This window comes from Somniosus microcephalus, chromosome 8 (assembly GCF_052327205.1).
Source record: "Somniosus microcephalus isolate GS21.2 chromosome 8, FLI_Smic_1.0, whole genome shotgun sequence".
NCBI lineage: Eukaryota > Metazoa > Chordata > Chondrichthyes > Squaliformes > Somniosidae > Somniosus > Somniosus microcephalus.
Window position 1 is genome coordinate 110,902,872 of NC_140994.1, and position 144,179 is coordinate 111,047,050.

A 144,179-nucleotide genomic window follows, 5' to 3' on the forward strand; every position below is an offset into this window, starting at 1 on the left:
CACCCCATCACTAATTACAGGAACACCCCATCACTAATTACAATAACACCCAATCACTAATTACAGGAACACCCAGGCATTAATTACAGGAACACCAAGTCACTAATTAAAGGAACACCCCATCACTAATTACAGGATCACACAGTCACTAATTACAGGAACACCCCATCACTAATTACAGGATCACCCAGTCAATAATTAAAGGAAAACCCAGTCACTAATTACAGGAACTTCCAGTCACTAATTACAGGAAAACCCAGTCACTAATTACAGCAACACCCCGTCACTAATTACAGGAACACCCCGTCACTAATTACAGAAACACACAGTCAACAATTACAGGAAAGCACAGTATCTAATTACAGGAACACCACCTCACTAATTACAGGAACATCCAGTCACTAATTACAGGAACACCCCATCACTAATTACATGAACACCCAGTCACTAATTACAGGAACGCGCAGTCCCCAATTACAGGAACACCTACTCACTAATTACAGGAACACCCCGTCACTAATTACAGGAACACCCAGTCACTAATTACAGGAACACCCAGTCACTAATTACAGGAACGCGCAGTCACTAATTACAGGAATACCCCATCAATAATTAAAGGAACACCCACTCAATAATTGTAGGAACACCCAGTCCCTAATTACCTGAATTCCCAGTCATTAATTAAAGGAAAACCCAGTCATTAATTAGAAGAACACCCAGTCGCTAATTACAGGAACACCCCTTCACTAATTACAGGAACACCGCATCACTATTTAAAGATCACCCCATCACTAATTACAGGAGCACCCAGTCACTAATTACGGGAACACACAGTCACTAATTAAAGGAACAACCCATCACTAATTACAGGAACACCCAGTCACTAATTTCAGAAACACCCAGTCACTAATTATAGAAAAACCCAGTCACTAATTACAGGAAAAACCCATCACTAATTACAGGAGCACCCCGTCACTAATTACAGGAGCACCCAGTCACTAATTACAGGAACACCCAGTCACTAATTACAGGAACACATTGTCATTAATTACTGGAAGAACCAGTCACTAATTGCAGGAACACCCCCGTCACTAATTACAGGAACACCCAGGCACTAATTACAGGAACACCCAGTCACTAATTACAGGAACACACCGTCACTAATTACAGGAACACCCCCGTCACGAATTACAGGAACACCCAGGCACTAATTACAGGAATACCCAGTCACTAATTACAGGAACATCCAGTCACTAATTACAGGAACACCCACTCACTAATTACAGGAACACCACATCACTAATTACAGGAACACCCAGTCAGGGTTTACAGGAACACACGATCACTAATTACAGGAACACCTCATCACTAATTACAGGAACAACCGTCACTAATTACAGGCACAGCCCATCACGAATTACAGGAAAACCCAGTCACTAATTGCAGGAAAACCCAATCACTAATTACAGGAACAGCCAGTCAATAATTACAGGATCACACAGTCACTAATTACAGGAACAGCCAATCACCAATAACAGGAACACCCAGTCACTAATTACAGGAACACCAGGTCACTAATTACAGGAACACCCAGGCACTAATTACAGGAAAACCCAGTCACTAATTATCGAAACACCCAGTCACTAATTACAGCAATATCCAGTCACTAATTACAGGAACAACCTCTCACTAATTACAGGAACCCCCCGTCACTAATTACAGGAACACCCCATCACTTATTACAGGAACACCCAGTCACTAATTACAGGAACACCCCGTTATTAATTGCAGGAACACCCAGTCAGTAATTACAGGAACACCCAGTCACTAATTACAGGAACACCTCGTCACGAATTACAGGAACACCCCATCACTAATTACAGGAAGAACCAGTCACTAATTACAGGAACATCCCGTCACTAATTACAGGAACACCCTGTCTCTAATTACAGGAACACTCCATCACTAATTACAGGAACACACCATCACTAATTACAGGAACACCCACCCACTAATTACAGGAACACCCCATCATTAATTACAGGAACACCAGTCACTAATTACAGGAACACCCAATCACTAATTACAGGAACACCCAGTCACTAATTACAGGAACACCCCGTCACTAATTAAAGGAACACCCAGACACTAATTACAGGAACACCCAGTCATTAATTAGAGGAACACCCAGTAACTAATTACAGGAACACCAGTCACTAATTACAGGAACAAATCGTCACTAATTACAGGAGCACCTAGTCACTAATTAGAGGAAACCCCAGTCTCTAATTACAGGAACACCCAGTCACTAATTACAGGAACACCCCGGCACTAATTTAATGAACACCCAGTCACTAATTACAGGAACATCCCGTCACTAACTGAAGGAACAACCAGTCACTAATTACAGGAACACCCCGGCACTAACTTAATGAACGCCCAGTCATTAATTACAGGAACACCCCGTCAATAATTACAGGAACACCCAGTCACTAATTACAGGAATACCCCGTAACTAATTAAAGGAACAACCAATCACTAATTAAAGGAGCACCCCATCACTAATTACAGGAACACTCAGTCACTAATTAAAGGAACACCCTGTCACTAATTACAGGAACACCCCGTCAATTATAACAGGAACACCCCGTCAATAATTATAGGAACACCCAGTCACTAATTACAGGAATTCACTGTCACTAATTACAGGAACACCCAGGCACTAATTACAGCAACACCCCGTCAACATTTACAGGAACACCCAGTAACTAATTACAGGAAGATTCAGTCGCTAATTACAGGAAAACCCTGTCACTAATTACAGGAACACCCAGCCACTAATTACAGGAAGATTCAGTCACTAGTTACAGGAACCTCCAGTCACAAATTATAGGAACACCCAGTCATTAATTACAGTTATGCCCCGTCACTAATTAAAGGAAAACCCAGTCACTAATTACTGGAACACCCAGTCACTAATTACAGCAACACACAGTCACTAGTTACAGGAACACCTAGTCAATAATTACATGAACACCGCGTCACTAATTAAAGGAACATCCAGGCTATAACTACAGGAACATCCCATCACTAATTACAGGAACAGACCATCACAAATTAGAGAAACACCCCATCACTAATTACAGGAACACCCCATCACTAATTGCAGGAACACCTAGTCAATAATTACAGGAACACCCCGTCACTAATTACAGGAACAACCAGTCAATAATTACAGGAACACCCCGTCACTAATTACAGGAACACCCTGCCACTAATTACAGGAACACCCCGTCACTAATAACAGAAACACCAAGTCACTAATTACTGGAATACCCCATCACTAATTGCAGGAACACCCAGTCACTCATTAGAGGAACACCCAGTAACTAATTACAGGAACACCCCATCACTAATTACAGGAACACCAGGTCACTAATTACAGGAACACACCAGGTCACTAATTACAGGAACACACCATCACTAATTACAGGAACACCCACCCACTAATTACAGGAACACCCAATCACTAATTACAGGAACACCCAGTCACTAATTACAGGAACACCCCGTCACTAAATAAAGGAGCACCCAGACACTAATTACAGGAACACCCCATCACTAATTACAGGAACACCCAGTCACTAATTACAGGAACACCCCGTCACTAATTAAAGGAACACCCAGACACTAATTACAGGAACACCCCATCACTAATAACATCAACACACCGTCAATAATTATAGGAACATCCAGTCGCTAATTACAGGAATTCTCAGTCATTAATTACAGGAAAACCCAGTCACTAATTACAGGAACATCCCATCACTAATTACAGGAACACCCAGTCACTAATTACAGGAACACACCATCACTAATTACAGGAACACCCACCCACTAATTAAAGGAACACCCAATCAATAATTACAGGAACACCCAGTCACTAATTACAGGAAAACCCCGTCACTAATTAAAGGAACACCCAATCACTAATTACAGGAACACCCCGTCATTAATTACAGGAAAACCCACTCAGTACTTACAGGAACACCCCGTCACTAATTACATGAAAACACTGTCGTTAATTACTGGAAGAACCAGTCACTAATTACAGGAAAACCCCATCACTAATTAGAGGAACACCCAGTCACTAATTACAGGAACAGCCCATCACTAATTACAGGAACACCCCATCACTAATTACAGGAACACCCAATCACAAATAACAGGAACACCCAGGCATTAATTACAGGAACACCAAGTCACTAATTACAGGAACACCCAGTCACTAATTACAGGAACACCGCGTCACTAATTAAAGGAACACCCCATCACTAATTACAGGAACACCCAATCACAAATAACAGGAACACCCAGGCATTAATTACAGGAACACCAAGTCACTAATTACAGGATCACACAGTCACTAATTACAGGAACACCCCATCACTAATTACAGGATCACCCAGTCAATAATTAAAGGAAAACCCAGTCACTAATTACAGGAACTTCTAGTCACTAATTACAGGAAAACCTAGTCACTAATTACAGCAACACCCCGTCACTAATTACAGGAACACCCCGTCACTAATTACAGAAACACACAGTCAACAATTACAGGAAAGCACAGTATCTAATTACAGGAACACCCCCTCACTAATTACAGGAACATCCAGTCACTAATTACAGGAACACAACATCACTAATTGCAGGAAAACCTCGCCGCTAATTACAGGAACAGCCAGTCACTAATTACAGGAACACCCCATCACTAATTACAGGAACACCCTGTCAATAATTACATGAACACCCAGTCACTAATTACAGGAACGCGCAGTCACCAATTACAGGAACACCTACTCACTAATTACAGGAACACCCCGTCACTAATTACAGGAACACCCAGTCACTAATTACAGGAACACCCAGTCACTAATTACAGGAACGCGCAGTCACTAATTACAGGAATTCCCCATCACTAATTACAGGAACACCCTGTCAATAATTAGAAAAACACCCAGTCACTAATTACAGGAACACCCCTTCACTAATTACAGGAACACCGCATCACTATTTAAAGATCACCCCATCACTAATTACAGGAGCACCCAGTCACTAATTACGGGAACACACAGTCACTAATTAAAGGAACAACCCATCACTAATTACAGGAACACCCAGTCACTAATTTCAGAAACACCCAGTCACTAATTATAGAAAAACCCAGTCACTAATTACAGGAAAAACCCATCACTAATTACAGGAGCACCCCGTCACTAATTACAGGAGCACCCAGTCACTAATTACAGGAACACCCAGTCACTAATTACAGGAACACCCCGTCATTAATTGCAGGAAAACCCAGTCAGTAATTACAGGAACACATTGTCATTAATTACTGGAAGAACCAGTCACTAATTGCAGGAACACCCCCGTCACTAATTACAGGAACACCCAGTCACTAATTACAGGAATACCCAGTCACTAATTACAGGAACATCCAGTCACTAATTACAGGAACACCCAGTCACTAATTACAGAACATCCCATCGCTAATTACAGGAACACCCCATCACTAATTACAGGTATAACCCATCACTAATTAAAGGAACACCTAGTCACTAATTACAGGAACACCCAATCACTAATTACAGGAACACCCAATCACAAATAACAGGAACACCCAGGCACTAATTACAGGAGCACCAAGTCACTAATTACAGGAACAGCCAGTCACTAATTTCAGGAACAACGCATCACTAATTAAAGGAACACTCCATCACTAATTACAGGATCACACAGTCATTAATTACAGGAACACCCCATCACTAATTACAGGATCACCCAGTCAATAATTAAAGGAAAACCCAGTCACTAATTACAGGAACATCCAGTCACTAATTACAGGAACACCCCGTCACTAATTACAGAAACACACAGTGAACAATAACAGGAAAGCACAGTAACAAATTACAGGAACACCCCATCACTAATTACAGGAACAGCCAGTCATTAATTACAGGAACACCGAATCACTAATTATAGGAACATCCAGTCACTAATTACAGGAACACAACATCACTAATTGCAGGAAAACCTCGCTACTAATTACAGGAACACCCAGTCACTAATTACAGGAACACCCCATCACTAATTATAAGAACACCCCATCACTAATTACATGAACACCCAGTCACTAATTACAGGGACACCCCATCACTAATTACAAGAAGACCCAGTCATTAATTACAGGAACACCCAGTCACTAATTACAAGAACACCCCATCACTAATTACATGAACACCCAGTCACTAATTACAAGAACACCCCATCACTAATTACATGAACACCCAGTCATTAATTACAGGAACACCCAGTCACTAATTACAGGAACAATCCATCGCTAATTACAGGAACACCCTGTCACTAATTACAGGAGAACCCAGTCACTAATTATAGGAACACCCAGTCAGTAATTACAGGAACGCGCAGTCACTTATTACAGGAACACCCCGTCACTAATTAAAGGAACACTCAGTCAATAATTGTAGGAACACCCAGTCCCTAATTACAGGAATTTCCAGTCCGTAATTACAGGAAAACCCAGTCCTTAATTACAAGAACACACAGTCGCTAATTAAAGGAACACCCCTTCACTAATTACAGGAACACCACATCACTATTTAAACATCACCCCATCACTAATTACAGGAACACCCAGTCACTAATTACAGGAACACACAGTCACTAATGACAGAAACACCCATTCACTAATTACAGGAAAAACCCATCACTAATTACAGGAACACCCAGTCACTAATTACAGGAACACACAGTCACTAATTAAAGGAACAACTCATCACTAATTACAGCAACACCCAGTCACTAATGACAGAAACACCCATTCACTAATTACAGGAAAACCCCATCACTAATTACAGGAGCACCCCGTCACTAATTACAGGAGCACCCAGTCACTAATTACAGGAACATCCCGTCACAAATAACAAGAACCCACCGTCATTAATTACAGGAACACACAGTCACTAATTACAGGAACACCCAGCCACTAATTACAGGAACAACCCATCACTAATTACAGGAACACCCCGTCACTAATTTCAGGAACAACCAGTCACTAATTACAGGAACACCCCGTCATTAATTGCAGGAAAACCCAGTCAGTAATTACAGGAACACATTGTCATTAATTACTGGAAGAACCAGTCACTAATTGCAGGAAAACCCCCATCACTAATTACAGGAACACCCTGGCACTAATTACAGGAACACCCAGTCACTAATTACAGGAATACCCAGTCACTAATTACAGGAACATCCAGTCACTAATTACAGGAACACCCAGTCACTAATTATAGAAACACCACATCACTAATTACAGGAACACCCAGTCAGGGTTTACAGGAACACACGATCACTAATTACAGGAACACCTCATCACTAATTACAGGAACAATCCATCACTAATTACAGGCACAGCCCATCACTAATTACAGGAAAACCCAGTCACTAATTGCAGGAAAACCCAATCACTAATTACAGGAACAGCCAATCACCAATAACAGGAACACCCAGTCACTAATTACAGGAACACCCCATCACTAATTACAGGAACACCCAGTCACTAAGTCCAGGAATACCCACTCACTATTTACAGGAACACCGCATCACTAATTACAGGAACACCAGGTCACTAATTACAGGAACACCCAGGCACTAATTACAGGAAAACCCAGTCACTAGTTATCGAAACACCCAGTCACTAATTACAGCAATATCCAGTCACTAATTACAGGAACACCCTCTCACTAATTACAGGAACCCCCCGTCACTAATTACAGGAACACCCCATCACTAATTACAGGAACACCCAGTCAGTAATTACAGGAACACTCCATCACTAATTACAGGAACACACCATCACTAATTACAGGAACACCCACCCACTAATTACAGGAACACCCCATCATTAATTACAGGAACACCAGTCACTAATTACAGGAACACCCAATCACTAATTACAGGAACACCCAGTCACTAATTACAGGAACACCCAGTCATTAATTAGAGGAACACCTCGTCACTAATTACAGGAACATCCCATCACTAACTGCAGGAACACCCAGTCACTAATTACAGGAACACCCCGGCACTAACTTAATGAACGCCCAGTCATTAATTACAGGAACACCCCGTCAATAATTACAGGAACACCCAGTCACTAATTACAGGAATACCCCATAACTAATTAAAGGAACAACCAATCACTAATTAAAGGAGCACCCCATCACTAATTACAGGAACACTCAGTCACTAATTAAAGGAACACCCTGTCACTAATTACAGGAACACCCCGTCAATTATAACAGGAACACCCCGTCAATAATTATAGGAACACCCAGTCACTAATTACAGGAATTCACTGTCACTAATTACAGGAACACCCAGGCACTAATTACAGCAACACCCCATCAACATTTACAGGAACACCCAGTAACTAATTACAGGAAGATTCAGTCACTAATTACATGAAAACCCTGTCACTAATTACAGGAACACCCAGCCACTAATTACAGGAACACACAGTCACACATTACAGGAACCCCCAGTCACAAATTACAGGAACACCCAGTCATTAATTACAGTTATGCCCCGTCACTAATTAAAGGAAAACCCAGTCACTAATTACTGGAACACCCAGTCACTAATTACAGCAACACACAGTCACTAGTTACAGGAACACCTAGTCAATAATTACATGAACACCGCGTCACTAATTAAAGGAACATCCAGGCTATAACTACAGGAACGTCCCATCACTAATTACAGGAACAGACCATCACAAATTAGAGAAACACCCCATCACTAATTACAGGAACACCCCATCACTAATTGCAGGAACACCTAGTCAATAATTACAGGAACACCCCGTCACTAATTACAGGAACAACCAGTCAATAATTACAGGAACATCCCGTCACTAATTACAGGAACACCCTGCCACTAATTACAGGAACACCCCGTCACTAATAACAGAAACACCAAGTCACTAATTACTGGAATACCCCATCACTAATTGCAGAAACACCCAGTCACTAATTAGAGGAACACCCAGTAACTAATTACAGGAACACCCCATCACTAATTACAGGAACACCAGGGGCTAGATTTTCAGTTGCTTGCGCCAGCAGTTAGCGCCTTAAGAGAAGTGATTTCCGGGCGCTATGCGTGTAGCGCCCGGGCGCAGCGCAGTTTGCGCCCCGCCCCAAATTAAGTTGCCCGTTAGCGCCGGCGCAAAGTTTAGCGCCCGCCCGGATGCGCGTGCAGAAAATGACGTCACATCCTCGTGCAACGCCCTTTGGCCGCCCCGATTGCAAACTTCAGTCGGACCGCCCCATTGTGCGGCGGGCGGCCGGAGCGTTTGGAAAAAGGAACGCAACACAACCAGCGCGGGCCCCGGGGGGCGCTAATTAAAGGGAACGTCCTCTCCAGTATAAAGGCCATCCATTATTTCAGAAAACAGTCTTGTGCAACGCATTTCTGGAGACACAACAAGGAGGATAGCTAACTGGTTTCAAGCAGCAAGAGCCAGGTATTTTTGGACTCAGGCAACAGCGCTGCAAGTGGCCATTTGGAAATTAGAGTGTTTGCCAGGATTTGATGGGGGTTGCATGGGGTGCCAACGCGGAGCTGCAGCTCCATGTCCGTAGGGCTCGCAGACGTATTGTGAGAGGGGCAGCCCTGGCTAGAGGCAGAGGGGGCTACAGGCGTCGGCCACGTAGGCCTTACCCAGTCAGGCTATACCGCCAGCAGCGCTCCTACCTAAACATGAGTGCCGCGCGATGTGTTAAAAGGCTCCGATTCCGGAAGGGGGTGATTGCAGAGATCTGCCACCTGCTTCGCCGAGATCTGCGGCCAAAGCTCAGGTGCAGGACGTCTCTGTCGGTGGAAGTGAAGGTGACAGTGGCATTGAACTTCTATGCCACCGGCTCCTTCCAATACGCTGCTGGGGACATAGCAAACATCTCCCAGTACGGCGCGCATCGCTGCATCCGCCAGGTGACCGAAGCACTGTTCAGAAGGAGAAGCCAATTCATCTCCTTCCCCATGGCCCTGGAGAGCCAGCATCAGCGCGCATTGGGATTTTCCAGACTCGGGGAATTCCCCTTGGTGCAGGGCGCCATTGACTGTACGCATGTGGCTTTGCGGGCCCCTCTGGAGCATGGCGAGCAGTATCGCAACAGGAAGGGCTACCATTCTCTGAATGTGCAGCTGGTCTGTGACCACAAGCAGCGCATCATGGCAGTCAATGCCAGCTTCCCAGGCAGCAGCCACGATGCCTTTATCCTGCGGCAGAGTACTGTGCATGACATGTTCCAGGCACAGCCTCCCCCAAGAGGATGGCTACTCGGGGACAAAGGCTATCCTTTGTGCACCTGGCTCATGACCCCGCTCCGCGCGCCCAGGACCGCTGCTGAAGAGGCCTACAACGAGAGCCATCAAACCACCCGCAACATCATCGAGCTAACTATTGGGGTCCTCAAGCAGCGGTTCCGCTGCCTTGATCGCTCCGGAGGAGCTCTCCAGTATTCGCCGGACCGGGTCTCCCAATTTGTGGTGGTTTGCTGCATGCTACACAACCTGGCTATCCGCAGGACTCAGGCACTGCCACCTGACGTTGGACCAGCACCTCAGGAGGAGGAGCAGGAGGAGCATGAGGAGGAGGAGGAGGAGGAGGAGGAGGAGCAGGAGTACGTTCCCAGGAGGGAGCGACCAGGGCCAAGGGCCGCACGACGCCACCTTATTACACGGTACTTCTAAGCCCCCTGTCAGGGAATGGCCAGGGGCCATGAGGGAAGATGAATGCAGCCGCTCCGCAAGCCCTCAGCCGGCGAAGCCAACAAACACTAAGAAGAACAACCATGGAGACTGCATGAATAAAGATAATTTTTTATTAAACAAAAATGAAAAGCCCTTCCCACATGAATCCCCAAAAACAATAAACGGGCCCCACAAAAAGCCCAACAAACGACTCACTCCCACAAACTGGGGAGGAGCCACTCCACCTTTATTGAAACCGGGCCTCAACGTCGGCCTAACGCAAAAAAAAAGCCCTCCAAAAGCACAACCATGGGCAAAATAAAGATGGCCACCGCCATATTAAAGGAAAGCTGGCCACACCCTCTACTGAGTGGCCCGCGAGGGCGAGACCTTGGCCAGCATTTTGCCTCCCCTGCCCTGCCTGCTGCTCCTTCGCAAGCTCTGCCCAGTGGCTGCTGCGAGGCTGGGGGAAGGCGCCTGAGGCTCAGATGCCCTTCCGCCAGATGCCGCTGGGGGGCGGCCTACACGGCGTTTGGGCCTCGAGGGGCCGTCTCCTGAGTGGCGCGCCTGAGCCTGGCCACCATCAGCTGCAGCCGCTTGCCCTTGACGCCCCAGAGGGGGAATGGCGGCGACGGATGGTGCAATGTGGGCCAGCTGGCGTCTGGGATGCGCTGGCTGGTGCTGTGGCGCGGTGGCACTCGGCCGGGCCCGCACTGCAGGATCCGCAGCAATCAGCCGACGGCCGGCTTGCTGGGATGGTCCAGCGCGGCGCCTGCCCTGGCGATGCCTGCCTGAGACAGCGCGTGTGGCAGCAGTGAGTGGCCCTGTGGTCCTGGTGTGCGCGCGCATCACATCCGCCAGGGTCTTGACGGCATCAGTTAGCATGCGGCCAGTCGCGGCAGTTGCTGCCCCGAACTCGCGCACACTGGTCGCCAGCGACTCGATGGCCTCAGGCATGCGCCCCACCACGCTCATGAGCTCCGTGTGGCGCCGGTCCGAGTCGTCGGCCATCTGATCGAGCTTCCGCACCTCCTCCGAAGTGAAGGTGTCCGGACTGGAGTCGCGACTCTCCCGCTGGGGAGGAGGGGGCCGAACTAGGGGACCCTTGCCGCGTTGGTGACGGCGAGTGTGCCGAGCAGCAGCACTCCCCTCTGATCCTTCCCCCCTTTGGGGGGAAGGCCGCGGGCCACGCGCACGGCTGCTGGGTGGCTGGACGCCACTGGTCCCAGAAGCTGCATTGCCCTGCGACAGTTCCTCCAGGCACTCGTCCAGTGAGGAGGTGTCGAGCATTTCCTCCTCTCCTGCGGGACGTGACTGTTCCCCCGAAGGTCCGGCTTGCTCCTCCTCCTCCTCCTGGTTGGAGGTGCTGTCACTGGCAGCCTCAGGGTCCTGGTCGTCACCAGCTGAAAGCAGGAATGCACAAGAGTAGCTTCAGAGTGAGGAGACGGCGTCAGCGAGGGAGTTAGGACTGGTGGGATTCAGCGCATTGGTGGGACAGTGGCAAAGGAGGTAGCTCGGATGGGCCAGTGCGACGCGAGAGGGCCAAAAGGCGAGGTCCTTACCATTGCCGGGCAGTGGAGGGTCGGATACACCGCACGCTGTGGGGACAATCACACGTGCTCCCATGAGCACACACACGCGCTCCTCCAGCCGAGTGAGCTTCTGCAGCTTGGCGCGGCCACCCCTGGCACGGGCCTGGCGATTAAACGCTACTTTAGCCTGCAAGAGAAAGGACGGGCTGTAAGTGCGCAGTGAAGCCCTGATGTAGTGTGCACTGCCTCCCATGGTGGAATAGCTTGGACAGAGTGAAGCCCTGATGTAGTGAGCACTGCCTCCCATGGTGGAATAGCTTGGACAGAGTGAAGCCCTGATGTAGTGTGCACTGCCTCCCATGGTGGAATAGCTTGGACAGAGTGAAGCCCTGATGTAGTGTGCACTGCCTCCCATGGTGGAATAGCTTGGACAGAGTGAAGCCCTGATGTAGTGTGCACTGCCTCCCATGGTGGAATAGCTTGGACAGAGTGAAGCCCTGATGTAGTGTGCACTGCCTCCCATGGTGGAATAGCTTGGACAGAGTGAAGCCCTGATGTAGTGTGCACTGCCTCCCATGGTGGAATAGCTTGGCCAAAGTGTAGAGTGCCGAATGGCCATTTGATGCTCATGACTGTCCCAATGCTGCTGGCTGAGGGCTGGCCAAAAGGACTTTCAGGTCCCTTTGCCCATCATGTCAGGTGTACATGCAAGAATGAGGAGGAGACTGGAAAGGCTACTCACCCTCACAATCCTGGTCAGATCGTTGTACTTCTTACGGCATTGTGTGTGGGTCCTGGGGGCCTCGCCGGTGAATGTCACCCTCTGGGCGATCTGCTTCCAGGCTTTGGTGTAGTCGTGGTGGGTTGGATTCCTCCCACTGTCTGGAAACAAGATCTTGCGCCTCACCTCCAGAGCTGTGAGCATGATGTCCAGATCACCCTCTGAGAAGCGCAGGGCACGCTGACGGGCCTTCTCTGGCGTTGCCATGACTCCCTGGGGCTGAGCAGTAGTGTTGAGGCCTCTTTGCAAGGCTGCAGTGTGCAGGGCGTGGCAGCAGACTAATTCGTCCCTTCCCCCTTTAAGAGCTGGTCGGCACCACGGGGTCTGCTGTCAGTGCAAAAATGACCGCACCCGTGCTGCGCCCCGCCTGGGCGCTATCCCTCTGGACCGCCGGCTTAGCGCCTAAAGAGAGTAGTGGAACGCCTCTTTTAGCGCTCCACCAACCTCTTAGGGCGAAGCCACTGAATTCCCGGCAACGGGGCGCTACTTTGGGGCGGGCGCTAACTTCGGGCGGGCGCTAAAGCTAGCGCCCCAAAACTGCCTAAACTGAAAATCTAGCCCCCTGTCACTAATTACAGGAACACACCATCACTAATTACAGGAACACACCATCACTAATTACAGGAACACCCACCCACTAATTACAGGAACACCCAATCACTAATTACAGGAACACCCAGTCACTAATTACAGGAACACCCCGTCACTAATTAAAGGAGCACCCAGACACTAATTACAGGAACACCCCATCACTAATAACATCAACAAACCGTCAATAATTATAGGAACATCCAGTCCCTAATTACAGGAATTCTCAGTCATTAATTACAAGAAAACCAAGTCACTAATTACAGGAACATCCCATCACTAATTACAGGAACACCCAGTCACTAATTACAGGAACACACCATCACTAATTACAGGAACACACCATCACTAATTACAGGAACACCCACCCACTAATTACAGGAACACCCAATCAATAATTACAGGAACACCCAGTCACTAATTACAGGAAAACCCCGTCACTAATTAAAGGAACACCCAATCACTATTTACAGGAACACCCCGTCATTAATTACAGGAAAACCCACTCAGTACTTACAGGAACACCCCGTCACTAATTACATGAAAACACTGTCGTTAATTACTGGAAGAACCAGTCACTAATTACAGGAAAACCCCATCACTAATTAGCGGTACACCCAGTCACTAATTACAGGAACAGCCCATCACTAATTACAGGAACACCCCATCACTAATTACAGGAACACCCAGGCATTAATTACAGGAACACCAAGTCACTAATTACAGGAACACCCAGTCACTAATTACAGGAACACCGCGTCACTAATTAAAGGAACACCCCATCACTAATTACAGGATCACACAGTCACTAATTACAGGAACACCCCATCACTAATTACAGGATCACCCAGTCAATAATTAAAGGAAAACCCAGTCACTAATTACAGGAACTTCCAGTCACTAATTACAGGAAAACCCAGTCACTAATTACAGCAACACCCCGTCACTAATTACAGGAACACCCCGTCACTAATTACAGAAACACACAGTCAACAGTTACAGGAAAGCACAGTATCTAATTACAGGAACACCCCCTCACTAATTACAGGAACATCCAGTCACTAATTACAGGAACACAACATCACTAATTGCAGGAAAACCTCGCCGCTAATTACAGGAACAGCCAGTCACTAATTACAGGAACACCCCATCACTAATTACAGGAACACCCTGTCACTAATTACAGGAACACCCAGTCACTAATTACAGGAACGCGCAGTCACTAATTACAGGAATTCCCCATCAATAATTAAAGGAACACCCAGTCAATAATTGTAGGAACACCCAGTCCCTAATTACCTGAATTCCCAGTCATTAATTACAGGAAAACCCAGTCATTAATTAGAAGAACACCCAGTCACTAATTACAGGAACACCCCTTCACTAATTACAGGAACACCGCATCACTATTTAAAGATCACCCCATCACTAATTACAGGAGCACCCAGTCACTAATTACGGGAACACACAGTCACTAATTAAAGGAACAACCCATCACTAATTACAGGAACACCCAGTCACTAATTTCAGAAATACCCAGTCACTAATTATAGAAAAACCCAGTCACTAATTACAGGAAAAACCCATCACTAATTACAGGAGCACCCCGTCACTAATTACAGGAGCACCAAGTCACTAATTACAGGAACACCCAGTCACTAATTACAGGAACACACAGTCACTAATTACAGGAACACCCAGCCACTAATTACAGGAACAACCCATCACTAATTACAGGAACACCCCATCATTAATTACAGGAACACCCAGTCACTAATTACAGGAACACCCCGTCATTAATTGCAGGAAAACCTAGTCAGTAATTACAGGAACACATTGTCATTAATTACTGGAAGAACCAGTCACTAATTGCAGGAACACCCCCGTCACTAATTACAGGAACACCCAGTCACTAATTACAGGAACACCCAGTCACTAATTACAGGAACACCCAGTCATTAATTACAGGAACACCCTGTCATTAATTGCAGGAAAACCCAGTCAGTAATTACAGGAACACATTGTCATTAATTACTGGAAGAACCAGTCACTAATTGCAGGAACACCCCCGTCACTAATTACAGGAACACCCAGTCACTAATTACAGGAATACCCAGTCACTAATTGCAGGAACACCCAGTCACTAATTACAGGAACACCCAGTCACTAATTACAGGAATACCCAGTCACTAATTACAGGAACATCCAGTCACTAATTACAGGAACACCCAGTCACTTATTACAAGAACACCCCATCACTAATTACAGGTATAACCCATCACTAATTAAAGGAACACCCAATCACTAATTACAGGAACACCCAATCACAAATAACAGGAACACCCAGGCACTAATTACAGGAGCACAAAGTCACTAATTACAGGAACAGCCAGTCACTAATTTCAGGAACAACGCATCACTAATTAAAGGAACACCCCATCACTAATTACAGGAGCACACAGTCACTAATTACAGGAGCACCCCATCACTAATTACAGGATCACCCAGTCAATAAATAAAGGAAAACCCAGTCACTAATTACAGGAACATCCAGTCACTAATTACAGGAACACCCCGTCACTAATTACAGAAACACACAGTGAACAATTACAGGAAAGCACAGTAACAAATTACAGGAACACCCCGTCACTAATTACAGGAACAGCCAGTCATTAATTACAGGAACACCCAATCACTAATTATAGGAACATCCAGTCACTAATTACAGGAACACAACATCACTAATTGCAGGAAAACCTCGCCACTAATTACAGGAACACCCAGTCACTAATTACAGGAACACCCCATCACTAATTACAAGAACACCCCATCACTAATTACATGAACACCCAGTCATTAATTACAGGAACACCCAGTCACTAATTACAGGAACAATCCATCGCTAATTACAGGAACACCCTGTCACTAATTACAGGAGAACCCAGTCACTAATTATAGGAACACCCAGTCACTAATTACAGGAACGCGCAGTCACTTATTACAGGAACACCCCGTCACTAATTACAGGAACACCCCATCACTAATTACAAGAACACCCCATCACTAATTACATGAACACCCAGTCATTAATTACAGGAACACCCAGTCACTAATTACAGGAACAATCCATCGCTAATTACAGGAACACCCTGTCACTAATTACAGGAGAACCCAGTCACTAATTATAGGAACACCCAGTCACTAATTACAGGAACGCGCAGTCACTTATTACAGGAACACCCCGTCACTAATTAAAGGAACACTCAGTCAATAATTGTAGGAACACCCAGTCCCTAATTACAGGAATTTCCAGTCCTTAATTACAGGAAAACCCAGTCCTTAATTACAAGAACACCCAGTCGCTAATTAAAGGAACACCCCCTCACTAATTACAGGAACACCACATCACTATTTAAACATCACCCCATCACTAATTACAGGAACACCCCCTCACTAATTACAGGAACATCCAGTCACTAATTACAGGAACACAACATCACTAATTGCAGGAAAACCTCGCCGCTAATTACAGGAACAGCCAGTCACTAATTACAGGAACACCCCATCACTAATTACAGGAACACCCTGTCACTAATTACAGGAACACCCAGTCACTAATTACAGGAACGCGCAGTCACTAATTACAGGAATTCCCCATCAATAATTAAAGGAACACCCAGTCAATAATTGTAGGAACACCCAGTCCCTAATTACCTGAATTCCCAGTCATTAATTACAGGAAAACCCAGTCATTAATTAGAAGAACACCCAGTCACTAATTACAGGAACACCCCTTCACTAATTACAGGAACACCGCATCACTATTTAAAGATCACCCCATCACTAATTACAGGAGCACCCAGTCACTAATTACGGGAACACACAGTCACTAATTAAAGGAACAACCCATCACTAATTACAGGAACACCCAGTCACTAATTTCAGAAATACCCAGTCACTAATTATAGAAAAACCCAGTCACTAATTACAGGAAAAACCCATCACTAATTACAGGAGCACCCCGTCACTAATTACAGGAGCACCAAGTCACTAATTACAGGAACACCCAGTCACTAATTACAGGAACACACAGTCACTAATTACAGGAACACCCAGCCACTAATTACAGGAACAACCCATCACTAATTACAGGAACACCCCATCATTAATTACAGGAACACCCAGTCACTAATTACAGGAACACCCCGTCATTAATTGCAGGAAAACCTAGTCAGTAATTACAGGAACACATTGTCATTAATTACTGGAAGAACCAGTCACTAATTGCAGGAACACCCCCGTCACTAATTACAGGAACACCCAGTCACTAATTACAGGAACACCCAGTCACTAATTACAGGAACACCCAGTCATTAATTACAGGAACACCCTGTCATTAATTGCAGGAAAACCCAGTCAGTAATTACAGGAACACATTGTCATTAATTACTGGAAGAACCAGTCACTAATTGCAGGAACACCCCCGTCACTAATTACAGGAACACCCAGTCACTAATTACAGGAATACCCAGTCACTAATTGCAGGAACACCCAGTCACTAATTACAGGAACACCCAGTCACTAATTACAGGAATACCCAGTCACTAATTACAGGAACATCCAGTCACTAATTACAGGAACACCCAGTCACTTATTACAAGAACACCCCATCACTAATTACAGGTATAACCCATCACTAATTAAAGGAACACCCAATCACTAATTACAGGAACACCCAATCACAAATAACAGGAACACCCAGGCACTAATTACAGGAGCACAAAGTCACTAATTACAGGAACAGCCAGTCACTAATTTCAGGAACAACGCATCACTAATTAAAGGAACACCCCATCACTAATTACAGGAGCACACAGTCACTAATTACAGGAGCACCCCATCACTAATTACAGGATCACCCAGTCAATAAATAAAGGAAAACCCAGTCACTAATTACAGGAACATCCAGTCACTAATTACAGGAACACCCCGTCACTAATTACAGAAACACACAGTGAACAATTACAGGAAAGCACAGTAACAAATTACAGGAACACCCCGTCACTAATTACAGGAACAGCCAGTCATTAATTACAGGAACACCCAATCACTAATTATAGGAACATCCAGTCACTAATTACAGGAACACAACATCACTAATTGCAGGAAAACCTCGCCACTAATTACAGGAACACCCAGTCACTAATTACAGGAACACCCCATCACTAATTACAAGAACACCCCATCACTAATTACATGAACACCCAGTCATTAATTACAGGAACACCCAGTCACTAATTACAGGAACAATCCATCGCTAATTACAGGAACACCCTGTCACTAATTACAGGAGAACCCAGTCACTAATTATAGGAACACCCAGTCACTAATTACAGGAACGCGCAGTCACTTATTACAGGAACACCCCGTCACTAATTACAGGAACACCCCATCACTAATTACAAGAACACCCCATCACTAATTACATGAACACCCAGTCATTAATTACAGGAACACCCAGTCACTAATTACAGGAACAATCCATCGCTAATTACAGGAACACCCTGTCACTAATTACAGGAGAACCCAGTCACTAATTATAGGAACACCCAGTCACTAATTACAGGAACGCGCAGTCACTTATTACAGGAACACCCCGTCACTAATTAAAGGAACACTCAGTCAATAATTGTAGGAACACCCAGTCCCTAATTACAGGAATTTCCAGTCCTTAATTACAGGAAAACCCAGTCCTTAATTACAAGAACACCCAGTCGCTAATTAAAGGAACACCCCCTCACTAATTACAGGAACACCACATCACTATTTAAACATCACCCCATCACTAATTACAGGAACACCCAGTCACTAATTACAGGAACACACAGTCACTAATTAAAGGAACTACCCATCACTAATTACAGGAACACCCAGTCACTAATGACAGAAACACCCATTCACTAATTACAGGAAAAACCCATCACTAATTACAGGAGCACCCCGTCATTAATTACAGGAGCACCCAGTCACTAATTACAGGAACATCCCGTCACAAATAACAAGAACCCACCGTCACTAATTACAGGAACACACAGTCACTAATTACAGGAACACCCAGCCACTAATTACAGGAACAATCCATCATTAATTACAGGAACACCCAGTCACTAATTACAGGAACACCCCGTCATTAATTGCAGGAAAACCCAGTCAGTAATTATAGGAACACACTGTCATTAATTACTGGAAGAACCAGTCACTAATTGCAGGAACACCCCTGTCACTAATTACAGGAACACCCTGGCACTAATTACAGGAACACCCAGTCACTAATTACAGGAATACCCAGTCACTAATTACAGGAACATCCAGTCACTAATTACAGGAACACCCACTCACTAATTATAGGAACACCACATCACTAATTACAGGAACACCCAGTCAGGGTTTACAGGAACACACGATCACTAATTACAGGAACACCTCATCACTAATTACAGGAACAATCCGTCACTAATTACAGGCACAGCCCGTCACTAATTACTGGAAAACCCAGTCACTAATTGCAGGAAAACCCAATCACTAATTACAGGAACAGCCAGTCAATAAATACAGGATCACACAGTCACTAATTACAGGAACAGCCAATCACCAATAACAGGAACACCCAGTCACTAATTACAGGAACACAACATCACTAATTACAGGAACACCCAGTCACTAATTACAGGAACACCCCATCACTAATTACAGGATCACCCAGTCACTAAATCCAGGAATACCCACTCACTATTTACAGGAACACCGCATCACTAATTACAGGAACACCAGGTCACTAATTACAGGAACACCCAGGCACTAATTAAAGGAACTACCCATCACTAATTACAGGAGCACCCCGTCATTAATTACAGGAAATCCCAGTCACTAATTATCGAAACACCCAGTCACTAATTACAGCAATATCCAGTCACTAATTACAGGAACACCCTCTCACTAATTACAGGAACACCCCATCACTAATTACAGGAACACCCCGTTATTAATTGCAGGAACACCCAGTCAGTAATTACAGGAACACCCAGTCTCTAATTACAGGAACACCTCGTCACTAATTACAGGAACACCCCATCACTAATTACAGGAAGAACCAGTCACTAATTACAGGAACATCCCGTCACTAATTACAGGAACACCCAGTCTCTAATTACAGGAACACTCCATCACTAATTACAGGAACACACCATCACTAATTACAGGAACACCCACCCACTAATTACAGGAACACCCCATCATTAATTACAGGAACACCAGTCACTAATTACAGGAACACCCAATCACTAATTACAGGAACACCCAGTCACTAATTACAGGAACACCCCGTCACTAATTAAAGGAACACCCAGGCACTAATTACAGGAACACCCAGTCATTAATTAGAGGAACACCCAGTAACTAATTACAGGAACACCAGTCACTAATTACAGGAACATCCCGTCACTAACTGCAGGAACACCCAGTCACTAATTACAGGAACACCCCGGCACTAACTTAATGAACGCCCAGTCATTAATTACAGGAACACCCAGTCACTAATTACAGGAATACCCCATAACTAATTAAAGGAACAACCAATCACTAATTAAAGGAGCACCCCATCACTAATTACAGGAACACTCAGTCACTAATTAAAGGAACACCCTGTCACTAATTACAGGAACACCCCGTCAATTATAACAGGAACACCCCGTCAATAATTATAGGAACACCCAGTGACTAATTACAGGAATTCACTGTCACTAATTACAGGAACACCCAGGCACTAATTACAGCAACACACCGTCAACATTTACAGGAACACCCAGTAACTAATTACAGGAAGATTCAGTCACTAATTACAGGAAAACCCTGTCACTAATTACAGGACCCAGCCACTAATTACAGGAACACCCAGTCACTAGTTACAGGAACACCCAGTCATTAATTACAGGTATGCCCCATCACTAATTAAAGGAAAACCCAGTCACTAATTACTGGAACACCCAGTCACTAATTACAGCAACACACAGTCACTAGTTACAGTAACACCTAGTCAATAATTACATGAACACCGCGTCACTAATTAAAGGAACATCCAGGCTATAACTACAGGAACATCCCATCATTAATTACAGGAACAGAGCATCACAAATTAGAGAAACACCCCATCACTAATTACAGGAACACCCCATCACTAATTGCAGGAACACCTAGTCAATAATTACAGGAACACCCCGTCACTAATTACAGGAACAACCAGTCAATAATTACAGGAAAACCCCGTCACTAATTACAGGAACATCCCGTCACTAATTACAGGAACACCCTGCCACTAATTACAGGAACACCCCGTCACTAATAACAGAAACACCAAGTCACTAATTACTGGAATACCCCATCACTAATTGCAGGAACACCCAGTCACTAATTAGAGGAACACCCAGTAACTAATTACAGGAACACCCCATCACTAATTACAGGAACACCAGGTCACTAATTACAGGAACACACCATCACTAATTACAGGAACACACCATCACTAATTACAGGAACACCCACCCAGTAATTACAGGAACACCCAATCACTAATTACAGGAACACCCAGTCACTAATTACAGGAACACCCCGTCACTAATTAAAGGAGCACCCAGACACTAATTACAGGAACACCCCATCACTAATAACATCAACACACCGTCAATAATTATAGGAACATCCAGTCCCTAATTACAGGAATTCTCAGTCATTAATTACAGGAAAACCCTGTCACTAATTACAGGAACATCCCATCACTAATTACAGGAACACCCAGTCACTAATTACAGGAACACACCATCACTAATTACAGGAACACACTATCACTAATTACAGGAACACACCATCACTAATTACAGGAACACCCACCCACTAATTACAGGAACACCCAATCACTAATTACAGGAACACCCAGTCACTAATTACAGGAAAACCCCGTCACTAATTAAAGGAACACCCAATCACTAATTACAGGAACACCCCGTCATTAATTACAGGAAAACCCACTCAGTACTTACAGGAACACCCCGTCACTAATTACATGAAAACACTGTCGTTAATTACTGGAAGAACCAGTCACTAATTACAGGAAATCCCCATCACTAATTTGCGGAACACCCAGTCACTAATTACAGGAACACCCAGGCATTAATTACAGGAACACCAAGTCACTAATTACAGGAACACCCAGTCACTAATTACAGGAACACCGCGTCACTAATTACAGGAACACCCCATCACTAATTACAGGATCACCCAGTCAATAATTAAAGGAAAACCCAGTCACTAATTACAGGAACTTCCAGTCACTAATTACAGGAAAACCCAGTCACTAATTACAGCAACACCCCATCACTAATTACAGGAACACCCCGTCACTAATTACAGAAACACACAGTCAACAGTTACAGGAAAGCACAGTATCTAATTAGAGGAACACCCCCTCACTAATTACAGGAACATCCAGTCACTAATTACAGGAACACCCTGTCACTAATTACAGGAACACCCAGTCACTAATTACAGGAACGCGCAGTCACTAATTACAGGAATTCCCCATCAATAATTAAAGGAACACCCAGTCAATAATTGTAGGAACACCCAGTCCCTAATTACCTGAATTCCCAGTCATTAATTACAGGAAAACCCAGTCATTAATTAAAAGAACACCCAGTCACTAATTACAGGATCACCCCTTCACTAATTACAGGAACACCGCATCACTATTTAACGATCACCCCATCACTAATTACAGGAGCACCCAGTCACTAATTACGGGAACACTCAGTCACTAATTAAAGGAACAACCCATCACTAATTACAGGAACACCCAGTCACTAATTTCAGAAACACCCAGTCACTAATTATAGAAAAACCCAGTCACTAATTACAGGAAAAACCCATCACTAATTACAGGAGCACCCCGTCACTAATTACAGGAGCACCCAGTCACTAATTACAGGAACACCCAGGCACTAATTACAGGAACACCCAGTCACTAATTAGAGGAACACACAGTCACTAATTACAGGAACACCCAGCCACTAATTACAGGAACAACCCATCACTAATTACAGGAACACCCCGTCATTAATTACAGGAACACCCAGTCACTAATTACAGGAACACCCCGTCATTAATTGCAGGAAAACCCAGTCAGTAATTACAGGAACACATTGTCATTAATTACTGGAAGAACCAGTCACTAATTGCAGGAACACCCCCGTCACTAATTACAGGAACACCCAGTCACTAATTACAGGAATACCCAGTCACTAATTACAGGAACATCCAGTCACTAATTACAGGAACACCCAGTCACTAATTACAAGAACACCCCATCACAAATGACAAGAAAACTCTGTCACTAATTACAGGAACACCCAGTCACTAATTACAGAACATCCCATCGCTAATTACAGGAACACCCCATCACTAATTACAGGTATAACCCATCACTAATTAAAGGAACACCTAGTCACTAATTACAGAACATCCCATCGCTAATTACAGGAACACCCCATCACTAATTACAGGATCACCCAGTCAATAATTAAAGGAAAACCCAGTCACTAATTACAGGAACTTCCAGTCACTAATTACAGGAAAACCCAGCCACTAATTACAGCAACACCCCATCACTAATTACAGGAACACCCCGTCACTAATTACAGAAACACACAGTCAACAGTTACAGGAAAGCACAGTATCTAATTAGAGGAACACCCCCTCACTAATTACAGGAACATCCAGTCACTAATTACAGGAACACCCTGTCACTAATTACAGGAACACCCAGTCACTAATTACAGGAACGCGCAGTCACTAATTACAGGAATTCCCCATCAATAATTAAAGGAACACCCAGTCAATAATTGTAGGAACACCCAGTCCCTAATTACCTGAATTCCCAGTCATTAATTACAGGAAAACCCAGTCATTAATTAAAAGAACACCCAGTCACTAATTACAGGATCACCCCTTCACTAATTACAGGAACACCGCATCACTATTTAACGATCACCCCATCACTAATTACAGGAGCACCCAGTCACTAATTACGGGAACACTCAGTCACTAATTAAAGGAACAACCCATCACTAATTACAGGAACACCCAGTCACTAATTTCAGAAACACCCAGTCACTAATTATAGAAAAACCCAGTCACTAATTACAGGAAAAACCCATCACTAATTACAGGAGCACCCCGTCACTAATTACAGGAGCACCCAGTCACTAATTACAGGAACACCCAGGCACTAATTACAGGAACACCCAGTCACTAATTAGAGGAACACACAGTCACTAATTACAGGAACACCCAGCCACTAATTACAGGAACAACCCATCACTAATTACAGGAACACCCCGTCATTAATTACAGGAACACCCAGTCACTAATTACAGGAACACCCCGTCATTAATTGCAGGAAAACCCAGTCAGTAATTACAGGAACACATTGTCATTAATTACTGGAAGAACCAGTCACTAATTGCAGGAACACCCCCGTCACTAATTACAGGAACACCCAGTCACTAATTACAGGAATACCCAGTCACTAATTACAGGAACATCCAGTCACTAATTACAGGAACACCCAGTCACTAATTACAAGAACACCCCATCACAAATGACAAGAAAACTCTGTCACTAATTACAGGAACACCCAGTCACTAATTACAGAACATCCCATCGCTAATTACAGGAACACCCCATCACTAATTACAGGTATAACCCATCACTAATTAAAGGAACACCTAGTCACTAATTACAGGAACACCCAATCACTAATTACAGGAACACCCAATCACAAATAACAGGAACAGCCAGTCACTAATTTCAGGAACAACGCATCACTAATTACAGGAACATCCCGTCACAAATAACAAGAACCCACCGTCACTAATTACAGGAGCACCCCATCACTAATTACAGGATCACCCAGTCAATAATTAAAGGAAAACCCAGTCACTAATTACAGGAACATCCAGTCACTAATTACAGGAACACCCCGTCACTAATTACAGAAACACACAGTGAACAATTACAGGAAAGCACAGTAACAAATTACAGGAACACCCCGTCACTAATTACAGGAACAGCCAGTCATTAATTACAGGAACACCCAATCACTAATTATAGGAACATCCAGTCACTAATTACAGGAACACAACATCACTAATTGCAGGAAAACCTCGCTACTAATTACAGGAACACCCAGTCCCTAATTACAGGAATTTCCAGTCCTTAATTACAGGAAAACCCAGTCCTTAATTACAAGAACACCCAGTCGCTAATTAAAGGAACACCCCTTCACTAATTACAGGAACACCACATCATTATTTAAACATCACCCCATCACTAATTACAGGAACACCCAGTCACTAATTACAGGAACACACAGTCACTAATTAAAGGAACTACCCATCACTAATTACAGGAGCACCCCGTCATTAATTACAGGAGCACCCAGTCACTAATTACAGGAACATCCCGTCACAAATAACAAGAACCCACCGTCACTAATTACAGGAACACACAGTCACTAATTACAGGAACACCCAGCCACTAATTACAGGAACAACCCATCACTAATTACAGGAACACCCAGTCACTAATTACAGGAACACCCCATCATTAATTGCAGGAAAACCCAGTCAGTAATTATAGGAACACACTGTCATTAATTACTGGAAGAACCAGTCACTAATTGCAGGAACACCCCCATCACTAATTACAGGAACACCCAGTCACTAATTACAGGAATTCCCAGTCACTAATTGCAGGAACATCCAGTCACTAATTACAGGAACACCACATCACTAATTACAGGAACACCCAGTCAGGGTTTACAGGAACACACGATCACTAATTACAGGAACACCTCATCACTAATTACAGGAACAATCCGTCACTAATTACAGGCACAGCCCATCACTAATTACAGGAAAACCCAGTCACTAATTGCAGGAAAACCCAATCACTAATTACAGGAACAGCCAGTCAATAAATACAGGATCGCACAGTCACTAATTACAGGAACAGCCAATCACCAATAACAGGAACACCCAGTCACTAATTACAGGAACACCCCATCACTAATTACAGGAACACCCAGTCACTAAGTCCAGGAATACCCACTCACTATTTACAGGAACACCGCATCACTAATTACAGGAACACCAGGTCACTAATTACAGGAACACCCAGGCACTAATTACAGGAAAACCCAGTCACTAATTATCGAAACACCCAGTCACTAATTACAGCAATATCCAGTCACTAATTACAGGAACACCCTCTCACTAATTACAGGAACCCCCCGTCACTAATTACAGGAACACCCCATCACTTATTACAGGAACACCCAGTCACTAATTACAGGAACACCCCGTTATTAATTGCAGGAACACCCAGTCAGTAATTACAGGAACACCCAGTCACTAATTACAGGAAGAACCAGTCACTAATTACAGGTACATCCCGTCACTAATTACAGGAACACCCAGTCTCTAATTACAGGAACACTCCCTCACTAATTACAGGAACACCCACCCACTAATTACAGGAACACCCCATCATTAATTACAGGAACACCAGTCACTAATTACAGGAACACCCAATCACTAATTACAGGAACACCCAGTCACTAATTACAGGAACACACCGTCACTAATTAAAGGAACACCCAGACACTAATTACAGGAACACCCAGTCATTAATTAGAGGAACACCCAGTAACTAATTACAGGAACACCAGTCACTAATTACAGGAACAACCCGTCACTAATTACAGGAGCACCTAGTCACTAATTAGAGGAAACCCCAGTCTCTAATTACAGGAACACCCAGTCACTAATTACAGGAACACCCCGGCACTAACTTAATGAACGCCCAGTCATTAATTATAGGAACACCCCGTAACTAATTAAAGGAACAACCAATCACTAATTAAAGGAGCACCCCATCACTAATTACAAAAACACCCTGTCACTAATTACAGGAACACCCCGTGAATAATAACAGGAACACCCCGTCAATAATTATAGGAACACCCAGTCACTAATTACAGGAATTCACTGTCACTAATTACAGGAACACCCAGGCACTAATTACAGCAACACCCCATCAACATTTACAGGAACACCCAGTAACTAATTACAGGAAGATTCAGTCACTAATTACAGGAACACCCAGCCACTAATTACAGGAACCCCCAGTCACTAGTTACAGGTATGCCCCATCACTAATTAAAGGAACAGCCAGTCACTAATTAGAGCAACACACAGTCACTAGTTACAGGAACACCTAGTCAATAATTACATGAACACCGCGTCACTAATTAAAGGAACAGCCAGGCTATAACTACAGGAACATCCCATCACTAATTACAGGAACAGACCATCACAAATTAGAGAAACACCCCATCACTAATTACAGGATCACCCCGTCACTAATTGCAGGAACACCTGGTCAATAATTACAGGAACACCCCATCACTAATTACAGGAACAACCAGTCAATAATTACAGGAAAACCCCGTCACTAATTACAGGAACATCCTGTCACTAATTACAGGAACACCCCGTCACTAATAACAGAAACACCAAGTCACTAATTACTGGAATACCCCATCACTAATTGCAGGAACACCCAGTCACTAATTAGAGGAACACCCAGTAACTAATTACAGGAACACCCCATAACTAATTACAGGAACACCAGGTCACTAATTACAGGAACACACCATCACAAATTACAGGAACACACCATCACTAATTACAGGAACACCCACCCACTAATTGCAGGAACACCCAATCACTAATTACAGGAACACCCCGTCACTAATAACATCAACACACTGTCAATAATTATAGGAACACCCAGTCCCTAATTACAGGAATTCTCAGTCCCTAATTACAGGAAAACCCAGTCACTAATTACAGGAACACCCCATCACTAATTACAGGAACATCCCATCACTAATTACAGGAACACACCATCACTAATTACAGGAACACCCAATCACTAATTACAGGAACACCCAGTCACTAATTATAGGAAAACCCCGTTACTAATTAAAGGAACACCCAGACACTAATTACAGGAACACCCCATCACTAATAACATCAACACACCGTCAATAATTATAGGAACACCCAGTCCCTAATTACAGGAATTCTCAGTCATTAATTACAGGAAAACCCAGTCACTAATTACAGGAACATCCCATCACTAATTACAGGAACATCCCATCACTAATTACAGGAACACACCATCACTAATTACAGGAACACCCACCCACTAATTACAGGAACACCCAATCACTAATTACAGGAACACCCAGTCACTAATTATAGGAAAACCCCGTTACTAATTAAAGGAACACCCAGACACTAATTACAGGAACACCCCATCACTAATAACATCAACACACCGTCAATAATTATAGGAACACCCAGTCCCTAATTACAGGAATTATCAGTCATTAATTACAGGAAAACCCAGTCACTAATTACAGGAACACTCAGTCGCTAATTACAGGAATACCTCTTCACTAATTACAGGAACACCGCATCACTATTTACAGATCACCCCATCACTAATTACAGGAACACCCAGTCACTAATTACAGGAACAAACAGTCACTAGTTAAAGGAACAACCCGTCACTAATTACAGGAACACCCCTTCACTAATTATAGGAACACCGCATCACTAATGAAAGGAAAACCCCATCACTAATTTCAGGATCACCCAGTCACTAAATACAGGAACACATTGGGCTAAAAATTCAGTTCGGGGCGCCCAGCATGCCAGGGCGCCGGAATTACCGCTGCGCGCGGAGCCACTTGCGCCAGCGGGATATTCAGTTTCAGCGCCCCAAGTGGAAGCCGGCCGCTAAACAATGGTTTCGGCGCCCCGCTTGGGGCGCTGAAACTGAATATCGGCGTGCAAAGTGCCGCAGCGCCACTCGCTGCGGCACGGCAGCCTGCGGTACTGCAGGCCTTCCTCCCACTCTTAAGGGGGAGGTGCCTGCAACAGCGTGATCCCCGCTCGCGAGTGCCGGCAAATGAGCCCAGCACCAAGGAGAAGTGCCGGGCTCTCGGGAAACAGCTGGCAATGCCGCGGGGGGGGCTGTAGGAGGCCGGGGACAGAGGTGCCGGCAGGCGTCCGCCGAAAAAGCGGCCGGCCGCACCTCCACCTTAACTCGCCCCACTACCGCCACAGGTAGGCCCCTGTGTACCGGTCGCTGTTTGCGGCCGGCGCGGAGGAGGCGGCAGTGACCAAGTATGGCCAGCGGGGCGATAGCGGGGCGCTGCGCACACCGAAGACATCATCGGTGGCGGCGCAGCGCTACAGGCTAACGCCGCCATTAGCGCCCCGCTTAATTTCACGGTAGGTGTGGCCAGTGGCGTAAAAGCCCTCTTTGGGCGCAAACTGGTGGCGCAGGCCATTGAATTACTAGGCCATAGTCACTAATTAAAGGAACACCCCGTCACTAATTACAGGAAGAACCAGTCACTAATTACAGGAACACCCAGTCACCAATTACAGGAACACCCAGTCACTAATTACAGGAACACCACATCACTAATTACAGGAACCCCCAGTCACTAATTACAAGAACACCCAGCCACTAATTACAGGAACAGCTACTCACTAATTACAGGACCATCACGTCACTAATTACAGGAACACCCCGTCACTAATTACAGGAACGCCCCATCAATAATTACTGGAAAACCCCGTCACTAATTACAGGAACATCCCATCACTAATTACAGGAACACCCTGACACTAATTACAGGAACACCCTGTCACTAATAACAGATACACCAAGTCACTAATTACTGGAATACCCCATCACTAATTGCAGGAACACCCAGTCACTAATTAGAGGAACACCCAGTAACTAATTACAGGGAAACCCAGTCACTAATTACAGGAACATCCAGTCACTAATTACAGGGTCACCCAATCTCTAATTACAGTAACACCCAGTCACTAATTACAGTTATACCCCATCACTAATTAAAGGAACACCCAGTCACTAATTACAGTATCACCCAGTCACTAATTTCAGGAACAACGCATCACTAATTAAAGGAACACCCCATCACTAATTACAGGAACATCCAGTCACTAATTACAGGAAAACCCAGTCACTAATTACAGCAACACCCCGTCACTAATTACAGGAACACCCCGTCACTAATTACAGAAACACACAGTGAACAATTACAGGAAAGCACAGTAACTAATTACAGGAACACCCCGTCACTAATAACAGGAACACCCACTCACTATTTACAGGAACACCCCGTCACTAATTACAGGAACACCCAGTCACTAATTACAGGAACACCCAGTCACTAAGTCCAGGAATACCCACTCACTATTTACAGGAACACCGCATCACTAATTACAGGAACACCAGGTCACTAATTACAGGAACACCCAGGCACTAATTACAGGAAACCCCAGTCACTAATTATAGAAACACTCAGTCACTAATTGCAGCAATATCCAGTCACTAATTACAGGAACACCCTCTCACTAATTACAGGAAACCCCCGTCACTAATTACAGGAACACCCCATCACTAATTACAGGAACACCCAGTCAGTAATTACAGGAACACCCTCTCACTAATTACAGGAACACCCCATCACTAATTACAGGAACACCCCATCACTAATTACAGGAACACCCAGTCACTAATTACAGGAACACACCGTCACTAATTACAGGAACACCCAGTCACTAATTGCAGGAACACTCCATCACTAATTACAGGAACACACCATCACTAATTACAGGAACACCCACCCACTAATTACAGGAACACCCCATCACTAATTACAGGAACACCCAGTCACTAATTGCAGGAACACACCATCACTAATTACAGGAACACACCATCACTAATTACAGGAACACCCACCCACTAATTACAGGAACACCCCATCATTAATTACAGGAACACCAGTCACTAATTACAGGAACACCCAATCACTAATTAAATGAACACCCAATCACGAATTACAGGAACACCCCGTCACTAATTAAAGGAACACCCAGACACTAATTACAGGAACACGCAGTCACTAATTAGAGGAACACCCAGTAACTAATTACAGGAACACCCAGTCACTAATTACAGGAACAACCCATCACTAATTACAGGAGCACCAAGTCACTAATTAGAGGAAACCCCAGTCTCTAATTACAGGAACACACAGTCACTAATTACAGGAACAGCCAGGCACTAATTACAGGAACATTCCGTCACTAATTACAGGAACACACCGTCACAAATTACAGGAACGCCCCATCACTAATTACAGGAACACCCCTTCACTAATTACAGGAAAACCCAGTCAATAATTACAGGAACACCCAGTCACTAATTACAGGAACACCCAGTCACTAATTACTGGAACACCCAGTCACTAATTACAGGAACACGCAGTCACTAATTACAGGAACACCCAAGCACTAATTACAGGAACACCCAATCACTCATAACAGGAACACTCAGTCACTAATAACAGGAACACTCCGTCACTAATTACAGGAACACCCCGTCACTAATTACAGGAACACCCAGTCACTAATTACAGGAACAACCCGTCACTAATTACAGGAGCACCAAGTCACTAATTAAAGGAACACCCCGTCACTAATTACAGGAACTCCCAGTCACTAATTACAGGAACACCCCATCACTAATTACAGGAGCACCAAGTCACTAATTACAGGAACACCCCGTCACTAATTGCAGGAACACCCAGTCACTAACTAGAGGAAAACCCAGTCACTAATTGCAGGAACACCCAGTCACTACTTACAGGAACACCCCGGCACTTATTTAGTGAACGCCCAGTCATTAATTACAGGAACACCCCATCAATAATGACAGGAACACCCAGTCACTAATTACAGGAACACCCCGTAACTAATTAAAGGAACAACCAATCACTAATTACAGGAACACCCCGTCACTAATAACAGGAACACCCACTCACTATTTACAGGAACACCCCGTCACTAATTACAGGAACACCCAGTCACTAATTACAGGAACACCCAGTCACTAATTACAGGAACACCCCATCACTAATTACAGGAACACCCAGTCACTAAGTCCAGGAATACCCACTCACTATTTACAGGAACACCGCATCACTAATTACAGGAACACCAGGTCACTAATTACAGGAACACCCAGGCACTAATTACAGGAAACCCCAGTCACTAATTATAGAAACACTCAGTCACTAATTGCAGCAATATCCAGTCACTAATTACAGGAACACCCTCTCACTAATTACAGGAAACCCCCGTCACTAATTACAGGAACACCCCATCACTAATTACAGGAACACCCAGTCAGTAATTACAGGAACACCCTCTCACTAATTACAGGAACACCCCATCACTAATTACAGGAACACCCCATCACTAATTACAGGAACACCCAGTCACTAATTACAGGAACACACCGTCACTAATTACAGGAACACCCAGTCACTAATTGCAGGAACACTCCATCACTAATTACAGGAACACACCATCACTAATTACAGGAACACCCACCCACTAATTACAGGAACACCCCATCACTAATTACAGGAACACCCAGTCACTAATTGCAGGAACACACCATCACTAATTACAGGAACACACCATCACTAATTACAGGAACACCCACCCACTAATTACAGGAACACCCCATCATTAATTACAGGAACACCAGTCACTAATTACAGGAACACCCAATCACTAATTAAATGAACACCCAATCACGAATTACAGGAACACCCCGTCACTAATTAAAGGAACACCCAGACACTAATTACAGGAACACGCAGTCACTAATTAGAGGAACACCCAGTAACTAATTACAGGAACACCCAGTCACTAATTACAGGAACAACCCATCACTAATTACAGGAGCACCAAGTCACTAATTAGAGGAAACCCCAGTCTCTAATTACAGGAACACACAGTCACTAATTACAGGAACAGCCAGGCACTAATTACAGGAACATTCCGTCACTAATTACAGGAACACACCGTCACAAATTACAGGAACGCCCCATCACTAATTACAGGAACACCCCTTCACTAATTACAGGAAAACCCAGTCAATAATTACAGGAACACCCAGTCACTAATTACAGGAACACCCAGTCACTAATTACTGGAACACCCAGTCACTAATTACAGGAACACGCAGTCACTAATTACAGGAACACCCAAGCACTAATTACAGGAACACCCAATCACTCATAACAGGAACACTCAGTCACTAATAACAGGAACACTCCGTCACTAATTACAGGAACACCCCGTCACTAATTACAGGAACACCCAGTCACTAATTACAGGAACAACCCGTCACTAATTACAGGAGCACCAAGTCACTAATTAAAGGAACACCCCGTCACTAATTACAGGAACTCCCAGTCACTAATTACAGGAACACCCCATCACTAATTACAGGAGCACCAAGTCACTAATTACAGGAACACCCCGTCACTAATTGCAGGAACACCCAGTCACTAACTAGAGGAAAACCCAGTCACTAATTGCAGGAACACCCAGTCACTACTTACAGGAACACCCCGGCACTTATTTAGTGAACGCCCAGTCATTAATTACAGGAACACCCCATCAATAATGACAGGAACACCCAGTCACTAATTACAGGAACACCCCGTAACTAATTAAAGGAACAACCAATCACTAATTAAAGGAGCACCCCATCACTAATTACAGGAACACCCAGGCCTAGAAATTCAGTTGGTTGCGCTAGCTGCTAGCGCCTTCGGAGGAGTAGATGTCGGGCGCTAGGCGGGTAGCGCCGGGGCGCAGCGAGAACTGCGCCTCGCCCCAACTTCACTAGAGATTTAGTGGCGGCGCAAAGTCTTTGCGCGCGCTCAGCTGCGCGCGCAGATCATGACGTCATTTCCTCGTGCAACGCCCTTTGTGCGCCCCCAACCGGAACTTCAGTGGCAATGCCCCATTGTGCGCCTGGCGCCCCTAGCGACTGTTAATTGGAATGGTGCTCAGCCGATGCGGGGCGCGGGGGGCGCAAATTAAAGGGCACTCCTCCTGCAATATAAAAGGTTCCATTTCGCAGCACTCCCTCTTGCGAAACGGATCTTTGGAGAGAGACCAAGGTGGATAGCTTTCTGCTTTGGCCCAACACTCGGACAGGTACTTCTGGCTTCAGGCCACAGATTTCCACAAGTCTTTGCCTTCATTGACATCTCATTGTTTGCCAGCATATTCTGGGGGCTGCAATGGGTGTCAACGCAGGCTTTCTCAATCGAGGGTGAGAGTTCAGGAGATGACACAGTGATACGGGGGTGAGAGTTCAGGAGACGACACAGTGATACGGGGGTGAGAGTTCAGGAGACACAGCTATACGGGGGTGTGAGTTCAGGAGATACAGCGATATGGGGGTGAGAGTTCAGGAGACACAGTGATACGAGGATGGGAGTTCAGGAGACACAGTGATACAGGGGTGAGAGTTCAGGAGACACAGCGATACGATCGTGGGAATTCAGGAGGCACAGCGATACGGGGGTGAGAGTTCAGGAGACAAAGCGATACGGGGTGAGAGTTCAGGAGACACAGCAATACAGGGGTGAGATTTCAGGAGATGACACAATGATACGGGGGTGAGAGTTCAGGAGACACAGCGATACGGGGGTGAGAGTTCAGGAGATGACACAGTGATACGGGGGTGAGAGTTCAGGAGACACAGCAATACGGGGGTGAGAGTTCAGGAGACAAAGCGATACGAGCGTGAGAGTTCAGGAGACACAGCGATATCGGGGTGAGAGTTCAGGAGACACAGTGGTACATGGGTGGGAGTTCTGGAGATAACAGCGATACGGGGGTGAGAGTTCAGGAGACACAACGATACGGGGGTGAGAGTTCAGGAGACTCAGCGATACGGGGTTGAGAGTTCAGGAGAAACAGTGATACAAGGGTGAGAGTGCAGGAGATGACACAGTGATACGGGGTGAGAGTTCAGGAGACACAGCGATACGTGGGTGTGAGTTCAGGAGACACAGCGATACGGGGGTGCGAGTTCAGGAGACAAAGCGATACAAGGGTGAGAGTTCAGGAGACGCATCGATATGTGGGTGAGAGTTCAGGAGACACAGTGGTACATGGGTGGGAGTTCAGGAGATAACAGCGATGCGGGTGTGAGATTTCAGGAGACACAGCGATACGGGGGTGAGAGTTCAGGATATGACACAGCAATACGGGGGTGAGAGTTCAAGAGACACAGCGATACGAGGGTGAGAGTTCAGGAGACACAGTGGTACGGGGGTGAGAGTTCAGCAGATGACACAGCAAAACGGGGGTGAGAGTTCAGCAGATGACACAGCGATACGGGGGTGAGAGTTCAGGATATGACACAGCGATACGGGGGTGAGAGTTCAGGAGACACAGCGAAACGAGGGTGAGAGTTCAGGAGATGCCACAGTGATACGGGGGGTGAGAGATCAGGAAATGCATCGATATGGGTGTGAGAGTCCAGGAGACATAGCGATACGGGGGTGAGATTTCAGGAGACACAGCGATATGGGGGTGAGAGTTCAGGAGATGACACAGCGATAGGGGGTTGAGAGTTCAGGAGACACAGCGACACAGGGGTGAGAGTTCAGGAGATGACACAGCGATGCGAGGGTGACAGTTCAGGAGATGACACAGTGATACGAGGGTGAGAGTTCTGGAGAAACAGCGATACGGGGGTGAGAGTTCAGGAGACACGGCGATACGGGGGTGAGAGTTCAGGACACAGTGAGACGGGGGTGAAAGTTCAGGAGATGACACAGCAATACGGGGGCGAGAGTTGAGGAGATGACTCAGCGACACGGGGGCAAGATCTCAGGAGACACAGTGATACGGTGGTGAGAGTTCAGGAGACACAGCGATACGGGGGTGAGAGTTCAGGAGACACAGTGATACGGTGGTGAGAGTTCAGGAGACACAGCGATACGGGGGTGAGAGTTCAGGAGACACAGTGATACGGGGGTGAGAGTTCAGGAGACGCAGTGATACGGGGGTGAGATTTCAGGAGACACAGCGATATGGGGGTAAGAGTTCAGGAGACACAGTGATGTTGTGGTGAGAGTTCAGGACACACAGCGTTACGGGGTGAGAGTTCAGGAGACACAGTGATACGGGGGTGAGAGTTCAGGAGACACAGTGATACGGTGGTGAGAGTTCAGGAGATACAGTGATATTGGGGTGAGAGCTCAGGAGAAACAGCGATACGAGAGTGGGAGTTCAGGAGACACAGCGATACTGGGGTGAGATTTCAGGAGACACAGCGATATGGGGGTGAGAGTTCAGGTGACACAGCGATACGGGGGTGAGAGTTCAAGAGATGACACAGTGATACGGGGGTGAGAGTTCAAGAGATGACACAGTGATACGGGTGTGAGAGTTCAGGAGGTGATACAGCGATACGGGGGTGACAGTTCAGGAGACACAGCGATACAGGAGTGAGAGTTCAGGAGATGACACAGTGAAACGGGAGTGAGAGTTCAGGAGACACAGCGATACGGGGGTGAGAGTTCTGGAGACTCAGCAATACGGGGGTGAGTGTTCAGGAGACACAGCGATACGGGGGTGAGAGTTCAGGAGATGACACAGCGATACGAGGGTGAGAGATCAAGGGATGACACAGTGATACGGGGGTGAGAGTTCAGGAGACACAGTGATACGGGTGTGAGAGTTCAGGAGACACAGTGATACGGTGGTGAGAGTTCAGGAGATACAGTGATATTGGGGTGAGAGCTCAGGAGACACAGCGATACGAGCGTGGGAATTCAGGAGACACAGCGATACGGGGGTGAGAGTTCAGGAGACACAGCGATACGGGGGTGAGAGTTCAAGAGATGACACAGCGATACGGGGGTGAGAATTCAAGAGATGACACAGTGATACGGGGGTGAGAGTTCAAGAGATGACACAGTGATACGGGTGTGAGAGTTCAGGAGATGATACAGCAATACGGGGGTGAGTGTTCAGGAGATAACACAGTGATACGAGGGTGAGAGTTCAGGAGACACAGCGACACGAGGGTGAGAGTTCGGGAGACACAGCGATACGGGGCGAGAGTTCAGGAGACACTGTGATACGGGGTTGAGAGGTCAGGACATGACACAGTGATACGTGGGTGAGAGTTCAGGAGACACAGCGATATGGGGGTGAGAGTTCAGGTGACACAGTGATGTTGTGATGAGAGTTCAGGAGACACAGTGATATGGGGTGAGAGTTCAGGAGACACAGTGATACGGGGTGAGAGTTCAGGAGACACAGTGATACGGTGGTGAGAGTTCAGGAGATACAGTGATATTGTGGTGAGAGCTCAGGAGACACAGCGATATGAGGGTGAGAGTTCAGGAGACACAGCGACACGAGGGTGAGAGTTCGGGAGACACAGCGATACGGGGGTGAGAGTTCAGGTGACACTGTGATACGGGGTTGAGAGGTCAGGACATGACACATTGATACGGGGGTGAGAGTTCAGGAGACACAGCGATACGGGGGTGAGAGTTCAGGAGACACAGTGATACGGTGGTGAGATTTCAGGAGACACAGCGATATGGGGGTGAGAGTTCAGGAGACACAGTGATGTTGTGGTGAGAGTTCAGGACACACAGCGTTACGGGGTGAGAGTTCAGGAGACAGAGTGATACGGGGGTGAGAGTTCAGGAGACACAGTGATACGGTGGTGAGAGTTCAGGAGATACAGTGATATTGGGGTGAGAGCTCAGGAGAAACAGCGATACGAGAGTGGGAGTTCAGGAGACACAGCGATACTGGGGTGAGATTTCAGGAGACACAGCGATACGGGGGTGAGAGTTTAGGTGACACAGCGATACGGGGGTGACAGTTCAAGAGATGACACAGTGATACGGGGGTGAGAGTTCAAGAGATGACACAGTGATACGGGTGTGAGAGTTCAGGAGATGATACAGCAATACGGGGGTGAGTGTTCAGGAGATAACACAGTGATACGAGGGTGAGAGTTCAGGAGACACAGCGACACGAGGGTGAGAGTTCGGGAGACACAGCGATACGGGGCGAGAGTTCAGGAGACACTGTGATACGGGGTTGAGAGGTCAGGACATGACACAGTGATACGTGGGTGAGAGTTCAGGAGACACAGCGATATGGGGGTGAGAGTTCAGGTGACACAGTGATGTTGTGATGAGAGTTCAGGAGACACAGTGATATGGGGTGAGAGTTCAGGAGACACAGTGATACGGGGGTGAGAGTTCAGGAGACACAGTGATACGGTGGTGAGAGTTCAGGAGATACAGTGATATTGTGGTGAGAGCTCAGGAGACACAGCGATATGAGGGTGAGAGTTCAGGAGACACAGCGACACGAGGGTGAGAGTTCGGGAGACACAGCGATACAGGGGTGAGAGTTCAGGTGACACTGTGATACGGGGTTGAGAGGTCAGGACATGACACATTGATACGGGGGTGAGAGTTCAGGAGACACAGCGATACGGGGGTGAGAGTTCAGGAGACACAGTGATACGGTGGTGAGAGTTCAGGAGACACAGCGATACGGGGGTGAGAGTTCAGGAGACACAGTGATACGGGGGTGAGAGTTCAGGAGACGCAGTGATACGGGGGTGAGATTTCAGGAGACACAGCGATATGGGGGTGAGAGTTCAGGAGACACAGTGATGTTGTGGTGAGAGTTCAGGACACACAGCGTTACGGGGTGAGAGTTCAGGAGACAGAGTGATACGGGGGTGAGAGTTCAGGAGACACAGTGATACGGTGGTGAGAGTTCAGGAGATACAGTGATATTGGGGTGAGAGCTCAGGAGAAACAGCGATACGAGAGTGGGAGTTCAGGAGACACAGCGATACTGGGGTGAGATTTCAGGAGACACAGCGATACGGGGGTGAGAGTTTAGGTGACACAGCGATACGGGGGTGAGAGTTCAAGAGATGACACAGTGATACGGGGGTGAGAGTTCAAGAGATGACACAGTGATACGGGGGTGAGAGTTCAAGAGATGACACAGTGATACGGGTGTGAGAGTTCAGGAGGTGATACAGCGATACGGGGGTGACAGTTCAGGAGACACAGCGATACAGGAGTGAGAGTTCAGGAGATGACACAGTGAAACGGGAGTGAGAGTTCAGGAGACACAGCGATACGGGGGTGAGAGTTCTGGAGACTCAGCAATACGGGGGTGAGTGTTCAGGAGACACAGCGATACGGGGTGAGATTTCAGGAGATGACACAGCGATACGAGGGTGAGAGATGAAGGGATGACACAGTGATACGGGGGTGAGAGTTCAGGAGACACAGTGATACGGGTGTGAGAGTTCAGGAGACACAGTGATACGGTGGTGAGAGTTCAGGAGATACAGTGATATTGGGGTGAGAGCTCAGGAGACACAGCGATACGAGCGTGGGAATTCAGGAGACACAGCGATACGGGGGTGAGAGTTCAGGAGACACAGCGATACGGGGGTGAGAGTTCAAGAGATGACAGTGATACGGGGGTGAGAGTTCAAGAGATGACACAGTGATACGGGGGTGAGAGTTCAAGAGATGACACAGTGATACGGGTGTGAGAGTTCAGGAGATGATACAGCAATACGGGGGTGAGTGTTCAGGAGATGACACAGTGATACGAGGGTGAGAGTTCAGGAGACACAGCGACACGAGGGTGAGAGTTCGGGAGACACAGCGATACGGGGGCGAGAGTTCAGGAGACACTGTGATACGGGGTTGAGAGGTCAGGACATGACACAGTGATACGTGGGTGAGAGTACAGGAGACACAGCGATATGGGGGTGAGAGTTCAGGTGACACAGTGATGTTGTGATGAGAGTTCAGGAGACACAGTGATACGGGGTGAGAGTTCAGGAGACACAGTGATACGGGGGTGAGAGTTCAGGAGACACAGTGATACGGTGGTGAGAGTTCAGGAGATACAGTGATATTGTGGTGAGAGCTCAGGAGACACAGCGATATGAGGGTGAGAGTTCAGGAGACACAGCGACACGAGGGTGAGAGTTCGGGAGACACAGCGATACGGGGGTGAGAGTTCAGGTGACACTGTGATACGGGGTTGAGAGGTCAGGACATGACACATTGATACGGGGGTGAGAGTTCAGGAGACACAGCGATACAGGGGTGTGAGTTCAGGAGATGACACAGCGATACGAGAGTGAGATATCAGGAGACACAGTGATACGGGAGTGAGAGTTCAGGAGACACAGCGATACGGGGGTGAGAGTTCAGGAGATGACACAGCGATACGAGGGTGAGATTTCAGGAGACGACACAATGATACGGGGGTGAGAGTTCAGGAGACACAGCGATACGGGAGTGAGAGTTCCGGAGATGACACAGCGATACGGGGTGAGAGTTCAGGAGACACAGCGATACGGGGGTGAGATTTCAGGAGACACAGCGATACAGGGGTGAGAGTTCAGGAGATGACACAGTGAAACGGGGTGAGAGTTCAGGAGACACAGCGATACGGGGGTGAGAGTTCTAGAGACTCAGCGATACGGGGGTGAGAGTTCAGGAGACACAGTGATATGGGGGTGAGAATTCAGGAGACACAGCGATACGGGGGTGAGAGTTCTGGAGACTCAGCGATACGGGGGTGAGAGTTCTAGAGACTCAGCGATACGGGGGTTAGATTTCAGGAGACACAGTGATACGGGGGTGAGAATTCAGGAGACACAGCGATACGGGGGGTGAGAGTTCAGGAGATGACACAGCGATACAAGGGTGAGAGTTCAGGAGATGACACAGTGATACGGGAGTGAGAGTTCAGGAGTCACAGCGATACGGGAGTGAGAGTTCCGGAGATGACACAGTGATACGGGGTGAGAGTTCAGGAGACACAGCGATACGGTGGTGAGATTTCAGGAGCACGGTGGCAATGTGGTTAGCACTGTTGCCTCACAGCGCCAGGGACCCGGGTTCGAATCCGGCCTCGGGCGACTGTCTGTGTGGAGTTTGCACATTCTCCCCGTGTTTGCGTGGGTTTACTCCGGGTGCTCCGGTATCCTCCCACAGTCCAAAGATGTGCGGGTTAGGTTGATTGGCTATGATAAATTGACACTTAGTCTTAGGGGGATTAAATACGTGGGGTTACGGGGATAGGGTGGGATATGTGTTGGTGTAGGGGTTACGGGGATCGGGTGGGATATGTGTCGGTGCAGGCTCGATGGGCCGAAATGGCCTCTTTCTGCACTGTGTGGTTTCTGTGATTTCTGTGATTTCTGTGAGACACAGCGACACAGGGGTGAGAGTTTAAGAGATGACACAGTGATATGGGGGTGAGAGTTCAGGAGATACAGCGATACGGGGGCGAGAGTTCAGCAGACTCAGCGACACAGTGATACCGGGGTGAGAGTTCAGGAGACACAGCGATACGAGTGTGAGACTTCAGGAGATGACACAGCGATACGAGGGTGAGAGATCAAGGGATGATACAGTGATACGGGGGTGAGCGTTCAGGAGACACAGTGATACGGGTGTGAGAGTTCAGGAGACACAGTGATACGGTGGTGAGAGTTCAGGAGATACAGTGATATTGGGGTGAGAGCTCAGGAGACACAGCGATACGAGCATGGGAGTTCAGGAGACACAGCGATACTGGGGTGAGATTTCAGGAGACACAGCGATACGGGGGTGAGAGTTCAGGAGACACAGCGATACGGGTTGAGAGTTCAAGAGATGACACAGTGATACGGGGGTGAGAGTTCAAGAGATGACACAGTGATACGGGGGTGAGAGTTCAAGAGATGACACAGTGATACGGGTGTGAGAGTTCAGGAGATGATACAGCGATACGGGGGTGAGTGCTCAGGAGATGAAACAGTGATACGAGGGTGAGAGTTCAGGAGACACAGCGACACGAGGGTGAGAGTTCGGGAGACACAGCGATACGGGGGTGTGAGTTCAGGAGATGACACAGCGATACGAGGGTGAGATATCAGGAGACACAGTGATACGGGGGTGAGAGTTCAGGAGATGACACAGCGATACGAGGGTGAGAGTTCAGGAGATGACACAATGATACGGGGGTGAGAGTTCAGGAGACACAGCGATACGGGAGTGAGAGTTCCGGAGATGACACAGCGATACGGGTGTGAGAGTTCAGGAGACACAGCGATACAGGGGTGAGAGTTCAGGAGAAACGGTGATACGGGGGTTAGATTTCAGGAGACACAGCGATACGGGGGTGAGAATTCAGGAGACACAGCGATACGGTGGTGAGAGTTCGGGAGATGACACAGCGATACGAGGATGAGAGTTCAGGAGATGACACAGTGATACGGGGGTGAGAGTTCAGGAGGCACAGCGATACGGGAGCGAGAGTTCCGGAGATGACACAGCGATACGGGGTGAGAGTTCAGGAGACACAGCGATACGGGGGTGAGATTTCAGGAGACACAGCGACACAGGGGTGAGAGTTCAGGAGATGACACAGTGATATGGGGGTGAGAGTTCAGGAGACACAGCGATACGGGGGTGAGAGTTCAGCAGACTCAGCGATACTGGGGTGAGATTTCAGGAGACACAGTGATACCGGGGTGAGAGTTCAGGAGACACAGCGATACGAGTGTGAGACTTCAGGAGATGACACAGTGATACGGGGTGAGAGTTCAGGAGACACAGCGATACGGGGATGTGAGTTCAGGAGAATCAGCGATACGGGGATGAGAGTTCAGAAGATGACACAGTGATACGGCGGTGAGAGTTCAGGAGACACAGCGATATGGGGGTGTGAGTTCAGGAGACACAGCGATACATGCGTGAGTGTTCAGGAGACACAGCGATACAGGCGTGAGAGTTCAGGAGACACAGTGATACGGGGTTGAGAGGTCAGGAGATGATACAGCGATACGGGGGTGAGTGTTCAGGAGACACAGCGACACGAGAGTGAGAGTTCGGGAGACACAGCAATACCGGGGTGAGAGTTCAGGAGACACTGTGATACGGGGTTGAGAGGTCAGGAGATGACACAGTGATACGGGGGTGTGAGTTCAGGAGATGACACAGCGATACGAGGGTGAGATATCAGGAGACACAGTGATACGGGGGTGAGAGTTCAGGAGACACAGCGATACGGGGGTGAGAGTTCAGGAGATTACACAGCGATACGGGGTGAGAGTTCAGGAGACACAGCGATACGGGGGTGAGAATGCAGGAGACACAGCGATACAGGGGTGAGAGTTCAGGAGATGACACAGTGAAATGGGGGTGAGAGTTCAGGAGACACAGCGATACGGGGGTGAGAGTTCTGGAGACTCAGCGATACGGGGGTGAGAGATCAGGAGACACAGTGATACGGGGGTTAGATTGCAGGATACACAGCGATACGGGGGTGAGAATTCAGGAGACACAGCGATACGGGGGTGAGAGTTCAGGAGATGACACAGCGATACGAGGGTGAGAGTTCAGGAGATGATTTGAGAAGGGGATTTGAGAAAGAACTTTTTCACCCAGAGGGTGGTTGGAGTCTGGAACTCACTGCCTGAAAGGGTTGTGGAGGCAGAAACCCTCACAACATTTAAGAAGCATTTGGATGTGCACTTGAAATGCCATAGCATACAAGGCTACGGGCCAAATGCTGGAATATGGGATTAGATTAGACGGGGCTTGATGGCCGGCGCGGACACGATGGGCCGAAGGGCCTCTATCTGTGCTGTATTACTCTATGACTCTATGACTCTATGACTCTATGACACAGTGATACGGGGGTGAGAGTTCAGGAGACACAGTGATATGGGGTTGAGAGGTCAGGACATGACACAGTGATACGGGGGTGAGAGTTCAGGAGACACAGCGATACGGGGGTGAGAATTCAGGAGACACAGCGATATGGGGGTGAGAGTTCAGGAGATGATACAGCGATACAAGTGTGAGAGTTCAGGAGATGACACAGTGATATGGGAGTGAGAGTTCAGGAGTCACAGCGATACGGGAGTGAGAGTTCCGGAGATGACACAGCGATACGGGGTGAGAGTTCAGGAGACACAGCGATACGGTGGTGAGATTTCAGGAGACAGAGCGACACAGGGGTGAGAGTTCAGGAGATGACACAGTGATACGGGGGTGAGAGTTCAGGAGACACAGCGATACGGGGGTGAGAGTTCAGCAGACTCAGCGATACTGGCGTGAGATTTCAGGAGACACAGTGATACGAGGGTGAGACTTCAGGAGATGACACAGTGATACGGGGTGAGAGTTCAGGAGACACAGCGATACGGGGATGTGAGTTCAGGAGAATCAGCGATACGCGGGTGAGAGTTCAGGAGATGACACAGTGATACGGGGGTGAGAGTTCAGGAGACACAGCGATATGGGGGTGCGAGTTCAGGAGACACAGCGATACGGGGGTGAGATATCAAAAGATGACACAGCGATACGGGGATGAGAGATCCGTAGTTGAAAAAGCGATACGGGGGTGAGAGTTCAGGAGACACAGCGATACGGGGGTGAGAGTTCAGGAGACACAGTGATACAGGAGTGAGAGTTCAGGAGACACAGTGATACGGTGTTGAGAGTTCAGGAGATCCAGTGATATTGGGGTGAGAGTTCAGGAGACACAGCGATACGAGCGTGGGAGTTCAGGAGACACAGCGACACTGGGGTGAGATTTCAGGAGACACAGCGATACGGGGGTGAGAGTTCAGGAGACACAGCGATACGGGGGTGAGAGTTCAAGAGATGACACAGTGATTCGGGGGTGAGAGTTCAAGAGATGACACAGTGATACGGGTGTGAGAGTTCAGGAGATGATACAGCGATACGGGGGTGAGTGTTCAGGAGACACAGCGACACGAGAGTGAGAGTTCGGGAGACACAGCAATACGGGGGTGAGAGTTCAGGAGACACTGTGATACGGTGTTGAGAGGTCAGGAGATGACACAGTGATACGAGGGTGAGATATCAGGAGTCACAGTGATACGGGGGTGAGAGTTCAGGAGACACAGCGATACGGGGGTGAGAGTTCAGGAGATTACACAGCGATACGGGGTTGAGAATTCAGGAGACACAGCGATACGGGGGTGAGAGTTCAGGAGATGACACAGCGATGCGAGGGTGAGAGTTCAGGAGATGATTTGAGAAGGGGATTTGAGAAAGAACTTTTTCACCCAGAGGGTGGTTGGAGTCTGGAACTCACTGCCTGAAAGGGTTGTGGAGGCAGAAACCCTCACAACATTTAAGAAGCATTTGGATGTGCACTTGAAATGCCATAGCATACAAGGCTACGGGCCAAATGCTGGAATATGGGATTAGATTAGACAGGGCTTGATGGCCGGCGCGGACACGATGGGCCGAAGGGCCTCTATCCGTGCTGTATTACTCTATGACTCTATGACTCTATGACACAGCGATACGGGGGTGAGAGTTCAGGAGACACAGTGATACGGGGTTGAGAGGTCAGGACATGACACAGTGATACGGGGGTGAGAGTTCAGGAGACACAGCGATACGGGGGTGTGAGTTCAGGAGATGACACAGCGATACGAGGGTGAGATATTAGGAGACACAGTAATACGGGTGTGAGAGTTCAGGAGACACAGCGATACGGGGTGAGAGTTCAGGAGATGACACAGCGATACGAGGGTGAGAGTTCAGGAGATGACACAATGATACGGGGGTGAGAGTTCAGGAGACACAGCGATATGGGGGTGTGAGTTCAGGAGACACAGCGATACGGGGGTGAGAGTTTAGGAGACACAATGATACGGGAGTGAGAGTTCAGCAGATGACACAGTGATACGGGGGTGAGAGTTCAGGAGACACAGCGATATGGGCGTGTGAGTTCAGGAGACACAGCGATACAGGCGTGAGAGTTCAGGAGACACAGCGATACAGGGGTGAGAGTTCAGGAGATGACACAGCGATACGAGGGTGAGATATCAGGAGATGACACTGTGATGAAATATTCCATTCATCACTGCCTGTGACTGTGGTTGGTTTCAGGTTTCAGTTCCCTTACCTCAGTTCCGACTCCTCATCATTGTATTGTATATTGTAATGTGTTGTGTGTAGGGCTCCGCCCATACCTGGCCCCTACGTAAGCAAGCTCAGTCTGGCCTCATATCCAGTACTGCAGACCTCCAGATGGAAGATACCCCTCTCCACTGCGTGTTACCTTTTAAGTTAATAAAAGCCTTGTTTTGTTTCGCTAACATCGAGTCTCGGAATTATTGAGGCACATCAATTTTATTAGCTTATTTTTCAACACAATGGATCAACTCCTAAAACCCGAACGTTTGGATTTGGACCAGCATGCTTCGGACGCATCGGCACGCTTCGGACACTGGTTTATGTGTATGGAATTCTTCCTGGACAATTCCGCAGCCGTCAAAGACGCTACGGACGCTGCGAGTATGAAACTCGGAATTCTGCGGAATTGGGTAAGCCACCGGGTTTACCCCCTCATCCAAGATGCCGACACGTACCTGGCCGCCTGCAACATCTTAAAGGCGCATTACCAGCAGCCTACGAATGAGGTGTATGCTAGGCATCTGCTCGCTACTCGCGCACAGCGACCCGGGGAATCGGTGGAGGAGTTCCTAGGCACCCTGAAAATGCTTGGCAAAGACTGCAAGTGCCAAGATGTAAAAGCCGCAGTGTACACTGACGAGCTTGTTCGCGATGCCTTTATCACAGGCCTCAGCTCCACTTACATCCGGCAGAGACTGCTGGAAAAAACGGGATTGGACCTGAAACAGACTGCGGACACCGTGCGGTCCCTGGATGTGGCCCAGAGAAACTCGGATGCCTACTCTTCAGCCCGCGCCATCCACGCCGCCACGTGTGCACCAAGGGTGCCGCCATCTTGGAAGGCATCTTCCCCGCCTGGCAGCCCGACACCGTCGGGGCCCCGCTCTCCCCCCAGAAGCCCTCCGACAGCCGCGACGCTTCGGGGACCCAACTGCTACTTCTGCAGGCAACCAAAGCACACCAGAAACCTGTGCCCGGCGAAAGGCACCACCTGCTTTAAGTGCGGTAAGAAGGGGCACTTCGGGAAGGTGTGCAGAGGGAACCGCGCCAGAAAACCCGCCACCGCCGCGTGTGCGCCGTGGGAGCGGCCATCTTGGACGCCATCTTGCCTGACCTCGTGGGGTCCGCCATCTCATGAGCAGACAGCGTGGACGCCATCTTGTCTCGATCAAGGCCCTACAGTGGCATCGGTCACAGTGGACCAGACCAGGCCGCACCCGCTATCCAAATCAATGGTGGACATCGAGGTAAACGGGTGCCGGGTTAAATGTTTAATTGACAGTGGAAGCACGGAGAGTTTTACCCACCCTGAACTGGCACAACAACTCTCCCTAAAGGTGGTCCCTACTCAGGGTACCATCTCTATGGCTGATAAAATCCAGACATCGACCATTCTGGGTTACTGCACGGTACAATTGTCCGTTAACGGAACTGTATACGATAATTTTAAAGTATTAATCATGAAGAATCTATGTGCGAGCGTGATCTTGGGCCTGGATTTCCAGTGCAACCACCAAAGCATCACGCTCAAGTACGGTGGGTCCCAGCCGCCCCTCACAGTGTGCGGTCTGGCTACCCTGAAGGTAAAGCCGCCTTCGCTATTCGCGAACCTTACCCCTAACTGCCGGCCAATAGCGACCAAAAGCAGGAGGTACAGCTGGGAGGACAGGCGGTTTATCGCGACCGGGGTAGACAGGCTCCTGAAAGAGCGCATTATTGAACGCAGCAACAGCCCGTGGCATGCCCAAGTGGTAGTAGTAAGGGGTAGCGAGAGGAAACGGATGGTGATCAACGATAGCCAAACGATCAACAGGTAGACCCAACTAGACGCCTACCCGCTACCCCGCATATCAGAAATGGTGAACCAAATCGCCCAATACCGGGTGTTCTCCACCATCGACCTCAAGTCAGCGTACCACCAGCTCCCTATCAGACCAGAGGACCGCCCGTACACCACCTTCGAGGCGAACGGACGCCTCTACCAATTCCTCAGAGTCCCCTTTGGGGTGACGAATGGGGTCTCGGTCTTCCAGAGGGAGATGGACCGCATGGTCGATGACCACCACTTGCAGGCAACCTTCCCCTACCTCGACAACGTCACCATCTGCGGTCACAACCAGCAGGATCACGACTCGAACCTCGAGAGGTTCCTGAAAACCGCACAAAAACTCAACCTCACCTACAATGAGGACAAGTGCGTTTTCAACACCACGCGTCTCTGCATACTAGGCAGCGTGGTGGAGAATGGGGAAATCGGACCAGACCCCGACCGATTGCGCCCCCTACGGTAGCTGCCCCTGCCCAACACTCCCAAAGCCCTGAAAAGATGCCTGGGGTTATTTTCTTATTATTCCCAATGGGTCCCCAACTACTCCGACAAAGCCCGCCCCCTCTTGAAAGCATCCCCTTTTCCGCTCTCTGCTGAGGCCCACGCCGCCTTCAAAAGCATTAAGCAGGATATTGAGCGGGCCACGCTACAGGCAGTGGACGAGAACACTCCCTTTCAAGTGGAAAGTGATGCGTCTGACTTTGCCTTGGCGGCCACCCTCAACCAGGCGGGGCGGCCCGTAACTTTCTTCTCGAGGACCCTCCAAGGGCCCGAGATCAGACACTCCTCCGTAGAAAAGGAGGCCCAAGCCATCGTGGAGGCAGTGCGCCACTGGCGCCACTACCTAGCCAGCAAACGCTTCAACCTACTTACCGACCAGCGGTCGGTAGCGTTTATGTTCAATAATAAACAGAGGGGGAAGATTAAAAATGATAAGATTCTTAGGTGGCGGATCGAGCTCTCCACCTTCGAGTATGATGTTGAGATACCGCGGCAAACGTGGGAGTCGAGACCAGAACTATTGAAAACTCAACTGCTTTATTCCAACCACATGACAAACAGGAACTAGAAAAGCCCGCGCATCCACTTAAATACTTCCCAGACAGGAAGTGCTCCCGGCAGCCTGTCCCTGCGGGATACAAGTTGCTGGAGGAAAGGGCCCCCGGCTGGGGGCTTCTGCTTAGACTGTCTGTGCCGCCGTGAGCGGATTATGTCCAGTGGTGGCGTGTCGCCACAGAGCTCCCCCCAGAATCCGCTTAGGAGGAGTGGACGAGTCGTGACGGTGGTCTAATGGTTCTGCCGCAGCGGCTCTGAGTGGTCGCCGGTCTGATTGGTTGAGTCGGGCGGTTCTCCGCCGGCTGTGCTGGCTTGCCGGGGGGACGGCCTCTAGTTGGAGGCTGGGCCACGGGGACCTGTTCCCCTGGTTCTGTGTGTGCTGGTTTGAGCCAGTCGATGGAGACTGTCTCGACCCTGTCACCGAGTCGCAGCTTGAAGACCTTGTCCCCGGTTTGTAGTACCTCGTACGGACCGTCGTACGGGGGTCGCAGGGGCCCGTGGTGCGCGTCGTGTCGCACAAAGACGAAGCGCGCCTGCTGTAAATTTGGCGGGACGTGAGGTGCGAGTTCGCCATGTCGGTTGACCGGAAGTGGGGCGAACTGCTGAGCGGAAGAGAAAGAGTCGAGCCGCTGCTGTTCGGCCGACCAAGGCTTGGTAGGCTCCGGAAGGAATTCTCCTGGGACGCGCAGTGGTTGTCCGTCGACTAACTCCGCTGCCGAGGACTGGAGGTCTTCCTTGAAGTGCGTAGGCCGAGTAGCACCCACGGTAGGCGGTCAGTCCAGGTACTGTCCTGCAGGCCGGCGCGGAGTGAGGCCTTGAGTGACCTGTGGAAGCGTTCACAAAGTCCGTTGGCCTGCGGGTGGTACGCCGTGGTGCGGTGGAGCGTCACCCCGAGGTTGCGTGCTGTGGCTGTCCAGAGTTCGGAGGTGAACTGGGCGCTTCTGTCGGAGGTTATGTCGGCCGGTACACCGAACCTCGCAACCCAGGTGTTAACGAACGCCCTGGCGATGTCGGCTGTGGTGGTGGAGGTCAGCGGCACTGCCTCAGGCCAGCGTGTGTAGCGGTCGACCATCGTGAGGAGATAAGTTTGGCCTTGCGATGGCGGCAGGGGACCGACGATGTCGACGTGTACGTGGTCGAAGCGGCGGCTGGGTACCTCGAAGTCTCCCAGGGGTGCTTTGGTGTGCAGCTGTACCTTAGCCCGTTGGCAGGCGAGGCAGGAGGTGGCCCAAGTCCGAACATCTCTGCTGAGGCCGCGCCAGACGAAGCGCTTGGAGAGGAGTTTGACGGATGCGCGGGAACCCGGGTGAGAGAGCCCGTGGAGCGCGTCGAAGACGCGGCGGCGCCAGGTCTCAGGGACGACCGGCCTGGGTTGTCCGAGTGAGACATCGCACGTGACTGCCGTGGCTTCGGGCCCGTGCGCGACCTTGGCTAGGCATAGCCCTGGCAGGCTGGTAGCCGCCGAGAGGAGGTCTGGGTCCGTGAGCTGGGCCGCTGCTAGTTGTGCGTAGTCGACCGCGAGGTGATTCGCACAGACGGCGGGACGGGAAAGGCAGTCGGCGACCACGTTGTCTCTACCGGAGACGTGCTGAATGCCCATAGTAAACTCGGAGACGGCCGCGAGCTGGCGTTGCTGCCGAGCGGACCAGGGTTCGGTGTGCTTGGCCATCGCGCATGTGAGTGGCTTGTGGTCCACATACGCGGTGAAGGGGCGGCCTTCCAGGAGGAACCTGAAATGGCGGACCGACAGGTGGCGTGCGAGAAGCTCGCGGTCGAAAGTGGAGTATTTGGCCTCCGGGGGGCGCAGTTGGCGGCTGTAGAAGGCAAGTGGCTGCCACGCGCCATTGACCCACTGCTCGAACACGGCCCCGACCGCGTGGTCGGAGGCGTCGGTGGTGAGCGCGACCCGGGCATCGGCCCTCGGGTGCGCGAGCAGAGTGGCGTCGGCGAGCACGTTTTTGGTGGCGTCGAAGGCGGCTGCCATGTCAATGGTCCAGGCTACGTCCATCTTGCCGGATTTTCCTCGGAGGGAGTCGTATAGGGGCTTCATGAGGGCTGCGGCTCTGGGGATGAACCTGTTGTAGAAGTTCACCATCCCGAGGATCTCCTGGAGGCCCTTGATGGTTGTGGGGCGGAGGAATTGCTGGACGGCCTGCACCTTGTTGGGCAGGGGGACGGCCCCAGCAGGGGTGATGTGGTGACCGAGAAAATCGATCTCGGTTAGGCCGAATTGGCACTTCGCCGGGCTGAGGATGAACCCGCGTTGGGCTAGGCGCCCGAACAGAATGCGAAGGTGTTCAAGGTGTTCCTGTTTGGAGGAGCTGGCCACGAGAATGTCATCTAGATAGACGAATAGGAAGTTCAGGTCCCGGAGGACTGAGTCCATAAGGCGCTGGAAAGCCTGTGCTGCATTCTTGAGGCCGAAGGGCATTCTCAGGAACTCGAACAGGCCGAATGGGGTGATGACGGCCGTTTTGGGGATGTCCGCGGGGTGTACGGGGACTTGGTGGTAACCGCGCACCAGGTCGACTTTGGAAAAGACGGTTCGTCCGGCCAGTCGGGCCGAGAAGTCCTGGATGTGTGGCACCGGGTATCGATCGGGGGTGGTGGCGTCGTTGAGGCGGCGGTAGTCCCCGCAAGGGCGCCAGCCTCCGCCGGGCTTGGGGGCGATGTGGAGGGGCGAGGCCCAAGGGCTGCTGGAGCGGCAGATGATGCCGAGTTGTTCCATGTTGGTGAACTCGGCCCGCGCGATTTCCAGCTTGGCCGGGTTGAGTCTGCGGGCGTGGGCAGAAACTGGAGGGCCGGTGGTGGGGATATAGTGTTCCACACCGTGCTTGGCGGCTTTGGCCAAAAAGGTCGGGTTAGTGAGGGCGGGAAACTCAGCTAGGAGTGCCGAATAGTCGTCCGTGGCTCTGGCGAGGCAGTAGGTCGGCAGGCCGGCTGACCGGGCCGGGGTAAAGGCGCCGGGGATGGGGGCCATAGTGTTGATGTCGACGAGGCGGTGCCTCGGCATGTCGACAAGGAGGCCGTGGGCGCGTAGGAAGTCGGCGCCGATGAGTGGGCAGAGGACCTTGGCTGTGAGGAACTCCCAGCGGTAGCGGCGGCCCGCGAGGTCGAGCGTGACTATGCGGGTGCCATATGTGCGGATTTCAGAGCCGTTGGCTGCAGCCAGTGTGATACCCCGTGTGCCGCGTTGGATCTCGAGGGCGGAGACGGGGGTGATGCTGTGCTGGGCCCCTGTGTCGCACAGAAATCGGCGGTTGGTTCTGTCGTCAGTGACGTACAGTAGGGGCTCCTTCTGCCCCGCGGCCATCGCGGGGGCCGGTGCGGGGGGGGGTTTGAAGGAACACGGTGGCGTGCAGCGTTGAGCCCCAGCGCCAAAACGGGTGTGGTAGTAGCAGTGACCCGGAGTGGTAGGGCGGTCGGGCCTAGCGGCCCGGGAAGACCGCGTGGTCGTTGCCGTGAGGTCGGGCGCGACGTCGCGAGCAGCCTGTGCAGAGAGCAGCCGGTCGGCCTTTTCGGCTATATCATTCAGGTCCGTGGAGTCAGACTCCACAATGAGCGGGCGGATGCTGGCGGGGAGCTGCCGAATGAAAAGCGTGCGAAAAAGGGCGCCGGGATTTTTGTCGTCTGAGAGGGACAGCATGTGGGAAAGCAGGTCTGATGATGAAGCGTCACCAAGGCCGGGGAGGTCCAGGAGTTGGCAGTGGCGCTGGTAAGAGGACGTTTGAAATGTTTTAAGTAGCGCAGCCTTCAGATGTTCCTACTTGCCCTCCGTTGGTGGATTCTGCAGCGCTGCCCAAACCTTGGGGACTGTAGCGTAGGTGAGCGAGGCGACGAGGTAGTCGTACTTCGTGGCGTCGACTGTAATGCCTTTCAGCCGGAATCTGGACTCAGCTTGAACGAACCAGGCTTCGGTGAGGTTCTCCCAAAAGTCTGGTAATTTAACCGTGACTGCGTTTGTATCCGCCATGCTAGCTTAGGATTCGTCCTGAGCGTCGGGGTCACCAGTGTTGAGATACCGCGGCAAACGTGTGAGTCGAGACCAGAACTATTGAAAACTCAACTGCTTTATTCCAACCACATGACAAACAGGAACTAGAAAAGCCCGCGCATCCACTTAAATACTTACCAGACAGGAAGTGCTCCCGGCAGCCTGTCCCTGCGGGAAACAAGTTGCTGGAGGAAAGGGCCCCCGGCTGGGGGCTTCTGCTTAGACTGTCTGTGCCGCCGTGAGCGGATTATGTCCAGTGGTGGCGTGTCGCCACAATGACATCATTTACTGGCCAGGGGCCCTTAACGAATCCCCTGATGCCCTCTCACGAGGGATGTGTGCCAGCGCCACCAGGGATCGGCTACAGACCCTCCACAATGACCTCTGCCACCCAGGGGTCACGCGGCTGTTCCACTTCATAAAGTCCCGTAACTTACCCTACTCGATTGAGGAAGTTCGGTCTCTGACCAGGAACTGCCGCACTGGCGCTGAGTGCAAGCCTCGGTTCTACCGCCCAGATAGAGCCCACTTAATCAAAGCTACACGGCCCTTTGAGCGGCTCAGCTTAGATTTCAAGGGCCCCCTCCCGTCAGTCGACCGCAATGTTTACTTCCTGAACATTGTGGACGAATACTCCCGTTTCCCATTCGCCTTCCCCTGCCCAGACATGACCAGCGCCACGGTCATTAAATGCCTCAACAGCCTGTTCTGCCTGTTCGGTATGCCGAGCTACATCCATACGGATAGGGGGGCGTCCTTCATGAGTGAAGAGCTACGCCAGTACATGCTGTCCAGGGGGATCACCACGAGCCGTACCACCAGCTACAACCCCCGGGGTAACGGTCAAGTGGAGCGAGAGAACGGGACAGTATGGAAAGCAGTCACTCTAGCTCTAAGGACCAAGGGCCTCCCTATCTCCCGCTGGCAGGAAGTCCTCTCAGATGTGCTCCATTCGATACGGTCGCGATTGTGTACTGCCACTAATGCCACGTCTCATGAATGAATGTTTGTCTTTCCCCGGAAATCCACCTCAGGCGTATCCATGCCATCATGGCTCTCCACCCCAGGTCTGGTACTCGTGCGAAGGCATGTGAGGGGCCACAAGACGGACCCTCTCGTGGAGCCAGTGCACCTACTCCATGCCAACCCCCAATACGCGTATGTCCGGCACACCGACGGAAGGGAGGACACCGTGTCCATAAAAGACATCGCCCCAGCCGGTAACGACAACAACCACGGCAATAGCAACAACAACGATCACAGCAAATCTTACCCACCCACTACTCTTTCATCACCCCCGGCAGAACATTGACCAACGGCACCCCCACCAACTACCCCTTCAACAACCCTGGCGGCACCCCCGGCAGAGTCCCAGGAGGCCACCGGGGACACCCAGCCAACACCCGCGACACCACAACAGCCACGTCGGTCGCAGAGGACTATCAAACCCCCGAGCAGACTAAATCTATAGAAGGGGTGAATGTGATGAAATATTCCATTCATCACTGCCTGTGACTGTGGTTGGTTACAGGTTTCAGTTCCCTTACCTCAGTTCCGTCTAACACCATTGTATTGTATATTGTAATGTATTGTGTGTAAGGCTCCGCCCATACCTGGCCCCTATGTAAGCAAGCTCAGTCTGGCCTCATATCCAGTACTGCAGACCTCCAGATGGAAGATACCTCTCTCCACTGCGTGTTACCTTCTAAGTTAACAAAAGCCTTGTTTTGTTTCGCTAACATCAAGTCTCGGAATTATTGAGGCACATCAGAGACAGCGATACGGGGATGAGAGTTCTGGAGAAGACAAAGCGATACGGGGGTGAGAGTTCAGGAGACACAGCGATACGGGGGTGTGAGTTCAGGAGATGACACAGCGATACGAGGGTGAGATATCAGGAGACACAGTGATACGGGGGTGAGAGTTCAGGAGACACAGCGATACGGGGGTGAGAGTTCAGGAGATGACACAGCAATAAGAGGGTGAGAGTTCAGGAGATGACACAATGATACAGGGGTGAGAGTTCAGGAGACACAGCGATACGGGAGTGAGAGTTCCGGAGATGACACAGCGATACGGGGTGAGAGTTCAGGAGACACAGTGATACGGGGGTGAGATTTCAGGAGACACAGCGATACAGGGGTGAGAGTTCAGGAGATGACACAGTGAAACGGGGGTGAGAGTTCAGGAGACACAGCGATACGGGGGTGAGAGTTCTAGAGACTCAGCGATACGTGGGTGAGAGTTCAGGAGACACAGTGATACGGGGGTTAGATTTCAGGAGACACAGCGATACGGGAGTGAGAATTCAGGAGACACAGCGATACGGGGGTGAGAGTTCAGGAGATGACACAGCGATAGGAGGGTGAGAGTTCAGGAGATGACACAGTGATACGGGGGTGAGAGTTCAGGAGTCACAGCGATACGGGGGTGAGAGTTCAGGAGAAACAGCGACACGGTGGTGAGATTTCAGGAGACACAGTGACACAGGGGTGAGAGTTCAGGAGATGACACAGTGATACGGGGGTGAGAGTTCAGGAGACACAGCGATAAGGGGGTGAGAGATCAGCAGACTCAGCAATACTGGGGTGAGAGTTCAGGAGACACAGTGATACCGGGGTTAGAGTTCAGGAGACACAGCGATACGAGTGTGAGACTTCAGGAGAAGACACAGTGATACGGGGTGAGAGTTCAGGAGACACAGCGATACGGGGATGTGAGTTCAGGAGAATCAGCGATACGGGGGTGAGAGTCCAGGAGACACAGCGATACGGGAGTGAGAGTTCAAGAGATGACACAGGTATACGGGGGTGAGAGTTCAAGAGATGACACAGTGATATGGGTGTGAGATTTCAGGAGATGATACAGCGATACGGGGGTGAGTGTTCAGGAGACACAGCGACACAAGAGTGAGAGTTCGGGAGACACAGCGATACGGGGGTGAGAGTTCAGGAGACACTGTGATACGGGGTTGAGTGGTCAGGAGATGACACAGTGATATGGGGGTGAGAGTTCAGGAGACACAGCGATATGGGGGTGTCAGTTCAGGAGATAACACAGCGATACGAGGGTGAGATAACAGGAGACACAGTGATACGGGGGTGAGAGTTCAGGAGACACAGCGATACGGGGTTGAGAGTTCAGGAGATGACACAGCGATAGGAGGGTGAGATTTCAGGAGACACAGCGATACGGGAGTGAGAGTTCCGGAGATGACACAGTGATACGGGGTGAGATTTCAGGAGACACAGCGATACGGTGGTGAGAGTTCAGGAGACACAGCGATACAGGGGTGAGAGTTCAGGAGATGACACAGTGAAACGGGGGTGAGAGTTCAGGAGACACAGTGATACGGGGGTGAGAGTTCTGGAAACTCAGCAATACGGGGGTGAGAGTTCAGGAGACACAGTGATACGGGGGTTAGATTTCAGGAGACACAGCGATACGGGGGTGAGAATTCAGGAGACACAGCGATACGGGGGTGAGAGTTCAGGAGATGACACAGCGATACGAGGGTGAGATTTCAAGGGATGACACAGTGATACGGGGGTGAGAGTTCAGGAGACACAGTGATACGGGTGTGAGAGTTCAGGAGAAACAGTGATACGGTGGTGAGAGTTCAGGAGATACAGTGATATTGGGGTGAGAGTTCAGGAGAAACAGCAATACGGTGGTGAGATTTCAGGAGACACAGTGACACAGGGGTGAGAGTTCAGCAGATGACACAGTGATACGGGGGTGAGAGTTCAGGAGACACAGCGATAAGGGGGTGAGAGATCAGCAGACTCAGCAATACTGGGGTGAGAGTTCAGGAGACACAGTGCTACCGGGGTTAGAGTTCAGGAGACACAGCGATACGAGTGTGAGACTTCAGGAGATGACACAGTGATACGGGGTGAGAGTTCAGGAGAAACAGCGATACGGGGATGTGAGTCCAGGAGAATCAGCGATACGGGGGTGAGAGTCCAGGAGACACAGCGATACGGGAGTGAGAGTTCAGGAGATGACACAGTGATATGGGGGTGAGAGTTCAGGTGACACAGCGATATGGGGCTGTAAGTTCAGGAGACACAGCGATACGGGGGTGAGAGTTTAGGAGACACAATGATACGGGAGTGAGAGTTCAGAAGATGACACAGCGATATGGGGGTGTGAGTTCAGGAGACACAGCGATACAGGCGTGAGAGTTCAGGAGACACAGCGATACAGGGGTGAGAGTTCAGGAGATGACACAGCGATACGAGGGTGAGATATCAGGAGATGACACAGCGATACGGGGAAGAGAGTTCCGGAGATGATAAAGCAATACGGGGGTGAGAGCTCAGGAGACACAGCGATACGGGGGTGAGAGTTCAGGAGACACAGTGATACGGGGGTGAGAGTTCAGGAGACAGAGAGTTACGGTGGTGAGAGTTCAGGAGATACAGTGATATTGGGGTGAGATTTCAGGAGGCACAGCGTTACGGGGTTGAGAGTTCAGGAGACACAGCGATACTGGAGTGAGAGTTCAAGAGATGACACAGTGATACGGGGGTGAGAGTTCAAGAGATGACACAGGTATACGGGGGTGAGAGTTCAAGAGATGACACAGTGATACGGGTGTGAGATTTCAGGAGATGATACAGCGATACGGGGGTGAGTGTTCAGGAGACACAGCGACACGAGAGTGAGAGTTCGGGAGACCCAGCGATACGGGGTTGAGTGGTCAGGAGATGACACAGTGATATGGGGGTGAGAGTTCAGGAGACACAGCGATACGGGGGTGAGATATCAGGAGACACAGTGATACGGGGGTGAGATATCAGGAGACACAGTGATACGGGGGTGAGAGTTCAGGAGACACAGCGATACGGGGGTGAGAGTTCAGGAGATGACACAGCAATAAGAGGGTGAGAGTTCAGGAGATGACACAATGATACGGGGGTGAGAGTTCAGGAGACACAGCGATACGGGAGTGAGAGTTCCGGAGATGACACAGCGATACGGGGTGAGAGTTCAGGAGACACAGTGATACGGGGGTGAGATTTCAGGAGACACAGCGATACAGGGGTGAGAGTTCAGGAGATGACACAGTGAAACGGGGGTGAGAGTTCAGGAGACACAGCGATACGGGGGTGAGAGTTCTAGAGACTCAGCGATACGTGGGTGAGAGTTCAGGAGACACAGTGATACGGGGGTTAGATTTCAGGAGACACAGCGATACGGGAGTGAGAATTCAGGAGACACAGCGATACGGGGGTGAGAGTTCAGGAGATGACACAGCGATAGGAGGGTGAGAGTTCAGGAGATGACACAGTGATACGGGGGTGAGAGTTCAGGAGTCACAGCGATACGGGGGTGAGAGTTCAGGAGAAACAGCGACACGGTGGTGAGATTTCAGGAGACACAGTGACACAGGGGTGAGAGTTCAGGAGATGACACAGTGATACGGGGGTGAGAGTTCAGGAGACACAGCGATAAGGGGGTGAGAGATCAGCAGACTCAGCAATACTGGGGTGAGAGTTCAGGAGACACAGTGATACCGGGGTTAGAGTTCAGGAGACACAGCGATACGAGTGTGAGACTTCAGGAGAAGACACAGTGATACGGGGTGAGAGTTCAGGAGACACAGCGATACGGGGATGTGAGTTCAGGAGAATCAGCGATACGGGGGTGAGAGTCCAGGAGACACAGCGATACGGTAGTGAGAGTTCAGGAGATGACACAGTGATATGGGGTGAGAGTTCAGGTGACATAGCGATATGGGGGTGTGAGTTCAGGAGACACAGCGATACGGGGGTGAGAGTTTAGGAGACACAATGATACGGGAGTGAGAGTTCAGAAGATGACACAGCGATATGGGGGTGTGAGTTCAGGAGACACAGCGATACAGGCGTGAGAGTTCAGGAGACACAGCGATACAGGGGTGAGAGTTCAGGAGATGACACAGCGATACGAGGGTGAGATATCAGGAGATGACACAGCGATACGGGGAAGAGAGTTCCGGAGATGATAAAGCGATACGGGGGTGAGAGTTCAGGAGACACAGCGATACGGGGGTGAGAGTTCAGGAGACACAGTGATACGGGGGTGAGAGTTCAGGAGACAGAGTGATACGGCGGTGAGAGTTCAGGAGATACAGTGATATTGGGGCGAGAGTTCAGGAGACACAGCGATACTGGGGTGAGATTTCAGGAGGCACAGCGATACGGGGGTGAGAGTTCAGGAGACACAGCGATACGGGAGTGAGAGTTCAAGAGATGACACAGTGATACGGGGGTGAGAGTTCAAGAGATGACACAGGTATACGGGGGTGAGAGTTCAAGAGATGACACAGTGATATGGGTGTGAGATTTCAGGAGATGATACAGCGATACGGGGGTGAGTGTTCAGGAGGCACAGCGACACAAGAGTGAGAGTTCGGGAGACACAGCGATACGGGGGTGAGAGTTCAGGAGACACTGTGATACGGGGTTGAGTGGTCAGGAGATGACACAGTGATATGGGGGTGAGAGTTCAGGAGACACAGCGATACGGGGGTGTCAGTTCAGGAGATAACACAGCGATACGAGGGTGAGATAACAGGAGACACAGTGATACGGGGGTGAGAGTTCAGGAGACACAGCGATACGGGGTTGAGAGTTCAGGAGATGACACAGTGATAGGAGGGTGAGATTTCAGGAGACACAGCGATACGGGAGTGAGAGTTCCGGAGATGACACAGTGATACGGGGTGAGATATCAGGAGACACAGCGATACGGTGGTGAGAGTTCAGGAGACACAGCGATACAGGGGTGAGAGTTCAGGAGATGACACAGTGAAACGGGGGTGAGAGTTCAGGAGACACAGTGATACGGGGGTGAGAGTTCTGGAAACTCAGCAATACGGGGGTGAGAGTTCAGGAGACACAGTGATACGGGGGTTAGATTTCAGGAGACACAGCGATACGGGGGTGAGAATTCAGGAGACACAGCGATACGGGGGTGAGAGTTCAGGAGATGACACAGCGATACGAGGGTGAGATTTCAAGGGATGACACAGTGATACGGGGGTGAGAGTTCAGGAGACACAGTGATACGGGTGTGAGAGTTCAGGAGAAACAGTGATACGGTGGTGAGAGTTCAGGAGATACAGTGATATTGGGGTGAGAGTTCAGGAGAAACAGCAATACGGTGGTGAGATTTCAGGAGACACAGTGACACAGGGGTGAGAGTTCAGCAGATGACACAGTGATACGGGGGTGAGAGTTCAGGAGACACAGCGATAAGGGGGTGAGAGATCAGCAGACTCAGCAATACTGGGGTGAGAGTTCAGGAGACACAGTGCTACCGGGGTTAGAGTTCAGGAGACACAGCGATACGAGTGTGAGACTTCAGGAGATGACACAGTGATACGGGGTGAGAGTTCAGGAGAAACAGCGATACGGGGATGTGAGTCCAGGAGAATCAGCGATACGGGGGTGAGAGTCCAGGAGACACAGCGATACGGGAGTGAGAGTTCAGGAGATGACACAGTGATATGGGGGTGAGAGTTCAGGTGACACAGCGATATGGGGCTGTAAGTTCAGGAGACACAGCGATACGGGGGTGAGAGTTTAGGAGACACAATGATACGGGAGTGAGAGTTCAGAAGATGACACAGCGATATGGGGGTGTGAGTTCAGGAGACACAGCGATACAGGCGTGAGAGTTCAGGAGACACAGCGATACAGGGGTGAGAGTTCAGGAGATGACACAGCGATACGAGGGTGAGATATCAGGAGATGACACAGCGATACGGGGAAGAGAGTTCCGGAGATGATAAAGCAATACGGGGGTGAGAGTTCAGGAGACACAGCGATACGGGGGTGAGAGTTCAGGAGACACAGTGATACGGGGGTGAGAGTTCAGGAGACAGAGTGATACGGTGGTGAGAGTTCAGGAGATACAGTGATATTGGGGTGAGATTTCAGGAGGCACAGCGTTACGGGGGTGAGAGTTCAGGAGACACAGCGATACTGGAGTGAGAGTTCAAGAGATGACACAGTGATACGGGGGTGAGAGTTCAAGAGATGACACAGGTATACGGGGGTGAGAGTTCAAGAGATGACACAGTGATACGGGTGTGAGATTTCAGGAGATGATACAGCGATACGGGGGTGAGTGTTCAGGAGACACAGCGACACGAGAGTGAGAGTTCGGGAGACCCAGCGATACGGGGTTGAGTGGTCAGGAGATGACACAGTGATATGGGGGTGAGAGTTCAGGAGACACAGCGATACGGGGGTGAGATATCAGGAGACACAGTGATACGGGGGTGAGATATCAGGAGACACAGTGATACGGGGGTGAGAGTTCAGGAGACACAGCGATACGGGGTTGAGAGTTCAGGAGATGACACAGCGATAGGAGGGTGAGATTTCAGGAGACACAGCGATACGGGAGTGAGAGTTCCGGAGATGACACAGCGATACGGGGTGAGAGTTCAGGAGACACAGCGATACGGTGGTGAGAGTTCAGGAGACACAGCGATACAGGGGTGAGAGTTCAGGAGATGACACAGTGAAACGGGGGTGAGAGTTCAGGAGACACAGTGATACGGGGGTGAGAGTTCTGGAAACTCAGCAATACGGGGGTGAGAGTTCAGGAGACACAGTGATACGGGGGTTAGATTTCAGGAGGCACAGCGATACGGGGGTGAGAATTCAGGAGACACAGCGATACGGGGGTGAGAGTTCAGGAGATGACACAGCGATACGAGGGTGAGATTTCAAGGGATGACACAGTGATACGGGGGTGAGAGTTCAGGAGACACAGTGATACGGGTGTGAGAGTTCAGGAGAAACAGTGATACGGTGGTGAGAGTTCTGGAGATACAGTGATATTGGGGTGAGAGCTCAGGAGACACAGCGATACGAGCGTGGGAGTTCAGCGAAACAGCGATACTGGGGTGAGATTTCAAGAGACACAGCGATACGGGGGTGAGAGTTCAGGAGACACAGCGACAAGAGAGTGAGAGTTCAGGAGATGACACAGCGATACGAGCGTGGGAGTTCAGGGAAACAGCGATACGAGGGTGAGATATCAGGAGACACAGTGATAAGGGGGTGAGAGTTCAGGAGACACAGCAATACGGGGGTGAGAGTTCAGGAGATGACACAGCGATACGAGCGTGAGAGTTCAGGAGACACAGCGATACGGGAGTGAGAGTTCCGGAGATGACACAGCGATACGGGAGTGAGAGTTCCGGAGATGACACAGCGATACGGGGTGAGAGGTCAGGAGACACAGCGATACAGGGGTGAGAGTTCAGGAGATGACACAGCGATATGGGGGTGAGAGTTCAGGAGATGACACAGCGAAACGGGGGTGAGAGTTCAGGAGATACAGCGATAAGGGGGTGAGAGTTCTAGAGACTCAGCGATACGGGGGTGAGAGTTCAGGAGACACAGTGATACAGGGGTTAGATTTCAGGAGACACAGCGATGCGGGGGTGAGAATTCAGGAGACACAGCGATACTGGAGTGAGCGTCCAGGAGATGACACAGCGATACGAGTGTGAGATTTCAGGAGATGACACAGTGATACGGGGGTGAGAGTTCAGGAGACACAGCGATACGGGAGTGAGAGTTCCGGAGATGACACAGCGATACGGGGTGAGAGTTCAGGAGACACAGCGATACGGGGGTGAGATTTCAGGAGACACAGCGACACAGGGGTGAGAGTTTAGGAGATGACACAGTGATACGAGAGTGAGAGCTCAGGAGACACAGCGATACGGGGGTGAGAGTTCAGCAGACTCTGCGATACTGGGGTGAGAGTTCAGGAGACACAGTGATACCGGGGTGAGAGTTCAGGAGACACAGCGATACGAGTGTGAGACTTCAGGAAATGACACAGTGATACGGGGTGAGAGTTCAGGAGACACAGCGATACGGGGATGTGAGTTCAGGAGAATCAGCGATACGGGGGTGAGAGATCAGGAGACCCAGCGATACGGGAGTGAGAGTTCAGGAGATGACACAGTGATACGGAGGTGAGATTTCAGGAGACGCAGCGATATGGGGGTGTGAGTTCAGGAGACACAGTGATACGGGGGTGAGAGTTTAGGAGACACTATGATATGGGAGTGAGAGTTCAGGAGATGACACAGTGATATGGGGGTGAGAGTTCAGGAGACACAGCGATACGGGGGTGAGATATCAGGAGACACAGTGATACGGGGGTGAGATATCAGGAGACACAGTGATACGGGGGTGACAGTTCAGGAGACACAGCGATACGGGGTTGAGAGTTCAGGAGATGACACAGCGATAGGAGGGTGAGATTTCAGGAGACACAGCGATACGGGAGTGAGAGTTCCGGAGATGACACAGCGATACGGGGTGAGAGTTCAGGAGACACAGCGATACGGTGGTGAGAGTTCAGGAGACACAGCGATACAGGGGTGAGAGTTCAGGAGATGACACAGTGAAACGGGGGTGAGAGTTCAGGAGACACAGTGATACGGGGGTGAGAGTTCTGGAAACTCAGCAATACGGGGGTGAGAGTTCAGGAGACACAGTGATACGGGGGTTAGATTTCAGGAGGCACAAGATACGGGGGTGAGAATTCAGGAGACACAGCGATACGGGGGTGAGAGTTCAGGAGATGACACAGCGATACGAGGGTGAGATTTCAAGGGATGACACAGTGATACGGGGGTGAGAGTTCAGGAGACACAGTGATACGGGTGTGAGAGTTCAGGAGAAACAGTGATACGGTGGTGAGAGTTCTGGAGATACAGTGATATTGGGGTGAGAGCTCAGGAGACACAGCGATACGAGCGTGGGAGTTCAGCGAAACAGCGATACTGGGGTGAGATTTCAAGAGACACAGCGATACGGCGGTGAGAGTTCAGGAGACACAGCGACACGAGAGTGAGAGTTCAGGAGATGACACAGCGATACGAGCGTGGGAGTTCAGGGAAACAGCGATACGAGGGTGAGATATCAGGAGACACAGTGATAAGGGGGTGAGAGTTCAGGAGACACAGCAATACGGGGGTGAGAGTTCAGGAGATGACACAGCGATACGAGGGTGAGAGTTCAGGAGACACAGCGATACGGGAGTGAGAGTTCCGGAGATGACACAGCGATACGGGAGTGAGAGTTCCGGAGATGACACAGCTATACGGGGTGAGAGGTCAGGAGACACAGCGATACAGGGGTGAGAGTTCAGGAGATGACACAGCGATATGGGGGTGAGAGTTCAGGAGATGACACAGCGAAACGGGGGTGAGAGTTCAGGAGATACAGCGATAAGGGGGTGAGAGTTCTAGAGACTCAGCGATACGGGGGTGAGAGTTCAGGAGACACAGTGATACAGGGGTTAGATTTCAGGAGACACAGCGATGCGGGGGTGAGAATTCAGGAGACACAGCGATACTGGAGTGAGCGTCCAGGAGATGACACAGCGATACGAGTGTGAGATTTCAGGAGATGACACAGTGATACGGGGGTGAGAGTTCAGGAGACACAGCGATACGGGAGTGAGAGTTCCGGAGATGACACAGCGATACGGGGTGAGAGTTCAGGAGACACAGCGATACGGGGGTGAGATTTCAGGAGACACAGCGACACAGGGGTGAGAGTTTAGGAGATGACACAGTGATACGAGAGTGAGAGCTCAGGAGACACAGCGATACGGGGGTGAGAGTTCAGCAGACTCTGCGATACTGGGGTGAGAGTTCAGGAGACACAGTGATACCGGGGTGAGAGTTCAGGAGACACAGCGATACGAGTGTGAGACTTCAGGAAATGACACAGTGATACGGGGTGAGAGTTCAGGAGACACAGCGATACGGGGATGTGAGTTCAGGAGAATCAGCGATACGGGGGTGAGAGATCAGGAGACCCAGCGATACGGGAGTGAGAGTTCAGGAGATGACACAGTGATACGGGGGTGAGATTTCAGGAGACGCAGTGATATGGGGGTGTGAGTTCAGGAGACACAGTGATACGGGGGTGAGAGTTTAGGAGACACAATGATATGGGAGTGAGAGTTCAGGGGATGACACAGTGATACGGGGGTGAGAGTTCAGGAGACACAGCGATATGGGGGTGTGAGTTCAGGAGACACAGCGATACAGGCGTGAGAGTTCAGGAGACACAGCGGTACAGGGGTGTGATATCAGGAGATGACACAGCGATACAGGGATGAGAGTTCCGGAGATGACAAAGCGATAAGGGGGTGAGAGTTCAGGAGACACAGCGATACGGGGGTGAGAATTCAGGAGACACAGTGATACGGGGGTGAGAGTTCAGGAGATACAGTGATATTGGGGTGAGAGTTCAGGACACACAGCGATACGAGCATGGGAGTTCAGGAGACACAACGATACTGGGGTGAGATTTCAGGAGACACAGCGATACGGGGGTGAGAGTTCAGGAGACACAGCGATACGGGGGTGAGAGTTCAAGAGATGGCACAGTGATACGGGGGTGAGAGTTCAAGAGATGACACAGTGATACGGGTGTGAGAGTTCAGGAGATGATACAGCGATACGGGGGTGAGTGATCATGAGACACAGCGACACGAGATTGAGAGTTCGGGAGAAACAGCGATACGGGTGTGAGAGTTCAGGAGACACTGTGCTACAGCGTTGAGAGGTCAGGAGATGACACAATGATACGGGGGTGTGAGTTCAGGAGATGACACAGCGATACGAGGGTGAGATATCAGGAGACACAGTGATACGGGGGTGAGAGTTCAGGATACACAGTGATACGTGGGTGAGAGTTCAGGAGATGATACAGCGATACGAGGGTGAGATTTCAGGAGATGACACAATGATACGGGGGTGAGAGTTCAGGAGACACAGCGATACGGGAGTGCGAGTTCCGGAGATGACACAGCGATACGGGGTGAGAGTTCAGGAGACACAGCGATACGGGGGTGAGAGTTCAGGAGACACAGCGATACAGGGGTGAGAGTTTGGAGACGACACAGTGAAACGGTGGTGAGAGTTCAGGAGACACAGCGGTACGGGGGTGAGAGTTCTGGAGACTCAGCGATACGGGGTGAGAGATCAGGAGACACAGTGATACGGGGGTTAGATTTCAGGAGACACAGCGATACGGGGGTGAGAATTCAGGAGACACAGCGATACGGGGGTGAGAGTTCAGGAGATGAAACAGCGATACGAGGGTGTGAGTTCAGGAGATGACACAGTGATACGGGGGTGAGAGTTCAGGAGACACAGTGATACGGGTGTGAGAGCTCAGGAGACACAGCGATACGAGCGTGTGAGTTCAGGAGACACAGCGATACTGGGGTGAAATTTCATTAGACACTGCAATACGGGAGTTAGAGTTCCAGAGATGACACAGCGATACGGGGTGAGAGTTCAGGAGACACAGCGATACGGGGGTGAGATTTCAGGAGTCACAGCGACACAGGGGTGAGAGTTCAGGAGATGACACAGTGATACGGGGGTGAGAGTTCAGGAGACACAGCGATACGGGGGTGAGAGTTCAGGAGACACATCGATACGAGTGTGAGACTTCAGGAGATGACACAGTGATACGGGGTGAGAGTTAAGGAGACACAGCGATACTGGGGTGAGTGTTCAGGAGACACAGCGATACGGGGGTGAGAGTTCAGGAGACCCAGCGATATGGGGGCGTGAGTGCAGGATACACAGCGATACAGGGGTGAGAGTTCAGTAGACACAGTGGTACGGGGGTGAGAGTTCAGGAGACGCAGTGATACGGGGGTGAGATTTCAGGAGATGACACAGTGATACTGGGGTGAGAGTCCAGGAGACACAGCGATATGGGGGTGAGAGTTCAGGAGACACAGTGATGTTGTGGTGAGAGTTCAGGAGACACAGCGATACGCGGGTGAGAGTTCAGGAGACACAGTGATACGGGGGTGAGAGTTCAGGAGACATAGTGATACGGTGGTGAGAGTTCAGGAGATACAGTGATATTGGGGTGAGAGCTCAGGAGGCACAGAGATACGAGCGTGGGAGTTCAGGAGACACAGCGATACTGGGGTGAGATTTCAGGAGACACAGCGATACGGGGGTGAGATTTCAGGAGACACAGCGATACGGGGGTGAGAGTTCAAGAGATGACACAGTGATACGGGGGTGAGAGTTCAAGAGATGACACGGTGATACAGGTGTGAGAGTTCAAGAGATGACACAGTGATACGGGTGTGAGAGTTCAGGAGATGATACAGCGATGCGGGGTTGAGTGTTCAGGAGATGACACAGTGATACGAGGGTGAGAGTTCAAGAGACACTGCGACACGAGGGTGAGAGCTCGGGAGACACAGCGATACGGGGTGAGAGTTCAGGAGACACTGTGATACGGGGATGAGAGGTCAGGACATGACACAGTGATACGGGGGTGAGAGTTCAGGAGACATAGCGATACAGGGATGTGAGTTCAGGAGATGACACAGCGATACGAGGGTGAGATATCAGGAGACACAGTGATACGGGGGTGAGAGTTCAGGAGACACAGCGATACGGGGGTGAGAGTTCAGGAGATGACACAGCGATATGGGGTGAGAGTTCAGGAGACACAGCGATACGGGAGTGAGAGTTCCGGAGATGACACAGCGATACGGGGTGAGAGTTCAGGAGACACAGCGATATGGGGGTGAGAGTTCAGTAGACACAGCGATACAGGGGTGAGAGTTCAGGAGATGACACAGTGAAACGGGGGTGAGAGTTCAGGAGACACAGCGATACGGGGGTGAGAGTTCTGGAGACTTAGTGATACGGGGGTGAGAGTTCAGGAGACACAATGATACGGGGGTTAGATTTCAGGAGACACAGCGATACGGGGGTGAGAGTTCAGGAGACACAGCGATACAGGAGCTAGAGTTCCAGAGATGACACAGCGATACGGGGTGAGAGTTCAGGAGACACAGCGATACGGGGGTGAGATTTCAGGAGCCACAGCGACACAGGGGAGAGAGTTCAGGAGATGACAAAGTGTACGGGGGTGAGAGTTCAGGAGATGACACAGTGATATGGGGTGAGAGTTCAGGAGGCACTGCGATACGGGGCTGTGAGTTCAGGAGACTCAGCGATACGGGGGTGAGAGTTCAGGAGACACAGCGATATGGGAGTGAGATTTCAGGAGATGACACAGTGATACAGGGGTGAGAGTTCAGGAGACACAGCGATATGGGGGTGTGAGTTCAGGAGACACAGCGATACGGGGGTGAGATTTTAGGAGACACAATGATACGGGAGTGAGAGTTCAGGAGATGACACAGTGATACGGGGGTGAGAGTTCAGGAGACACAACGATATGGGGGTGTGAGTTCAGGAGACACAGCGATACGGGGGTGAGATTTTAGGAGACACAATGATACGGGAGTGAGAGTTCAGGAGATGACACAGCGATACGAGGGTGAGAGTTCAGGAGATGACACAGTGATACGGGGGTGAAAGTTCAGGAGACACAGCGATACGGGAGTGAGAGTTCCGGAGATGACACAGCGATACGGGATGAGAATTCATGAGACTCAGCGATACGGGGTTGAGATTTCAGGAGACACAGCGACACAGGAGTGGGAGTTCAGGAGATGACACAGTGATACGGGGGTCAGAGTTCAGGAGACACAGCGATACGAGTGTGAGACTTCAGGAGAGGACACAATGATACGGGGGTGAGAGTTCAGGAGACACAGCGATACGGGGATGTGAGTTCAGGAGACTCAGCGATACGGGTGTGAGATTTCAGAAGACACAGCGATACGGGAGTGAGAGTTCAGGAGATGACACAGTTATACGGGGTGAGAGTTCAGGAGACACAGCGATACGGGGTGTGATTTCAGGAGACACAGCGATATGGGGGTGAGAGTTCAGGAGACACAGCGATACGAGGGTGATAGTTCAGGAGATGACACAGCGATACGGGGGTGAGAGTTCAGGAGATGACACAGCGATACGGGGTGAGATTTCAGGAGACACAGCGATACGAGGCTGAGAGTTCAGGAGACTCAATGATACGGGGGTGAGATGTCAGGAGATGCCAGTGATACAGAGGTGAGAGTTCAGGAGACACAGCGATACGGGGGTGTGAGCTCAGGAGGCACAGTGATATGGGGGTGAGAGTTCAGGAGAGACAGCGATACAGGGGTTAGAGTTCAGGAGATGACACAGCGATACGGGGGTGAGGTTTCCGGAGATGATACAGCGATACGGGGGTCAGAGTTCGGGAGATGACACAGCGATACGAGGGTGAGAGTTCAGGAGACACAGCGATACGGGGGTGAGAGTTCAGGAGATGGCACAGCGATACGGGGTTGAGAGTTCAGGAGACACAGCGATACAGGAGTGAGAGTTCAGGAGACACAGCGATACAGGAGTGAGAGTTCAGGAGACACAGCGATACGGGAGTTAGATTGCATGAGATGACACAGCGATACGGGGTGAGAGTTCAGGAGACACAGCGATACGGGGGTGTGATTTCAGGAGACACAGCGATATGGGGGTGAGAGTTCAGGAGACACAGCAATATGAGGGTGATAGTTCAGGAGATGACACAGCGATACTGGGTGAGATTTCAGGAGACACAGCGATACGAGGCTGAGAGTTCAGGAGACTCAATGATACGGGGGTGAGATGTCAGGAGATGACAGTGATACAGAGGTGCGAGTTCAGGAGACACAGCGATAAGTGGGTGTGAGATCAGGAGACACAGTGATATGGGGGTGAGAGTTCAGGAGACACAGCGATACAGGGGTTAGAGTTCAGGAGATGACACAGCGATACGGGGGTGAGATTTCCGGAGATGATACAGCGATACGGGGGTCAGAGTTCGGGAGATGACACAGCGATACGAGGGTGAGAGTTCAGGAGACACAGCGATACGGGGGTGAGAGTTCAGGAGATGGCACAGCGATACGGGGTTGAGAGTTCAGGAGACACAGCGATACAGGAGTGAGAGTTCAGGAGACACAGCGATACAGGAGTGAGAGTTCAGGAGACACAGCGATACGGGAGTTAAATTGCAGGAGATGACACAGCGATACGGGGTGAGAGTTCAGGAGACACAGCGATACGGGAGTGAGATTTCAGGAGATGACACAGCGATACGAGGTTGAGAGTTCAGGAGACACAGCGATAAGAGGGTGAGAGTTCTGGAGACACAATGATACGGGGGTGAGAGTTCAGGAGATGACACAGCGATACGAGGGTGAGAGTTCAGGAGATACAGCGATACGAGGGTGAGAGTTCAGGAGCTGACATATGTTGTGTATGACGCTTTAAGGGAATAACTTGTCTCAGACTGCAGTACCGGCAGTGGCCATCCCTGTATAAAGGGCCCTGGCAGGCTTCTGTAGTTTCAGTGTCCAGATTGTCTCCATTCAGTAAAGACTTGTTAAACCAACTCCTGCATTCCGTGTCTCCTTTAACACACGGATTTAATCCTGGTGATGAGTAAGAAACGAACTTACCTGCAACTCGGCAGCACCTCAGACGACGTTATTGAAGGTCGAAGCCAGAAAGGAAAAAGAAAAATAATCCAAAGAAACTCGAGAAATGGCCGTCGACCATGGGCCACCGCCCTCCAAATCATTGGATTGAAAACTTGCAGGGGAGGCGGTCAAGAGCCAGGCTTGGTTCCCCAGTCTGTGGTTTCCCAGCTAATCGGGCTGGTGGCAGGTAGTGCACTGATCCTTCCTGGGCTGCGGCGGGCTAGAGCTCGATCTCGTGGCCCTGCAACGGGGCCGGGCAGCGAGTCAGGAAGCAAAGAGAGAGAGAGAGGGTGGAGCACACAGGGCGCGGCCGGTGCTTCGCAGCCGGGCAGCGTTCGGACCTAAGAAGAGGTCGGGAAGTATCCCAGAGGTTCCGCTCTACGACGGGAATGGTTAAAAATAAAAATAACGCGGAGAGCGGCGTTGACAGCGGCGGCAGCGGCAGGAAAGCGCGGGAGGCGCCATCTTAACTCGGCGGGGAAGAAGGAAAAGTGCGGGAGGCGCCATTTTGATCCATCGGGGACGAAGGAAAAGTGCGGGAGACGCCATCTTAGGTTTTCAAGATGCCAAAGACTGGCGCTATCACTGCCTTTGATAATGCAATAGAAGACTGGACCACGTATGTGGAAAGAGTTGAGGTATATTGCGAGGCAAACGAAATAGCCGAGGAGAAAAAGGCATCGGTATTGCTAAATTTAATGGGCGCAAGAGCGTACGGCCTATTGCGGGACCTGATTACTCCAGCCAAACCGAAGGCAAAGAGTTTTAACGAAATTGTTGCTATCCTACAGGAACACCTAAATCCTACACCGCTGCTGATAGCATAAAGATTTAAATTCCACAGGAGAAATCAGCATAAAAATGAGAGCAATGCTGATTACCTTACGGAACTACGCAAGCTATCAAAGCACTGCCAGTTCGGAGCAGGACGGGCAGATACCTTACGGGACAAATTTGTCTGTGGACTCCTGAGTGAAGGAACCCAGAAGAGGTTACTCTCAGAGAAAGAGCTGACGCTAGGTAAGGCTTTCAGCGTGGCAGTATCGTACGAAGCAGCAGCAAGGGGAGCTGCGGAAATACAACAAAAGCCACAGGAATACGGCACCCACGAAATGACACGGTGATTTGCAAAATGTTATCGCTGCGGCAGAACAAACCATGATCAGAAGGACTGCTGGTCCAAGGACAAAATATGCAGGCAATGCGGAAAGATGGGGCACATTGCACGAGTTTGCAGGTCTGAGAAGAAGACCGACGACAATAAAAAGGCTACTAAGGAACCGTACAGGAAAGTACAAAAGATGACGGACAGTAGTTCCGAAGACCAGGTGAGCGATAGTGAATCCGGGAACAAGAGACTAAGCTGTCTCAAACTTCACAACGTAATCGCAAAAGAGGATCACCGAACCATTTGGGTCACCCTCACGCCTCAGGGTCTCAAGTCATAATGGAATTGGATACAGGATCAGCTCTAACCATCATGAATCAATGAGACTACGAGCAGCTATTCTCACACATACCCTTGAGAGAGACATCCATTGTCTTGAGGACGTATACGGGGCAAAACCTATACCCCAGAAGAAAAATAAGGGTGCCTGTCGAATACAACGGCAAGAAAATACGGAAATTGTATCTCTACATTCTGCAAGATGGTGGACCACCGTTATTGGGATGTGAATGGATCAGAAAGATAAGTTTAGACTGGCACTCCATTCAGGCACTGACGATGGCTGGTAAAAAGGATGACGACGTCACTCCTGGACGATTGTCAACAATCTTAGCTGACGCCAAAGAGGTATTTCAACAAGAACTGGGCACTCTTAAAGGCGTAACCGCCACAATAAAAATAGAGGAGAATGCAATTCCCAAGTTTTTCAAAGCAAGACCGGTACCATATGCAATTCGCCCAGCCATCGAGGCAGAGCTGGAGAATCTGGAGAATGCAGGCGTGTTATCTAAGGTAGACTGGAGCGAGTGGGCGACACCCATCGTTCCTGTCATGAAGAAAACGTTAAACAATAAGTCTGAGGAGCCAAGGAAGGTTTGCATCTGTGGGGACTTCAAGGTGACAGTGAAACCAGTCCTCAACACAGTACAATATCCTCTTCCAAAAATAGAAGATATCTTCGCCTCACTATCCGGAGGGAAGCGTTTTTCAAAAATTGACCGAACGCGAGCATATTTGCAGATGGAGGTTGAAGAATCCTCTTGGAAGCATCTCACGATAATCACTCACAAAGGTATTTACCAGTATAATCGACTGGTATTCGGAGTAGCATCAGCTCCGGCGATATAGCAAAGAGCGATGGGACAAGTCCTGCAAGGGATTCCGAGGACTCAGTGTTACTTGGACGACATCCTAGTGACAGGTGAAGATGACAGTGAACACCTTGCCAACCTAGAGCAGGTGCTCACTAGACTACGTGAACATGGGCTATGAGCCAATCATCCCAAGTGCGAGTTTTTTAAGAAACAGATATCGTATTGTGGCCACGTGATTGATGAAGAGGGGTTACATAAGTCCCCTGACAAAATTGAAGCGGTAGTTAAGGCTCCAGCGCCTGAAAATGTGTCACAACTGAGGTCATTCCTCGGATTGGTGAATTACTACCATAAGTTTTTGCCGAATTTGTCCACAATTTTGCATCCGCTGAACACCCTACTACGAACGGGAGTAGCATGGAAATGGAGCAATGAATGTAAGTGGGCCTTTCAGAAGAGTATGGACCTAATCACTTCAAGACAAGTATTGGCTCACTACAACCCATCACTACCGATAAGACTGGCGTGTGATGCGTCTCCCTACACGGCATTGGGGCGGTACTGTCACATTATTCCTTGATGGTTCTGAGAGGCCGATAGCTTTTGCGTCACGCTCGTTAACTTCAGCCGAGCGTAACTACGCCCAGATTGACAGAGAGGCCCTCAGCCTGGTGTGGGGGGTGAAGAAGTTCAATCACTACCTGCACGGTCAGAAATTTACTCTACTAAATGATCATCAACCTCTCGTCTCCATTTTCAACCCTCAGAAGGGCGTACCGATAATGACGGCACAACGGCTACAGAGGTGGTCCCTTTTCCTAGGGGCACACCAATATGACATCGAGTACAAAGGAACTAAACAGCATGGGAATGCTGATGGATTGTCGCGCCTACCGTTGCCGACGGTGGAAGAAGAACTGGCAGTGGATCCAGTGGAGTTATTCCACTCGACTATTGTCGAATGTCTCCCTGTGACGAATGCAAACATAGAAAAGGAAACACGAAATGACCCGACACTCTCCTGGGTCTATGATTTAACGGTGAAGGGATGGCCAGCACATGGCGAACCACTGCTGCCAGCATTCTCGCCGAGAGGAGAACAGCTGTCAGTGTGCAGAGGAACCTTGATGTGTGGATCCAGAGTAGTAATTCCACCCAAATTGAAGGATAGAGTGCTCAATGAGCTTCATGAGGGTCATCTGGGAGGGGTAAAAATGACGAACTTAGCCAGAGCGTTTGTGTGGTGGCCGGGAATCGATAGAGAAATCGAAGAGATGACCAAGAGCTGTACAGGATGCCAGAAGGTCCAAAACGCCCCACCACAAGCCCCTCTACATCCATGGGAGCGGCCCTCATTTCCATGGAAAAGGGTGCACATTGATTTTGCTGGTCCCTTTATGGACTCGATGTTTTTAATTGCGGTGGATGCACATTCAAAGTGGCCAGAGGTAATAAAAATGTCCTCAACTACCACAGAAAAAACTATCACAGTCTTACGAACCATATTCGCAAGGAATGGGCTGCCTGAACAGATTTGCTCTGACAATGGACCACAGTTTGTGTCTGAAGAGTTCCGGAGGTTCTTAAAGAACAATGGTGTTAAGCATTACACATCCGGCCCATATCATCCAGCCACTAATGGATTGGCCGAGAGGTTTGTTCAAACATTCAAGAAGGCTATCAAGGCAATGTGTAATGAAGATATACCCCTACAACACAAGGTGGATAACTTCTTGTTTGCCTACCGGAATGCGACACATGCGGTTACCAACCAAACTCCAGTCATGATGTTCTTCAATCGAAGACTACGATGCCGCTTGGATTTGGTTAAGCCAAACGTCAGAAGAGATGTGGAGAACAGGCAGTTTCAGAATATGAATGAAAGGCCGACCAGGAGTTTTAAGATAGGTCAACCAGTTTTGGCCCGGGACTACTGCACAGAGAAATGGCAGCCAGGAACGATCTGTACACGGCAAGGACCTCTAATGTATACAGTGGACGTTGGAGAAAGCATTGTAAGATGCCATGCTGACTAGATTCTAGAGTCACTGGAAAACCTCAACTCCACACCACGATCTGGTACACCTGGCGATGAAACCAAAGTACCAATTGCATCTACCGCAGAATCGGTGATATTGGAAGCAGACGAACCAAACAACGACATTGATCCCGACTCAACCTTGCCAGAAGAACCTGATATCCCAAAGAGGCGTTATCCAGACAGAATCAGGAAGCCTCCTCAAAGACTGAACTTATAATTGCTTAACATCAACTAATGTATCTAGCAACCGTAATTGTAATTGTAATTAGTTATTATTTAGTTGTTAAATGAATGTTATGTACTGTTCATCTAAAAAGGGAGGAATTGTAATGTATGTCCCTTTAAGGGAATAACTGGTCTCAGACTGCAGTACCGGCAGTGAACATCCCTGTATAAAAGGCCCTGGCAGGCTTCTGTAGTTTCAGTTTCCAGATTGTCTCCATTCAGTAAAGACATGTTAAACCAACTCCTGCATTCCGTGTCTCCAATAACACACTGATTTAATAACACAGTGATACGAGGGTGAGAGTTCAGGAGACACAGCGATACGGGGGTGAGACTTCAGGAGACACAGCGATACGGGGGGGTGAGAGTTCAGGAGATGAACCAACGATACGAGGGTGGGAGTTCAGAAGACGCAGCGATACGAGGGTGAGAGTTCAGGGGATACAGTGATACGGGGGTGAGAGTTCAGGAGACACAGTGAAACGGGGGTGAGAGTTCAGGAGACGCAGCGATACGGGGGTGAGAGTTCAGGAGACTCAGCGGTACGGGGGTGAGAGTTCAGGAGACACAGCGATACGGGGTGAAAGTTCAGGAGACACAGCGATATGGGGTGACAGATCAGGAGGTGACACATTGATACGGTGGTGAGAGTTCAGGAGATGATACAGCGATCCGTGGGTGAAAGATCAGGAGATGACACATCGGTACGGGGGTGAGAGTTCAGGAGATGACGCAGTGATACGAGTTTGAGAGTTCAGGAGAAGACACAGCGATACGAGGGTGAGAGTTCAGGAGATACAGAGATACGGGGGTGAAAGATCAGGAGACACAGCGATACGATGGTGAGAGTTCAGGAGATACAGTGATACGGGGGTGAGAGTTCAGGAGATGACACAGTGATACGGGGTGAGAGTTCAGGAGACACAGCGATACGGGGGTGTGAGTTCAGGAGATAAAGTGATATGGGGGTGAGAGTTCAGGAGACACAGTGATACGAGGGTGGGAGTTCAGGAGACACAGTGATATGGGGGTGAGAGTTCAGGAGACAAAGCGATACGAGCGTGGGAGTTCAGGAGGCACAGCGATATGGGAGTGAGTGTTAAGGAGATACAGTGGTACATGGGTGGGAGTTCAGGAGATAAAACAGCGATACGGGGGTGAGAGTTGAGGAGACACAGCGATACGGGGGTGAGAGTTCAGGAGACTCAGAGATACGGGGTGAGAGTTCAGGAGACACAGCGATACGAGGGTGAGATTGCAGGAGACACAGCGATATGGGGGTGAGAGTTCAGGAGACACAGTGGTACCTGGGTGGGAGTTCAGGAGATAACACAGCGATACGGGTGAGAGTTCAGGAGACACAGCGATACGGGGTGAGAGTTCAGGAGACACAGCGATAGGGGGTGAGGGTTCAGGAGATGACACAGTGAAACGAGGGTGAGAGTTCAGGAGACACAGCGATACGGGGGTGAGAGTTCTGGAGACTCAGCGATACGGGGGTGAGAGTTCAGGAGAAACAGTGATACGGGGGTTAGATTTCAGGAGACACAGCGATACGGGGGTGAGATTTCAGGAGACACAGCGATATGGGGGTGAGATTTCAGGAGATGACAGAGCGATACGAGGGTGAGAGTTCAGGAGATGACACAGTGATATGGGGGTGAGAGTTCAGGAGACATTGCGATACGGGAGTGTGAGTTCCGGAGATGACACAGCGATACGGGGTGAGAGTTCAGGAGACACAGCGATACGGGGGTGAGATTTCAGGAGACACAGCGACACAGGGGTGAGAGTTCAGGAGATGACACAGTGATACGGGGGTAAGAGTTCAGGAGACACAGCGATACCGGGGTGAGAGTTCAGGAGACACAGTGATACCGGGGTGAGAGTTCAGGAGACTCATCGATACGGGGGTGAGATTTCAGGAGATGACACAGTGATACGGGGGTGAGAGTTCAGGAGACACAGCGGTATGGGGGTGAGAGTTCAGGCGACACAGTGATGTTGCGGTGAGAGTTCAGGAGACACAGCGATACGGGGGTGAGTGTTCAGGAGGCACAGTGATACGGGGGTGAGAGTTCAGGAGACACAGTGATACGCTGGTGAGAGTTCAGGAGATACAGTGATATTGGGGTGAGAGCTCAGGAGACACAGCGATACGAGCGTGGGAGTTCAGGAGACACAGCGATACTGGGGTGAGATTTCAGGAGACACAGCGATACGAGGGTGAGATTTCAGGAGACACAGCGATACGGTGGTGAGAGTTCAAGAGATGACACGGTGATACGGGGGTGAGAGTTCAAGAGAGGACACAGTGATACGGTTGTGAGAGTTCAGTTGCTAATACAGCGATACGAGGGTGAGAGTTCAGGAGACACAGCGATACGGGGGTGAGAGTTCAGGAGATGACACAGCGATAGGAGGGTGAGATTTCAGGAGATGACACAATGACACGAGGGTGAGAGTTCAGGACACACAGCGATACGGGGTGAGAGGTCAGGAGATGACACAGTGAAACGGGTGTGAGAGTTCAGGAGACACAGCGATACGGGGGTGAGAGGCCTAGAGACTCAGCGGTACGGGGGTGAGAGTTCAGGAGACACAGTGATACGGGGGTTAGATTTCAGGAGACACAGTGATACGGGGGTGAGAATTCTGGAGACACAGCGAAACGGGGGTGAGAGTTCCGGAGATGACACAGCGATACGGGGTGAGAGTTCAGGAGACACAGCGATACGGGGGTGAGATTTCAGGAGACACAGCGACACAGGGGTGAGAATTCAGGAGATGACACAGTGATACGGGGGTGAGAGTTCAGGAGACACAGCGATACGGGGGTGAGAGTTCAGGAGACTCAGCGATACTGGCATGAGAGTTCAGGAGACACTGTGATACCGGGGTGAGAGTTCAGGAGACACAGCGATACGAGTGTGAGACTTCAGGAGATGATACAGTGATATGGGGTGAGAGTTCAGGAGACACAGCAATACGGGGATGTGACTTCAGGAGACTCAGTGATACGGGGGTGAGATTTCAGGAGTCACATCGATACGAATGTGAGAGTTCAGAAGATGACACAGTGATACGTGGGTGAGAGTTCAGGAGACACAGCGATATGGGGGTGTGAGTTCAGGAGACACAGCGATACGGGGGTGAGAGTTGAGGAGACACAATGATACGGGAGTGAGAGTTCAGGAGATGACACAGTGATACGGGGTTGAGAGTTCAGGAAACACAGCGATATGGGGGTGTGAGTTCAGGAGAGACAGTGATACGGGGGTGAGAGTTCAGGAGACACAGTGATATGGTGGTGAGAGTTCAGGAGCTACAGTGATATTGGGGTGAGAGTTCAAGAGATGACACAATGATACGGGGGTGAGAGTTCAAGAGATGACACAGGGATACGAGGTTGAGAGTTCAAGAGATGACACAGTGATACGGGTGTGAGAGTTCAGGAGATGATACAGCGATACGGGGGTGAGTGTTCAGGAGACACTGTGATATGGGGTTGAGAGGTCAGGAGATGACACAGTGATATGAGAGTGAGAGTTCTGGAGATGACACAGCGATACGGGGTGAGATTTCAGGAGACACAGCGATACGGGGTGAGAGTTCAGGAGACACAGCGATACAGGGGTGAGAGTTCAGGAGATGACACAGTGAAACGGGGGTGAGAGTTCAGGAGACACAGCATTACGGGGGTGAGAGTTCTGTAGACTCAGCGATACGGGGGTGAGAGTTCAGGAGACACAGTGATACGGGGTTTTGATTTCAGGAGACACAGCGATACGGGGGTGAGAATTCAGGAGACAAAGCGATACGTGGGTGAGATTTCAGATGACACAGCGACACAGGGGTGAGGGTTCAGGAGATGACACAGTGATACGGGGTGAGAGTTCTGGAGACACAGCGATACGGGGATGAGAGTACAGGAGACTCAGCGATACTGGGGTGAGATTTCAGGAGACACAGTGATACCGGGGTGAGAGTTCAGGAGACACAGCGATACGGGGATGTGAGTTCAGGAGACTCAGCGAAAAGGGGGTGTGAGTTCAGGAGAGACAGCGATACGGTAGTGAGAGTTCAGGAGATGACACAGTGATACAGGGGTGAGAGTTCAGGAGACACAACGATATGGGGGTGTGAGTTCAGGAGACACAGCGATACGGGATGAGATTTTAGGAGACACAATGATACGGGAGTGAGAGTGCAGGAGATGACACAGTGATACGGGGGTGAGATTTCAGGAGACACAGCGATATGGGGGTGAGAATTCAGGAGACACAGCGAAACGGGGGTGAGAGTTCTGGAGATGACACAGCGATACGGGGTGAGAGTTCAGGAGACACAGCGATACGGGGGAGATTTCAGGAGACACAGCGACACAGGGGTGAGAGTTCAGGAGATGACACAGTGATACGGGGTGAGAGTTCAGGAGACACAGCGATACGGGTGTGATAGTTCAGGAGACTCAGCGATACTGGCGTGAGAGTTCAGGAGACACAGTGATACCGGGGTGAGAGTTCAGGAGACACAGCGATACGGTGGTGAGAGTTCAAGAGATGACACGGTGATACGGGGGTGAGAGTTCAAGAGAGGACACAGTGATACGGTTGTGAGAGTTCAGTTGCTAATACAGCGATACGAGGGTGAGAGTTCAGGAGACACAGCGATACGGGGGTGAGAGTTCAGGAGATGACACAGCGATAGGAGGGTGAGATTTCAGGAGATGACACAATGACACGAGGGTGAGAGTTCAGGACACACAGCGATACGGGGTGAGAGGTCAGGAGATGACACAGTGAAACGGGTGTGAGAGTTCAGGAGACACAGCGATACGGGGGTGAGAGGCCTAGAGACTCAGCGGTACGGGGGTGAGAGTTCAGGAGACACAGTGATACGGGGGTTAGATTTCAGGAGACACAGTGATACGGGGGTGAGAATTCTGGAGACACAGCGAAACGGGGGTGAGAGTTCCGGAGATGACACAGCGATACGGGGTGAGAGTTCAGGAGACACAGCGATACGGGGGTGAGATTTCAGGAGACACAGCGACACAGGGGTGAGAATTCAGGAGATGACACAGTGATACGGGGGTGAGAGTTCAGGAGACACAGCGATACGGGGGTGAGAGTTCAGGAGACTCAGCGATACTGGCATGAGAGTTCAGGAGACACTGTGATACCGGGGTGAGAGTTCAGGAGACACAGCGATACGAGTGTGAGACTTCAGGAGATGATACAGTGATATGGGGTGAGAGTTCAGGAGACACAGCAATACGGGGATGTGACTTCAGGAGACTCAGTGATACGGGGGTGAGAGTTCAGGAGTCACATCGATACGAGAGTGAGAGTTCAGAAGATGACACAGTGATACGTGGGTGAGAGTTCAGGAGACACAGCGATATGGGGGTGTGAGTTCAGGAGACACAGCGATACGGGGGTGAGAGTTGAGGAGACACAATGATACGGGAGTGAGAGTTCAGGAGATGACACAGTGATACGGGGTTGAGAGTTCAGGAAACACAGCGATATGGGGATGTGAGTTCAGGAGAGACAGTGATACGGGGGTGAGAGTTCAGGAGACACAGTGATATGGTGGTGAGAGTTCAGGAGCTACAGTGATATTGGGGTGAGAGTTCAAGAGATGACACAATGATACGGGGGTGAGAGTTCAAGAGATGACACAGGGATACGAGGTTGAGAGTTCAAGAGATGACACAGTGATACGGGTGTGAGAGTTCAGGAGATGATACAGCGATACGGGGGTGAGTGTTCAGGAGACACTGTGATATGGGGTTGAGAGGTCAGGAGATGACACAGTGATATGAGAGTGAGAGTTCTGGAGATGACACAGCGATACGGGGTGAGATTTCAGGAGACACAGCGATACGGGGTGAGAGTTCAGGAGACACAGCGATACAGGGGTGAGAGTTCAGGAGATGACACAGTGAAACGGGGGTGAGAGTTCAGGAGACACAGCATTACGGGGGTGAGAGTTCTGTAGACTCAGCGATACGGGGGTGAGAGTTCAGGAGACACAGTGATACGGGGTTTTGATTTCAGGAGACACAGCGATACGGGGGTGAGAATTCAGGAGACAAAGCGATACTTGGGTGAGATTTCAGATGACACAGCGACACAGGGGTGAGGGTTCAGGAGATGACACAGTGATACGGGGTGAGAGTTCTGGAGACACAGCGATACGGGGATGAGAGTACAGGAGACTCAGCGATACTGGGGTGAGATTTCAGGAGACACAGTGATACCGGGGTGAGAGTTCAGGAGACACAGCGATACGGGGATGTGAGTTCAGGAGACTCAGCGAAAAGGGGGTGTGAGTTCAGGAGAGACAGCGATACGGTAGTGAGAGTTCAGGAGATGACACAGTGATACAGGGGTGAGAGTTCAGGAGACACAACGATATGGGGGTGTGAGTTCAGGAGACACAGCGATACGGGATGAGATTTTAGGAGACACAATGATACGGGAGTGAGAGTGCAGGAGATGACACAGTGATACGGGGGTGAGATTTCAGGAGACAAAGCGATATGGGGGTGAGAATTCAGGAGACACAGCGAAACGGGGGTGAGAGTTCTGGAGATGACACAGCGATACGGGGTGAGAGTTCAGGAGACACAGCGATACGGGGGAGATTTCAGGAGACACAGCGACACAGGGGTGAGAGTTCAGGAGATGACACAGTGATACGGGGGTGAGAGTTCAGGAGACACAGCGATACGGGGGTGATAGTTCAGGAGACTCAGCGATACTGGCGTGAGAGTTCAGGAGACACAGTGATACCGGGGTGAGAGTTCAGGAGACACAGTGATATGGTGGTGAGAGTTCAGGAGATACAGTGATATTGGGGTGAGAGTTCAGGAGACACAGCGCTACGAGCGTGGGAGTTCAGGAGACACAGCGATACTGGGGTGAGGTTTCAGGAGACACAGCGATACGGGGGTGAGAGTTCAGGAGACACAGCGATACGGGGGTGAGAGTTCAAGAGATGACACAGTGATACGGGGGTGAGAGTTCAAGAGATGACACAGGGATACGGGGTTGAGAGTTCAAGAGATGACACAGTGATACGGGTGTGAGAGTTCAGGAGATGATACAGCGATACGGGGGTGAGTGTTCAGGAGACACTGTGATATGGGGTTGAGAGGTCAGGAGATGACACAGTGATATGAGGGTGAGAGTTCAGGAGATGACACAATGATATGGGGGTGAGGGTTCAGGAGACACAGCGATACGGGAGTGAGAGTTCTAGAGATGACACAGCGATACGGGGTGAGATTTCAGGAGACACAGCGATACGGGGTGATAGTTCAGGAGACACAGCGATACAGGGGTGAGAGTTCAGGAGATGACACAGTGAAACGGGGGTGAGAGTTCAGGAGACACAGCGATACGAGGGTGAGAGTTCTGTAGACTCAGCGATACGGGGGTGAGAGCTCAGGAGACACAGTGATACGGGGGTTTGATTTCAGGAGACACAGCGATACGGGGGTGAGAATTCAGGAGACACAGCGATACGGGGGTGAGAGTTCAGGAGATGACACAGCGATACGAGGGTGAGAGTTCAGGAGATGACACAGTGATACGGGGGTGAGAGTTCAGGAGACACAGCGATACGGGAGTGAGAGTTCTGGAGATGACACAGCGATACGGGGTGAGAGTTCAGGAGGCACAACGATACGTGGGTGAGATTTCAGGAGACACAGCGACACAGGGGTGAGGATTCAGGAGATGACACAGTGATACGGGGGTGAGAGTTCAGGAGACACAGCAATACGGGGGTGAGAGTACAGGAGACTCAGCGATACTGGGGTGAGATTTCAAGAGACACAGTGATACCGGGGTGAGAGTTCAGGAGACACAGCGATACGGGGATATGAGTTCAGGAGACTCAGCGATACGGGGGTGAGAGTTCAGGAGAGACAGCGATACGGGAGTGAGAGTTCAGGAGATGACACAGTGATACAGGGGTGAGAGTTCAGGAGACACAGCGATACGGGGATGTGAGTTCAGGAGACTCAGCGATACGGGGGTGAGAGTTCAGGAGAGACAGCGATACGGGAGTGAGAGTTCAGGAGATGACACAGTGATACAGGGGTGAGAGTTCAGGAGAAACAGCGTTTTGGGTGTGTGAGTTCAGGAGACAAAACGATACGGGGTGAGATTTTAGGAGACACAATGATACGGGAGTGAGAGTTCAGGAGATGACACAGTGATACGGGGGTGAGAGTTCAGGAGACACAGCGATATGGGAGTGTGAGTTGAGGAGACACAGCGATACAGGGGTGAGAGTTCAGGAGACACAGCGATACAGGGGTGAGAGTTCAGGAGATGACACAGCGATACGAGGGTGAGATATCAGGAGATGACACAGCGATACGGGGATGAGAGTTCCGGAGATGACAAAGCGATACGGGGGTGAGAGTTCAGGAGATGACACAGCGATACGGGGTTAGAGTTCAGGAGACACAGCGATATAGGATTGAGTGTTCAGGAGATGACACAGTGATACGGGGGTGAGATTTCAGGAGACACAGCGATACAGGAGTGAGAGTTCAGGAGACACAGCGATACGGGAGTGAGAGTTCAGGAGGCACAGCGATATGGGGTGAGAGTTCAGGAGACACAGCGATACAGGTGTGAGAGTTCAGGAGATGACACATTGATACGGGCTGAGAGTTCAGGAGACACAGCGATACGGGGGTGTGATTCCAGGAGACACAGCGATATGGGGGTGAGAGTTCAGGAGACACAGCGATACGGGGGTGAGAATTCAGGATTCTCAGCGATACGGGGTGAGAGTTCAGGAGACACAGCGATACGGGGGTGAGAGTTCAGGAGATGACACAGTGATACGGTGGTGAGAGTTCAGGTGACGCAGCGATACGGGGATGAGAGTTCAGGAGACTTAGCGGTACGGGGGTGAGAGTTCAGGAGTCACAGCGATACGGGGGTGAAAGTTCAGGAGACACAGCGATATGGGGTGACAGACCAGGAGATGACACATTGATACGGTGGTGAGAGTTCAGGAGATGACACAGCGATACGGGGGTGAGAGTTGAGCAGATGACACAGCGATCCAGTGGTGAGAGATCAGGAGATGACACAGCGATACGGGGGTGAGAGTTCAGGAGATGACGCAGTGATACGAGTGTGAGAGTTCAGGAGAAGACACAGTGATATGAGGGTGAGAGTTCAGGAGACACAGCGATACGAGGGTGGGAGTTCAGGAGATGACACAGTGATACGAGGGTGAGAGTTCAGGAGACACAGCGATACGGGGGTGAAAGACCAGGAGACACAGCGATACGATGGTGAGAGTTCAGGAGATACAGTGATACGGGGGTGAGAATTCAGGAGACACAGTGATACGAGGGTGGGAATTCAGGAGACACAGTGATATGGGGCTGAGAGTTCAGGAGACACAGCGATACGGGGGTGAGAGTTCAGGAGACACAGCAATACAGGGGTGAGATTTCTGGAGATGACAGAGTGATACGAGGGTGAGAGTTCAGGAGACACAGCGATACGGGGTTGAGAATTCAGGAGATGACACAGCGATACGGGGGTGAGAGTTCAGGAGATGACGCAGTGATACGAGTGTGAGAGTTCAGGAGAAGACACAGTGATATGAGGGTGAGAGTTCAGGAGACACAGCGATACGAGGGTGGGAGTTCAGGAGATGACACAGTGATACGAGGGTGAGAGTTCAGGAGACACAGCGATACGGGGGTGAAAGACCAGGAGACACAGCGATACGATGGTGAGAGTTCAGGAGATACAGTGATACGGGGGTGAGAATTCAGGAGACACAGTGATACGAGGGTGGGAATTCAGGAGACACAGTGATATGGGGCTGAGAGTTCAGGAGACACAGCGATACGGGGGTGAGAGTTCAGGAGACACAGCAATACAGGGGTGAGATTTCTGGAGATGACAGAGTGATACGGGGGTGAGAGTTCAGGAGACACAGCGATACGGGGTTGAGAATTCAGGAGATGACACAGTGATACGGGGGTGAGAGTTCAGGAGACACAGCGATACGGGGGTGAGAGTTCAGGAGACAAAGCGATACGAGGGTGAGAGTTCAGGAGACACAGCGATATGGGGGTGAGTGTTAAGGAGATACATTGGTATATGGGTGGGAGTTCAGGAGATAACACAGCGATACGGGGGTGAGATTTGAGGAGACACAGCGATACGGGGGTGAGAGTTCAGGAGACTCAGCGATACGGGGGTGAGAGTTCAGGAGACACAGCGATACGAGGGTGAGATTGCAGGAGACACAGCGATATGAGGGTGAGAGTTCAGGAGACACAGTGGTACCTGGGTGGGAGTTCAGGAGATAACACAGCGATACGGGTGTGAGAGTTCAGGAGACACAGCGATACGGGGGTGAGAGTTCAGGAGACACAGCGATACAGGGGTGAGAGTTCAGGAGATGACACAGTGAAACGGGGGTGAGAGTTCATGAGAGACAGCGATACGGGGGAGGGAGTTCAGGAGACTCAGCGATACTGGCGTGAGAGTTCAGGAGACACAATGATACGGGGGTGAGAGTTCAGGAGACACAGCGATACGAGTGTGAGACTTCAGGAGATGATACAGTGATACGGGGGTGAGAGTTCAAGAGATGACACAGGGATACGGGGTTGAGAGTTCAAGAGATGACACAGTGATACGGGTGTGAGAGTTCAGGAGATGATACAGCGATACGGGGGTGAGTGTTCAGGAGACACTGTGATATGGGGTTGAGAGGTCAGGAGATGACACAGTGATATGAGGGTGAGAGTTCAGGAGATGACACAATGATATGGGGGTGAGGGTTCAGGAGACACAGCGATACGGGAGTGAGAGTTCTAGAGATGACACAGCGATACGGGGTGAGATTTCAGGAGACACAGCGATACGGGGTGATAGTTCAGGAGACACAGCGATACAGGGGTGAGAGTTCAGGAGATGACACAGTGAAACGGGGGTGAGAGTTCAGGAGACACAGCGATACGAGGGTGAGAGTTCTGTAGACTCAGCGATACGGGGGTGAGAGCTCAGGAGACACAGTGATACGGGGGTTTCATTTCAGGAGACACAGCGATACGGGGGTGAGAATTCAGGAGACACAGCGATACGGGGGTGAGAGTTCAGGAGATGACACAGCGATACGAGGGTGAGAGTTCAGGAGATGACACAGTGATACGGGGGTGAGAGTTCAGGAGACACAGCGATACGGGAGTGAGAGTTCTGGAGATGACACAGCGATACGGGGTGAGAGTTCAGGAGGCACAACGATACGTGGGTGAGATTTCAGGAGACACAGCGACACAGGGGTGAGGATTCAGGAGATGACACAGTGATACGGGGGTGAGAGTTCAGGAGACACAGCAATACGGGGGTGAGAGTACAGGAGACTCAGCGATACTGGGGTGAGATTTCAGGAGACACAGTGATACCGGGGTGAGAGTTCAGGAGACACAGCGATACGGGGATATGAGTTCAGGAGACTCAGCGATACGGGGGTGAGAGTTCAGGAGAGACAGCGATACGGGAGTGAGAGTTCAGGAGATGACACAGTGATACAGGGGTGAGAGTTCAGGAGACACAGCGATACGGGGATGTGAGTTCAGGAGACTCAGCGATACGGGGGTGAGAGTTCAGGAGAGACAGCGATACGGGAGTGAGAGTTCAGGAGATGACACAGTGATACAGGGGTGAGAGTTCAGGAGAAACAGCGTTTTGGGTGTGTGAGTTCAGGAGACAAAACGATACGGGGTGAGATTTTAGGAGACACAATGATACGGGAGTGAGAGTTCAGGAGATGACACAGTGATACGGGGGTGAGAGTTCAGGAGACACAGCGATATGGGAGTGTGAGTTGAGGAGACACAGCGATACAGGGGTGAGAGTTCAGGAGACACAGCGATACAGGGGTGTGAGTTCAGGAGATGACACAGCGATACGAGGGTGAGATATCAGGAGATGACACAGCGATACGGGGATGAGAGTTCCGGAGATGACAAAGCGATACGGGGGTGAGAGTTCAGGAGATGACACAGCGATACGGGGTTAGAGTTCAGGAGACACAGCGATATAGGATTGAGAGTTCAGGAGGTGACACAGTGATACGGGGGTGAGATTTCAGGAGACACAGCGATACAGGAGTGAGAGTTCAGGAGACACAGCGATACGGGAGTGAGAGTTCAGGAGGCACAGCGATATGGGGTGAGATTTCAGGAGACACAGCGATACAGGTGTGAGAGTTCAGGAGATGACACATTGATACGGGCTGAGAGTTCAGGAGACACAGCGATACGGGGGTGTGATTCCAGGAGACACAGCGATATGGGGGTGAGAGTTCAGGAGACACAGCGATACGGGGGTGAGAATTCAGGATTCTCAGCGATACGGGGTGAGAGTTCAGGAGACACAGCGATACGGGGGTGAGAGTTCAGGAGATGACACAGTGATACGGTGGTGAGAGTTCAGGTGACGCAGCGATACGGGTGTGAGAGTTCAGGAGACTTAGCGGTACGGGGGTGAGAGTTCAGGAGTCACAGCGATACGGGGGTGAAAGTTCAGGAGACACAGCGATATTGGGTGACAGACCAGGAGATGACACATTGATACGGTGGTGAGAGTTCAGGAGATGACACAGCGATACGGGGGTGAGAGTTGAGCAGATGACACAGCGATCCAGTGGTGAGAGATCAGGAGATGACACAGCGATACGGGGGTGAGAGTTCAGTAGATGACGCAGTGATACGAGTGTGAGAGTTCAGGAGAAGACACAGTGATATGAGGGTGAGAGTTCAGGAGACACAGCGATACGAGGGTGGGAGTTCAGGAGATGACACAGTGATACGAGGGTGAGAGTTCAGGAGACACAGCGATACGGGGGTGAAAGACCAGGAGACACAGCGATACGATGGTGAGAGTTCAGGAGATACAGTGATACGGGGGTGAGAATTCAGGAGACACAGTGATACGAGGGTGGGAATTCAGGAGACACAGTGATATGGGGCTGAGAGTTCAGGAGACACAGCGATACGGGGGTGAGAGTTCAGGAGACACAGCAATACAGGGGTGAGATTTCTGGAGATGACAGAGTGATACGGGGGTGAGAGTTCAGGAGACACAGCGATACGGGGTTGAGAATTCAGGAGATGACACAGTGATACGGGGGTGAGAGTTCAGGAGACACAGCGATACGAGGGTGAGATTGCAGGAGACACAGCGATATGAGGGTGAGAGTTCAGGAGACACAGTGGTACCTGGGTGGGAGTTCAGGAGATAACACAGCGATACGGGTGTGAGAGTTCAGGAGACACAGCGATACGGGGGTGAGAGTTCAGGAGACACAGCGATACAGGGGTGAGAGTTCAGGAGATGACACAGTGAAACGGGGGTGAGAGTTCATGAGAGACAGCGATACGGGGGAGGGAGTTCAGGAGACTCAGCGATACTGGCGTGAGAGTTCAGGAGACACAATGATACGGGGGTGAGAGTTCAGGAGACACAGCGATACGAGTGTGAGACTTCAGGAGATGATACAGTGATACGGGGGTGAGAGTTCAAGAGATGACACAGGGATACGGGGTTGAGATTTCAAGAGATGACACAGTGATACGGGTGTGAGAGTTCAGGAGATGATACAGCGATACGGGGGTGAGTGTTCAGGAGACACTGTGATATGGGGTTGAGAGGTCAGGAGATGACACAGTGATATGAGGGTGAGAGTTCAGGAGATGACACAATGATATGGGGGTGAGGGTTCAGGAGACACAGCGATACGGGAGTGAGAGTTCTAGAGATGACACAGCGATACGGGGTGAGATTTCAGGAGACACAGCGATACGGGGTGATAGTTCAGGAGACACAGCGATACAGGGGTGAGAGTTCAGGAGATGACACAGTGAAACGGGGGTGAGAGTTCAGGAGACACAGCGATACGAGGGTGAGAGTTCTGTAGACTCAGCGATACGGGGGTGAGAGCTCAGGAGACACAGTGATACGGGGGTTTCATTTCAGGAGACACAGCGATACGGGGGTGAGAATTCAGGAGACACAGCGATACGGGGGTGAGAGTTCAGGAGATGACACAGCGATACGAGGGTGAGAGTTCAGGAGATGACACAGTGATACGGGGGTGAGAGTTCAGGAGACACAGCGATACGGGAGTGAGAGTTCTGGAGATGACACAGCGATACGGGGTGAGAGTTCAGGAGGCACAACGATACGTGGGTGAGATTTCAGGAGACACAGCGACACAGGGGTGAGGATTCAGGAGATGACACAGTGATACGGGGGTGAGAGTTCAGGAGACACAGCAATACGGGGGTGAGAGTACAGGAGACTCAGCGATACTGGGGTGAGATTTCAGGAGACACAGTGATACCGGGGTGAGAGTTCAGGAGACACAGCGATACGGGGATATGAGTTCAGGAGACTCAGCGATACGGGGGTGAGAGTTCAGGAGAGACAGCGATACGGGAGTGAGAGTTCAGGAGATGACACAGTGATACAGGGGTGAGAGTTCAGGAGACACAGCGATACGGGGATGTGAGTTCAGGAGACTCAGCGATACGGGGGTGAGAGTTCAGGAGAGACAGCGATACGGGAGTGAGAGTTCAGGAGATGACACAGTGATACAGGGGTGAGAGTTCAGGAGAAACAGCGTTTTGGGTGTGTGAGTTCAGGAGACAAAACGATACGGGGTGAGATTTTAGGAGACACAATGATACGGGAGTGAGAGTTCAGGAGATGACACAGTGATACGGGGGTGAGAGTTCAGGAGACACAGCGATATGGGAGTGTGAGTTGAGGAGACACAGCGATACAGGGGTGAGAGTTCAGGAGACACAGCGATACAGGGGTGTGAGTTCAGGAGATGACACAGCGATACGAGGGTGAGATATCAGGAGATGACACAGCGATACGGGGATGAGAGTTCCGGAGATGACAAAGCGATACGGGGGTGAGAGTTCAGGAGATGACACAGCGATACGGGGTTAGAGTTCAGGAGACACAGCGATATAGGATTGAGAGTTCAGGAGGTGACACAGTGATACGGGGGTGAGATTTCAGGAGACACAGCGATACAGGAGTGAGAGTTCAGGAGACACAGCGATACGGGAGTGAGAGTTCAGGAGGCACAGCGATATGGGGTGAGATTTCAGGAGACACAGCGATACAGGTGTGAGAGTTCAGGAGATGACACATTGATACGGGCTGAGAGTTCAGGAGACACAGCGATACGGGGGGGTGATTCCAGGAGACACAGCGATATGGGGGTGAGAGTTCAGGAGACACAGCGATACGGGGGTGAGAATTCAGGATTCTCAGCGATACGGGGTGAGAGTTCAGGAGACACAGCGATACGGGGGTGAGAGTTCAGGAGATGACACAGTGATACGGTGGTGAGAGTTCAGGTGACGCAGCGATACGGGTGTGAGAGTTCAGGAGACTTAGCGGTACGGGGGTGAGAGTTCAGGAGTCACAGCGATACGGGGGTGAAAGTTCAGGAGACACAGCGATATTGGGTGACAGACCAGGAGATGACACATTGATACGGTGGTGAGAGTTCAGGAGATGACACAGCGATACGGGGGTGAGAGTTGAGCAGATGACACAGCGATCCAGTGGTGAGAGATCAGGAGATGACACAGCGATACGGGGGTGAGAGTTCAGTAGATGACGCAGTGATACGAGTGTGAGAGTTCAGGAGAAGACACAGTGATATGAGGGTGAGAGTTCAGGAGACACAGCGATACGAGGGTGGGAGTTCAGGAGATGACACAGTGATACGAGGGTGAGAGTTCAGGAGACACAGCGATACGGGGGTGAAAGACCAGGAGACACAGCGATACGATGGTGAGAGTTCAGGAGATACAGTGATACGGGGGTGAGAATTCAGGAGACACAGTGATACGAGGGTGGGAATTCAGGAGACACAGTGATATGGGGCTGAGAGTTCAGGAGACACAGCGATACGGGGGTGAGATTTCAGGAGACACAGCAATACAGGGGTGAGATTTCTGGAGATGACAGAGTGATACGGGGGTGAGAGTTCAGGAGACACAGCGATACGGGGTTGAGAATTCAGGAGATGACACAGTGATACGGGGGTGAGAGTTCAGGAGACACAGCGATACGGGGGTGAGAGTTCAGGAGACAAAGCGATACGAGGGTGAGAGTTCAGGAGACACAGCGATATGGGGGTGAGTGTTAAGGGGATACATTGGTATATGGGTGGGAGTTCAGGAGATAACACAGCGATACGGGGGTGAGATTTGAGGAGACACAGCGATACGGGGGTGAGAGTTCAGGAGACTCAGCGATACGGGGGTGAGAGTTCAGGAGACACAGCGATACGAGGGTGAGATTGCAGGAGACACAGCGATATGAGGGTGAGAGTTCAGGAGACACAGTGGTACCTGGGTGGGAGTTCAGGAGATAACACAGCGATACGGGTGTGAGAGTTCAGGAGACACAGCGATACGGGGGTGAGAGTTCAGGAGACACAGCGATACAGGGGTGAGAGTTCAGGAGATGACAGAGTGAAACGGGGGTGAGAGTTCATGAGAGACAGCGATACGGGGGAGGGAGTTCAGGAGACTCAGCGATACTGGCGTGAGAGTTCAGGAGACACAATGATACGGGGGTGAGAGTTCAGGAGACACAATGATACGGGGGTGAGAGTTCAGGAGACACAGCGATACGAGTGTGAGACTTCAGGAGATGATACAGTGATATGGGGTGAGAGTTCAGGAGACACATCGATACGGGAGTGAGAGTTCAGAAGATGACACAGTGATACGGGGGTGATAGTTCAGGAGACACAGCAATATGGGGGTGAGAGTTCAGGAGACACAGCGATACGGGGGTGAGAGTTCAGGAGACACAATGATACGGGGGTGAGAGTTCAGGAGACTCAGCGATACTGGCGTGAGAGCTCAGGAAACACAGTGATACCGGGGTGAGAGCTCAGGAGACACAGCGATACGAGTGTGAGACTTCAGGAGATGATACAGTGATATGGGGTGAGAGTTCAGGAGACAATTCGATACATAGATACATAGAAGATAGGAGCAGGAGTAGGCCATTCGGCCCTTCGTGCCTGCTCCGCCATTCGATGAGATCATGGCTGATCCTTTAATTCAGTATCCCGTCCCCGCCTTCTCTCCGTAACCCTTAACCCCTTTTGCCCGTAGAAATATATCTAATTCCCTCTTAAATATATTTAATGAGCTGGCGTACACTGCCCTCTGTGGCAATGAGTTCCACAGGTTCACCACTCTCTGAGTGAAGAAATTCCCCCTCATCTCTGTCCTAAATGGTTTAGCCCTTATCCTTAAATTATGTCCTCTAGTTCTGTTCTCACCCGCCAAGGGAAACATTCCTTCTGCATCCAGTCTGTCTAGACCTGTCAGAATTTTATACACTTCTATGAGGTCCCCTCTCAATCTTCTAAACTCCAGTGTGTACATCCCTAAACTACATAGTCTCTCCTCATAGGTCATTCCCGCCATTCCTGGTATCAGCCTGGTGAACCGCCGCTGCACCCCCTCCATGGCAAGAACATCCTTCCTCAGATGAGGCGACCAAAACTGTACACAGTACTCGAGGTGTGGTCTCACCAGTGCCCTGTACAGCTGCAGCAAGGTATCCCTGTTCCTGTATTCTAACCCTTTTGCTATGAAGGCCAGCATACCGTTTGCCTTCTTGACCGCCTGTTGCACCTGCATGCTCGCCTTCAGTGACTGGTGTACAAGAACACCCAGGTCTCTCTGTACTTCCCCCTCTCCCAATCTATTGCCATTTAAATAATAATTTGCCCTCCCGTTCCTGCACCCAAGGTGGATAACTTCGCACTTGTCCACATTATAGTGCATCTGCCATTTATCCGCCCAATCGCCCAGTCTGTCCAAATCGCTCTGGAGCTTCCTGGTCTCTTCCTCTGAGCCCACCCCACCTCCTAGTTTAGTGTCGTCTGCAAATTTGGAAATGCTGCATCCGACTCCCTGATCCAGGTCATTAATGTAAATTGTGAACAGCTGGGGGCCCAGGACAGATCCCTGTGGTACCCCACTTGTTACTGCCTGCCATTCAGAAAATGAGCCGTTTATTCCAACTCTCTGTTTTCTATCTGACAGCCAGTTCCCTATCCACGCCAAAACTTTCCCCTTTATCCCATGAGCCTCAATTTTCCATGCTAATCTTTTATGTGGGACCTTATCGAAGGCCTTTTGGAAGTCCAGGTACACCACATCTACTGGCTCTCCCCCATCTATTCTACCAGTTACTCCCTCAAAAAATTCCAATAGATTAGTCAAGCACGATTTACCCTTTGTAAATCCATGTTGACTCTGTCCTATCCTGTCCCCATTTGCTAAGTGCTCCGCTATTTCATCCTTAATGATGGACTCCAGCATTTTGCCCACAACTGATGTAAGGCTTACAGGTCTGTAATTACCTGCTTTTTCCCTACCCCCCTTTTTGAATAGTGGGGTAACGTTAGCTACCCTCCAATCCATCGGCACTGTTCCCGAGTCTAATGAATTCTGAAAAATCATCCTTAGTGCATCCGCTATCTCTAGGGCCACCTCCTTCAGTACCCTAGGATGCATGTTATCAGGCCCTGGGGATTTGTCCACCTTCAATCCCTTTAGCTTCCTTAACACCATATCCTTAGAGATATTGATTTGCGTCAGTTCCTCCTTTGCCAATGTCCCTATTTTTCCCGATATCCCAGGGAGGTTTTTTGTGTCTTCCTTCGTAAAGACTGACCCAAAGTATGCATTTAGTTGATCTGCCATTTCCTTATTTCCCATTATATATTCCCCCGTATCTGACTGCAATGGACCAACTTTGGTTTTCACCAGTCTTTTCCTTTTGATATATTTATAAAAGCTTTTGGAGTTAGTTTTTATATTTTCCGCCAGCTTGTTTTCGTAAGCTATTTTGCCCCTCTTGATCATGCCCTTTGCCCTCCTTTGCTCTATCTTAAACTGTTCCCAATCTTCCGCTCTGGCGCTTTTTTTGGCTATTTTATACGCCCTATCTTTGGATTTTATGCTGTCTCTAATTTCCCCTGTTATCCACGGTTGAGTCACCTTTTTAGATTTCCTTTTATGCCAGATTGGTATAAACAATTTTTGCAATTTTGTCATTCTATCTTTAAATGTTTGCCATTGTTTATCTACCTCCAGTCCTCCCAGGAACGTTGTCCAATCAGACCTACTCAGTTCCCGTCTCATGGCATCATAATTCCCCTTGTTTAAATTCAGGACCTTAGTCTCTGAGTCAATTTCTTCGCTCTCCATTTCGAGTGAGAAATCGATCATGTTATGATCGCTCTGACCCAAGGGTCCCCGTACAACAAGATTACTGATTAGTCCCTTCTCATTGCACAGTACCCAGTCCAATATAGCCTGTTCCCGAGTTGGTTCCTCGACATATTGATCCAGATAACCATCCCTTAAACACTCAAGGAATTCCTCCTCCTCATTATTTTTACTGATTAGGCTAGTCCAATCTATATGTAAGTTAAAGTCACCTATGATGACAGCTGTGCTCTTATTGCACGCTTCTCTAATTTCCCTCGTGATGCCCTCCCTAACCTCTATTTTACTATTTGGAGGCCTATATACCACTCCTATTAATGTTTTTCGCCCCTCGCTATTTCTTAGCTCCACCCATATAGATTCTGTATTAACTGATACGGGGATGTGACTTCAGGAGACTCAGCGATACGGGGCTGAGAGTTCAGGAGACACATCGATACGGGAGTGAGAGTTCAGAAGATGACACAGTGATACGGGAGTGATAGTTCAGGAGACACAGCGATATGGGGGTGTGAGTTCAGGAGACACAGCGATACGGGGGTGAGAGTTTAGGAGACACAAAGATACGGGAGTGAGAGTTCAGGAGATGACACAGTGATACGGGGGTGAGAGTTCAGGAGACACAGCGATATGGGGGTGTGAGTTCAGGAGACACAGCGACACAGGAGTGAGATTTCAGGAGACACAGCGATACAGGGGTGAGAGTTCAGGAGATGACACAGCGATACGAGGGTGAGATATCAGGAGATGACACAGCGATACGGGGATGAGAGTTCCGGAGATGACACAGGGATACGGGGGTGAGAGTTCAAGAGATGACACAGTGATATGGGTGTGAGAGTTCAGGAGATGATACAGCGATACGGGGGTGAGTGTTCAGGAGACACTGTGATACGGGGTTGAGAGGTCAGGAGATGACACAGTGATGCGAGGGTGAGAGTTCAGGAGATGACACAATGATACGGGGGTGAGGGTTCAGGAAATGCAGCGATACGGGGGTGAGAGTTCAGGAGACACAGTGATACGGGGGTGAGAGTTCAGGAGACACAGTGATACGGTGGTGAGAGTTCAGGAGATACAGTGATATTGGGGTGAGAGTTCAGGAGACACAGCGCTACGAGCGTGGGAGTTCAGGAGACACAGCGATACTGGGGTGAGATTTCAGGAGACACAGCGATACGTGGGTGAGAGTTCAGGAGACACAGCGATACGGGGGTGAGAGTTCAAGAGATGACACAGTGATACGGGGGTGAGAGTTCAAGAGATGACACAGGGATACGGGGGTGAGAGTTCAAGAGATGACACAGTGATACGGGTGTGAGAGTTCAGGAGATGATACAGCGATACGGGGGTGAGTGTTCAGGAGACACTGTGATACGGGGTTGAGAGGTCAGGAGATGACACAGTGATACGAGGGTGAGAGTTCAGGAGATGACACAATGATACGGGGGTGAGGGTTCAGGAAACACAGCGATACGGGACTGAATGTTCTGGAGATGACACAGCGATACGGGGTGAGAGTTCAGGAGACACAGCGATACGGGGGTGAGAGTTCAGGAGACACAGCGATACAGGGGTGAGGGTTCAGGAGATGACACAGTGAAATGGGGGTGAGAGTTCAGGAGACTCAGCGATACGTGGATGAGAGTTCCGGAGACTCAGCGATACGGGGGTGAGAGTTCAGGAGACACAGTGATACGGGGGTTAGATTTCAGGAGACACAGCAATACGGGGGTGAGAATTCAGGAGACACAGCGATATGGGGTGAGAGTTCAGGAGACACAGCGATACAGGTGTGAGAGTTCAGGAGATGACACAGCGATACGAGGGTGAGAGTTCAGGAGATGACACAGTGAAACGGGGGTGAGAGTTCAGGAGACACAGCGATACGGGGGTGTGATTTCAGGAGACACAGCGATACGGGGGTGAGAGTTCAGGAGATGACACAGTGATACGGTGGTGAGAGTTCAGGTGACGCAGCGATACGGGGGTGAGAGTTCAGGAGACTTAGCGGTACGGGGGTGAGAGTTCAGGAGTCACAGCGATACGGGGGTGAAAGTTCAGGAGACAAAGCGATATGGGGTGACAGATCAGGAGATGACACATTGATACGGTGGTGAGAGTTCAGGAGATGACACAGCGATACGGGGGTGAGAGTTGAGCAGATGACACAGCGATCCGGTGGTGAGAGATCAGGAGATGACACAGCGATACGGGGGTGAGAGTTCAGGAGAAGACACAGTGATACGAGTGTGAGAGTTCAGGAGACACAGCGATACGAGGGTGGGAGTTCAAGAGATGACACAGTGATATGAGCGTGAGAGTTCAGGAGACACAGCGATACGGGGGTGAAAGATCAGGAGACACAGCGATACGATGGTGAGAGTTCAGGAGATACAGTGATACGGGGGTGAGAATTCAGGAGACACAGTGATACGAGGGTGAGAGTTCAGGAGACACAGCAATACAGGGGTGAGATTTCAGGAGATGACAGTGTGATACGGGGGTGAGAGTTCAGGAGACACAGCGATACGGGGTGGGGAGTTCAGGAGATGACACAGTGATACGGGGGTGAGAGTTCAGGAGACACAGCGATACGGGGGTGAGAGTTCAGGAGACACAGCGATATGGGGGTGAGTGTTAAGGAGATACATTGGTACATGGGTGGGAGTTCAGGAGATAACACAGCGATACGGGGGTGAGATTTGTGGAGACACAGCGATACGGGGGTGAGAGTTCAGGAGACTCAGCGATACGGGGGTGAGAGTTCAGGAGACACAGCGATACGAGGGTGAGATTGCAGGAGACACAGCGATATGAGGGTGAGAGTTCAGGAGACACAGTGGTACCTGGGTGGGAGTTCAGGAGATAACACAGCGATACGGGTGTGAGAGTTCAGGAGACACAGCGATACGGGGGTGAGAGTTCAGGAGACACAGCGATACAGGGGTGAGAGTTCAGGAGATGACACAGTGAAACGGGGGTGAGAGTTCAGGAGACACAGCGATACGGGGGTGAGAGTTCAGGAGACACATCGATACGGGAGTGAGAGTTCAGAAGATGACACAGTGATACGGGGGTGATAGTTCAGGAGACACAGCGATATGGGGGTGAGAGTTCAGGAGACACAGCGATACGGGGGTGAGAGTTCAGGAGACACAGTGATACGGGGGTGAGAGTTCAGGAGACTCAGCGATACTGGCGTGAGAGTTCAGTAGACACAGTGATACCGGGGTGAGAGCTCAGGAGACACAGCGATACGAGTGTGAGACTTCAGGAGATGATACAGTGATATGGGGTGAGAGTTCAGGAGAGACAGCGATACGGGGATGTGAGTTCAGGAGACTCAGCGATACGGGGGTGAGAGTTCAGGAGAGACAGCGATACGGGAGTGAGAGTTCAGGAGATGACACAGTGATACAGGGGTGAGAGATCAGGAGAAACAGCGGTATGGGTGTGTGAGTTCAGGAGACAAAACGATACGGGGTGAGATTTTAGGAGACACAATGATACGGGAGTGAGAGTTCAGGAGATGACACAGTGATACGGGGGTGAGAGTTCAGGAGACACAGCGATATGGGAGTGTGAGTTGAGGAGACACAGCGATACAGGGGTGAGAGTTCAGGAGACACAGCGATACAGGGGTGAGAGTCCAGGAGATGACACAGCGATACGAGGGTGAGATATCAGGAGATGACACAGCGATACGGGGATGAGAGTTCCGGAGATGACAAAGCGATACGGGGGTGAGAGTTCAGGAGATGACACAGCGATACGGGGTTAGAGTTCAGGAGACACAGCGATATAGGATTGAGAGTTCAGGAGATGACACAGTGATACGGGGGTGAGATTTCAGGAGACACAGCGATACAGGAGTGAGAGTTCAGGAGACACAGCGATACGGGAGTGAGAGTTCAGGAGGCACAGCGATATGGGGTGAGAGTTCAGGAGACACAGCGATACAGGTGTGAGAGTTCAGGAGATGACACATTGATACGGGCTGAGAGTTCAGGAGACAAAGAGGTACGGGGTGAGAGTTTAGGAGACTCAGCGATACGGGGTGAGAGTTCAGGAGACACAGCGATACGAGGGTGAGAGTTCAGGAGATGACACAGTTATACGGGGTGAGAGTTCAGGAGACACAGCGATACGGGGGGGTGATTTCAGGAGACACAGCGATATGGGGGTGAGAGTTCAGGAGACACAGCGATACGAGGGTGAGAGTTCAGGAGACTCAGCGATACGGGGGTGAGAGTTCAGGAGACACAGCGATACGAGGGTGAGATTGCAGGAGACACAGCGATATGAGGGTGAGAGTTCAGGAGACACAGTGGTACCTGGGTGGGAGTGCGGGTTAGGTTGATTTGGCTATGCTAAAATTGACCCTTTGTGTTGGGGGATTAAATGTGCGGTGTTACGGGGATAGGGTGCGATATGTGTCGGTTCAGGCTCGATGGGCCGAAATGGCCTCTATCTGCACTGTAGATTCTGTGATTCTGTGATTCTGTGACACAGCGATATGGGGTGACAGATCAGGAGATGACACATTGATACGGTGGTGAGAGTTCAGGAGATGACACAGCGATACAGGGGTGAGAGTTGAGCAGATGACACAGCGATCCGGTGGTGAGAGATCAGGAGATGACACAGCGATACGGGGGTGTGAGTTCAGGAGATGACGCAGTCATACGAGTGTGAGAGTTCAGGAGAAGACACAGTGATATGAGGGTGAGAGTTCAGGAGACACAGCGATACGAGGGTGGGAGTTCAGGAGATGACACAGTGATACGAGGGTGAGAGTTCAGGAGACACAGCGATACGGGGGTGAAAGATCAGGAGACACAGCGATACGATGGTGAGAGTTCAGGAGATACAGTGATACGGGGGTGAGAATTCAGGAGACACAGTGATACGAGGGTGGGAATTCAGGAGACACAGTGATATGGGGCTGAGAGTTCAGGAGACACAGCGATACGGGGGTGAGAGTTCAGGAGACACAGCAATACAGGGGTGAGATTTCAGGAGATGACAGAGTGATACGGGGGTGAGATTTCAGGAGACACAGCGATATGGGGTTGAGAGTTCAGGAGATGACACAGTGATACGGGGGTGAGAGTTCAGGAGACACAGCGATACGGGGGTGAGAGTTCAGGAGACAAAGCGATACGAGGGTGAGAGTTCAGGAGACACAGCGATATGGGGGTGAGTGTTAAGGAGATACATTGGTACATGGGTGGGAGTTCAGGAGAAAACACAGCGATACGGGGGTGAGATTTGAGGAGACACAGCGATACGGGGGTGAGAGTTCAGGAGACTCAGCGATACGGGGGTGAGAGTTCAGGAGACACAGCGATACGAGGGTGAGATTGCAGGAGACACAGCGATATGAGGGTGAGAGTTCAGGAGACACAGTGGTACCTGGGTGGGAGTTCAGGAGATAACACAGCGATACGAGTGTGAGAGTTCAGGAGACACAGCGATATGGGGGTGAGAGTTCAGGAGACACAGCGATACGGGGTGAGAGTTCAGGAGATGACACAGTGAAACGGGGGTGAGAGTTCAGGAGACACAGTGATACCGGGGTGAAAGCTCAGGAGACACAGCGATACGAGTGTGAGACTTCAGGAGATGATACAGTGATACGGGGGTGATAGTTCAGGAGACACAGCGATATGGGGGTGAGAGTTCAGGAGACACAGCGATACGGGGTTGAGAGTTCAGGAGACACAGCGATACAGGAGTGAGATTTCAGGAGACACAGCGATACAGGGGTGAGAGTTCAAGAGATGACACAGCGATACGAGGGTGAGATATCAGGAGATGACACAGCGATACGGGGATGAGAGTTCCGGAGATGACACAGGGATACGGGGGTGAGAGTTCAAGAGATGACACAGTGATACGGGTGTGAGAGTTCAGGAGATGATACAGCGATACGGGGGTGAGTGTTCAGGAGACACTGTGATACGGGGTTGAGAGGTCAGGAGATGACACAGTGATACGAGGGTGAGAGTTCAGGAGATGACACAATGATACGGGGGTGAGGGTTCAGGAAATACAGCGATACGGGGGTGAGAGTTCAGGAGACACAGTGATACGGGGGTGAGAGTTCAGGAGACACAGTGATACGGTGGTGAGAGTTCAGGAGATACAGTGATATTGGGGTGAGAGTTCAGGAGACACAGCGCTACGAGCGTGGGAGTTCAGGAGACACAGCGATACTGGGGTGAGATTTCAGGAGACACAGCGATACGGGGGTGAGAGTTCAGGAGACACAGCGATACGGGGGTGAGAGTTCAAGAGATGACACAGTGATACGGGGGTGAGAGTTCAAGAGATGACACAGGGATACGGGGGTGAGAGTTCAAGAGATGACACAGTGATACGAGTGTGAGAGTTCAGGAGATGATACAGCGATACGGGGGTGAGTGTTCAGGAGACACTGTGATACGGGGTTGAGAGGTCAGGAGATGACACAGTGATACGAGTGTGAGAGTTCAGGAGATGACACAATGATACGGGGGTGAGGGTTCAGGAAACACAGCGATACGGGACTGAATGTTCTGGAGATGACACAGCGATACGGGATGAGAGTTCAGGAGACACTGCGATACGGGGGTGAGAGTTCAGGAGACACAGCAATACAGGGGTGAGGGTTCAGGAGATGACACAGTGAAATTGGGGTGAGAGTTCAGGAGACACAGCGATACGTGGGTGAGAGCTCTGGAGACTCAGCGATACGAGGGTGAGAGTTCAGGAGATGACACAATGATACGGGGGTGAGGGTTCAGGAAACACAGCGATACGGGACTGAATGTTCTGGAGATGACACAGCGATACGGGATGAGAGTTCAGGAGACACTGCGATACGGGGGTGAGAGTTCAGGAGACACAGCGATACAGGGGTGAGGGTTCAGGAGATGACACAGTGAAATTGGGGTGAGAGTTCAGGAGACACAGCGATACGTGGGTGAGAGTTCTGGAGACTCAGCGATACGGGGGTGAGAGTTCAGGAGACACAGTGATACGGGGGTTAGATTTCAGGAGACACAGCGATACGGGGGTGAGCATTCAGGAGACACAGCGATACGGGGGTGAGAGTTCAGGAGATGACACAGCGATACGAGGGTGAGAGTTCAGGTGATGACACAGTGATACGGGGGTGAGAGTTCAGGAGACACAGCGATACGGGAGTGAGAGTTCCGGAGATGACACAGCGATACGGAATGAGAGTTCAGGAGACACAGCGATACGGGGGTGAGACTTCAGGAGACACAGCGACACAGGGGTGAGATTTCAGGAGATGACACAGTGACACGGGGGTGAGAGTTCAGGAGACACAGCGATACGGGGGTGAGATTTCAGGAGACACAGCGACACAGGGGTGAGATTTCAGGAGATGACACAGTGATACGGGGGTGAGAGTTCAGGAGACTCAGCGATACTGGGGTGAGAGTTCAGGAGACACAGTGATACCTGGGTGAGAGTTCAGGAGACACAGCGATACGAGTGTGAGACTTCAGGAGATGACACAGTGATACAGGGGTGAGAGTGCAGGAGACACATCGTTATGGGGGTGTGAGTTCAGGAGACACAGCGATACGGGGGTGAGATTTTAGGAGACACAATGATACGGGAGTGAGAGTTCAGGAGATGACCCTGAGATACGGGGGTGAGAGTTCAGGAGACACAGCGATACGGGGTTGAGAGTTCAGGAGACACAGCGATACAGGAGTGAGATTTCAGGAGACACAGCGATACAGGGGTGAGAGTTCAAGAGATGACACAGCGATACGAGGGTGAGATATCAGGAGATGACACAGCGATACGGGGATGAGAGTTCCGGAGATGACACAGGGATACGGGGGTGAGAGTTCAAGAGATGACACAGTGATACGGGTGTGAGAGTTCAGGAGATGATACAGCGATACGGGGGTGAGTGTTCAGGAGACACTGTGATACGGGGTTGAGAGGTCAGGAGATGACACAGTGATACGAGGGTGAGAGTTCAGGAGATGACACAATGATACGGGGGTGAGGGTTCAGGAAATACAGCGATACGGGGGTGAGAGTTCAGGAGACACAGTGATACGGGGGTGAGAGTTCAGGAGACACTGTGATACGGTGGTGAGAGTTCAGGAGATACAGTGATATTGGGGTGAGAGTTCAGGAGACACAGCGCTACGAGCGTGGGAGTTCAGGAGACACAGCGATACTGGGGTGAGATTTCAGGAGACACAGCGATACGGGGGTGAGAGTTCAGGAGACACAGCGATACGGGGGTGAGAGTTCAAGAGATGACACAGTGATACGGGGGTGAGAGTTCAAGAGATGACACAGGGATACGGGGGTGAGAGTTCAAGAGATGACACAGTGATACGAGTGTGAGAGTTCAGCAGATGATACAGCGATACGGGGGTGAGTGTTCAGGAGACACTGTGATACGGGGTTGAGAGGTCAGGAGATGACACAGTGATACGAGTGTGAGAGTTCAGGAGATGACACAATGATACGGGGGTGAGGGTTCAGGAAACACAGCGATACGGGACTGAATGTTCTGGAGATGACACAGCGATACGGGATGAGAGTTCAGGAGACACTGCGATACGGGGGTGAGAGTTCAGGAGACACAGCGATACAGGGGTGAGGGTTCAGGAGATGACACAGTGAAATTGGGGTGAGAGTTCAGGAGACACAGCGATACGTGGGTGAGAGCTCTGGAGACTCAGCGATACGAGGGTGAGAGTTCAGGAGATGACACAATGATACGGGGGTGAGGGTTCAGGAAACACAGCGATACGGGACTGAATGTTCTGGAGATGACACAGCGATACGGGATGAGAGTTCAGGAGACACTGCGATACGGGGGTGAGAGTTCAGGAGACACAGCGATACAGGGGTGAGGGTTCAGGAGATGACACAGTGAAATTGGGGTGAGAGTTCAGGAGACACAGCGATACGTGGGTGAGAGTTCTGGAGACTCAGCGATACGGGGGTGAGAGTTCAGGAGACACAGTGATACGGGGGTTAGATTTCAGGAGACACAGCGATACGGGGGTGAGCATTCAGGAGACACAGCGATACGGGGGTGAGAGTTCAGGAGATGACACAGCGATACGAGGGTGAGAGTTCAGGTGATGACACAGTGATACGGGGGTGAGAGTTCAGGAGACACAGCGATACGGGAGTGAGAGTTCCGGAGATGACACAGCGATACGGAATGAGAGTTCAGGAGACACAGCGATACGGGGGTGAGACTTCAGGAGACACAGCGACACAGGGGTGAGATTTCAGGAGATGACACAGTGACACGGGGGTGAGAGTTCAGGAGACACAGCGATACGGGGGTGAGATTTCAGGAGACACAGCGACACAGGGGTGAGATTTCAGGAGATGACACAGTGATACGGGGGTGAGAGTTCAGGAGACTCAGCGATACTGGGGTGAGAGTTCAGGAGACACAGTGATACCTGGGTGAGAGTTCAGGAGACACAGCGATACGAGTGTGAGACTTCAGGAGATGACACAGTGATACAGGGGTGAGAGTGCAGGAGACACATCGTTATGGGGGTGTGAGTTCAGGAGACACAGCGATACGGGGGTGAGATTTTAGGAGACACAATGATACGGGAGTGAGAGTTCAGGAGATGACCCTGAGATACGGGGGTGAGAGTTCAGGAGACACAGCGATATGGTGTGTGAGTTCAGGAGACACAGCGATACAAGGGTGAGAGTTCAGGAGACACAGCGATACAGGGGTGAGAGTTCAGGAGATGACACAGCGATACGAGTGTGAGATATCAGGAGATGACACAGCGATACGGGGATGAGAGTTCCGGAGATGACAAAGCGATACGGGGGTGAGAGTTCAGGAGATGACACAGCAATACGGGGTGAGAGTTCAGGAGACACAGCAATAGAGGATTGAGAGTTCAGGAGATGACACAGTGATACGGGGTTGAGATTTAAGGAGACACAGTGATACAGGAGTGAGAGTTCAGGAGACACAGCGATACGGGAGTGAGAGTTCAGGAGATGACACAGCGATACGGGGTGAGAGTTCAGGAGATACAGTGATATTGGGGTGAGAGTTCAGGAGACACAGCACTACGAGCGTGGGAGTTCAGGAGACACAGCGATACTGGGGTGAGATTTCAGGAGACACAGCGATACGGGGGTGAGAGTTCAGGAGACACAGCGATACGGGGGTGAGAGTTCAAGAGATGACACAGAGATACGGGGGTGAGAGTTCAAGAGATGACACAGGGATACGGGGGTGAGAGTTCAAGAGATGACACAGTGATACGGGTGTGAGAGTTCAGGAGATGATACAGCGATATGGGGGTGAGTGTTCAGGAGACACTGTGATACGGGGTTGAGAGGTCAGGAGATGACACAGTGATACGAGGGTGAGAGTTCAGGAGATCACACAATGATACGGGGGTGAGGGTTCAGGAAACACAGCGATACAGGACTGAATGTTCTGGAGATGACACAGCGACACGGGGTGAGAGTTCAGGAGACACAGCGATACGGGGGTGAGAGTTCAGGAGACACAGCGATACAGGGGTGAGGGTTCAGGAGATGACACAGTGAAATGGGGGTGAGAGTTCAGGAGACACAGCGATACGTGGGTGAGAGTTCTGGAGACTCAGCGATACGGGGGTGAGAGTTCAGGAGTCACAGTGATACGGGGTTAGATTTCAGGAGACACAGCGATACGGGGGTGAGAATTCAGGAGACACAGTGATATGGGAGTGAGAGTTCAGGAGATGACAGAGTGATACAGGGGTTGAGAGTGCAGGAGACACATCGTTATGGGGGTGTGAGTTCAGGAGACACAGCGATACGGGGGTGAGATTTTAGGAGACACAATGATACGGGAGTGAGAGTTCAGGAGATGACCCTGAGATACGGGGGTGAGAGTTCAGGAGACACAGCGATATGGGGTGTGAGTTCAGGAGACACAGCGATACAAGGGTGAGAGTTCAGGAGACACAGCGATACAGGGGTGAGAGTTCAGGAGATGACACAGCGATACGAGGGTGAGATATCAGGAGATGACGCAGCGATACGGGGATGAGAGTTCCGGAGATGACAAAGCGATACGGGGGTGAGAGTTCAGGAGATGACACAGCAATACGGGGTGAGAGTTCAGGAGACACAGCAATATAGGATTGAGAGTTCAGGAGATGACACAGTGATACGGGGTTGAGATTTAAGGAGACACAGCGATACAGGAGTGAGAGTTCAGGAGACACAGCGATACGGGAGTGAGAGTTCAGCAGATGACACAGCGATACGGGGTGAGAGTTCAGGAGGCACAGCGATACGGGGTGAGAGTTCAGGAGACACAGCAATACAGGGGTGAGAGTTCAGGAGATGACACAGTGATACGGGGGTGAGAGTTCAGTAGAAGACACAGTGATACGAGGGTGAGAGTTCAGGAGACACAGCGATACGAGTGTGAGAGTTCAGGAGATGACACAGTGATACGAGGGTGAGAGTTCAGGAGACATTGCGATACGGGGGTGAAAGATCAGGAGACACAGCGATACGATGGTGAGAGTTCAGGAGATACAGTGAAACGGGGTTGAGAGTTCAGGAGATGACACAGTGATACGGGGGTGAGAGTTCAGGAGACACAGCGATACGGGGGTGTGAGTTCAGGAGATACAGTGATATGGGGGTGAGAGTGCAGGAGACACAGTGATACGAGGGTGGGAGTTCAGGAGACACATTGATATGGGGGTGAGAGTTCAGGAGACAAAGCGATACGAGCGTGGGAGTTCAGGAGACACAGCGATATGGGGGTGAGTGTTAAGGAGATACATTGGTACATGGGTGGGAGTTCAGGAGATAACACAGCGATACGGGGGTGAGATTTGAGGAGACACAGCGATACAGGGGTGAGAGTTCAGGAGACTCAGCGATACGGGGGTGAGAGTTCAGGAGACACAGCGATACGAGGGTGAGATTGCAGGAGACACAGCGATATGGGGGTGAGAGTTCAGGAGACACAGTGCTACCTGGGTGGGAGTTCAGGAGATAACACAGCGATACGGGTGTGAGAGTTCAGGAGACACAGCGATACGGGGGTGAGAGTTCAGGAGACACAGCGATACAGGGGTGAGAGTTCAGGAGATGACACAGTGAAATGGGGGTGAGAGTTCAGGAGACACAGCGATACGGGGGTGAGAGTTCAGGAGACACAGTGATACGGGGGTGAGAGTTCCGGAGACTCAGCGATACTGGCGTGAGAGTTCAGGAGACACAGTGATACCGGGGTGAGAGCTCAGGAGACACAGCGATACGAGTGTGAGACTTCAGGAGATGATACAGTGATATGGGGTGAGAGTTCAGGAGACACATCGATACGGGAGTGAGAGTTCAGAAGATGACACAGTGATACGGGGGTGAGAGTTCAGGAGACACAGTGATACGGGGGTGAGAGTTCCGGAGACTCAGCGATACTGGCGTGAGAGTTCAGGAGACACAGTGATACCGGGGTGAGAGCTCAGGAGACACAGCGATATGAGTGTGAGACTTCAGGAGATGATACAGTGATATGGGGTGAGAGTTCAGGAGACACATCGATACGGGGATGTGACTTCAGGAGACTCAGCGATACGGGGTTGAGAGTTCAGGAGACATAGCGATACGAGAGTGAGAGTTCAGAAGATGACACAGTGATACGGGGGTGATAGTTCAGGAGACACAGCGATATGGGGGTGTGAGTTCAGGAGACACAGCGATACGGGGGTGAGAGTTTTGGAGACACAATGATACGGGAGTGAGAGTTCAGGAGATGACACAGTGATACGGGGGTGAGAGTTCAGGAGACACAGCGATATGGGGGTGTGAGTTCAGGAGACACAGCGATACAGGAGTGAGAGTTCAGGAGACACAGCGATACAGGGGTGAGAGTTCAGGAGATGACACAGTGATACGAGGGTGAGATATCAGGAGATGACACAGTGATACGGGGATGAGGGTTCCGGAGATGACACAGGGATACGGGGGTGAGAGTTCAAGAGCTGACACAGTAATACGGGTGTGAGAGTTCAGGAGATGATACAGCAATACGGGGGTGAGTGTTCAGGAGACACTGTGATACGGGGTTGAGAGGTCAGGAGATGACACAGTGATACGAGGGTGAGAGTTCAGGAGATGACACAATGATACGGGGGTGAGGGTTCAGGAAACACAGCGATACGGGACTGAATGTTCTGGAGATGAGACAGCGATACGGGATGAGAGTTCAGGAGACACAGCGATACGGGGGTGAGAGTTCAGGAGACACAGCGATACAGGGGTGAGAGTTCAGGAGATGACACAGTGAAATGGGGGTGAGAGTTCAGGAGACACAACGATATGTGGGTGAGAGTTCTGGAGACTCAGCGATACGGGGGTGAGAATTCAGGAGACTCAGCGATATGAGGGTGTGAGTTCAGGAGATACAGTGATATGGGGGTGAGAGTTCAGGAGACAAAGCGATACGAGTGTGGGAGTTCAGGAGGCACAGCTATACGGGGGTGAGAGTTCAGGAGACACAGCGATACGGGGGTGAGAGTTCAGGAGACACAGCGATACGGGGGTGAGAGTTCAGGAGATGACACAGTGATACGGGGGTGAGAGTTCAGGAGACACAGCGATACGGGGGTGAGAGTTCAGGAGACAAAGCGATACGAGGGTGAGAGTTCAGGAGACACAACGATATGGGGGTGAGTGTTAAGGAGATACATTGGTACATGGGTGGGAGTTCAGGAGATAACACAGCGATACGGGGGTGAGATTTGAGGAGACACAGTGATACGGGGGTGAGAGTTCAGGAGACACAGCGATACGGGCGTGAGAGTTCAAGAGATGACACACTGATACGGGGGTGAGAGTTCAAGAGATGACACAGGGATACGGGGGTGAGAGTTCAAGAGATGACACAGTGATACGGGTGTGAGAGTTCAGGAGATGATACAGCGATACGGGGGTGAGTGTTCAGGAGACACTGTGATACGGGGTTGAGAGGTCAGGAGATGACACAGTGATACGAGGGTGAGAGTTCAGGAGATGACACAATGATACGGGGGTGAGGGTTCAGGAAACACAGCGATACGGGACTGAATGTTCTGGAGATGACACAGCGATACGGGATGAGAGTTCAGGAGACACTGCGATACGGGGGTGAGAGTTCAGGAGACACAGCGATACAGGGGTGAGGGTTCAGGAGATGACACAGTGAAATTGGGGTGAGAGTTCAGGAGACACAGCGATACGTGGGTGAGAGTTCTGGAGACTCAGCGATACGGGGGTGAGAGTTCAGGAGACACAGTGATACGGGGGTTAGATTTCAGGAGACACAGCGATACGGGGGTGAGCATTCAGGAGACACAGCGATACGGGGGTGAGAGTTCAGGAGATGACACAGCGATACGAGGGTGAGAGTTCAGGAGATGACACAGTGATACGGGGGTGAGAGTTCAGGAGACACAGCGATACGGGAGTGAGAGTTCCGGAGATGACACAGCTATACGGAATGAGAGTTCAGGAGACACAGCGATACGGGGGTGAGATTTCAGGAGACACAGCGACACAGGGGTGAGATTTCAGGAGATGACACAGTGACACGGGGGTGAGAGTTCAGGAGACACAGCGATACGGGGGTGAGATTTCAGGAGACACAGCGACACAGGGGTGAGATTTCAGGAGATGACACAGTGATACGGTGGTGAGAGTTCAGGAGACTCAGCGATACTGGGGTGAGAGTTCAGGAGACACAGTGATGCCTGGGTGAGAGTTCAGGAGACACAGCGATACGAGTGTGAGACTTCAGGAGATGACACAGTGATACGGGGTGAGAGTTCAGGAGACACAGCGATACGGGGATGTGAGTTCAGGAGACTCAGCGATACGAGGGTGAGAGTTCAGGAGACACAGTGATATGGGAGTGAGAGTTCAGGAGATGACAGAGTGATACAGGGGTGAGAGTGCAGGAGACACATCGTTATGGGGGTGTGAGTTCAGGAGACACAGCGATACGGGGGTGAGATTTTCGGAGATACAATGATACGGGAGTGAGAGTTCAGGAGATGACCTTGAGATACGGGGGTGAGAGTTCAGGAGACACAGCGATATGGTGTGTGAGTTCAGGAGACACAGCGATACAAGGGTGAGAGTTCAGGAGACACAGCGATACAGGGGTGAGAGTTCAGGAGATGACACAGCGATACGAGGGTGAGATATCAGGAGATGACACAGCGATACGGGGATGAGAGTTCCGGAGATGACAAAGCGATACGGGGGTGAGAGTTCAGGAGATGACACAGCAATACGGGGTGAGAGTTCAGGAGACACAGCAATAGAGGATTGAGAGTTCAGGAGATGACACAGTGATACGGGGTTGAGATTTAAGGAGACACAGTGATACAGGAGTGAGAGTTCAGGAGACACAGCGATACGGGAGTGAGAGTTCAGGAGATGACACAGCGATACGGGGTGAGAGTTCAGGAGTTCCAGTGATATTGGGGTGAGAGTTCAGGAGACACAGCGCTACGAGCGTGGGAGTTCAGGAGACACAGCGATACTGGGGTGAGATTTCAGGAGACACAGCGATACGGGGGTGAGAGTTCAGGAGACACAGCGATACGGGGGTGAGAGTTCAAGAGATGACACAGAGATACGGGGGTGAGAGTTCAAGAGATGACACAGGGATACGGGGGTGAGAGTTCAAGAGATGACACAGTGATACGGGTGTGAGAGTTCAGGAGATGATACAGCGATACGGGGGTGAGTGTTCAGGAGACACTGTGATACGGGGTTGAGAGGTCAGGAGATGACACAGCGATACGAGGGTGAGAGTTCAGGAGATCACACAATGATACGGGGGTGAGGGTTAAGGAAACACAGCGATACAGGACTGAATGTTCTGGAGATGACACAGCGATACGGGGTGAGAGTTCAGGAGACACAGCGATACGGGGGTGAGAGTTCAGGAGACACAGCGATACAGGGGTGAGGGTTCAGGAGATGACACAGTGAAATGGGGGTGAGAGTTCAGGAGACACAGCGATACGTGGGTGAGAGTTCTGGAGACTCAGCGATACGGGGGTGAGAGTTCAGGAGTCACAGTGATACGGGGGTTAGATTTCAGGAGACACAGCGATACGGGGGTGAGAATTCAGGAGACACAGTGATATGGGAGTGAGAGTTCAGGAGATGACAGAGTGATACAGGGGTTGAGAGTGCAGGAGACACATCGTTATGGGGGTGTGAGTTCAGGAGACACAGCGATACGGGGGTGAGATTTTAGGAGACACAATGATATGGGAGTGAGAGTTCAGGAGATGACCCTGAGATACGGGGGTGAGAGTTCAGGAGACACAGCGATATGGGGTGTGAGTTCAGGAGACACAGCGATACAAGGGTGAGAGTTCAGGAGACACAGCGATACAGGGGTGAGAGTTCAGGAGATGACACAGCGATACGTGTGTGAGATATCAGGAGATGACACAGCGATACGGGGATGAGAGTTCCGGAGATGACAAAGCGATACGGGGGTGAGAGTTCAGGAGATGACACAGCAATACGGGGTGAGAGTTCAGGAGACACAGCAATATAGGATTGAGAGTTCAGGAGATGACACAGTGATACGGGGTTGAGATTTAAGGAGACACAGAGATACAGGAGTGAGAGTTCAGGAGACACAGCGATACGGGTGTTAGAGTTCAGGAGATGACACAGCGATACGGGGTGAGAGTTCAGGAGGCACAGCGATACGGGGTGAGAGTTCAGGAGACACAGCAATACAGGGGTGAGAGTTCAGGAGATGACACAGTGATACGGGGGTGAGAGTTCAGTAGAAGACTCAGTGATACGAGGGTGAGAGTTCAGGAGACACAGCGATACGAGTGTGAGAGTTCAGGAGATGACACAGTGATACGAGGGTGAGAGTTCAGGAGACATTGCGATACGGGGGTGAAAGATCAGGAGACACAGCGATACGATGGTGAGAGTTCAGGAGATACAGTGAAACGGGGTTGAGAGTTCAGGAGATGACACAGTGATACGGGGGTGAGAGTTCAGGAGACACAGCGATACGGGGGTGTGAGTTCAGGAGATACAGTGATATGGGGGTGAGAGTGCAGGAGACACAGTGATACGAGGGTGGGAGTTCAGGAGACACATTGATATGGGGGTGAGAGTTCAGGAGACAAAGCGATACGAGCGTGGGAGTTCAGGAGACACAGCGATATGGGGGTGAGTGTTAAGGAGATACATTGGTACATGGGTGGGAGTTCAGGAGATAACACAGCGATACGGGGGTGAGATTTGAGGAGACACAGCGATACAGGGGTGAGAGTTCAGGAGACTCAGCGATACGGGGGTGAGAGTTCAGGAGACACAGCGATACGAGGGTGAGATTGCAGGAGACACAGCGATATGGGGGTGAGAGTTCAGGAGACACAGTGCTACCTGGGTGGGAGTTCAGGAGATAACACAGCGATACGGGTGTGAGAGTTCAGGAGACACAGCGATACGGGGGTGAGAGTTCAGGAGACACAGCGATACAGGGGTGAGAGTTCAGGAGATGACACAGTGAAATGGGGGTGAGAGTTCAGGAGACACAGCGATACGGGGGTGAGAGTTCAGGAGACACAGTGATACGGGGGTGAGAGTTCCGGAGACTCAGCGACACTGGCGTGAGAGTTCAGGAGACACAGTGATACCGGGGTGAGAGCTCAGGAGACACAGCGATACGAGTGTGAGACTTCAGGAGATGATACAGTGATATGGGGTGAGAGTTCAGGAGACACATCGATACGGGAGTGAGAGTTCAGAAGATGACACAGTGATACGGGGGTGAGAGTTCAGGAGACACAGTGATACGGGGGTGAGAGTTCAGGAGACACAGCGATACTGACGTGAGAGTTCAGGAGACACAGTGATACCGGGGTGAGAGCTCAGGAGACACAGCGATACGAGTGTGAGACTTCAGGAGATGATACAGTGATATGGGGTGAGAGTTCAGGAGACACATCGATACGGGGATGTGACTTCAGGAGACTCAGCGATACGGGGGTGAGAGTTCAGGAGACAAAGCGATACGAGAGTGAGAGTTCAGAAGATGACACAGTGATACGGGGGTGATAGTTCAGGAGACACAGCGATATGGGGGTGTGAGTTCAGGAGACACAGCGATACGGGGGTGAGAGTTTTGGAGACACAATGATACGGGAGTGAGAGTTCAGGAGATGACACAGTGATACGGGGGTGAGAGTTCAGGAGACACAGCGATATGGGGGTGTGAGTTCAGGAGACACAGCGATACAGGAGTGAGAGTTCAGGAGACACAGCGATACAGGGGTGAGAGTTCAGGAGATGACACAGTGATACGAGGGTGAGATATCAGGAGATGACACAGTGATACGGGGATGAGGGTTCCAGAGATGACACAGGGATACGGGGGTGAGAGTTCAAGAGCTGACACAGTGATACGGGTGTGAGAGTTCAAGAGATGATACAGCGATACGGGGGTGAGTGTTCAGGAGACACTGTGATACGGGGTTGAGAGGTCAGGAGATGACACAGTGATACGGGGGTGAGAGTTCAGGAGACACAGCGATACGGGGGTGAGAGTTCAAGAGGTGACACAGTAATACGGGTGTGAGAGTTCAGGAGATGATACAGCGATACGGGGGTGAGTGTTCAGGAGACACTGTGATACGGGGTTGAGAGGTCAGGAGATGACACAGTGATACGAGGGTGAGAGTTCAGGAGATGACACAATGATACGGGGGTGAGGGTTCAGGAAACACAGCGAGACGGGACTGAATGTTCTGGAGATGAGACAGCGATACGGGATGAGAGTTCAGGAGACACAGCGATACGGGGGTGAGAATTCAGGAGACACAGCGATACAGGGGTGAGAGTTCAGGAGATGACACAGTGAAATGGGGGTGAGAGTTCAGGAGACACAGCGATATGTGGGTGAGAGTTCTGGAGACTCAGCGATACGGGGGTGAGAGTTCAGGTGACTTAGCGATATGAGGGTGTGAGTTCAGGAGATACAGTGATATGGGGGTGAGAGTTCAGGAGACACAGTGATACGAGGGTGGGAGTTCAGGAGACACATTGATATGGGGGTGAGAGTTCAGGAGACAAAGCGATACGAGCGTGGGAGTTCAGGAGGCACAGCTATACGGGGGTGAGAGTTCAGGAGACACAGCGATACGGGGGTGAGAGTTCAGGAGACACAGCGATACGGGGGTGAGAGTTCAGGAGATGACACAGTGATACGGGGGTGAGAGTTCAGGAGACACAGCGATACGGGGGTGAGAGTTCAGGAGACAAAGCGATACGAGGGTGAGAGTTCAGGAGACACAACGATATGGGGGTGAGTGTTAAGGAGATACATTGGTACATGGGTGGGAGTTCAGGAGATAACACAGCGATACGGGGGTGAGATTTGAGGAGACACAGCGATACGGGGGTGAGAGTTCAGGAGACTCAGCGATACGGGGGTGAGAGCTCAGGAGACACAGCGATACGAGGGTGAGATTGCAGGAGACACAGCGATATGGGGGTGAGAGTTCAGGAGACACAGTGGTACCTGGGTGGGAGTTCAGGAGATAACACAGCGATACGGGTGTGAGAGTTCAGGACACACAGCGATACGGGAGTGAGAGTTCAGGAGACACAGCGATACAGGGGTGAGAGTTCAGGAGATGACACAGTGAAACGGGGGTGAGAGTTCAGGAGACACAGCGATACGGGGGTGAGAGTTCAGGAGACACAGTGATACGGGGGTGAGAGTTCAGGAGACTCAGCGATACTGGCGTGAGAGTTCAGGAGATGATACAGTGATATGGGGTGAGAGTTCAGGAGACACATCGATACGGGAGTGAGAGTTCAGAAGATGAGACAGTGATACGGGGGTGATAGTTCAGGAGACACAGCGATATGGGGGTGAGAGGTCAGGAGACACAGCGATATGGGGGTGAGAGTTCAGGAGACACAGTGATACGGGGGTGAGAGTTCAGGAGACTCAGCGATACTGGCGTTAGGGTTCAGGAGACACAGTGATACCGGGGTGAGAGCTCAGGAGACACAGCGATACGAGTGTGAGACTTCAGGAGATGATACAGTGATATGGGGTGAGAGTTCAGGAGACACATCGATACGGGGATGTGACTTCAGGAGACTAAGCGATACGGGGGTGAGAGTTCAGGATACACATCGATACGGGAGTGAGAGTTCAGAAGATGACACAGTGATACGGGGGTGATAGTTCAGGAGACACAGCGATATGGGGGTGTGAGTTCAGGAGACACAGCGATACGGGGGTGAGAGTTTAGGAGACACAATGATACGGGAGTGAGAGTTCAGGAGATGACACAGTGATACGGGGGTGAGATTTCAGGAGACACAGCGATATGGGGTTGAGAGTTCAAGAGATGACACAGTGATACGGGGGTGAGAGTTCAGGAGACACAGCGATACGGGGGTGAGAGTTCAGGAGACAAAGCGATACGAGGGTGAGAGTTCAGGAGACACAGCGATATGGGGGTGAGTGTTAAGGAGATACATTGGTACATGGGTGGGAGTTCAGGAGAAAACACAGCGATACGGGGGTGAGATTTGAGGAGACACAGCGATACGGGGGTGAGAGTTCAGGAGACTCAGCGATACGGGGGTGAGAGTTCAGGAGACACAGCGATACGAGGGTGAGATTGCAGGAGACACAGCGATATGAGGGTGAGAGTTCAGGAGACACAGTGGTACCTGGGTGGGAGTTCAGGAGATAACACAGCGATACGGGTGTGAGAGTTCAGGAGACACAGCGATATGGGGGTGAGAGTTCAGGAGACACAGCGATACGGGGTGAGAGTTCAGGAGATGACACAGTGAAACGGGGGTGAGAGTTCAGGAGACACAGTGATACCGGGGTGAGAGCTCAGGAGACACAGCGATACGAGTGTGAGACTTCAGGAGATGATACAGTGATACGGGGGTGGTAGTTCAGGAGACACAGCGATATGGGGGTGAGAGTTCAGGAGACACAGCGATACGGGGTTGAGAGTTCAGGAGACACAGCGATACAGGAGTGAGATTTCAGGAGACACAGCGATACAGGGGTGAGAGTTCAAGAGATGACACAGCGATACGAGGGTGAGATATCAGGAGATGACACAGCGATACGGGGATGAGAGTTCCGGAGATGACACAGGGATACGGGGGTGAGAGTTCAAGAGATGACACAGTGATACGGGTGTGAGAGTTCAGGAGATGATACAGCGATACGGGGGTGAGTGTTCAGGAGACACTGTGATACGGGGTTGAGAGGTCAGGAGATGACACAGTGATACGAGGGTGAGAGTTCAGGAGATGACACAATGATACGGGGGTGAGGGTTCAGGAAATACAGCGATACGGGGGTGAGAGTTCAGGAGACACAGTGATACGGGGGTGAGAGTTCAGGAGACTCAGCGATACGGGGGTGAGAGTTCAGGAGACACAGCGATACGAGGGTGAGATTGCAGGAGACACAGCGATATGAGGGTGAGAGTTCAGGAGACACAGTGGTACCTGGGTGGGAGTTCAGGAGATAACACAGCGATACGGGTGTGAGAGTTCAGGAGACACAGCGATATGGGGGTGAGAGTTCAGGAGACACAGCGATACGGGGTGAGAGTTCAGGAGATGACACAGTGAAACGGGGGTGAGAGTTCAGGAGACACAGTGATACCGGGGTGAGAGCTCAGGAGACACAGCGATACGAGTGTGAGACTTCAGGAGATGATACAGTGATACGGGGGTGATAGTTCAGGAGACACAGCGATATGGGGGTGAGAGTTCAGGAGACACAGCGATACGGGGTTGAGAGTTCAGGAGACACAGCGATACAGGAGTGAGATTTCAGGAGACACAGCGATACAGGGGTGAGAGTTCAAGAGATGACACAGCGATACGAGGGTGAGATATCAGGAGATGACACAGCGATACGGGGATGAGAGTTCCGGAGATGACACAGGGATACGGGGGTGAGAGTTCAAGAGATGACACAGTGATACGGGTGTGAGAGTTCAGGAGATGATACAGCGATACGGGGGTGAGTGTTCAGGAGACACTGTGATACGGGGTTGAGAGGTCAGGAGATGACACAGTGATACGAGGGTGAGAGTTCAGGAGATGACACAATGATACGGGGGTGAGGGTTCAGGAAATACAGCGATACGGGGGTGAGAGTTCAGGAGACACAGTGATACGGGGGTGAGAGTTCAGGAGACACAGTGATACGGTGGTGAGACTTCAGGAGATACAGTGATATTGGGGTGAGAGTTCAGGAGACACAGCGCTACGAGCGTGGGAGTTCAGGAGACACAGCGATACTGGGGTGAGATTTCAGGAGACACAGCGATACGGGGGTGAGAGTTCAGGAGACACAGCGATACGGGGGTGAGAGTTCAAGAGATGACACAGTGATACGGGGGTGAGAGTTCAAGAGATGACACAGGGATACGGGGGTGAGAGTTCAAGAGATGACACAGTGATACGAGTGTGAGAGTTCAGGAGATGATACAGCGATACGGGGGTGAGTGTTCAGGAGACACTGTGATACGGGGTTGAGAGGTCAGGAGATGACACAGTGATACGAGTGTGAGAGTTCAGGAGATGACACAATGATACGGGGGTGAGGGTTCAGGAAACACAGCGATACGGGACTGAATGTTCTGGAGATGACACAGCGATACGGGATGAGAGTTCAGGAGACACTGCGATACGGGGGTGAGAGTTCAGGAGACACAGCGATACAGGGGTGAGGGTTCAGGAGATGACACAGTGAAATTGGGGTGAGAGTTCAGGAGACACAGCGATACGTGGGTGAGAGCTCTGGAGACTCAGCGATACGAGGGTGAGAGTTCAGGAGATGACACAATGATACGGGGGTGAGGGTTCAGGAAACACAGCGATACGGGACTGAATGTTCTGGAGATGACACAGCGATACGGGATGAGAGTTCAGGAGACACTGCGATACGGGGGTGAGAGTTCAGGAGACACAGCGATACAGGGGTGAGGGTTCAGGAGATGACACAGTGAAATTGGGGTGAGAGTTCAGGAGACACAGCGATACGTGGGTGAGAGTTCTGGAGACTCAGCGATACGGGGGTGAGAGTTCAGGAGACACAGTGATACGGGGGTTAGATTTCAGGAGACACAGCGATACGGGGGTGAGCATTCAGGAGACACAGCGATACGGGGGTGAGAGTTCAGGAGATGACACAGCGATACGAGGGTGAGAGTTCAGGAGATGACACAGTGATACGGGGGTGAGAGTTCAGGAGACACAGCGATACGGGAGTGAGAGTTCCGGAGATGACACAGCGATACGGAATGAGAGTTCAGGAGACACAGCGATACGGGGGTGAGACTTCAGGAGACACAGCGACACAGGGGTGAGATTTCAGGAGATGACACAGTGACACGGGGGTGAGAGTTCAGGAGACACAGCGATACGGGGGTGAGATTTCAGGAGACACAGCGACACAGGGGTGAGATTTCAGGAGATGACACAGTGATACGGGGGTGAGAGTTCAGGAGACTCAGCGATACTGGGGTGAGAGTTCAGGAGACACAGTGATGCCTGGGTGAGAGTTCAGGAGACACAGCGATACGAGTGTGAGACTTCAGGAGATGACACAGTGATACAGGGGTGAGAGTGCAGGAGACACATCGTTATGGGGGTGTGAGTTCAGGAGACACAGCGATACGGGGGTGAGATTTTAGGAGACACAATGATACGGGAGTGAGAGTTCAGGAGATGACCCTGAGATACGGGGGTGAGAGTTCAGGAGACACAGCGATATGGTGTGTGAGTTCAGGAGACACAGCGATACAAGGGTGAGAGTTCAGGAGACACAGCGATACAGGGGTGAGAGTTCAGGAGATGACACAGCGATACGAGTGTGAGATATCAGGAGATGACACAGCGATACGGGGATGAGAGTTCCGGAGATGACAAAGCGATACGGGGGTGAGAGTTCAGGAGATGACACAGCAATACGGGGTGAGAGTTCAGGAGACACAGCAATAGAGGATTGAGAGTTCAGGAGATGACACAGTGATACGGGGTTGAGATTTAAGGAGACACAGTGATACAGGAGTGAGAGTTCAGGAGACACAGCGATACGGGAGTGAGAGTTCAGGAGATGACACAGCGATACGGGGTGAGAGTTCAGGAGATACAGTGATATTGGGGTGAGAGTTCAGGAGACACAGCGCTACGAGCGTGGGAGTTCAGGAGACACAGCGATACTGGGGTGAGATTTCAGGAGACACAGCGATACGGGGGTGAGTGTTCAGGAGACACAGCGATACGGGGGTGAGAGTTCAAGAGATGACACAGAGATACGGGGGTGAGAGTTCAAGAGATGACACAGGGATACGGGGGTGAGAGTTCAAGAGATGACACAGTGATACGGGTGTGAGAGTTCAGGAGATGATACAGTGATACGGGGGTGAGTGTTCAGGAGACACTGTGATACGGGGTTGAGAGGTCAGGAGATGACACAGTGATACGAGGGTGAGAGTTCAGGAGATCACACAATGATACGGGGGTGAGGGTTCAGGAAACACAGCGATACAGGACTGAATGTTCTGGAGATGACACAGCGACACGGGGTGAGAGTTCAGGAGACACAGCGATACGGGGGTGAGAGTTCAGGAGACACAGCGATACAGGGGTGAGGGTTCAGGAGATGACACAGTGAAATGGGGGTGAGAGTTCAGGAGACACAGCGATACGTGGGTGAGAGTTCTGGAGACTCAGCGATACGGGGGTGAGAGTTCAGGAGTCACAGTGATACGGGGTTAGATTTCAGGAGACACAGCGATACGGGGGTGAGAATTCAGGAGACACAGTGATATGGGAGTGAGAGTTCAGGAGATGACAGAGTGATACAGGGGTTGAGAGTGCAGGAGACACATCGTTATGGGGGTGTGAGTTCAGGAGACACAGCGATACGGGGGTGAGATTTTAGGAGACACAATGATACGGGAGTGAGAGTTCAGGAGATGACCCTGAGATACGGGGGTGAGAGTTCAGGAGACACAGCGATATGGGGTGTGAGTTCAGGAGACACAGCGATACAAGGGTGAGAGTTCAGGAGACACAGCGATACAGGGGTGGGAGTTCAGGAGATGACACAGCGATACGAGGGTGAGATATCAGGAGATGACGCAGCGATACGGGGATGAGAGTTCCGGAGATGACAAAGCGATACGGGGGTGAGAGTTCAGGAGATGACACAGCAATACGGGGTGAGAGTTCAGGAGACACAGCAATATAGGATTGAGAGTTCAGGAGATGACACAGTGATACGGGGTTGAGATTTAAGGAGACACAGCGATACAGGAGTGTGAGTTCAGGAGACACAGCGATACGGGAGTGAGAGTTCAGCAGATGACACAGCGATACGGGGTGAGAGTTCAGGAGGCACAGCGATACGGGGTGAGAGTTCAGGAGACACAGCAATACAGGGGTGAGAGTTCAGGAGATGACACAGTGATACGGGGGTGAGAGTTCAGTAGAAGACACAGTGATACGAGGGTGAGAGTTCAGGAGACACAGCGATACGAGTGTGAGAGTTCAGGAGATGACACAGTGATACGAGGGTGAGAGTTCAGGAGACATTGCGATACGGGGGTGAAAGATCAGGAGACACAGCGATACGATGGTGAGAGTTCAGGAGATACAGTGAAACGGGGTTGAGAGTTCAGGAGATGACACAGTGATACGGGGGTGAGAGTTCAGGAGACACAGCGATACGGGGGTGTGAGTTCAGGAGATACAGTGATATGGGGGTGAGAGTGCAGGAGACACAGTGATACGAGGGTGGGAGTTCAGGAGACACATTGATATGGGGGTGAGAGTTCAGGAGACAAAGCGATACGAGCGTGGGAGTTCAGGAGACACAGCGATATGGGGGTGAGATTTGAGGAGACACAGCGATACAGGGGTGAGAGTTCAGGAGACTCAGCGATACGGGGGTGAGAGTTCAGGAGAAACAGCGTTACGAGGGTGAGATTGCAGGAGACACAGCGATATGGGGGTGAGAGTTCAGGAGACACAGTGCTACCTGGGTGGGAGTTCAGGAGATAACACAGCGATACGGGTGTGAGAGTTCAGGAGACACAGCGATACGGGGGTGAGAGTTCAGGAGACACAGCGATACAGGGGTGAGAGTTCAGGAGATGACACAGTGAAATGGGGGTGAGAGTTCAGGAGACACAGCGATACGGGGGTGAGAGTTCAGGAGACACAGTGATACGGGGGTGAGAGTTCCGGAGACTCAGCGATACTGGCGTGAGAGTTCAGGAGACACAGTGATACCGGGGTGAGAGCTCAGGAGACACAGCGATACGAGTGTGAGACTTCAGGAGATGATACAGTGATATGGGGTGAGAGTTCAGGAGACACATCGATACGGGAGTGAGAGTTCAGAAGATGACACAGTGATACGGGGGTGAGAGTTCAGGAGACACAGTGATACGGGGGTGAGAGTTCAGGAGACACAGCGATACTGGCGTGAGAGTTCAGGAGACACAGTGATACCGGGGTGAGAGCTCAGGAGACACAGCGATATGAGTGTGAGACTTCAGGAGATGATACAGTGATATGGGGTGAGAGCTCAGGAGACACATCGATACGGGGATGTGACTTCAGGAGACTCAGCGATACGGGGTTGAGAGTTCAGGAGACATAGCGATACGAGAGTGAGAGTTCAGAAGATGACACAGTGATACGGGGGTGATAGTTCAGGAGACACAGCGATATGGGGGTGTGAGTTCAGGAGACACAGCGATACGGGGGTGAGAGTTTTGGAGACACAATTATAAGGGAGTGAGAGTTCAGGAGATGACACAGTGATACGGGGGTGAGAGTTCAGGAGACACAGCGATATGGGGGTGTGAGTTCAGGAGACACAGCGATACAGGAGTGAGAGTTCAGGAGACACAGCGATACAGGGGTGAGAGTTCAGGAGATGACACAGTGATACGAGGGTGAGATATCAGGAGATGACACAGTGATACGGGGATGAGGGTTCCGGAGATGACACAGGGATACGGGGGTGAGAGTTCAAGAGCTGACACAGTAATACGGGTGTGAGAGTTCAGGAGATGATACAGCAATACGGGGGTGAGTGTTCAGGAGACACTGTGATACGGGGTTGAGAGGTCAGGAGATGACACAGTGATACGAGGGTGAGAGTTCAGGAGATGACACAATGATACGGGGGTGAGGGTTCAGGAAACACAGCGATACGGGACTGAATGTTCTGGAGATGAGACAGCGATACGGGATGAGAGTTCAGGAGACACAGCGATACGGGGGTGAGAGTTCAGGAGACACAGCGATACAGGGGTGAGAGTTCAGGAGATGACACAGTGAAATGGGGGTGAGAGTTCAGGAGACACAGCGATATGTGGGTGAGAGTTCTGGAGACTCAGCGATACGGGGGTGAGAGTTCAGGAGACTCAGCGATATGAGGGTGTGAGTTCAGGAGATACAGTGATATGGGGGTGGGAGTTCAGGAGACACATTGATATGGGGGTGAGAGTTCAGGAGACAAAGCGATACGAGTGTGGGAGTTCAGGAGGCACAGCTATACGGGGGTGAGAGTTCAGGAGACACAGCGATACGGGGGTGAGAGTTCAGGAGACACAGCGATACGGGGGTGAGAGTTCAGGAGATGACACAGTGATACGGGGGTGAGAGTTCAGGAGACACAGCGATACGGGGGTGAGAGTTCAGGAGACAAAGCGATACGAGGGTGAGAGTTCAGGAGACACAACGATATGGGGGTGAGTGTTAAGGAGATACATTGGTACATGGGTGGGAGTTCAGGAGATAACACAGCGATACGGGGGTGAGATTTGAGGAGACACAGCGATACGGGGGTGAGAGTTCAGGAGACACAGCGATACGGGGGTGAGAGTTCAAGAGATGACACACTGATACGGGGGTGAGAGTTCAAGAGATGACACAGGGATACGGGGGTGAGAGTTCAAGAGATGACACAGTGATACGGGTGTGAGAGTTCAGGAGATGATACAGCGATACGGGGGTGAGTGTTCAGGAGACACTGTGATACGGGGTTGAGAGGTCAGGAGATGACACAGTGATACGAGGGTGAGAGTTCAGGAGATGACACAATGATACGGGGGTGAGGGTTCAGGAAACACAGCGATACGGGACTGAATGTTCTGGAGATGACACAGCGATACGGGATGAGAGTTCAGGAGACACTGCGATACGGGGGTGAGAGTTCAGGAGACACAGCGATACAGGGGTGAGGGTTCAGGAGATGACACAGTGAAATTGGGGTGAGAGTTCAGGAGACACAGCGATACGTGGGTGAGAGTTCTGGAGACTCAGCGATACGGGGGTGAGAGTTCAGGAGACACAGTGATACGGGGGTTAGATTTCAGGAGACACAGCGATACGGGGGTGAGCATTCAGGAGACACAGCGATACGGGGGTGAGAGTTCAGGAGATGACACAGCGATACGAGGGTGAGAGTTCAGGAGATGACACAGTGATACGGGGGTGAGAGTTCAGGAGACACAGCGATACGGGAGTGAGAGTTCCGGAGATGACACAGCTATACGGAATGAGAGTTCAGGAGACACAGCGATACGGGGGTGAGATTTCAGGAGACACAGCGACACAGGGGTGAGATTTCAGGAGATGACACAGTGATACGGTGGTGAGAGTTCAGGAGACTCAGCGATACTGGGGTGAGAGTTCAGGAGACACAGTGATGCCTGGGTGAGAGTTCAGGAGACACAGCGATACGAGTGTGAGACTTCAGGAGATGACACAGTGATACGGGGTGAGAGTTCAGGAGACACAGCGATACGGGGATGTGAGTTCAGGAGACTCAGCGATACGAGGGTGAGAGTTCAGGAGACACAGTGATATGGGAGTGAGAGTTCAGGAGATGACAGAGTGATACAGGGGTGAGAGTGCAGGAGACACATCGTTATGGGGGTGTGAGTTCAGGAGACACAGCGATACGGGGGTGAGATTTTCGGAGATACAATGATACGGGAGTGAGAGTTCAGGAGATGACCCTGAGATACGGGGGTGAGAGTTCAGGAGACACAGCGATATGGTGTGTGAGTTCAGGAGACACAGCGATACAAGGGTGAGAGTTCAGGAGACACAGCGATACAGGGGTGAGAGTTCAGGAGATGACACAGCGATACGAGGGTGAGATATCAGGAGATGACACAGCGATACGGGGATGAGAGTTCCGGAGATGACAAAGCGATACGGGGGTGAGAGTTCAGGAGATGACACAGCAATACGGGGTGAGAGTTCAGGAGACACAGCAATAGAGGATTGAGAGTTCAGGAGATGACACAGTGATACGGGGTTGAGATTTAAGGAGACACAGTGATACAGGAGTGAGAGTTCAGGAGACACAGCGATACGGGAGTGAGAGTTCAGGAGATGACACAGCGATACGGGGTGAGAGTTCAGGAGATACAGTGATATTGGGGTGAGAGTTCAGGAGACACAGCGCTACGAGCGTGGGAGTTCAGGAGACACAGCGATACTGGGGTGAGATTTCAGGAGACACAGCGATACGGGGGTGAGAGTTCAGGAGACACAGCGATACGGGGGTGAGAGTTCAAGAGATGACACAGAGATACGGGGGTGAGAGTTCAAGAGATGACACAGGGATACGGGGGTGAGAGTTCAAGAGATGACACAGTGATACGGGTGTGAGAGTTCAGGAGATGATACAGCGATACGGGGGTGAGTGTTCAGGAGACACTGTGATACGGGGTTGAGAGGTCAGGAGATGACACAGTGATACGAGGGTGAGAGTTCAGGAGATCACACAATGATACGGGGGTGAGGGTTAAGGAAACACAGCGATACAGGACTGAATGTTCTGGAGATGACACAGCGATACGGGGTGAGAGTTCAGGAGACACAGCGATACGGGGGTGAGAGTTCAGGAGACACAGCGATACAGGGGTGAGGGTTCAGGAGATGACACAGTGAAATGGGGGTGAGAGTTCAGGAGACACAGCGATACGTGGGTGAGAGTTCTGGAGACTCAGCGATACGGGGGTGAGAGTTCAGGAGTCACAGTGATACGGGGGTTAGATTTCAGGAGACACAGCGATACGGGGGTGAGAATTCAGGAGACACAGTGATATGGGAGTGAGAGTTCAGGAGATGACAGAGTGATACAGGGGTTGAGAGTGCAGGAGACACATCGTTATGGGGGTGTGAGTTCAGGAGACACAGCGATACGGGGGTGAGATTTTAGGAGACACAATGATACGGGAGTGAGAGTTCAGGAGATGACCCTGAGATACGGGGGTGAGAGTTCAGGAGACACAGCGATATGGGGTGTGAGTTCAGGAGACACAGCGATACAAGGGTGAGAGTTCAGGAGACACAGCGATACAGGGGTGAGAGTTCAGGAGATGACACAGCGATACGAGTGTGAGATATCAGGAGATGACACAGCGATACGGGGATGAGAGTTCCGGAGATGACAAAGCGATACGGGGGTGAGAGTTCAGGAGATGACACAGCAATACGGGGTGAGAGTTCAGGAGACACAGCAATATAGGATTGAGAGTTCAGGAGATGACACAGTGATACGGGGTTGAGATTTAAGGAGACACAGAGATACAGGAGTGAGTGTTCAGGAGACACAGCGATACGGGTGTTAGAGTTCAGGAGATGACACAGCGATACGGGGTGAGAGTTCAGGAGGCACAGCGATACGGGGTGAGAGTTCAGGAGACACAGCAATACAGGGGTGAGAGTTCAGGAGATGACACAGTGATACGGGGGTGAGAGTTCAGTAGAAGACTCAGTGATACGAGGGTGAGAGTTCAGGAGACACAGCGATACGAGTGTGAGAGTTCAGGAGATGACACAGTGATACGAGGGTGAGAGTTCAGGAGACATTGCGATACGGGGGTGAAAGATCAGGAGACACAGCGATACGATGGTGAGAGTTCAGGAGATACAGTGAAACGGGGTTGAGAGTTCAGGAGATGACACAGTGATACGGGGGTGAGAGTTCAGGAGACACAGCGATACGGGGGTGTGAGTTCAGGAGATACAGTGATATGGGGGTGAGAGTGCAGGAGACACAGTGATACGAGGGTGGGAGTTCAGGAGACACATTGATATGGGGGTGAGAGTTCAGGAGACAAAGCGATACGAGCGTGGGAGTTCAGGAGACACAGCGATATGGGGGTGAGTGTTAAGGAGATACATTGGTACATGGGTGGGAGTTCAGGAGATAACACAGTGATACGGGGGTGAGATTTGAGGAGACACAGCGATACAGGGGTGAGAGTTCAGGAGACTCAGCGATACGGGGGTGAGAGTTCAGGAGACACAGCGATACGAGGGTGAGATTGCAGGAGACACAGCGATATGGGGGTGAGAGTTCAGGAGACACAGTGCTACCTGGGTGGGAGTTCAGGAGATAACACAGCGATACGGGTGTGAGAGTTCAGGAGACACAGCGATACGGGGGTGAGAGTTCAGGAGACACAGCGATACAGGGGTGAGAGTTCAGGAGATGACACAGTGAAATGGGGGTGAGAGTTCAGGAGACACAGCGATACGGGGGTGAGAGTTCAGGAGACACAGTGATACGGGGGTGAGAGTTCCGGAGACTCAGCGACACTGGCGTGAGAGTTCAGGAGACACAGTGATACCGGGGTGAGAGCTCAGGAGAAACAGCGATACGAGTGTGAGACTTCAGGAGATGATACAGTGATATGGGGTGAGAGTTCAGGAGACACATCGATACGGGAGTGAGAGTTCAGAAGATGACACAGTGATACGGGGGTGAGAGTTCAGGAGACACAGTGATACGGGGGTGAGAGTTCAGGAGACACAGCGATACGGGGGTGAGAGTTCAGGAGACACAGTGATACGGGGATGTGACTTCAGGAGACTCAGCGATACGGGGGTGAGAGTTCAGGAGACAAAGCGATACGAGAGTGAGAGTTCAGAAGATGACACAGTGATACGGGGGTGATAGTTCAGGAGACACAGCGATATGGGGGTGTGAGTTCAGGAGACACAGCGATACGGGGGTGAGAGTTTTGGAGACACAATGATACGGGAGTGAGAGTTCAGGAGATGACACAGTGATACGGGGGTGAGAGTTCAGGAGACACAGCGATATGGGGGTGTGAGTTCAGGAGACACAGCGATACAGGAGTGAGAGTTCAGGAGACACAGCGATACAGGGGTGAGAGTTCAGGAGATGACACAGTGATACGAGGGTGAGATATCAGGAGATGACACAGTGATACGGGGATGAGGGTTCCAGAGATGACACAGGGATACGGGGGTGAGAGTTCAAGAGCTGACACAGTGATACGGGTGTGAGAGTTCAAGAGATGATACAGCGATACGGGGGTGAGTGTTCAGGAGACACTGTGATACGGGGTTGAGAGGTCAGGAGATGACACAGTGATACGGGGGTGAGAGTTCAGGAGACACAGCGATACGGGGGTGAGAGTTCAAGAGATGACACAGTAATACGGGTGTGAGAGTTCAGGAGATGATACAGCGATACGTGGGTGAGTGTTCAGGAGACACTGTGATACGGGGTTGAGAGGTCAGGAGATGACACAGTGATACGAGGGTGAGAGTTCAGGAGATGACACAATGATACGGGGGTGAGGGTTCAGGAAACACAGCGATACGGGACTGAATGTTCTGGAGATGAGACAGCGATACGGGATGAGAGTTCAGGAGACACAGCGATACGGGGGTGAGAATTCAGGAGACACAGCGATACAGGGGTGAGAGTTCAGGAGATGACACAGTGAAATGGGGGTGAGAGTTCAGGAGACACAGCGATATGTGGGTGAGAGTTCTGGAGACTCAGCGATACGGGGGTGAGAGTTCAGGAGACTCAGCGATATGAGGGTGTGAGTTCAGGAGATACAGTGATATGGGTGTGAGAGTTCAGGAGACACAGTGATACGAGGGTGGGAGTTCAGGAGACACATTGATATGGGGGTGAGAGTTCAGGAGACAAAGCGATATGAGCGTGGGAGTTCAGGAGGCACAGCTATACGGGGGTGAGAGTTCAGGAGACACAGCGATACGGGGGTGAGAGTTCAGGAGACACAGCGATACGGGGGTGAGAGTTCAGGAGATGACACAGTGATACGGGGGTGAGAGTTCAGGAGACACAGCGATACGGGGGTGAGAGTTCAGGAGACAAAGCGATACAGGGGTGAGAGTTCAGGAGATGACACAGCGATACGAGGGTGAGATATCAGGAGATGACACAGTGATACGGGGATGAGAGTTCCGGAGATGACACAGCGATACGGGGGTGAGTGTTCAGGAGAAAATGTGATACGGGGTTGAGAGGTCAGGAGATGACACAGTGATACGAGGGTGAGAGTTCAGGAGATGACACAATGATACGGGGGTGAGGGTTCAGGAAACACAGCGATACGGGGGTGAGAGTTCAGGAGACACAGTGATACGGGGGTGAGAGTTCAGGAGACACAGTGATACGGTGGTGAGAGGTCAGGAGATACAGTGATATTGGGGTGAGAGTTCAGGAGACACAGCGCTACGAGCGTGGGAGTTCAGGAGACACAACGATACTAGGGTGAGATTTCAGGAGACACAGCGATACGGGGGTGAGAGTTCAGGAGACACAGCGATACGGGGGTGAGAGTTCAAGAGATGACACAGTGATACGGGGGTGAGAGTTCAAGAGATGACACAGGGATACGGGGGTGAGAGTTCAAGAGATGACACAGTGATACGGGTGTGAGATTTCAGGAGATGATACAGCGATACGGGGGTGAGTGTTCAGGAGACACTGCGTTACGGGGTTGAGAGGTCAGGAGATGACACAGTGATACGAGGGTGAGAGTTCAGGAGATGACACAATGATACAGGTTGAGGGTTCAGGAGACACAGCGATACGGGGGTGAGATTTCAAGAGACACAGCGATACAGGGGTGAGAGTTCAGGAGATGACACAGTGAAATGGGGGTGAGAGTTCAGGAGACACAGTGATACGTGGGTGAGAGTTCTGGAGACTCAGCGATATGGGGGTGAGAGTTCATGAGACACAGTGATACGGGGGTTAGATTTCAGGAGACACAGCGATACGGGGGTGAGAATTCAGGAGACACAGCGATACGGGGGTGAGAATTCAGGAGATGACACAGCGATACGAGGGTGAGAGTTCAGGAGATGACACAGTGATTCGGGGGTGAGAGTTCAGGAGACACAGCGATACAGGGGTGAGAGTTCAGGAGATGACACAGTGAAACGGGGGTGAGAGTTCAGGAGACACAGCGATACGGGGGTGAGAGTTCAGGAGACGCAGTGATACGGGGGTGAGAGTTCAGGAGACTCAGCGATACTGGCGTGAGAGTTCAGGAGATGATACAGTGATATGGGGTGAGAGTTCAGGAGACACATCGATACGGGAGTGAGAGTTCAGAAGATGAGACAGTGATACGGGGGTGATAGTTCAGGAGACACAGCGATATGGGGGTGAGAGGTCAGGAGAAACAGCGATATGGGGGTGAGAGTTCAGGAGACACAGTGATACGGGGGTGAGAGTTCAGGAGACTCAGCGATACTGGCGTTAGGGATCAGGAGACACAGTGATACCGGGGTGAGAGCTCAGGAGACACAGCGATACGAGTGTGAGACTTCAGGAGATGATACAGTGATATGGGGTGAGAGTTCAGGAGACACAGCGATACGGGGGTGAGAGTTTTGGAGACACAATGATACGGGAGTGAGAGTTCAGGAGATGACACAGTGATACGGGGGTGAGAGTTCAGGAGACACAGCGATATGGGGGTGTGAGTTCAGGAGACACAGCGATACAGGAGTGAGAGTTCAGGAGACACAGCGATACAGGGGTGAGAGTTCAGGAGATGACACAGTGATACGAGGGTGAGATATCAGGAGATGACACAGTGATACGGGGATGAGGGTTCCAGAGATGACACAGGGATACGGGGGTGAGAGTTCAAGAGCTGACACAGTGATACGGGTGTGAGAGTTCAAGAGATGATACAGCGATACGGGGGTGAGTGTTCAGGAGACACTGTGATACGGGGTTGAGAGGTCAGGAGATGACACAGTGATACGGGGGTGAGAGTTCAGGAGACACAGCGATACGGGGGTGAGAGTTCAAGAGATGACACAGTAATACGGGTGTGAGAGTTCAGGAGATGATACAGCGATACGTGGGTGAGTGTTCAGGAGACACTGTGATACGGGGTTGAGAGGTCAGGAGATGACACAGTGATACGAGGGTGAGAGTTCAGGAGATGACACAATGATACGGGGGTGAGGGTTCAGGAAACACAGCGATACGGGACTGAATGTTCTGGAGATGAGACAGCGATACGGGATGAGAGTTCAGGAGACACAGCGATACGGGGGTGAGAATTCAGGAGACACAGCGATACAGGGGTGAGAGTTCAGGAGATGACACAGTGAAATGGGGGTGAGAGTTCAGGAGACACAGCGATATGTGGGTGAGAGTTCTGGAGACTCAGCGATACGGGGGTGAGAGTTCAGGAGACTCAGCGATATGAGGGTGTGAGTTCAGGAGATACAGTGATATGGGTGTGAGAGTTCAGGAGACACAGTGATACGAGGGTGGGAGTTCAGGAGACACATTGATATGGGGGTGAGAGTTCAGGAGACAAAGCGATATGAGCGTGGGAGTTCAGGAGGCACAGCTATACGGGGGTGAGAGTTCAGGAGACACAGCGATACGGGGGTGAGAGTTCAGGAGACACAGCGATACGGGGGTGAGAGTTCAGGAGATGACACAGTGATACGGGGGTGAGAGTTCAGGAGACACAGCGATACGGGGGTGAGAGTTCAGGAGACAAAGCGATACGAGGGTGAGAGTTCAGGAGACACAACGATATGGGGGTGAGTGTTAAGGAGATACATTGGTACATGGGTGGGAGTTCAGGAGATAATACAGCGATACGGGGGTGAGATTTGAGGAGACACAGCGATACGGGGGTGAGAGTTCAGGAGACTCAGCGATACGGGGGTGAGAGCTCAGGAGACACAGCGATACGAGGGTGAGATTGCAGGAGACACAGCGATATGGGGGTGAGAGTTCAGGAGACACAGTGGTACCTGGGTGGGAGTTCAGGAGATAACACAGCGATACGGGTGTGAGAGTTCAGGACACACAGCGATACGGGAGTGAGAGTTCAGGAGACACAGCGATACAGGGGTGAGAGTTCAGGAGATGACACAGTGAAACGGGGGTGAGAGTTCAGGAGACACAGCGATACGGGGGTGAGAGTTCAGGAGACACAGTGATACGGGGGTGAGAGTTCAGGAGACTCAGCGATACTGGCGTGAGAGTTCAGGAGATGATACAGTGATATGGGGTGAGAGTTCAGGAGACACATCGATACGGGAGTGAGAGTTCAGAAGATGAGACAGTGATACGGGGGTGATAGTTCAGGAGACACAGCGATATGGGGGTGAGAGGTCAGGAGACACAGCGATATGGGGGTGAGAGTTCAGGAGACACAGTGATACGGGGGTGAGAGTTCAGGAGACTCAGCGATACTGGCGTTAGGGTTCAGGAGACACAGTGATACCGGGGTGAGAGCTCAGGAGACACAGCGATACGAGTGTGAGACTTCAGGAGATGATACAGTGATATGGGGTGAGAGTTCAGGAGACACATCGATACGGGGATGTGACTTCAGGAGACTAAGCGATACGGGGGTGAGAGTTCAGGATACACATCGATACGGGAGTGAGAGTTCAGAAGATGACACAGTGATACGGGGGTGATAGTTCAGGAGACACAGCGATATGGGGGTGTGAGTTCAGGAGACACAGCGATACGGGGGTGAGAGTTTAGGAGACACAATGATACGGGAGTGAGAGTTCAGGAGATGACACAGTGATACGGGGGTGAGAGTTCAGGAGACACAGCGATATGGGGGTGTGAGTTCAGGAGACACAGCGATACAGGAGTGAGAGGTCAGGAGACACAGCGATACAGGGGTGAGAGTTCAGGAGATGACACAGCGATACGAGGGTGAGATATCAGGAGATGACACAGTGATACGGGGATGAGAGTTCCGGAGATGACACAGCGATACGGGGGTGAGTGTTCAGGAGAAAATGTGATACGGGGTTGAGAGGTCAGGAGATGACACAGTGATACGAGGGTGAGAGTTCAGGAGATGACACAATGATACGGGGGTGAGGGTTCAGGAAACACAGCGATACGGGGGTGAGAGTTCAGGAGACACAGTGATACGGGGGTGAGAGTTCAGGAGACACAGTGATACGGTGGTGAGAGGTCAGGAGATACAGTGATATTGGGGTGAGAGTTCAGGAGACACAGCGCTACGAGCGTGGGAGTTCAGGAGACACAACGATACTGGGGTGAGATTTCAGGAGACACAGCGATACGGGGGTGAGAGTTCAGGAGACACAGCGATACGGGGGTGAGAGTTCAAGAGATGACACAGTGATACGGGGGTGAGAGTTCAAGAGATGACACAGGGATACGGGGGTGAGAGTTCAAGAGATGACACAGTGATACGGGTGTGAGATTTCAGGAGATGATACAGCGATACGGGGGTGAGTGTTCAGGAGACACTGCGTTACGGGGTTGAGAGGTCAGGAGATGACACAGTGATACGAGGGTGAGAGTTCAGGAGATGACACAATGATACAGGTTGAGGGTTCAGGAGACACAGCGATACGGGGGTGAGATTTCAAGAGACACAGCGATACAGGGGTGAGAGTTCAGGAGATGACACAGTGAAATGGGGGTGAGAGTTCAGGAGACACAGTGATACGTGGGTGAGAGTTCTGGAGACTCAGCGATATGGGGGTGAGAGTTCATGAGACACAGTGATACGGGGGTTAGATTTCAGGAGACACAGCGATACGGGGGTGAGAATTCAGGAGACACAGCGATACGGGGGTGAGAATTCAGGAGATGACACAGCGATACGAGGGTGAGAGTTCAGGAGATGACACAGTGATTCGGGGGTGAGAGTTCAGGAGACACAGCGATACAGGGGTGAGAGTTCAGGAGATGACACAGTGAAACGGGGGTGAGAGTTCAGGAGACACAGCGATACGGGGGTGAGAGTTCAGGAGACGCAGTGATACGGGGGTGAGAGTTCAGGAGACTCAGCGATACTGGCGTGAGAGTTCAGGAGATGATACAGTGATATGGGGTGAGAGTTCAGGAGACACATCGATACGGGAGTGAGAGTTCAGAAGATGAGACAGTGATACGGGGGTGATAGTTCAGGAGACACAGCGATATGGGGGTGAGAGGTCAGGAGAAACAGCGATATGGGGGTGAGAGTTCAGGAGACACAGTGATACGGGGGTGAGAGTTCAGGAGACTCAGCGATACTGGCGTTAGGGATCAGGAGACACAGTGATACCGGGGTGAGAGCTCAGGAGACACAGCGATACGAGTGTGAGACTTCAGGAGATGATACAGTGATATGGGGTGAGAGTTCAGGAGACACATCGATACGGGGATGTGACTTCAGGAGACTAAGCGATACGGGGGTGAGAGTTCAGGATACACATCGATACGGGAGTGAGAGTTCAGAAGATGACACAGTGATACGGGGGTGATAGTTCAGGAGACACAGCGATATGGGGGTGTGAGTTCAGGAGACACAGCGATACGGGGGTGAGAGTTTAGGAGACACAATGATACGGGAGTGAGAGTTCAGGAGATGACACAGTGATACGGGGGTGAGAGTTCAGGAGACACAGCGATATGGGGGTGTGAGTTCAGGAGACACAGCGATACAGGAGTGAGAGGTCAGGAGACACAGCGATACAGGGGTGAGAGTTCAGGAGATGACACAGCGATACGAGGGTGAGATATCAGGAGATGACACAGTGATACGGGGATGAGAGTTCCGGAGATGACACAGGGATGCGGGGGTGAGAGTTCAAGAGAAGACACAGTGATACGGGTGTGAGAGTTCAGGAGATGATACAGCGATACGGGGGTGATTGTTCAGGAGACAATGTGATACGGGGTTGAGAGGTCAGGAGATGACACAGTGATACGAGGGTGAGAGTTCAGGAGATGACACAATGATACGGGGGTGAGGGTTCAGGAAACACAGCGATACGGGGGTGAGAGTTCAGGAGACACAGTGATACGGGGGTGAGAGTTCAGGAGACACAGTGATACGGTGGTGAGAGTTCAGGAGATACAGTGATATTGGGGTGAGAGTTCAGGAGACACAGCGCTACGAGCGTGGGAGTTCAGGAGACACAGCGATACTGGGGTGAGATTTCAGGAGACACAGCGATACGGGGGTGAGAGTTCAGGAGATGACACAGTGATACGGGGGTGAGAGTTCAAGAGATGACACAGGGATACGGGGGTGAGAGTTCAAGAGATGACACAGTAATACGGGTGTGAGATTTCAGGAGATGATACAGCGATACGGGGGTGAGAGCTCAGGAGACACAGCGATACGAGGGTGAGATTGCAGGAGACACAGCGATATGGGGGTGAGAGTTCAGGAGACACAGTGGTACCTGGGTGGGAGTTCAGGAGATAACACAGCGATACGGGTGTGAGAGTTCAGGACACACAGCGATACGGGAGTGAGAGTTCAGGAGACACAGCGATACAGGGGTGAGAGTTCAGGAGATGACACAGTGAAACGGGGGTGAGAGTTCAGGAGACACAGCGATACGGGGGTGAGAGTTCAGGAGACACAGTGATACGGGGGTGAGAGTTCAGGAGACTCAGCGATACTGGCGTGAGAGTTCAGGAGATGATACAGTGATATGGGGTGAGAGTTCAGGAGACACATCGATACGGGAGTGAGAGTTCAGAAGATGAGACAGTGATACGGGGGTGATAGTTCAGGAGACACAGCGATATGGGGGTGAGAGGTCAGGAGACACAGCGATATGGGGGTGAGAGTTCAGGAGACACAGTGATACGGGGGTGAGAGTTCAGGAGACTCAGCGATACTGGCGTTAGGGTTCAGGAGACACAGTGATACCGGGGTGAGAGCTCAGGAGACACATGGATACGAGTGTGAGACTTCAGGAGATGATACAGTGATATGGGGTGAGAGTTCAGGAGACACATCGATACGGGGATGTGACTTCAGGAGACTAAGCGATACGGGGGTGAGAGTTCAGGATACACATCGATACGGGAGTGAGAGTTCAGAAGATGACACAGTGATACGGGGGTGATAGTTCAGGAGACACAGCGATATGGGGGTGTGAGTTCAGGAGACACAGCGATACGGGGGTGAGAGTTTAGGAGACACAATGATACGGGAGTGAGAGTTCAGGAGATGACACAGTGATACGGGGGTGAGAGTTCAGGAGACACAGCGATATGGGGGTGTGAGTTCAGGAGACACAGCGATACAGGAGTGAGAGGTCAGGAGACACAGCGATACAGGGGTGAGAGTTCAGGAGATGACACAGCGATACGAGGGTGAGATATCAGGAGATGACACAGTGATACGGGGATGAGAGTTCCGGAGATGACACAGCGATACGGGGGTGAGTGTTCAGGAGAAAATGTGATACGGGGTTGAGAGGTCAGGAGATGACACAGTGATACGAGGGTGAGAGTTCAGGAGATGACACAATGATACGGGGGTGAGGGTTCAGGAAACACAGCGATACGGGGGTGAGAGTTCAGGAGACACAGTGATACGGGGGTGAGAGTTCAGGAGACACAGTGATACGGTGGTGAGAGGTCAGGAGATACAGTGATATTGGGGTGAGAGTTCAGGAGACACAGCGCTACGAGCGTGGGAGTTCAGGAGACACAACGATACTGGGGTGAGATTTCAGGAGACACAGCGATACGGGGGTGAGAGTTCAGGAGACACAGCGATACGGGGGTGAGAGTTCAAGAGATGACACAGTGATACGGGGGTGAGAGTTCAAGAGATGACACAGGGATACGGGGGTGAGAGTTCAAGAGATGACACAGTGATACGGGTGTGAGATTTCAGGAGATGATACAGCGATACGGGGGTGAGTGTTCAGGAGACACTGCGTTACGGGGTTGAGAGGTCAGGAGATGACACAGTGATACGAGGGTGAGAGTTCAGGAGATGACACAATGATACAGGTTGAGGGTTCAGGAGACACAGCGATACGGGGGTGAGATTTCAAGAGACACAGCGATACAGGGGTGAGAGTTCAGGAGATGACACAGTGAAATGGGGGTGAGAGTTCAGGAGACACAGTGATACGTGGGTGAGAGTTCTGGAGACTCAGCGATATGGGGGTGAGAGTTCATGAGACACAGTGATACGGGGGTTAGATTTCAGGAGACACAGCGATACGGGGGTGAGAATTCAGGAGACACAGCGATACGGGGGTGAGAATTCAGGAGATGACACAGCGATACGAGGGTGAGAGTTCAGGAGATGACACAGTGATTCGGGGGTGAGAGTTCAGGAGACACAGCGATACAGGGGTGAGAGTTCAGGAGATGACACAGTGAAACGGGGGTGAGAGTTCAGGAGACACAGCGATACGGGGGTGAGAGTTCAGGAGACGCAGTGATACGGGGGTGAGAGTTCAGGAGACTCAGCGATACTGGCGTGAGAGTTCAGGAGATGATACAGTGATATGGGGTGAGAGTTCAGGAGACACATCGATACGGGAGTGAGAGTTCAGAAGATGAGACAGTGATACGGGGGTGATAGTTCAGGAGACACAGCGATATGGGGGTGAGAGGTCAGGAGAAACAGCGATATGGGGGTGAGAGTTCAGGAGACACAGTGATACGGGGGTGAGAGTTCAGGAGACTCAGCGATACTGGCGTTAGGGATCAGGAGACACAGTGATACCGGGGTGAGAGCTCAGGAGACACAGCGATACGAGTGTGAGACTTCAGGAGATGATACAGTGATATGGGGTGAGAGTTCAGGAGACACATCGATACGGGGATGTGACTTCAGGAGACTAAGCGATACGGGGGTGAGAGTTCAGGATACACATCGATACGGGAGTGAGAGTTCAGAAGATGACACAGTGATACGGGGGTGATAGTTCAGGAGACACAGCGATATGGGGGTGTGAGTTCAGGAGACACAGCGATACGGGGGTGAGAGTTTAGGAGACACAATGATACGGGAGTGAGAGTTCAGGAGATGACACAGTGATACGGGGGTGAGAGTTCAGGAGACACAGCGATATGGGGGTGTGAGTTCAGGAGACACAGCGATACAGGAGTGAGAGGTCAGGAGACACAGCGATACAGTGGTGAGAGTTCAGGAGATGACACAGCGATACGAGGGTGAGATATCAGGAGATGACACAGTGATACGGGGATGAGAGTTCCGGAGATGACACAGGGATGCGGGGGTGAGAGTTCAAGAGAAGACACAGTGATACGGGTGTGAGAGTTCAGGAGATGATACAGCGATACGGGGGTGATTGTTCAGGAGACAATGTGATACGGGGTTGAGAGGTCAGGAGATGACACAGTGATACGAGGGTGAGAGTTCAGGAGATGACACAATGATACGGGGGTGAGGGTTCAGGAAACACAGCGATACGGGGGTGAGAGTTCAGGAGACACAGTGATACGGGGGTGAGAGTTCAGGAGACACAGTGATACGGTGGTGAGAGTTCAGGAGATACAGTGATATTGGGGTGAGAGTTCAGGAGACACAGCGCTACGAGCGTGGGAGTTCAGGAGACACAGCGATACTGGGGTGAGATTTCAGGAGACACAGCGATACGGGGGTGAGAGTTCAGGAGATGACACAGTGATACGGGGGTGAGAGTTCAAGAGATGACACAGGGATACGGGGGTGAGAGTTCAAGAGATGACACAGTAATACGGGTGTGAGATTTCAGGAGATGATACAGCGATACGGGGGTGAGTGTTCAGGAGACACTGCGTTACGGGGTTGAGAGGTCAGGAGATGACACAGTGATACGAGGGTGAGAGTTCAGGAGATGACACAATGATACGGGGGTGAGGGTTCAGGAGACACAGCGAGACGGGGTTGAGATTTCAAGAGACACAGCGATACAGGGGTGAGAGTTCAGGAGATGACACAGTGAAATGGGGGTGAGAGTTCAGGAGACACAGTGATACGTGGGTGAGAGTTCTGGAGACTCAGCGATATGGGGGTGAGAGTTCATGAGACACAGTGATACGGGGGTTAGATTTCAGGAGACACAGCGATACGGGGGTGAGAATTCAGGAGACACAGCGATACGGGGGTGAGAATTCAGGAGATGACACAGCGATACGAGGGTGAGAGTTCAGGAGATGACAGAGTGATTCGGGGGTGAGAGTTCAGTAGACACAGCGATACGGGAGTGAGAGTTCCGGAGATGACACAGCGATACGGAATGAGAGTTCAGGAGACACAGTGATACGGGGGTGAGATTTCAGGAGACACAGCGACACAGGGGTGAGATTTCAGGAGATGACACAGTGACACGGGGGTGAGAGTTCAGGAGACACAGCGATACGGGGGTGAGAGTTCAGGAGACTCAGCGATACTGGGGTGAGAGTTCAGGAGACACAGTGATGCCTGGGTGAGAGTTCAGGAGACACAGCGATACGAGTGTGAGACTTCAGGAGATGACACAGTGATACGGGGTGAGAGTTCAGGAGACACAGCGATACGGGGATGTGAGTTCAGGAGACTCAGCGATGCGAGGGTGAGAGTTCAGGAGACACAGTGATATGGGAGTGAGAGTTCAGGAGATGACACAGTGATACAGGGGTGAGAGTGCAGGAGACACATCGTTATGGGGGTGTGAGTTCAGGAGACACAGCGATACGGGGGTGAGATTTTAGGAGACACAATGATACGGGAGTGAGAGTTCAGGAGATGACACAGCGATACGAGGGTGAGATTTCAGGAGATGACACAGCGATACGGGGTGAGAGATCAGGAGACACAGCAATATAGGATTGAGATTTCAGGAGATGACACAGTGATACGGGGGTGAGAATTAAGGAGGCACAGCGATACAGGAGTGAGAATTAAGGAGGCACAGCGATACGGGAGTGAGAGTTCAGGAGGTGACACAGCGATACGGGGTGAGAGTTCAGGAGGCACAGCGATACGGGGTGAGAGTTCAGGAGACACAGCAATACAGGGGTGAGAGTTCAGGAGATGACACAGTGATACGGGGGTGAGAGTTCAGGAGAAGACACAGTGATATGAGGGTGAGAGTTCAGGCGACACAGCGATACGAGTGTGAGAGTTCAGGAGACACAGCGATACGAGTGTGAGAGTTCAGGAGATGATACAGTGATACGAGGGTGAGAGTTCAGGAGACACTGCGATACGGGGGTGAAAGATCAGGAGACACAGCGATACGATGGTGAGAGTTCAGGAGATACAGTGATATGGGGTTGAGAGTTCAGGAGACACAGCGATACGGGGGTGAGAGTTCAGGAGACACAGCGATACGGGGGTGAGATTTCAGGAGACACAGCGATACTGGGGTGAGAGTTCAGGAGATGACACAGTGATACGGGGGTGAGAGTTCAGGAGACACAGCGATACGGGCGTGAGAGTTCAGGAGACAAAGCGATACGAGGGTGAGAGTTCAGGAGACACAGCGATATGGGGGTGAGTGTTAAGGAGATACATTGGTACATGGGTGGGAGTTCAGGAGATAACACAGCGATACGGGGGTGAGATTTGAGGAGACACAGCGATACCCGGGTGAGTGTTCAGGAGACTCAGCGATACTGGGGTGAGAGCTCAGGAGACACAGCGATACGAGGGTGAGATTGCAGGAGACACAGCGATATGGGGGTGAGAGTTCAGGAGACACAGTGGTACCTGGGTGGGAGTTCAGGAGATAACACAGCGATACGGGTGTGAGAGGTCAGGAGACACAGCGATACGGGGGTGAGAGTTCAGGAGACACAGCGATACAGGGGTGAGAGTTCAGGAGATGACACAGTGATACGGGGGTGAGAGTTCAGGAGACTCAGCGATACTGGCGTGAGAGTTCAGGAGACACAGTGATACCGGGGTGAGAGCTCAGGAGATGATACAGTGATATGGGGTGAGAGTTCAGGAGACACATCGATACGGGGATGTGACTTCAGGAGACTCAGCGATATGGGGGTGAGAGTTCAAGAGATGACACAGGGATACGGGGGTGAGAGTTCAAGAGATGACACAGGGATACGGGGGTGAGAGTTCAGGAGATGATACAGCGATACAGGGGTGAGTGTTCAGGAGACACTGCGTTACGGGGTTGAGAGGTCAGGAGATGACACAGTGATACGAGGGTGAGAGTTCAGGAGATGACACAATGATACGGGGGTGAGGGTTCAGGAGACACAGCGATACGGGGGTGAGATTTCAAGAGACACAGCGATACAGGGGTGAGAGTTCAGGAGATGACACAGTGAAATGGGGGTGAGAGTTCAGGAGACACAGCGATACGTGGGTGAGAGTTCTGGAGACTCAGCGATACGGGGGTGAGAGTTCATGAGACACAGTGATACGGGGGTTAGATTTCAGGAGACACAGCGATACGGGGGTGAGAATTCAGGAGACACAGCGATACGGGGGTGAGAATTCAGGAGATGACACAGCGATACGAGGGTGAGAGTTCAGGAGATGACACAGTGATACGGGGGTGAGAGTTCAGGAGACACAGCGATACGGAATGAGAGTTCAGGAGACACAGTGATACGGGGGTGAGATTTCAGGAGACACAGCGACACAGGGGTGAGATTTCAGGAGATGACACAGTGACACGGGGGTGAGAGTTCAGGAGACACAGCGATACGGGGGTGAGAGTTCAGGAGACTCAGCGATACTGGGGTGAGAGTTCAGGAGACACAGTGATGCCTGGGTGAGAGTTCAGGAGACACAGCGATACGAGTGTGAGACTTCAGGAGATGGCACAGTGATACGGGGTGAGAGTTCAGGAGACACAGCGATACGGGGATGTGAGTTCAGGAGACTCAGCGATACGAGGGTGAGAGTTCAGGAGACACAGTGATATGGGAGACAGAGTTCAGGAGATGACACAGTGATACAGGGGTGAGAGTGCAGGAGACACATCGTTATGGGGGTGTGAGTTCAGGAGACACAGCGATACGGGGGTGAGATTTTAGGAGACACAATGATACGGGAGTGAGAGTTCAGGAGATGACCCTGAGATACGGGGGTGAGAGTTCAGGAGACACAGCGATATGGGGTGTGAGTTCAGGAGACACAGCGATACAAGGGTGAGAGTTCAGGAGACACAGCGATACAGGGGTGAGAGTTCAGGAGATGACACAGCGATACGAGGGTGAGATATCAGGAGATGACACAGCGATATGGGGATGAGAGTTCCGGAGATGACAAAGCGATACGGGGGTGAGAGTTCAGGAGATGACACAGCGATACGGGGATGAGAGTTCCAGAGATGACAAAGCGATACGGGGGTGAGAGTTCAGGAGATGACACAGCAATACGGGGTGAGAGTTCAGGAGACACAGCAATATAGGATTGAGAGTTCAGGAGATGACACAGTGATACGGGGGTGAGAATTAAGGAGGCACAGCGATACAGGAGTGAGAGTTCAGGAGACACAGCGATACGGGAGTGAGAGTTCAGGAGATGACACAGCGATACGGGGTGAGAGTTCAGGAGGCACAGCGATACGGGGTGAGAGTTCAGGAGACACAGCAATACAGGGGTGAGAGTTCAGGAGATGACACAGTGATACGGGGGTGAGAGTTCAGGAGAAGACACAGTGATATGAGGGTGAGAGTTCAGGAGACACAGCGATACGAGTGTGGGAGTTCAGGAGATGATACAGTGATACGAGGGTGAGAGTTCAGGAGACACTGCGATACGGGGGTGAAAGATCAGGAGACACAGCGATACGATGGTGAGAGTTCAGGAGATACAATGATATGGGGTTGAGAGTTCAGGAAATGTTACAGTGATACGGGGGTGAGAGTTCAGGAGACACAGCGATACGGGGGTGTGAGTTCAGGAGATACAGTGATATGGGGGTGAGAGTTCAGGTGACACAGTGATACGAGGGTGGGAGTTCAGGAGACACATTGATATGGGGGTGAGAGTTCAGGAGACAAAGCGATACGAGCGTGGGAGTTCAGGAGGCACAGCTATACGGGGGTGAGAGTTCAGGAGACACAGCGATACGGGGGTGAGAGTTCAGGAGATGACACAGTGATACGGGGGTGAGAGTTCAGGAGACACAGCGATGCGGGCGTGAGAGTTCAGGAGACAAAGCGATACGAGGGTGAGAGTTCAGGAGACACAGCGATATGGGGGTGAGGGTTAAGGAGATACATTGGTACATGGGTGGGAGTTCAGGAGATAACACAGCGATACGGGGGTGAGATTTGAGGAGACACAGCGATACCCGGGTGAGAGTTCAGGAGACTCAGCGATACGGGGGTGAGAGCTCAGGAGACACAGCGATACGAGGGTGAGATTGCAGGAGACACAGCGATATGGGGGTGAGAGTTCAGGAGACACAGTGGTAACTGGGTGGGAGTTCAGGAGATAACACAGCGATACGGGTGTGAGAGTTCAGGAGACACAGCGATACGGGGGTGAGAGATCAGGAGACACAGCGATACAGGGGTGAGAGTTCAGGAGATGACACAGTGAAACGGGGGTGAGAGTTCAGGAGACACAGCGATACGGGGTGAGAGTTCAGGAGACACAGTGATACGGGGGTGAGAGTTCAGGAGACTCAGCGATACTGGCGTGAGAGTTCAGGAGATGATACAGTGATATGGGGAGAGAGTTCAGGAGACACATCGATACGGGAGTGACAGTTCAGAAGATGAGACAGTAATACGGGGGTGATAGTTCAGGAGACAGAGCGATATGGGGGTGAGAGGTCAGGAGACACAGCGATACATTGGTGAGAGTTCAGGAGACACATTGATACGGGGGTGAGAGTTCAGGAGACTCAGCGATACTGGCGTGAGAGTTCAGGAGACACAGTGATACCGGGGTGAGAGCTCAGGAGACACAGCGATACGAGTGTGAGACTTCAGGAGATGATACAGTGATATGGGGTGAGAGTTCAGGAGACACATCGATACGGGGATGTGACTTCAGGAGACTCAGCGATACGGGGGTGAGAGTTCAGGAGACACATCGATACGGGAGTGAGAGTTCAGAAGATGACACAGTGATACGGGGGTGATAGTTCAGGAGACACAGCGATATGGGGGTGTGAGTTCAGGAGACACAGCGATACGGTGGTGAGAGTTCAGGAGATACAGTGATATTGGGGTGAGAGTTCAGGAGACACAGCGCTACGAGCGTGGGAGTTCAGGAGACACAGCGATACTGGGGTGAGATTTCAGGAGACACAGCGATACGGGGGTGAGAGTTCATGAGACACAGTGATACGGGGGTTAGATTTCAGGAGACACAGCGATACGGGGGTGAGAATTCAGGAGACACAGCGATACGGGGGTGAGAATTCAGGAGATGACACAGCGATACGAGGGTGAGAGTTCAGGAGATGACACAGTGATACGGGGGTGAGAGTTCAGGAGACACAGCGATACGGGGGTGAGAGTTCAGGAGACTCAGCGATACTGGGGTGAGAGTTCAGGAGACACAGTGATGCCTGGGTGAGAGTTCAGGAGACACAGCGATACGAGTGTGAGACTTCAGGAGATGACACAGTGATACGGGGTGAGAGTTCAGGAGACACAGCGATACGGGGATGTGAGTTCAGGAGACTCAGCGATACGAGGGTGAGAGTTCAGGAGACACAGTGATATGGGAGACAGAGTTCAGGAGATGACACAGTGATACAGGGGTGAGAGTGCAGGAGACACATCGTTATGGGGGTGTGAGTTCAGGAGACACAGCGATACGGGGGTGAGATTTTAGGAGACACAATGATACGGGAGTGAGAGTTCAGGAGATGACCCTGAGATACGGGGGTGAGAGTTCAGGAGACACAGCGATATGGGGTGTGAGTTCAGGAGACACAGCGATACAA